General features: G+C 50.4%; 3 protein-coding genes across 13 annotated transcripts; all 3 read left to right on the top strand.

Moving 5' to 3' along the window:
* Positions 1-24,400: 24,400 nt before the first annotated feature.
* Positions 24,401-53,006, top strand: IMPDH1 (inosine monophosphate dehydrogenase 1). 6 transcript variants are annotated; one of them, XM_026510646.4, is made up of 15 exons: positions 24,401-24,665; positions 28,716-28,814; positions 30,936-30,984; positions 33,158-33,259; positions 33,378-33,452; positions 33,701-33,907; positions 34,041-34,128; positions 34,957-35,156; positions 35,779-35,869; positions 36,127-36,222; positions 37,544-37,687; positions 37,795-37,939; positions 38,220-38,363; positions 38,478-38,561; positions 50,615-53,006. In XM_026510646.4, exons 1-15 carry the CDS (start codon positions 24,490-24,492, stop codon positions 50,640-50,642), a joined length of 1,728 nt encoding a protein of 575 aa, XP_026366431.1. In that variant the 5' UTR covers positions 24,401-24,489; the 3' UTR covers positions 50,643-53,006. The 6 variants fall into 6 exon arrangements, with proteins under 6 accessions (XP_026366431.1, XP_026366425.1, XP_026366433.1 ...); XM_026510640.4 differs by having other exon boundaries at positions 28,713-28,814; XM_026510648.4 differs by lacking the exon at positions 50,615-53,006 and adding an exon at positions 39,774-40,519.
* A 1,965-nt stretch (positions 53,007-54,971) lies between these two features.
* Positions 54,972-66,108, top strand: PRRT4 (proline rich transmembrane protein 4). 6 transcript variants are annotated; one of them, XM_048213086.1, is made up of 6 exons: positions 54,972-55,065; positions 56,861-57,585; positions 57,671-57,775; positions 58,124-58,243; positions 63,750-63,976; positions 64,499-66,108. In XM_048213086.1, exons 2-6 carry the CDS (start codon positions 56,934-56,936, stop codon positions 65,561-65,563), a joined length of 2,169 nt encoding a protein of 722 aa, XP_048069043.1. In that variant the 5' UTR covers positions 54,972-55,065; positions 56,861-56,933; the 3' UTR covers positions 65,564-66,108. The 6 variants fall into 6 exon arrangements, with proteins under 6 accessions (XP_048069043.1, XP_044244024.1, XP_026366380.1 ...); XM_044388089.2 differs by having other exon boundaries at positions 63,750-66,108; XM_026510595.4 differs by lacking the exon at positions 54,972-55,065 and adding an exon at positions 55,396-55,561 and having other exon boundaries at positions 63,750-66,108.
* A 4,235-nt stretch (positions 66,109-70,343) lies between these two features.
* On the top strand, positions 70,344-100,429 carry RBM28 (RNA binding motif protein 28). The gene is made up of 19 exons (XM_026510587.4): positions 70,344-70,596; positions 74,752-74,910; positions 75,214-75,308; positions 75,716-75,791; positions 76,478-76,570; positions 77,334-77,405; positions 78,221-78,392; positions 78,561-78,703; positions 80,053-80,125; positions 83,103-83,212; positions 86,160-86,233; positions 87,395-87,530; positions 88,524-88,588; positions 90,568-90,726; positions 93,188-93,337; positions 93,651-93,725; positions 96,275-96,531; positions 97,158-97,257; positions 99,880-100,429. The coding sequence occupies exons 1-19, from the start codon at positions 70,479-70,481 to the stop codon at positions 100,012-100,014; spliced, it is 2,262 nt and encodes a 753-aa protein (XP_026366372.1). The 5' UTR covers positions 70,344-70,478; the 3' UTR covers positions 100,015-100,429.
* The last annotated feature ends 39,777 nt before the right edge of the window (positions 100,430-140,206 follow it).

Genomic DNA, 140,206 nt, shown 5'->3' with positions numbered 1-140,206 from the left:
GCACACCTGAACAGCCCCTTCTCATAGAGGGAATGCGTTATGAAATTATCCCCTGAGGATGAGACATCGTTAATGAGACCCCTAGTGGGAAGAGCACAAAGTCAAAATCTTTCCACAATCTGGAGACGGGACAATGGCCTGGAACCAAGCTCAATAACCAACCTTGCATTGCTAAGCTCCCAAGTTGTACTGACTGACTGACCAAGGAAAAAACATTCTCCTGTGCCACACAAGAAGGAGAAGCTGCTGTTCTCATCAGAACCCAGATTTCAACAAACCCTACTCCCGAGGCTGGGCTCTCCTGACCCGCAGGGCACGACAGAACTGGTCCTAGCTCCGGGGAGGGTGTTGTCTTCTCCCCCAGGGCTGCTGTCCACCACAGGAGCTGGATTTCCTCCCCAAAGGCTGGGCTCACCATCTAAGCCCTTCTGAATAAAGTCATATTCCCGCTCCCAAAGCCTCCAGGGATCTGATACTTTGATTCAGCTCCTCGCACCCATACTTGACCAAACAAGGCTGAGTTTTGCAGCATCAAACTCACAGAATCGTACATCTGGCCTCCTCTCCCTTAATCATACTTATGACCTCCTATCCCTTCGTGCACTGCCTTGTGGAGAAAGTCACATTAAACCAAGGAAAATCTCAGTCTATAAGTTCTTTGAGGGCAAGCAATTCACTTATTTCTTGTTCCACCGAAGAGCACAGTACATGTTTGGAAAATGACTGGTGTCCTTCTGTGAAGCAGAAAATCTGGACATGAACAGACAGAGGGAAGATGGCCATGTGAAGACGGGGAGAGATTGGAATTAGGCTACCACAAGTCAAGGAATGCTTGGGTTACCAGAAGCTGGAAGAAGCAAGGAAGGATTCTATCTAGAGCTTTCAGAGGGAGTGTGGCCCTGCTGCCACCTCCCTCTGGCCTCTGAAGCTGTGAGAGAATAAGTATCTGCTGTTTTAGTGGTGCTCTGTTATGGCGGCCCAGGAAAACCATGCAGATGGGGTGGAGTGGTGTGTAGACAGGGGATGAAAGGGATTCTAACACAAATGGACATAATTTACACACTTGCAGGAATGTCAGATTAACTCGTTTTTGGACACCAGAAAGCGATGTTAGACCATAGGGAGAGGAGGGGAATAAGGCCGCGGGAGGGACAGTGGTATGGGACACTAGGCATCTAGGGGTTGAGCATATCTGGGGCCAGATCAGGGGCACACTGAGAGCAGAGGTCCAGGGGAAGGCAAAGGCCTTAGAAGAGGGGCTTTCCTGTCAGTCTTACCCAAGGAGTAACTCTGGGTTATACATGTGGGTTCCCCAAAGGCAAGGGTTCCCACTCTTCTGACGCTAAGGACTCTTTTTTTTTTTTTTAAGATTTTATTTATTTATTTGACAGAGAGAGACAGCCAGCGAGAGAGGGAACACAAGCAGGGGGAGCGGGAGAGGAAGAAGCAGGTTTCCAGCAGAGGAGCCCGATAAGGGGCTCAATCCCAGAACGCTGAGATCACGTCCTGAGCCGAAGGCAGACGCTTAACGACTGAGCCACCCAGGCGGCCCCACTAAGGACTCTTTAATCAGCCTCATCCGTAAATCCATGTTTCAATTTTATTTTAGAGGTGCTGATCAACAAGTGAGAACTAATAATAATGTATGTTCGCTTCAACATTTACTGTAGAGGGAGTGTATGGATTATATCAGGATTTTTTAAATATTGAAAATAGTCCCAGGGAGTTTTTCTAGTGTCAATAAGGCTGATTTCCTAATTCTGAAGGGTGAACAGAGAGCAGAGTCTTTTGTTTTCCAGCTCTGTAAACCTTACATAGAGATCACAGACCCTACAACACAAATAAAATAAAAGCAAGATTTAATGCCACTCCCCATAGCCCTTCAAACACAGAGGCAATAATAAAACAAAACAAAACAAAACAAAAACAGAGGGCCGCAAGTGTTGACGAGGATGTGGAGAAATTGGAACCCTCAGAAACTGGGGCTGGGGATGTCAATGATGTTGCTGCTTTGGAAAAAAATGTGTTGATTCCTCAAGAAGCTACATATGGAATGACTATATAACCTAGCAACAGTACAGTCTCCGTGGGTGGATTTACTGTATGTGAATTGTACCTCCATAGTAAAAAAAAAATGTCTCAAGCCCTGATGACTAATGATGCTGAACATCTTTTCATATGTATATTGGCTATTTGCATATCTTCTTCGGAGAAATGTCTCCCCACTCCTTTACTCATCTTTAAATTGGATTGTCTTTCTGGTATTCAGTTGTAAGAGTTCTTTTTTTTTTTTTTTTAAAGATTTTATTTATTTATTTGACAGAGATAGAGACAGCCAGCGAGAGAGGGAACACAAGCAGGGGGAGTGGGAGAGGAAGAAGCAGGCTCATAGCGGAGGAGCCTGATGTGGGGCTCGATCCCATAACGCCGGGATCACGCCCTGAGCCGAAGGCAGACGCTTAACCGCTGTGCCACCCAGGCGCCCCCAGTTGTAAGAGTTCTTACATGTTTTGGTTACAAGTCCCTTCTCAGATACATGGTTTGCAAATATTTTCTCTCATTCCATGGGTGCTCTCACTTTGATTTTTATTTTTTAAAATTTATTGGCGGAGCTGCTCTGATTTTTAAATGCTAGTTTGGCTAAGTATAACTTTTAGTTTGCTAGTTATTTGCTCTCAGAAATTTAAAATATTATTCCTTTGCCATCCAGATTACACTAATGATAGAAGATGAGGAGTCCTGTCATTCGTTGCTTCTGGACAATTCTCAGCCACTATCTCTAAGAATATTTCCTCTCTTTAATCTATTTTCTCCTTATAGAACGCCAGTTAGTCCTGGCATGAGTCATTCTGGTCATCATTTCTCTTAACTTTTTCTTCATATTTTCCATCTTTCTATCTCTGCTGCCTTCTGTGTAATTTTTCACATTTTTTTTAGTGCACTAATTTTGTCTCCCATTCTACCTAATCTGTGGTTTTAACTGGTTTGTGTAGCTCTGAATGTTGATTATTAAGGCTTTCATCTCCCCATGTTCAATTTGACTTGTTTTTCAAACCTCCTTTATCTTTTTTGATAGCATATGATCCTTTTCTCAGGTTTTCCACTTTTTTTCCTGTTTTCCTCTAAACATCTAAAACATTCATATTTTTTACACTGTACCGAATAATTCCATTATCAGAGGATGGAAAGGGTCTTGCATAGCTGTTTATCAGCTATGCTGATATTAGCTCACAGAGGCTTTTTTCTGTTTTGTTTTGTTTTGTATTTGAGCTTTACTTGTCCAAACTTTGAGGGAATCCTGTGGAACCTGGGGTGAGGGGCATCTCCTCCAGAGAAGCTTTGTGAAAAGCTTCTTTAAAGAACCGCCAATCATGGGTGATGTGGCCTTGGAACATAGGTGAAGTTCAGTGGGGCGGGGTCCGGAGCCGACAACCAAGATAGAATTCTTTGAGACGTCTTTGGTGCAAAACGGTGGTTTATTAAAGCACTCGGCCAGAGCCCTGGGCAGAAAGAGCGGCTGCACCGGGGTCTTGAGGAGTGGCTGATTATATACTCGGGATTTGGGGGAGGTAAGGACAAGGGAGGTTTCAAAAGAACTTTCATATGCTCACAAGCACCGGCCTACAAGATACCCACAAGGTACCAGAGGCCTTGCCATTATCAAGTTAACGTTGTTTTCCCCTCTAGCAAGGTATGAACATTAAGGTAGTTGGGAGATCCCTGGAAGAATGTCACATGTGTCCCACCCAGGAGTGGGGGTTGGGGGAGGTTGCGGGGTCTCAGCTTCCGCTTTGTCTTCAGCCAGCCTTCTGCTCCTTGGGTGGCTCCGTCCACTGAGCTTGAGCATCTGCCTTCCACTCAGGTCATGATCCCTGGGTTCTGGAATCGAGTCCCACATGGGGCTCCTTGCTCAGTAGGGAGCCTGACTCTCCCTCTGCTTGTTCTTTCTCTCTCTCTTTCTGACAAATAAATAAATAAAATCTTAAAAAAAAAAAAAACCACCCATCAGGGGGCACCTGGGTGGCTCAGTCAGTTGAGTGTGCAACTCTTGGTTTCAGCTCAGGTTATGAGGTTAAGTGTCTGACTCTTGGTTTCAGCTCAGGTCATGATCTCATGGGTCATGGGATCGAGCCCCATAAAGGGTCCCTCACTTATCCCGGGAGTCTGCTTAAAGGTTCTCTCCCTTCGCCCCTCCTCCCATTAAGGCATGCTCAAGCTTGTGCGCTCTCTCTCAAATAAATAAATAAATAAAATCCGAAAAAACAACAAAAAAAGACCCACCAGTCTTTCCAAATTTGTGTTAATGTTTCCTCTTGTGTTTTCCCGGACCAGGCATAGTATACATTTTATTCCCAAATTCACCTGATGCACAGGATTGCTATTTCCCACGGAAAAAATTTGTTCAAGTCTGCAATGCACGTAGAGGTAGATACATATGTCTGATTCCCTCCCGTGGCTAACGGCCAGATTTCTCCTGGCCCACCCTTCCTTGACAGCACAGCTCTGAGGGCCCCAACTCTGCTAGATTTGGTTTTTGAGATTAGTCTGCACCCACAGGACAGCCCCAGCTTCAAGGTCACTTCCAATAACTCTGGTTTTCAGATTTCTCTGTTCTTTGTTTAGTATATTTGCCTTCTGCCTCTGTAGATTTCCCTTTCTTTTTTTCTTCAAGCTCTGCTATGCATTTAAAAGAATGTTTATATTTTTGGGGGTGCTGGGTGGCTCAGTCATTAAGCGTCTGCCTTCGGCTCAGGTCATGATCCCAGAGTCCTGGGATCGAGCCCCACATCAGGCTTCTCCACTGGGAGCCTTCTTCTTCCTCTCACACTCCCCCTGCTTGTGTTCCCTCTCTCGCTGGCTGTCTCTCTCTCTGTCAAGTAAATAAATAAAATTAAAAAAAAAAGTGAAGTCAGGCTGGCTCCATCAGTTAAGCGTCTGCCTTCGGCTCAGGTCAAGATCTTGGGGTCCTGGGATCCAGCCCCGCATCCAGCCCCGCATCCAGCCCCACATCGAGTCCTGCATCAGACTCCCTGCTCAGCAGGGAGTCTGCTTCTCCCTCTCCCTCTGCCACTCCCCCTGCCTGTGCTTTCTCTCTCTCTGTCAAATAAATAAATAAAAAATTTTTAAAAAGTGAAATCAGTACTAAATCTTTCGAGTAGTCAGGAAGAGCGCCAGTAGAGACAAAGGCTGGTTTTTCTGAGACCATTAAATCAATCCCCTTCCACCTAACTCTCCTATGTGGGGCTCTGGAGGAAGGCACGGGAAGCATAGTACTTGGCACATAGTAAGTGTCCAAAAAATACTTACTGGCTAAAGCTGAACGTATAACTGAGTCATTACGTCACAAGACAACTCCCTGATTTTCTGTAGTAAATTTCTCTATTAATCCAACCAGTCCCCAGTCCAGTGTTGGAGAATGAGTTGGTTAAAACACTGATACAGAGAAATAAGGTACATCGGGATGGTTTGTAACAGATAGTCATTTCTGATTAACCAAAGTACAAGGTGTCCTTGGGGTTGAATGACAGAAAAAAAAAAAAAAAAGATGGGCCACTCCAAAGCTTACATATAAATTGTGAAGTATTACCTAACACACATGGAGCATTTGTAATATACCATTGTAACTCCTGAGTTCTCTCCATGTATCAATCTGTTTAATTCTCCTAACCACCCCAGGAGCTGGGTGTTGTTACACTCCTATTTTATAGGTGAGGGAGGAACTGAGACACAGAGAAATTAAGTCACTTGCTAACGAAAGTTGGAGCTGGAATTCAAACCCAGGAAGTGCACCCAGGGGTTCATGTGCTAAGCCATTAGGCCGTAGTCCCTCAGCTGGGACCTGGGTTCCTCTACACAGAGCTGCATACTGTTCCATACAACACGTCTTGTGAAGCCTTTGGGCCTTGCCTGTGCTCATCTCAATACTTGAAATGACGTGTTCTTATTTACCCCAAGATACAAATGTGGTGATCTGAAGGGGCACCTGCACCCCAATGTTTATAGCAGCAATGTCCACAACAGCCTAACTATGGAAAGAGCCCAGTTGTCCATCGACTGATGAATGGATAAAGAAGATGTGGTGTGTGTGTGTGTGTGTGTGTGTGTGTGTATGTGTGTATTCCATACACAATGGAATACTACTCAGCCATCAAAAAAAAGAAATCTTGGGGCGCCTGGGTGGCACAGCGGTTGGGCGTCTGCCTTCGGCTCAGGGCGTGATCCCGGCGTTATGGGATCGAGCCCCACATCGGGCTCCTCCGTTATGAGCCTGCTTCTTCCTCTCCCACTCCCCCTGCTTGTGTTCCCTCTCTCGCTGGCTGTCTCTATCCTGTCGAATAAATTAAAAAAAAAAAATCTTAAAAAAAAAAGAAATCTTGCCATTTGAAACGACTTGGGTGAAACCAAGGGGTATTATGCTAAGCGAAATAAATCAATCGGAGAAAGACAATTATATAATTTCACTCATATGTGGAATTTAAGAAACAAAACAGGGGAGCATAGGGGAAGGGAGGGAAAAACAAAACAAAACAAAATCAGAGAGGGAGACATACCATAAGAGATTCTTAATCATAGGAAACAAATCGAGGGTTGCTGGAGAGGAAGGGGGGTAACTGGGTGATGGACATTAGGAGGGCACGTGATGTAATGAGTGCTAGGGGTTTGAAACACTCATGAATCACTGAACTCTGACCTCTGAAACTGATAATATGCTATATGTTACTTAATTGAATTTAAAATTTTTTAAAAAGGGAAAAAATGACCTGTTCTTTCTTTATCTGGGGGATCTTTATTCATCTTTTCAGACTCAGCTGAGATTTTTGGTGCCTCCAGAAATGGACTCTACTTTGGACAAGGGCAACAAGGACAAGGGAAGGAAGAATCTATACTCCATGACTGAAAAAATAAAAACCAATAGATTTCAATTATATGACTCCAAGAGGGAGACATCCATGTTGCCTCCTGGCCTGTGGCTCTGGGGGGCTGGGCTGAAACCTTGTGTGTGTGTGTGGGGGGCAGGTACAGATGGGAGAATCCATTAAGTCATGTTTTAAGAGTTTTAGGAGACATCCTTGGTATCCAGCTTGCCTTTCATTAGGACTGCTTTATCCAGAAGGGAAACCGAAATGGTTGGTGGGAAGCATGCTGTCCTCTAGGCCATATGATTTGGGTGGTGATACAAAATCCCTCTGCCTGAAAGGATTTTCTTTTTTGTGTGAAATCCCTACCCTTTGGGGTACAGTCTTGTCCCCTGAAAGGCACATTTTACACCCATCTACTGAGCTGGAACTAGGTGCCGGGCAGGGAGCGAAGCGATCTTCACAGCAATCCTAAGAAGCATAGTCATTATTATACGTTTGCGGTATGAGGAAGCTGGCTTCTGAGAAACACCCCGCACCTAGGGTAACCCAGCTTAAAAAACGGCAAGATCGGGGGACACTCAAACCCAAGCTAGGAATCCAGTTCTTAACTACTCTTCGCATTGCCTCTCATCGATGCTCCTGTGTATACGTATATCCTTCCCCGTGTTTCCTGGGAGTGGAAGGGGCCACGCGGAGACAATTCCTTCCCCCCAGCGGCAGGGGAAGTCCTGAGTGGGGAACGTGCCACTCTTTGATGCAAAGCCCTGGACGACACGAAGTTTGTCCCAGGAGGGAAGGGAAATGTCAGCGAGGCCCTCCGACTTGCTGCGGTCAGGAGTGGCTTCTCTGGTTGGACAGCACTGGGGACCGACGACCCGAGGGGCCCGGGACACCCCGGCGCAGCCCTGTGCTCCTGGCTCCCCTCCCGGCTGGAGCTCGCTCCCACCTGTGGCCGCCCATCCGAACGTCCGTCTGTCTGGGAGGACTGCCGCAGGGACTGCCCAGCACGGGAGGAACAGAGCGGGCAAATCCCTGCGGCCTCCCAGCGCTGAGCTGGCGGGAGCGGTGCTCCCCCGTGAGGCTGACTCAGCCGGAAACGGCCCTGGGCTGCCCTTAACGGGAAGGGGCCTGCACTCACCTTTCCCCTGGAACAGACACACACCGAGGCCGGGAGAGGGGGCCGACCCCAGGAGCCAGAATCCCTGCCCTCCCCTGGAGGCCTGCAGGCGGGTTTGGAGGTGCTTGGGGTACCAAGGACTCCCAGTCACCTCGGATGCCCCCGCTTCTCAGCGGGGGGGGGGGGGGGGGGCAGTGCTGTCCTAGATTGTTCTGTGTGGAGGGGCGATGGTCCCAGAACTCAGCGAGAAGGCTACTCCGCTTTCCTGAGCATTGCCACACAGCACCCTGAGAAGCCCTAGGGAGCCCCTAAAGCCTGGACCCGAGTAGTACCCACCCCCACCCACAGGGCGACAGGGTCTAGCCACCTCCCTCAACCAAGGAGTCAGTGTTTGTGTGACGTGTCTGCTTGCACACGGGAGGGACCTAGCCGCCTCAGGGAAGTGAGTGGGCAGGAAGGAGGTGAAAGGTCCCTGCTCAGCTAAGCCTCCACCTGACCCCATGAGGTCAGCAAACCTGGGCCAGGCAGGGAGCGTCAGAGTGACTGGGTCTTTCCCAAAGGCTGGGAAGAGCGTAGGTCTTGCCCTAGTCACAAGCAGGTCAAGGGCTGAGCCACCAGCTGGAAGCCAGGAGCTTCTCAGAAGCAGTGTCTCCTTAGGGGCAATTTCTATCCTGACTGGTTTTGCTTCTATTAATTTTTTTTTCTTTTGAAAGACAGTGAGGCTGGTGTTTTAGGTATTAGGTAACTCAGAGTCCCGGGCTGAGGACGGGGTGGGCATCAGGACTGGCCCGGGACATCATGCCCAGAAGGTGCTCTGTGGACATCAGAGAGCAAGCATGTAGAGACTGGCTGTCCTGGCACCGCCCACCCCAACCTCCTGTCTTGCACAACCTGGGAGCTCCGGGTGGCTTCAGCAGAATAAGCCAAATCATCTCCTCAGCTCTGGTCAGAATTCCGGGGTTCAACTCTCAGCTAAAAAGTAAATATTATCTTTGCCACCTTGCCCTATGCTGAAGGTTCCGATGGAGCGAGAAGATGTCTCCAGGCCCCTCAGACTCGGGATGGGTGCAGTACCACCGTGCTATGTCACCTCACTTCTGACCCACCGCCCCTCGAGGCTGAAGGGTTAATATTAGTCCTGCCTAACTCTGGAACTTTCTCATTAGGGCTGCTAGGACCCAAGGCATGACCATAGCTAGGACGCCTGAGAAGCAAGCCTCCGATCAGGCCTGCCATGTAAATAGGACACCAGCCTGGGATCATAAGAGTCTTGAGAAGGTAGGGAGTGTCTGGATGTGGCAAGAGAGGAAAGGTGAATGCGGGGCTCACACTGTAGTGGTGTGCGGGCCCCTCACCCACACAGACCCCCGCATCAGCAAAGAGTCTTTCCACATGGTAGGAGCTCAGGAAATAGTTGTTCAATGAAAAATTTTGGCAAGGTGTTAGACTCAAAAAGACTCACAAGTGGTTATAACCACGTCCCAGGGCTTTGCACGGTTGTGACACACCTGATTCCCATCCACCATGCTTCTGCATCTCCGGCCCTTTCCTGGGGCTTCCTGTTTTCTCTCCCTGGAGGGCCCCCACCTTCACTTGTCTCACTCCTTCTCATCCTTTCAGTGTCAGGCTAGAACACTTCTTGGACTTTGCCAACCCTCCGCGTCTGGATTCTGGGTCCCTCTCCTGTGCTCCCACACGCCTGCGCTGCCTCCTGTGTTAGCAAGTATCACTCGGGATTTGAAATTCCCTGTTTCTCATTAGACCGCAAGCCCGAGGCTGGTGATCGCACCTTATTCATGTTCATGCCCTGTGCCGAACACATAGATGTTCACTAGATATTTATGATATGAGTGCTGTTTCTTCATCCACTTCCTCTCTAGACGAGGACCTGAAGTGGAGCCACCTGCCAGGTGAGATCTAAGTTTACCTCTTGCAGAGAGACAGGTCTATTTTGTAAAAGACTTCAAGCCCGAAGAAACAACATTTCACGTTGAAAGCTCAGGCACCCTGGCTGATGTAGGGTCTCCTCCGGCAAATAACACCTGGGAGATGTGGTCATCCATTCTGCTGTGGCTGCTGCAAAGACCAGCGGTGGGAGGGGTTTTGCGTGTTGCGATAAAGTGGAGGACACTTTTAGGACCCGAGCATCCCTTTGGTCCAGTGGCACTACGTCCAGTGATGGGATGGGCAAGCGGAAAGGGAGGGTGGGGTGGCTCTCTGGAGTCCGAACAAGACGGTAGGGCTGGCAGAGAATCTCTACGTAGCAGGTGCTGTCCGTGAAGGTTACGTGGGAAAAGGAGAGTCCGTTCAAAACACTTAACTGCTTTATTGTCCGGTCAGGCTTTTTTGGTGCTGATTTAATCAGCCGAGATGCTGCGATTACAGGCGTGTATGTGTATACGTAAGTAATGTGCCTGAGATTGCGGATCGGGCATAGACAGACGGTTAGATTGTGTGTGCCTGTGTGTGCATGAGCACGCATGCTTCATACCTCTGTGGACATGATGTGTCCCTGTGCCTTCGATTCACACGGAAGTGAGGAAGGAAGAAAGGGAAAGAACAAACACTAATTGAGTATCTGTTCTATGCCAGGTACTTTACGATTTTTACTTTGTTTAAGCCTGTAATTCTGTAGTGCGGATTTTGCTATCCCCATTCTGCAGATGAGGAAACTGAGACTTGTGGATGTTTTGTAGTGCGCCAAAGACACAGGAAGTTTTTGGCCTTGATAGTAATGCTCAGTTTATGTCTGCTGTATCATTTCCAGGTTGACTCCTAACTCAATGGTTTGGCATGTAGGAAAGGACACAGAAGAAAAGCACAGTTAAGAAGAAAGGTTAAACCTTCAAGTCTCTGGGGTCAGATTGACCAAATTCAAATCTTACCTCTGCACTTTTACTGTGAGACCTTGGTGCATCAGTGCCTTTTTTTTTTTTTTTTAATGCCATCAATTTCCCTTTGTTAGGTAGTCAGGCCCAAACGACTTGTAAATATTTATATCCTAACAACATAGACATTTGAAAAAAAATACACAGAAATTAAAATAAAAATATTTTATTATTTTTTTAAGATTTTATTTATTTGACAGAGAGAAAGACAGCCAGCGAGAGAGGGAACACCGCAGGGGGAGTGGGAGAGGAAGAAGCAGGCTCCCAGAGGAGGAGCCCGGTGTGCGGCTCAATCCCAGGACCCTGGGATCATGCCCTGAGCCGAAGGCAGACGCTCAATGACTGAGCCACCCAGCACCCCCAAAAATATTTTATTTTTAAAGATTTTATTATTTATTTGTCAGAGAGAGAGAGATGGGGAGAGAGAGAGCACAAGCAGGGGGACCAGCAGGCAGAGGGAGAAGCAGTCTTCCTGCTGAGTAAGGAGCCCAAAGTGGGACTTGATCCCAGGAATCCCGGGACCCTGGGATCATGACCTGAGCCGAAGGCAGACACTTAACCAACTTGGCGTCCCAAGAAAAAAATATTTTAATTAATTCTTAGATTACCACAATTACTAAAGGGATACTGTGACTTTTGGGTATTGCATTACTTCTATAACTTTGGAATCAGACCGAACACAACTACACTCAATTCCTGTTGCACACTGACTTCAGGTAGAAATTTTCAGCTTTGCCAAAATAGGTCACTGAAAGGAATGTAGCGCCACCTACCGTAGAAACGGTGAACTGCCGCGACCTAGCCGTTCACATGATGTTGACAGATGTTGAGTATTAACTGGCCCTGAAATTTTTCTTTTTTCTTTTTTTTAAATTTTATTTATTTATTTCAGAGAGAGAGAGAGACAGCACGAGCGGGGGGAGGGGCAGAGGGAGAAGGAGAAGCCGACTCCCCGCTGCGCAGGGAAACCCACATGGACTTGATCTCAGGATCCTGGGACGCGACCTGAGCCGAAGACAGATGCCCAACTGACTGAGCCACCCAGGCTCCCCCGTTCCGGAAAATTTTCAAATATCCTGCAGAACCTCTCCGTGGCAACTTGGAGCACCTTGGCACACAGTCTGTGAATTGTGCTATTAGAGACTATCCAGGATCAGTTGGGCAATTTACTTTTCTGTGCCTCGTTTTCTTTACCTGCAACGTGGATACTAATAATACCTAGCTGATGGGTTTGTGATGAGGTTTGCACAAGGTGTGTGTAAAGCGCCCGTGCGATGGCCCGTGACGCTCTACACTTGAATCACATGGGCCCATTAATAAAAATCGTGGATGCCTGGAACCCTACCCACAGATTCTGATGTAATTGAGCCTGGTGGGGGGAGTGGCTCAGGCATAGGAGTTATTCTTTTAAAGTATCCTAAGAGATTTTAATGTGTGGCTGGGGCTGAGATTCATAGGGAAAAATATAAGTAATATTGTTATTATGGTCAGGCAGAGAAAACACGAACCTAGATATTTGAAGGCCTGGGTTCTAGAACTTTTTTTCCATTTAGGGGCTTTGTGGTCTTGGGCAAATCACTTGCTGTCTCTTGACCTCCATTCTTCCATGTAAAATGAGGATAATAACTGTGTTCAGTCTTAAAGCACAGGGTTATCATGGAGTTAATGTGTGTGAAACTGCTCCTTAAACTCTATGGCACTCTACAGATGGATGGCACTATTGGGGGCTACAAGATGTGACGCCGGATAGTAACAAAACCCCAGAACACTTGAGCGCCACTGCCCTCTGCCGCTGTGTGCACTCAGCTGAGAAGATGCAAACAGATAGTAGGGTGCACCGGGGCCCCTTCTCAGCTGTGGAAGCCCAACTGCCTAGCCTGCTTTTGGATGCACTGCAGTACTGGAAAGTACCGGAAGGAGGCACCCTTGTCCCAACCCCAGACACGGGTTTGAGTCTAACCATCCAAACCAATTTGCTTTGAAAAAGTTTAGGTGAATAGAAGTGTAAAAGTTTAAATTTCTAGATGTTATTTATCTGTATTAGCCATTGTACCATAATACATGAAGTAATTACAAACTCAGGAATTAAAACAAGAACAAAATGTAAAAACTGTAAAAGAAATGAAAGCTAATCGTTATTTGCTTAAGGCTCTTTGGCAGTAGATGTTAGCAAAAAGTTTCTCGAGATTTCTTTTTAATCACCATTTGGACTTTTGATAATTACATCCGTTTTGTACCAGGCTTATATTTCATGCACGCAGAAGAGGTGTGCCCATATGATGGAAACAATAACAAAGAGTTGTTTCTATACGAGACAAAGGACTAGTTTTAACCAACGAACAAAATATTCATCCTTTCACTCTGAAGCCCAAAGTCAAGGGAAAATCAAACTCCAGAACTCATTCTGCAGATGTGTATGAAAATGCACAGGGCTTCCATTTAGCTCCAAGTGTCATAATAATAGTCACTATTTATTAAGCAACTACTACGTGCCAGATACTTCCTTTACAAACCACTACTCCTCATAGCACAACAGAAGTTATGACCATCCTCATTTTTCCAGATGAAGAAACAACTCAGAGAGTTTCTGCCCACAGTCCCACAGCTGATATGGGGAAAATTGAGGGAGGCCTTCTGTCAGCCAAGCTCACGGCAATTCACTACACTACCCGGCTGTTCTAGTCCGTGTGGTTTTGGCTTGGAGACTCTCCCACATCAAGTCCAAGGTCTCAGGCAGGACTGTGTAAGAGGAGCTGTCTTTCCCTATGTCTCCCCGGTCTATCCAGCGTGAGCTGCCCTATAGCTTCAAGACCCTGAGGCTCAGAGGGTGCCTGGCACCCCCCCCCCCCAGGAGAAAGGGCCTTGTCCACAGTCATGAATCAAGGAAATTAGGGCATGGCTAGGATAGCAGTAGGAATCTGAGGAATGAAGTAAGGGTCAGTAGGGTTGAATTTTTTTTTTAAGATTTTATTTATTTATTTGACAGAGATAGAGACAGCCAGCGAGAGAGGGAACACAAGCAGGGGGAGTGGGAGAGGAAGAAGCAGGCTCATAGCAGAAGAGCCTGATGTGGGGCTCGATCCCAGAACGCCGGGATCACGCCCTGAGCCGAAGGCAGACGCTTAACCGCTGTGCCACGCAGGTGCCCCAGTAGGGTTGAATTTTGAGCCCGTTGTTGGACGTTAATGGAAACTGTGTTTGTAAGCCAGTGGGCTCTTCCTGAATCCAGGAAGAAGGGCAGCTAGGGGGCCTGTCTGTGTAGTCTCGGGGCCTCTGCACCCAGCCAGGGCTTTCTGTGGCAACTGCGAAGACGGGGTGGAAAATCCTGGATGGGATTACTCTGTAGAATCATGCAGTGCTTTATAAGAACCCCTTTCACTTAGTGTCATCCTGCACCTTCGAAATAATCAACAATTGTCTATAAAACAGATGGTAGATAGTAAAGCCATTCACCAAATGTTTCCTCCTCTCTGCTTCCTGGCCCGTGGTAGAATTGCACTGCCTCATCCCCGGTCCCTGGTCCCCGCTGACCGTGTGGCCGTAGACTGGTTATGGTCAAGGAAGTGAAGTGATGGTATCGCTTCCTGGCTCTGGGACTCCAGTGCCTTCGTAAGCCCTTCAGAGCTCTCCTCCCACCACGGTCGCAGCAGGTACAATGCTCCAGGCAGGGGCTGCTCGGTCGGCCTGAGTTTGCAGGGAGGACAGAGTGGCGTGGAGGCCCCATCTGACCCAGTGGACATGCAGAATAAATGAGAAAGGAAGCCTTATTATTGGAAGTCCCTGGAAGTTGGATTTTGTTGTTGCTGTTCTTACTGCAACATAACCTGGGTTGTTCTGCGGGGGGGGGGGGGGGGGGGGGCTCCCCAGTGCTGCGCTCCGAGTCAAGGTGGGGTAAAAGAATTGTTCAAGGAGCAGTATGTGGAGAAAGAAGGGAGTGGATTTTGGACACACACAGATTACAGTGAACTATCAGCTCTGCTGCTCGCAATATGTGTGATTTGAAGCAAATTTAAAAACGTGTTTCCTACATACTTATTAAAATGGCAAAAAGACAAACAAAAGCCCTGACCTTACCAGACGCTGGCAAGGATGTAGAGCCATTAGGACAGAGGATGCAAAATGGGATGGCTACTTTGGAAATGGATTTAACAGTTTCTTATAAGATTGCATACACACTTCATGTCCCGTCAATCCCACTCCTGTTTACGCAAGAGAAATGAAGCCGTATGTTCACACGAAAGCCTGTGCGTGAATGTTTATAGAGGCTTTACTCATAACTGCCAAGTGTGGTTCGGCTGTGAGTGGGAGAACAGCCTGTGCCCTGGCCACACGATGGAATGCCACGAGCAATGGAAACGAAGGAACTGCCCACAGGGGATACGGGCAACGATGGGGGTGAATTGCAAATGCTATCATCCTAACTGAAAGAAGCCAGACTCGAGGAGCTATATACTGTGTGATCCCACTTCCAGGACATTCTGGAAAGGGCAAAATGATAGGAACAGAAAACAGATTAGGGGCTGCAAGGGACCGGGGGTGGCGGTGGGGAGGGGGACAGTCAGCTACAAAGGGGCACTGTTCCGTATCTAGATTATTGGTGGTTCCATGACTGTAATCATGGTTGAAACTCAGAACTGCATATCAAAAAGAGTGAATTTTACCTTATGTCAGTGAACATTTTAAAGTGAGTGGAAAGCCTAGACATGAAAGCCCACATATTGTCTGATTCTATTTATATGAAAAGTTTAGAATAGGCAAGTTTATAGAGGCAGGAAGTAATTTGGTGGTTGCCAGGGGCTGGGGCGAGGGAGGAATGGGAAGTGACTGCAAATGGACAGGGGATTTCTCCTCGGGGTGAGAAAAATGTTCTGGAATCAGATACTGCTGATAGGTGTAGAACCTTGTGGATACACAAAAAACACTGAATTGTACATTTGTTTGGAATTGTACGTTTTTAAATGCTGGAGTTTTATGCTCTGCGAATTGTATCTCAATTTGGAAAAGTGAATTTTTAAAAACCTTTCTCAGCCAGGTTCTTCATCTATAAAATTAGTATTCCTAGTTGACAGGTTGTTGTGTGGAATGGGTTTCATGTTCCCCAAGAGCCACACATCCGGGTTCCACAGCAGCGTTCCTGGATGCTCACAGCCATGCCTTCCAGGATTCCCATTCTGGAGGAACCCTTCTGTGTGGTTCTAGGAAAACCAGTTCACTTCACTGAGCCCCACATTTCCCATTTGTGCAATGAAAAGAGCTGGATTGGAGGAACTCTCAGAACCCCCCCCACCCCGAATCTGGCGAGGACCTCTACAGCACTCCTTGTTTGAGGAAACCCCTGAGAGCAAGAATTTGTGTCTGTGTGGTTCTCGACATTTCTCAAAGCACCTTCAAGGAACTTACCTCATTTGGGACCTCACCTAGCATCTCAGGTATTCCATCGCCACGACAGTCAAGCTGCAAAGAACGAGCGATGCGCCAGCAGGAAGCAGAGGCTTGGTGCTCGGCCAGGAGCGAACACAGACTTGGGCACAGGGGCCTGGTCCCGAGTGGCTGCAGAAGCTTCCACCTGCTCATGCTGTTAGGAGCGACTTCCCCAAGGTCAGGGCCAGGTGCCAGGCCCTCACCCGCCCCCCGCCCAAGCCAGCGCCCCGGGAGACGATGGCAGAGCTGTCGGGGCACTCAGTGGGCTGGTCACCGATGCCCCAGTCAGGAGCCCTTCCCCCGGGAGCCTCAGGTTTCTAGGGGCCACAGAAACCCACTCTGGCGCAGGTCGGTGTTGATGTAAATCCTTCCAAGCTGCTTCTTAAATCTGCTCTCAGTTTTGAGAGGGTTCTTGGTTTCATTGGCTAGAAGTTAAACAGGACAGTGTCTCCCAGCATTTTGGGGTCCACAGGCGGGTAAGATGCCCTTTTCCCTTTCTTCAGCGTGTATAGAGAGGAGCCCTAGGGCAGCCTCTCTTTTCCTCTCTCTCTCTCTCTCTCTCTCTCTCTCTTTCTCTCTCTCTCTCTGTGTCTGTCTCTCTCTGTGTCTCTGTCTGCATCCCTGTCTCCCTGTCTGTCTGTCTGTCTGTCTCTCATGTGCACACACACATTCATAGACCTCTCTGGAAGGTGGGTGGGATTGTGACAAGGGTTCCACAGCTCTGGTAGTGGATAGTGGGGACTGTGTGGACCTATAATGAAGGGTGACAAGGAGAGAGAAGGGCACATCGTGTTCTGATGAGATCTCACCCTGGCCTGGGCTCATCAGGCCCACTTTTGTACCTTCAAGGGAGTAGAGGTGTTGCCTCCCCAGACTTACCGCCAAGATTGCGCTCTCTGGTAATTGGGTGCCGTCGCCCTCCCCAGTGGCTCTGGGCTGATGAACCTAAGGGAGGGGAAGGCAGTGCTGTGGATACAGGGCCCGCCTGTAGGTAACCAGGTGGGGCTGGAGGCCTGCATGGGGCCCTGGGGATCTGCCAAGAAGCCCAAGTCTCCAGCAGGAAAACCTGGGCAGCCCTCACATCCACCCTGAGGACTGAGCTGTGGTCTAAGCTGGAGTCCTTGGGGGAGGGGGTGGAAATAGGAGAACCGGTCATTCCCCTCATGCAGTCCCCTGAGTGTTGCAGGGGAGTGAGTGGATGGGGCAGGAGAGAATACAGTGTGGGAACCCACAGGTCTCAAGGCCTGGGAGCAGGGTGGAGAGGTAACACTCCCAGATGTGCCCTTGGACAGATTAGGCAAGTGGGAGGCAATGGTTGTGGGGGAGAGGGAGACTGGAGGGGAGGAGGTGCGCCTGGGACCACCACTCTGCGGGACTGCCCTTCCTCCCTGCTAACGGCCAGGCCTTCGCCCCCAAAGCAGAAGCCCCCATTCACCACTCTCCCCCCTGCCCTCCATCCTGCCTGCCCTCTGTGACCTGGCAGGAGGCAGGAGGAGAGTTCTTTCAGAACTTAGGGCTCAATTGCCCTGCTGACCTGGATGGGCACACCCTCCCCTTCCTGCCTCCTGGCACCCCGGGAACTGAAAGTACACACTAGTAGCCACTCAGGCCAGCCAGTGCAGTGACCAGAGTGGGGGGCCTGCCCTGGTGCCCTGGGCCCACAGTGGCACCACCATCGCCCTGCGTCCCTCTGCTTTCCAGCCTTGGGCCAGAGGCAGGAGTGGGTTGGGGTGAAGGCCAGGGTTTGTTGTGGCTGTGATAATGTCAGGGCCTCCCAGGCAAGAGAAAAGTGTGCTTAGCACATTGCTTACATTTTTCTTATGAAGCAGGGCTGAGAAATGCTTGGAAATAAAAATGAGAGAGGGTGGGCAGACTGTCCTCAAAGACAGGCTCTTGTGCCACCTGCGCCCTTGGGGGATGAAGGGAAGGGCCTCTCGGTGGGCATCCAGGCCAGAGGATGCTGAGGGGCACAAGGAGTTGCTGTGGTCTTGTCATAGATCTTTCCTGGACCAGTGACCTCCACCCACCACCCCTCTCCACCCTCACCCTTGCACCAACCCTGCCTGACGCCAACCTCATCCTCACTAGAGATGCAAAAGCATGTACTATCTGGGGGTTGTCAGGTTACGTAAGCCCTGGAGGCAAAGGCCGGGACAAGGAAGGGTGTGGGAGAAGAGTCATGAGGCTGGCACCCAGGTCCTCTTCCTCCCATCAACCCCCATTGCTTGGATATAACTGGCTGGCTGGCAGGGGTGAGAGTGAGACCCAATTTGGGGCTCCACCCCCAGCAGCACCTCCAAACGCTAATCTCCATGGGCTGCTCTTTCTCACCTGAACTTACTCAGGTCCTCAGCATCTGGGGCACAGATGAGTGACTCCTTGCCTCTGAGGAGCCTGCGGGCAGCCCCTGGCAATCCACCGGGGAACTTTCCCCAAATCCCAGGCTCCGCCTCCTGTCCTCCAACCTAAAGCACATTTCCACCCTGTTCAGACCCTGTTTCTCCATGCTGTGCCTCTGGTCCCTTCTCCCCTAAATGGAAGCTGGAGAGGAGAAAGGCACCAGCCCGCCAGGACAGCCTCTGCCCTCATGGCACCTTTGCCCTATGTCTCCTCTGATGGTCGAAGTGGGAAACTCCTAGTTCTCCGTTTCCCTCCACCAGGTGAGATTGCCCACCCATTTCACCTGCTCTGACAACCCTGAGAACCTAGCAGCCTCCTTCTTCCCCCACCGTCCTGTGCCTATCAGCTCCTTCACGCACGGTGGCCTGGTGACCACACCACAGCCGGCCAGAAGCTGTTCCCCTTCTATTGATCGGCTGACTTCTCTTCGCTCGGTTAGTCTGTGGACTGACGAGTGATTCTGTGTGTTGTGCTCTGTAGAATGTGGCTCTATCCCTACCAGTCCCCTTCTCTTATTTGATAAATGTGTGAGTGTGTGTGTTTAGGTTTCTATAGGGTGTCCTTTCAAGTAAAGAGGCAGTGATGTTCCAGAAGACCAGCGGGATTCAGGACAGAACAAAGCTTTGGTTTGGGTGATGTTCCCGAAAATTCCATTTGGCTGCTGGTAGAAGACACATCAGTACCAGGTGGGACCCCGGCCCAGGTGAGCTGGATTACCATGGGGAAAGCCCAGGGCCTGGGACAGGTGGACTGGCTTCTCCCCCCAGCTCAGGGGACATCACAGGATCTTCTCTTAAGCTTTCTGTGTTTTGCTTTCCTCGTGTGTCGCACGGACTTACCACCACCTGCCTGACCCAGTCCTCAGACTGTGGAGTAGAGATAATGCTCCCTCCAGGCCGGCCTGCTCACTGCCCCGGCAGCCTCCCAGCTCACTCCACCGCAACAATTTTGCCCATGCTGTATTCCAACTTGGAATGTCCCCTCCAGGGGACCCTCTTTTCCTAAATCCTAACTTCAAAAACCCAGGCCAGTCCTTTTCCCCTCTGTGAACTCTTCTCCAATTACCCCAGCTGATAGTGTTGGGTCTCTTCTCCCATCTTCTGTAACACTCGTGGTTGGCATTACCAATGAGCATGTCATTGCTTTATATCGGGGATTCTCAACCTCAGCGCTATTGACGCTTTGAGCTGGATAATTATTTGTTGTGAAGGATTATCCTGTTCATTATAGGATTCATTCAGCAGCATCGCTGGCCCCTTCCCAATAGATGCCAGCAGCACTCCTCCAGATGTGACAACCAAAAATGCCTTGGGACATCGCTAAATGAACCCCGGGGGGCAAAATCACCCTCCCGGTTGAGAGCCATGACCTTATGTTGCTATTTAGCTTTTAATATTTCATTTTCCCAGCTAGGTTCCTTTGTATGCCCTCGTGTCCCTGGCGCACTCTTCGGCATGTCGTGTTTTCCATAGTTATCTGTGGAACAAATCAAACATGCTTTTTCAAACGCAAGAAGTGTAAGAACAAGTGATTATTATAGCTTCCTTTAGGCCTAAGTACACTTTTATGGGGTAGAGACATTCATATTTGCTCCTAAAAAGTCAGTCCACTCTCTTCCCACAATCAGATCTTGAGGAACAATGGTTAGCAAGGAACTTTGTAATGTCTAGTACAGAAATTTTACAAGTGGGACCCATACCAAAAATATTTCCAAGCTAAACTCTACTTCTTTCTTTTTTTAAAATTTAATTCAATTTAATTTTTGAGAGAGAGGGAGCATGAGCAGGAGGAGGGGCAGAAGGAAAAGCAGGCTCCCCACTGAGCGGGGAGCCCGACGTGGGGCTCGAGCCCAGGACCCCGGGATCATGATCTGAGCTGAAGGCAGATGCTTAACTGACTGAGCCACCCCGTGCCAGTGCGGTGCCGTAAACTCTGCTTGTTTCAAGCAAAACTTCCTCAGATCAAAATCTGAATCACAAAAGAATCGAACCATCCTTTGAAGTTCACTGCAAGGGGCCGTACCTTGTATTAGATTCTCTGCTGATGGTGTTGGCTTCGGTGGGAGAGGAGAGCAGATGAGAGTTACTACGACTTTAAGGGCTCAAGTGTTGGAGGAAACAACCCCCAGGTCTTATGGGGCTCCAGCAAATACCACTTTCTGCCTGTGGACAAACTGCTTCTCCCACCTGAGCCTCAGTTTCCTTGCCTGAGAAATAGACAAATAATGGGAAGCGGGATTGCTGAGAAAAGTATAGGCCTATCCTAGTGTCTGATGCATATGGTCTTCTCTCATTCAAGGGCAAGAGCTGTATCCAATTCCTCTGTGTACCCCTCTGACACCTAAGCACAGCGCCTCGCCATTAGTAGCACGCCACACTTCTTTTTTTTTCCTGATAGCAATACTCCATACATTTTTGATGAATGGACTGTGCACCTGACTTTAGGAAGTCTGGGAGATGAGGGAGGACAGACTGACGAGCACCTGGACTCACCACCACCCCTCAATCTTATAGCTCCATGTTAGTTGTGTCCTAATCCTAGACGTGTATTTGACCCATATACTTTGTTTCAAGATGGAAAGGGCTTTCTACAAGATCTAATCCAATACTCTCACTTCTCAGATGAGGAAACAGTCCCAGAAAGAATATATAGCTCTTTCATGTACAAACAACTAAACAGTCCATTGTCCTGCTGGCTTAGGAAGATTAAGTAGCTTTGCTTTAGTTACGGCTTCTTCAAATAGTTCCTCTTGACCAGCGTTTCTCAACATCGGCCCTGTTGACCTTGGGACTGACTAACTCTTTGTTGTGAAGGGCTGTCCTGTGCACTTGACGATGTGTAATGGCACTCTGGCCTCTACCCACTAGATACCAGTAATACACCCTCTTCTCCCTTTGTCATAACAATCAAAAATGTCCCTACACATTGCCAAACATCCCCGTGAGAACCACTGGCCTAGACATTACTGTAGGTAAAATCCCTTCATACGAAATGCTGAGGCCCTCGGGTTATCCCATCAAAATGTGATTGTTTTAATGAATAGTTTGCCAGCAAATCTCATTTGTAACCAGCAAGCTCTGGAGAAAAGACAGAACCACTCTGTACTGAGCACCAGGTCTCAATCACTGCTCAGGGCCTCTTATTCTATATACATGTGTCATTTATTTATCATACTGCCTACTTCCAGTGGACTTTGAAAAGTCCTTCTCTGAACAACTCGCTATGTTCTTTTTTTTTTTAAGATTTTATTTATTTATTCGACAGAGATAGAGACAACAGCGAGAGAGGGAACACAAGCAGGGGGAGTGGGAGAGGAAGAAGCAGGCTCATAGCCGAGGAGCCTGATGGGGGCTCGATCCCATAACGCCGGGATCACGCCCTGAGCCGAAGGCGGACGCTTAACCGCTTTGCCACCCAGGCGCCCCAACTCGTTATGTTCTGAGTGCTGCCCGGGAGTCTGGCTGTGGAGAAGGGTCTCCTCGCTGTCGGAGCCCCTCTCACACTATACTCTCCCTGCCTGTCTGTCTGCCTGCCCCAGTGGCCTGTAAGGGCCACAGCTGCAGAGACAATGACCATGTAATTGGCACATGGGACGTGCCCAATAAACATTTCTTGAAGGAATATGCAATAGAAATCATTATATGTTGTATTTCGTTGTGAGTCAAAAGCACAGAACTTAGCTACAGCTTGCTTAGTTTACGACAACCATTGCTTCTGTTTATTAAGAAGCTACCACAAGGGAGCCTGGGTGGCTCAGTTGGTTAAGAGTCTAACTATGACTTACCCAGGGCATGATCTCAGGAACCTGGGATCAAACCTCACTTTGGGCTCCCTGCTCCGTGGGGAGTCTGCTTTTCCCTTTCCCTCTGCCCCTCCCCTTTTCCCCTTCCTATGCCCCTCCCCCTGCTCAGGCACCCACGTGCCCACACTCTCTCTCAAATAAATAAATAAAATCTTAAAAAAAAAAAAAAAACCTACCACAAGCCAGGAACTTTATATGTCTTTTCTCACTAATAGCAAATCAATGTTAAAAGATAGATACTATTAACCCCATTTGAAAGATGAGAAAATTGAGGCTCAGAGAGTTTATGACTTGAGTGATTATATAGTAAGAAGTCCATTTCTGGACCTAGGCTCAGTGAAGAGCCAGTCCTAGTCCTCTCTGATATATTACTGCTCCTGTCTACAGTCATAAACCTTTGTGTTAACTCTTTCTGCGAAAAGAATGATTAGTTCCTGATTAGGGACCTGAAAAATGACTGTATAGTTTTGTATGGTTAAGATCAGTCGACCCTTGCCTCTCTGAGAGATCTGCAGGGCCATGGAAATAATCTTGTTATACAAAATTGGCTTAGTCCCTTTGGGCTGCTATAACAAAAATACCATAGACTAGGTGGCTTAAACAACAGTTTATTTCTCGCGGTCTGGAGGCCGGGAAGTCCAAGATCAAGGCACTGGCAGATTTGATGTCTGGTGAGAACTTTTTTCCTGGTTCATAGATGCTGTGTCCTTTCATGGCAGAAGTCATTAGGGCGCTCTCTGAGGTCTCTTTTATAAGGCACTGATACCGTGACCTAATCACCTCCCAAAGGTCCCACCTCCAAATACCATCACAATGAGGATTAGGTTTCAATATATGACTTTTGAGGGGACACGAACACTCAGTCAATAGCAAAAATATTGTCTATAAGGGCATTCATGGTAACAAGATTTCATGTGTGGCCAAGAGTCAGGGAAACTCTTTTAATCCTAGACCTGGGGAATGGGCGTGTACATGTATAGGAAAAGCTACCAGACAGGATAAAATGCAAGATCCTACCACTGCATAAATTCCATTTCCTTTGTGAAATGGTTGCTGAAAAGTCTGACCCGTAACTCTGCCTTCTCGAAATACATCTTAACACCCCCATTCAGTGTTTACCATTTGCTCCCTCAGATTGTCAGATTTTTTTTTAAGTATACAGTGTAAGAACTGTCAAGTGTTTATTTTCTATCTACTCTGTCTCCTCAAAGAAATTGCCTGAAGGCTAGGACTCTTGTCTTTGCCATCTTTGCTAGGTGCTCGATCGTTGTTGACAAGAAGAACAGTGGTGAAATAGGAAAAGTTATGCCTTCCAGCCAGTAAATGAGCAAGTCTGAGCACCTGTGTGCTCAGCCCCACTACCTGGTTATGGGGCACCCCAAGAGGGCAGACAAGGCCCCTTTTCTTAAGGAGCCTGCAGCTTTATCTGTTCCTTCCTCAGCTAGTGGCAGTTAAAAGCTGAGGAGACCTATTTTCCTCCAGTCTAAGGGAGTCTATTGAATAGGTAAAGGAGGCAGTAGACAGAGGGAGATGGATTCTCTCCCTCGCCTATCTTGTGCTAGTTGAGGTAGGTCTGCGGCTGGCCCGTAGGAGGCATTCCAAAGGACCATTCCATCGGTGTGTGGAGACGCTCGGCTCCTTTCCTGGTTTTCCTTAGAAGGAGCCAGGAGAAACTGGAAGGTCTAGACGGAGGGGAAGGTGATGGGGCGGGGCGGGGGTTCCTTTGCAGTTCCACCTCCATCTCCTGGTATCCCCTCTCTGATCCCGGGGCAGGAGAGAAGGGCTGAGTCCGAACACCTGCTCGCCGGGCTGGGCTGAGCGCAGTGCCAGGGCCGAGCCTCCCTCCCCCTAGATGCCCCGCCCCCGACGTTCAAGCCCCGCCCGGCCCATCAGGCCCCGCCCCTTCCCCGGCCCCCGACTGGGCCGCGCTCACTCCCCAGCGGGGGCCCGGGGAGCCTCCAGGCGGAGAGGCTCCCGCCCGCCCTGAGCAGCGGCCTCCGCATGGAGGAGCCGCTAGCCCCACTAGCGGGGTCGGGGCCGCTCCCGCCACCGCCGCCGCTGCGGGGAGGCGGAGCCGCCGCCGTTCCGGAGCCCGGAGCCCGGCAACACCCCGGACACGAGACGGCGGCGCAGCGGTACAGCGCCCGTCTGCTGCAGGCCGGCTACGAGCCCGAGAGGTGACGCCCAGGGCAGAGCGCGCGGGGCGCATCCGGGGCGGGCGCGGCGGCTCCGGGAACCCGGCGACGCTGCGGGGGAGGGGAAGGGCAGGCCCCAGCACCCTTGCCTCTAACCGCCTCAACCCCTAACTTCCTGAAACCCGGCTCAGACGCCACGCACCTGGCCTTGGTTGGGGGATGCAGGCAGGCGCTGTGCAAAGGGTTCGGTGCTGTGCCGCATATGGGAGCAGGTCAGAAAAACGCTCCCCAAAATCTTAGCCCTGTATCGGGCTTCGGTTATACACCCGACGATACCTGGTCCAAGTGGCTCCAACTCCTGGGGTGGAAACAATGCTTGTTGGCGTCCCTGTCCAACTTTGTGTACTCCTCCTTTAGCTGTTTTCCGCCTAGAACTATCTCCGGAGTCTTACTGGCAGGTGTAGGTGTCCGGACGGATGCTTCCTCAGAGCCGGGTGAGGACACTGCCCCCTCCTCACCATTCACTGAGGTCTGATGAGTCTGCCAGTGCAGCTCATCTCAGGGTTTCTCCTAAGATTCAGGACGCCCTCCTGCCCTTAGCCTGCTGGGGTCTGTAAGAGTCACTGGAAGAAGAGTGGGGATGTTGAGCTGGGCCCCAGGGGTACTGGCTGAAAAGGAGACAGTGGCTAATCTCTGGATTGTATCACAGCTTGAAATGCAATCCCGCTGTCCTTCCGGTCCAGAGGATTTGGACTTCTTTCTCTGCCCCATCTGTTGGTGCTCAGCAGCTTGGGGAGGTGACCTGGAAGCTGGGTTGGGGGTGGGGGTGGTCTGGGAGAATTAGCCCTGCAGCTCTGCACAGGGGCTGGAGGCTTATGTAAGAACTTTTAAAGGCTTAAGGGGCTGCTAGGTGAAGCCTGGCCTCTCCTGCCCTGGCAGACTGCCTCTGTAGAATTGACTCAGGTTTGGGCAGCCCTTTCCTTCCTCCCATCCTAGAAATCCGGCTCCTGGGCCTCAGGGTCCAGGGTGATAGGGAGAGGCCGGATGAGGTGAGGGAGCAGGCCGGGACCCTTGAAGGCTTGATGGAGGCAGCGCCTTGGTCACAGCAGGTATTGCAAAAGTATCATTTCAGAGCTCAGACAGGGGCCAAGAAGGAGCAGTCCTTCTCCACATTGTACGTCTGCACAAAGGGGCCATCCCCACCCCCCACCAGTCTCCAAAGAACCTGTGTCAAACCTGAGCCCCAGCCAGGTGGTGTAATGAGATTCCAAACCTGCTGGCTAGACCTCCATCTGCTATCACTGGCTTAGAGCTGTGGGAAGAGGACAGGATTGCATGAGAAATCCTGGGTCCTGGGTTTGAGGCTAGTGTTATTGTTCTCGGGCTTGAACTTGGGCAAGCCATGTTCCTTGTTCCCCTCAACGATGCCAATGTTTTTGTTACCTCCTCTCCCCATCGCACCCTCCCCTCAGAAGTGTTTTGAAATCTTGTCCCTTCCAGTGGCCCCAGACCAGAGACCTCTGGCTCCCCGCCTGGGCACTATTCCCACACCGCCCTGAAGAAGGTGCTTAGGCCTGCCCCTCTGCCCAGCTCCCTTCACAGCTGCTAGGTGGGGAGCCTTAGGGGACCAACAGCCCTTCCTCAGGCTGAGGAGGCCCACTGGTTGCCTCGGTGTCTCTTCCCCCTCTTCCCCGTGGAGGAAGCAGCTGGGGGAAGATCAGGAAGAGGGAGGAGGAAAGCCACGGGATGGATTAACAGTCTCTGGAAAAGGACAGCCTAACCCAGGGCTGAGCCCAGGAGCTTAGAGTAATGAGGAGCCCTGACAGGTCAGAGCTGGACGGGGTGTGGGGCAGCAGGAGAAGGGGCGTAGGGCCATAAGCTCTGTCATCACTGGGAAAATGACCCTCCCCATAACTCAGCCTGGCAGCCTCCTCCCCTGGGTCCAAGTTCTAGGCTGGGGCAGGTGTCCCATTAATTTCATTTGTGATGGCAGAATCCAGCTGCTGTCCTGTGCCCCAGCGCTGGTGGAATCCTGAATAGTACCCTACCCATTTCTGACCCATTCTGCAGGGGATAGTGCCCTGGAGCAGGTCCCTTAGAGATCTAGGGTCCCTTAGAGATCCAGCCCTATCCGACCGCTACAAAGGTGTCCCAGAGCAGCCTCTGCATGGCCAGGGTCCCTTCTCTGGCTGGTCTCACTGCTCTGCCTCCAGGTGGTCCTAGTGCTGTGCCCCTCAGGAAACCCTCACTCCCCCATATGACACGGGCCCTCAGGATGAGTGCATGAGTGCCGAGGAACTGGAAGTGCTTCCTGCCCCCCCCCCCATTCAGCAGAGAACCCCGGCAGGCGCATTCCCTCCTTTCCAGTGCCAGAGCGCCCTCAGAAGCCCCCATCAGGAGCCCTACTCAGGGCTCCATTGGTGGGCTTGCGGAGGGGGTGGTCTGTGAGGTTCCCATCCCTCACATTAAGAGGAAAGTAAAGGAGACACTGGGCATCTGAGTCTCCTCCAGCACTCCTCACGGGCCTCATCACCCTAGCTAGCTCTGTGGGAAGGTCCCCCTCCCCTCTGCACACAGGTGGAACAGTCTGTATTTTCCTGGCAGGGTCCTGGGGCGTCACTGGGGGAGGCTGGGCATCCCAGGGAGGCTCCCCTGGGCCTGGCTGCCACCAAACTGCTGAGAGGTAAACAGACACAGCCTCCCAGGACTTGCGGGGGGGGGGGGGGGCACAGCCAGCCACATTGCCAGGAAGAGGACTGTGTCCCTGCCCTGCCTTTCTCTCCCCTTACCAAGAAGTGAGCTGTGGGGACCACAGGAGGATGGAGGAGACTGTGGAGTTCGGGGGTGGGGGGATCTGCTCTCTAGATTTTGGTCAGGGAGTAGCATTAGCAGTTCTGGTCACACAGAGGGAAGGGTCTGTCCCCTGCCACCCCACCTCTCCTCATGTGAATCAATTTGCTACCAAATCTTAGAGCCCCCATGGAGAAATCTGGGTCTTGCTGGGCCCCCGGAGCCACCAAACTTCTGCTTTGGGAAATCTTCAAAACTTCCCTAGCCTGTCCTAATTTGTATGCATACTTGGCTAGGCCAGGCCTGTGATCCTCCCTCACCTTCCCACCACACTATCCTCCCAAATAAAAACCAATTTTCCTCTCTGGGGTTAAAACCCCAATGATTATACATCACTTTCTGAGCTGGGGACAGGGATGTCGAACTGAAGCATTGGATCAGGAAGCCAAGGCAGTACCCATCCTCCCTCGCTTTCTGCACTGAAGCTTTTGCATCTGTAAAGTGGGGATCTCTAATAGTTGGCAGCTAATGGGTTATAGAGTAAATGTGATCATTTATGAAAAAATGCCTTGTAAACTGCAGAGGGCTTCAAGGCTGCCCAAAGGTCAGGGAATGTCACTGTTGGGAGCGCCTGTCCCCTAGTCATGATGTTGGGGGAGATGGGAGCCTACGCTGCTGGGAGGGTACAACCACAAACTCCAGTATGTTGGGGAGCTGTGAGCCCACACCCAGTACCTCAGGGCTCCAAGTCCCCATCACAGTCTGGCCCTTGGTCTTGGGTAAAGGCAAACCGTGTTAGAGGTGTCCCTGGGCTGGGGAGTAGGAAAAGGGGAGACGGGGGCCAGATGGCTGGGGGAGCCCAGACTGGGGCCACCCAGGTTGGGAGTGAACCTGGGGGGCGCGCTGCGGGGAGGGGGGGCTAGGAGGCGGGACCACCACTGGTGGAGGGGGCGTGTCCCGGCCTGGTTCAGTCCCCTCCCCCCACTGGAGCCACACGCCCTCCCCCGCCCGGTACGCGGGGCCGCTGTGCCACTGCAGGCGGCGGCTGGGCCCGGCTCCACGGGGCCTTTGTGCGGCGCGGGGCGGAGGCGGCGGCCTCCCGGGGGAGGGGCGGGAGGAGAGGGCGGCGCCCCGGGCCCGCCTCGCCGCTGCCGCAGCCCCCGCCCCCGGCCCGCCTGGCCCGCGGCGGCAGCGTGGCCGCGGCGCGGCGTCAGCACAGCAGCGGCGACAGCAGCGACAGCAGCCACAGCAGCGGGGCGGCCCGCGCGGGTGTTTATGTCGGGTCGCGGTGTCTCCCAGCAGCATGGCGGACTACCTGATCAGCGGCGGCACCGGCTACGTGCCGGAGGATGGGCTCACCGCGCAGCAGCTCTTCGCCAACGCCGACGGCCTCACCTACAAGTAAGCCCCCGGGGGCGGGGGCGGGGGGGCTTGGCCCCACCTCTGTGCACCCACCCGCGCGCCGCGATCCCCCGGCCCCGGCCCTACACGTGCACCGTTCCCCCCTCGGGGACGCCCGCGTTCTCCGGCCCCGATTCGAGTGACTTGGGGTGGGGGTGGGGGGGCTGGGCGAAGGAAGGAAGGAGGCCCGCGCTGAGAGCAGACGGACGTGGCACAGCGACATCGCGGGCCCTCGGTGCCATGCCCCGTTTATGGCCGGATCCGGGTTCGGCCTGCCCCCTTCCTCCTCTCTCGGGTATCTTGGCCCCATGGAGGGGCTTGGGGCTTGTGGGAACTGGAGATGTGGGAGTTACGGAGAGACTTTTTCCAGACCTTGGTCCAGGACACCCTCTCGCTCCCAGCTCACATGAGGGCAGAAGGGACCCTGGAGTCCAGCTAAGGCAGCTGCTTGGGTGTTGCCTCCAGGAGAGGCCCAGCTGGGCAGTTGGGATGGCTCCTTTTTGTCACGGACCTGTCCAGCCTTCCTTCCACTTGTGCCCTGCCTGCCCACAGGTTAGCACTAGTGACCCCCTGGACATGGGTATTCTGTGACTACCACCCCAAGCCCACCCCACGTGGGATTTTGGAGGAGGATGAGACCTCTCCGTTTGCCTCTGGCTTAGTTTGCTTTTCCATGGGCCCTGGGCCAGTTGTCCTGTGGGCTGCAGGCCTGGCACTCGCTCTCCTGGCTGCAGGACTGTGTCCGTGCCAGGAAAGAGCATCAAAACCTGGGACTGGGAGGAGTGGGGATGCTGGTAAGTCCAAAGCACCCCTGCCCTGTCTCCTGCCAGTCCCTGCCCTCGCCTGTAGGCATTCCTGCTTGGCAGGCAGTTTCCCTAGACACCAGGATTCCCAGTCATTCCTGAGTGGCCAACTTGCCTGGCCGTAGCTGGGGTGTGGGCTAGGTGAGGAATGTAGATAATATGGAGAGTATGTCCAGGGGTCCAGACTCCAGCGTTTCTCCTCCTGCCTCTCAGCCACAGAGGCCTCTTCACTTACAGAAGGCTGCCAAGGGGGCAGGGGCATTTAGGGGTCTTTATTCGTTTGGGGGTCTTCGATGAAGGAGGAGAAAGTATCTCTTTGATATATTGTTCACTGGAGTCTTCTAGGAGAACTCACCAGGGAAATTCCTAGGAGTTTCTCCAGGTCTGGGGCAGGTTAAAGACCCCACCCCTCTGATCCACCCTGGAGCTTTTCCTTCCTGCACTGGGGTGCCTGCTGCTTTGCTTAGTCTGGTTGGGAGTGTTCCTGAAGCATGGAGCATTTGCTTTTGGGTGTGTCTGTCAAGGCCCTGTGATTTCAGGCAGATCGAGCCCATGGGGCCCCCTGGGCTATGGCACTGTACTTTGCCATTCCCATGCAGGCCTACACTCTCCTTCTGGGGTTTGCTGTGACCATGGCCCACCCTAGCACTGGCAGCTGCCACGCTTTGGCCAGGGCGCCAGTGTCCTGGTCCTAACAATTGTAAAGCCCCCTTCCTCCCCTTTCCCATCCCAGGCCATGTCTGTGGGTTGCTCCAGGCCAGCTGGAGTGGAGTGCCTTCTCTGTCAGAACGCGCCCCATGCTCAGCCACCTGGGGTCCCTCCATGCTGTTCTGAACCCCTTGTGACTCAGCAGCCCCAGCCCTGGGCTTGCAGCTTGTCCTGTGCTTTGTGGTGTTCTTGCCATGCTGCACTACTGAATGGCTTCTGGGTTCGTTCCGTGTTTGCGGACTGTCTCCCCCCATCAGGATGGAGAAGAGTTTAAGGGCAAGCACTGTATGTGCCATTTGTGTCATTACGGGAAGTAATACGTCCCTCGCTGAACTCGGAGCCCTGAAGACAATAGACATTTGGGGCCAACCGCCTTGGTGGCACCCCGCGTCCACAGACCCTCCGCTGGCTTTGGCTGTAGGTCTCTGGGCTGGAGTCCACAAGATGCTAGTGGGGGGCATAAGGGGGCTTCAGCCCTGCTCAGGGAACAGCCTGGATCAGAGGGCTCCAGTCTCTGCCCCTCTTGCCGCCCCCATGCTGCCTCCCCTAGGCCCTGCCCCTTTGCGGGACCCCTCCCCACCCAGTAACACTCACTTTTCTGTCTTCACAGCGACTTCCTGATTCTCCCAGGATTCATAGACTTCATAGCTGACGAGGTGGTAAGTACCTCTTCTGCTGACCTGGGAGGAGAAGGACCATGCATGTGGTAGAAGAGGCTGACTTCTTGCTCAAGGGCAGGCTGTGGGAGAGACTTTTCTTGGGCATGTAGCCTTTATTGCTGCCAGAGAAACTGGCACAGTGCAGTGGGTCATGTCTAATGGAGCAGAGGTAGCTGTGGGGATTCAGGGGTGTGCTGAGCAGTAGGCCTGGCCCAGGGCGGGAGGGCTTCACTGGCAGAGCCCACGGTGAGGTCCAAAAAGGCCCTGAGGGGATGGGCATGGGTGTGGCAGCCTTCTTACCACAGACGGGAAGGATTGGATTTTGTCTGAAATGCTGAGCAAGGACATGACAGAAGCCAGTAAAATTCTGGAAACTTTGGATGAGGTGGACAGACTTGTTTGTGGATCCATAATGCACGGGAATTGGCAAGAGGATTTGAAAGAATTAGATTTGGGACCAATACAAGGAAACACAGCGCCTCACTTTATTGGAGGGGCTCCGCAATGAGCCACGCGAATGAACAATGTTCCTTACAAATTCAGATATGACAAGCTCGTAGAAGCCAAGGGTAAGTGTTGACGAGTATAAGTCATTTCACGGAAAAGTCAGATTCTTTTTTTTTTTTTTTTAAGATTTTATTTATTTGTCAGAGAGACAGCGAGAGAGAGCACAAGCAGGGGGAGCGGCAGGTGAGGCAGAAGCAGGCTCCCCACTGAGCAGGGAGCCCGATGCGGGACTCGATCCCAGACCCCTGGGATCATGACCTGAGCTGAAGGCAGATGCTTAACCCACTGAGCCACTCAGACGTCCCAAGTTAGATTATTCTATGATGAATTCATGCACATTAAAGAAATAGTTTCCTTTTTTGCTGTAATTGATATTCAGTCCGACCCTCCAGAAAGACCAAAGGTCCGAGTGTGCCTGTGTCATCTTACATCGGAGAGACCCCCGTCCAGCCTGTGTAGCCAGTGCTGATGCAGACAGATTTTTAGGGGAAAATTTGGGCTATTCTGGATATGTACCCTATGATGGCAACCAGGGTGTCTTGGTTCAGCTGTTCAGTTTAACAAAGTTTACTAAGCCCTCTGGCTTTGTGCCAGACCCCGGGCAGGGTGCGAGGAAGAAAGGGATGGAAAAGGCCCCTCCCGGCCATCCAGGGTCTCCCTGTCCTGTGGCCTAGGTCAGGAGGGCTGTGTGGCTCTTCTGTGGTTTGATGGGAAGGGAGAAGGTTTTCTAGGCTGCAGGGCCTGGGTTCTGAACCAGGGTCTGTGAGATGGACTTCAGGGGCCTATGAATCTCCAAAAATTCTCTACCAAAGTCTGTGAGTGCTTTGGAGGCTAGGATCCACGAGCTGTTGGCCGGAATCTCAGAGACAGATTCCTCCCAAATGTGTATTTACAGCCCCGACTTCTCCCCTGAGTGGCACACCCCCAGTTACCTACTTTCCTGGATGGCTGACAGACTCCTTCCCGTGCCTGCCTCCCCCCCCCCCCACAGTCACAGCATCTCCTGCCTGGCCCTGTCCTGCAGCCTCCTCGGAGGCCCTCTCCACATCAGACCCCGAGTGACCTCTTTAAAACGTAAAGCAGATCATGTCTCTCCTCTGCCTGAGACCTTCCTGTGGCTTCTCAGCTTAGAGTCGAATCTAAGTTCCTCTTCCTGGCTTTCAAGGCTACACATCCTCACTGCCCACCCATCCCCCTGCCTGCCTCTCTCCCCTTAGCCCCCGCCTCCCACCTCGTACTGTGCTAGCCCTTTTCTGTCTTAAATGCACCTCAGGAAGACTGGGAACAGAGGGCAGTTTCACACACGCAGCCCCCTCTGCCTGTAACGACAGTCCCTCAGACTCCGACTTGATTGGTTCCCACTGGTCGTATCCCAAGAAAGAGGCTTGCCCTGACCACCGCGTCCTTCCTCCTATGGTCACTTGGCTTTGTTGTCTTTCTTTGGAGCCTTTATCCTGACTGAAATAATCTCGCACGTGTTTTTCGTGTTTGTCGTCTTTCTTTCCGAGTAGGATGTAACCTCCAGGAGGGACAGCAGGCACCTTACCTGCCTTGTCCGCTGTGGTATCTGCAGGCCTGTCCTGGTGCTGGGGACCCATAGGAGCTCAGTAAATGTTTGTTGAGCGAATGGTAAAACTCTTCACGTAGACTGTGCCTCTATTCTCAGGACCTGACTTCAGCCCTGACTCGGAAGATCACTCTGAAGACACCGCTGATCTCCTCCCCAATGGACACTGTGACGGAAGCCGACATGGCCATTGCCATGGCTGTGAGTCAGGCACTGGGGTGGGGGGTGGGGGGCTGAACAGGGGACCGGATTCACAAGTGGGGTTTGCAGAGCAAGAGGGTTGCCCCCTGGCTCTGACCATGCTTCCCTTCCACCCCAGCTGATGGGCGGTATTGGTTTCATTCACCACAACTGCACCCCGGAGTTCCAGGCCAATGAGGTGCGGAAGGTCAAGGCAAGTACCAGGCCCGTCCCCAGAAAGAAGATGCGACCTGGCCGCCCCCTCCTTTGCCATCCCTGCAGGCTGGTGCGTCCCCTGGCTGATTGCTGTGGGGTCTTGTCTGCCCTTCTCCACACTGGGGACACAAGGCCCAGCCCTCGTTTGCCCACTGGCCCCTCTCCCCATTGAGAGCCCTGGCCCCTCTGTGGCGTGGCCATACACCACCTTCTTCCAGCCTTTTCCTTCCCCGTCTCCACCCCCAGAAATTTGAACAGGGCTTCATCACGGACCCCGTGGTGCTAAGCCCCTCGCATACCGTGGGCGATGTGTTGGAGGCCAAGATCCGGCATGGCTTTTCCGGCATCCCCATCACGGAGACAGGCACCATGGGCAGCAAGCTGGTGGGCATCGTAACCTCCCGAGACATTGACTTTCTTGCCGAGAAGGACCACACCACCCTCCTCAGTGAGGTACCTGCGGGGCGGAGGGAGGACCTCACATCCTGGGGCCTCAGGCTGGTGCCTGTGACCAGGGACCAGAGGGAGGCCTGGCTCCCTTCTCTCTCACCTGCCAACCTGCAGGCAAATGTTCCTGGCTCCACAGGTGATGACTCCGCGGAACGAGCTGGTGGTGGCTCCAGCGGGTGTCACGTTGAAAGAGGCGAATGAGATCCTGCAGCGCAGCAAGAAAGGTACCCGGGAGTGGGCGGAAAGCTCCAGACCCCCCAGCCTGGCCCCCGGGACCCCAGGCCCCCTGTTCCTTCAGAGCTTTATAGATCGTCCCAGCAACCAGACTGGCTGGGCCTTGGGGAAGATTTGCATAATCCCAGGTTGGGGCATGAATCCTGAGGGCCTTCTCCTGGCTTAGGAAAACCTGTCCCTTATTCAGTGTCTTCACACTGTGTCTCCCCATAAAGCTCGTTATGTGAAATACTCATCACAAAGAAAGTCTGAAACATGCTGCTTTTTATCTCCCATATTCCATTTAAAAAACCTGTATGTCAGCTTATTAAAGGCCCTGAGAAATTCTGCAGGTAGGTTTATTTGACATTGGGGCTGCTGACATAATATCCATTAGGCCCCTATGGGAGACACTGGGCAACGCCTCCCTGGCTCATATTGGATTGTTTTCTGGGGGTGGTATTGGAGAGGCTATGTGTTCCTCCCTGCAAAACAGCCTCACCTTTGTGCCCTGGCTAGGAGTTTTCGACCACTGTGGCCTGTGGCCTAGCAGGTGAAAGGCTGCCAGTGCTGGGGGGCCACCCACCCAGCCTGGTTAGGCCACAGGGCAGGAAGAGCTCCGGAACCCACTTGGCTAGCAGGTTTCTTTGCTTCCTGTTCCTTGGGCAGAGGGCCAGAGCCCTAGGAGCATTTCCTGGGTGGGTGCTGTCACCTAGTGGCTGGTTTGGGTACTTCAGTGGAATCTCTGGCCGAGTCTGTTTTGTCCTCACCGCCCCCCACTCCCACTCCAGCCCCAAGGGGCTTCTGCTCCTTCACCTAACCTCTGCATGCCTCATCAGGGAAGCTGCCCATTGTCAACGATCGTGACGAGCTGGTGGCCATCATTGCCCGCACTGACCTGAAGAAGAACAGGGATTACCCTCTGGCCTCCAAGGATTCCCACAAACAGCTGCTGTGTGGGGCGGCCGTGGGCACCCGCGAGGATGACAAATACCGCCTGGATCTGCTCACCCAGGCAGGCGCCGACGTCATAGTGCTGGTACGCACACCGCCCCGGAGCACGGTGGTTCAGGACAGTAGAAGCTTCTGGAGACCGGGTTTGCCTCTAATGAAGCCTGAAACCAGAATTAGGAGGGTCACTGGTACTCTGACAGCTCAGAACAAACTGGGGGCCCGTTGGAGGGCCCTCCACACCCTAATACTTAGAGCTCACATTCTTTGAGAGCCTCCCACTTGCCAGGTCCTGCACTAAGACCTTTCTGTGGACCCTCACCACAGTTCCCTGAGGTTCAGTACCACACCCACCCGTCAGATGAAGAAACCAGGGCGGAAGAAATTCAGTAATTTCATCTGGTAGTGAGTTGGTGGGAACAGGCTGTGGCCCAGGCAACACCTCCTTGCTGTGTGGACCGGTCCATACCGTGGGTATGATGGGGCTTTGTCTGCTCTGAGACCATAAGCTAGTGGTGCTCAACCTTTTGGGCCTCTTTGAGACTCAGTCTGCTGAGAGCTGTCAAGTGTTTTCCCGGGGTGGGGGAGAAAAAGAGCTTTCTCATAACATTTTTTATACAATTTCAGGAGTTTGTCCGCTCATGGTGCCCCTCCTCCCGTGAGGACTGTTAGCCATCGAAGCCTGAGCTTTCCTGTCCCCCTTCTCACAGGACTCCTCCCAAGGGAACTCCGTGTATCAGATCGCCATGGTGCACTATATCAAGCAGAAATACCCCCACCTCCAGGTGATTGGGGGGAATGGTGAGTGCAGGGTCCCCGTCAGCCCCCAGCCCTTGCTCCCTCACTGTGTAACTTCTCCTCTGTCCTTCAGCATCCCTAGGTGATGGCATTGCTCCTGCGTGGGCGCAGAGGGCTGAATGACCGGGCTTGGTCCCTGGGGGTTGGAGGGGGGAGGGTAGACTGGGGTTCCAGGCAGCCCCAGAGCAAGGCAAGGGCATCCCATCCTCACACTGTTCCTCTTTCCCCGCTCCTCCAAACCCTCCTCCCCACCCCCCCAGTGGTGACAGCAGCGCAGGCCAAGAACCTGATTGATGCTGGTGTGGACGGGCTGCGTGTGGGCATGGGCTGCGGTTCCATCTGCATCACCCAAGAAGGTAGGTGTCAGGAGAGCGATGCCAACAAGAATGCCCCACTGGCCTCCACGGGCTCTGGGGCCCCACTCTGGGTCCACAGATGCATGCTGAGTGCTCACTGTGCCAGTTCCCCTCCAGGATGGGGGGCTCAAGGGAGGGAGACCTGGGCTCAAACTCTGTCGGGCCCACTGACTTGGGGGCGGCTCGTGTAAGATAAGGTTACTGTGAGTTTTGGGCATGTGCCAGCCGGCTTCTTAGATTCTGGTCAAGAAGGCCCAATCTGGAGGCTCAAGGCTGGTGTGAGTACTTCTCTGAGGGGCTCGCTGGAAGCCAGCTCCGAGCTGGGAAAAGCTTTGTGACATGGAGATAGTTAAGATGTGGAGATAGCGTGTCCCTGAATGTGTAAGGACGTACAACCTTATCATGGGTGGTGATAGTGGGGGAGGGGGATCCACTCAGTCACAAAGCCCTTTTGTGGGGCGCGCTCCTGACCATGATGTGGGAGAGTGCGAGACCCTGAGGTGTGTCCCCGTGTGGTTGAGGGGTGCTCCCTGGAGCCCGGTGTCTGACTTGTGGGTCCTGGCTTGGCCTGACGGGATGTGTCTGGCCCCTCGAGTGAGGGTCATTTCCCCACAACACTGAGTGACCCATTTAGTCTTCCCTGCCCAAAACGTCTTCTCCTTTTGGTGTTCAGAGCCTCTGCTTTCAAGTTTCTACTGTCCCCCTTAGCTGACCATCATGGTAAATGTTGGCCTTCCCTCGGTGTCTCAACAAATATTAATTGAGCACCTGTTGTGTGTCAGGCACTGTTCTAACTCTCGGGATGCAATAGGGACAAAACGGACCCGAGGTGCTTCCCAAGAAGGCCTCTCCTCCACTTTATCCAGCTTTACCTCCGTCCCGAGAAAGTGCTAGCTCCCTGGACTTCCCACTTAAAACCTCATACTTAAACACCTCGGACAGTTGAGCGCAGAGAAATGCACACCGCTATCCCAAAGGAGGCTGTGAGGACCTCCTAGTGACAGGCTTTGCAAATGAAAGAGGTTGAGGGAGAGGTTGAGCCTGGGGACCCCCCAGACCCAAGCGCACCGTTCTGGGGGTGGGGACGCTATACTTTGAAGGCCGTCAGAATCCCGCGTGGTGCTGTTCTCGGTGGAGACGGCCAGGTCCCCCGAGGGACATTGCCCCTGGTGTTCTTCTTTGCTGTCGCCTGTCTTGTGCCTCAGAAGTACCACCCAGCCCTGCCCCTCCTCCCAAGCGGAGGTGGGGCACACGGAGGAAGGGGCCTCCACCTGGCCCCTGGGCTGCCGCGGGCTCCTCTGACTGCTATGCCCTCCCACAGTGATGGCGTGTGGTCGGCCCCAGGGCACCGCCGTCTACAAGGTGGCTGAGTACGCCCGGCGCTTCGGGGTGCCGGTCATAGCGGATGGTGGCATCCAGACCGTGGGCCACGTGGTCAAGGCCTTGGCCCTGGGCGCCTCCACAGGTGAGGGGCTCTGCTGGGGACTGGGCAGGCCGGTGGGGGGCCGGGAGCTGGGCAAGGGCAGTAGGAGGTCTATGGGGCTAGAGGCACTGACCCCTCGACCACCACAGTGATGATGGGCTCCCTGCTCGCCGCCACCACGGAGGCCCCTGGCGAGTACTTCTTCTCGGATGGGGTGAGGCTCAAGAAGTACCGGGGCATGGGCTCCTTGGATGCCATGGAGAAGAGCAGCAGCAGCCAGAAACGATACTTCAGGTGCCCTGCTTCCGAACCCCGGCCCCAGGCCCATCAGCCCGCAGCCCTCCGGCATCCACACCACCTGTGACCTCCCCACACGGTGCCTGGCCTCCATGGTCTTGTTCTGGAAACCGAGGCACAGGGTACAAGTAGTAGACCTGGGATAGGACCTGGGCCATCTGACTCAGAACCCAGGGAGTGGCTGCTTTGGGGGGCCTTGCGGGTGGGCTCCCCTCTGCTGGGTGGGCTCCCCTGGGCCGTGGGGCTGCTTGGCTCAGTCTCTTTGCCCTCCACGCAGCGAGGGGGATAAGGTGAAGATCGCACAGGGCGTCTCGGGCTCCATCCAGGACAAAGGCTCCATTCAGAAGTTCGTGCCCTACCTCATAGCAGGTATCCAGCACGGCTGCCAGGACATCGGCGCCCGCAGCCTGTCTGTCCTGCGGTGAGTGCTGGGGCTGCGGGGACCTGGGAGGCTCCTGACTCCTCCCTGCTGCTTCTCTCCCTCTTTCTTTCTCTGTCCTCGGTGCCCCTGACGCACTCCACCTACCCCCTTCAGGTCCATGATGTACTCAGGGGAGCTCAAGTTTGAGAAGCGGACCATGTCGGCTCAGATCGAGGGCGGTGTCCATGGCCTGCACTCGTAAGTGTGGTGGCCTCCTTGCCCCAGCTGGCTGGCACTGGGTCGGGCAGGTGGGGCCATGGTTCGGAGGCCAAGCTGAGGTTTCAGGGAACCCTTGGGCCATCTGCCCCAGGGATGGATGCTGCTGCAGGATGACCCCATGGGCCTGTCCTGCAGGGCCTAGCCCGCCCTTGAACCCTGTCCTTTAGCCCCAGTGCAGGCAGGCCCCTCCCCTCCCCTCGGGCATCTCCCCGAGCAGGGCATGGGAGATGTGGCCGCTGGCCCCTCCTGGGCTCCCAGTCCCTTGCTTGCTCAGAAGCTTGGTGGCTGGTGGCAGAGGCTGGTGGCGCTGAGCTCTTGCTGGTGGCAGCGTCAGGCAGGCAGGTGGAGGCCGCGGGCACGAGCCCCCTGGCGGGGAGAAGGGCAGAGAGACAGATGCCAGGGCCGGCGCCGGGGCGACCGTGGGCGGGGGCAGTGCTAGCTGGCAGCAGTAGTCACAGAGGCATGCGTCCCCGCCCTGGTCGAGAGGGCCTGTCCCCCCAGGCATCGGCGGGCATCTAACCTGTGTCTCTTTCTGCCCCATCCTCCCGTAGCTATACCTTTCTGCCGTGTAAGTAACCGCGCTGCCCGGGCCAAGTGTAGAGTAGAGCAGGGGCAGTCTGGGTGGGACCTGGGCTGGGGGCGGGGGCCGTTGGGTCGGGGGTGGCACTGGGGTGTAATCATGGGACACGGACCCTAGGACCAGCACCGAGCTGGGGGCAGCCAGCCGTGGCCCCTCCTCCAGCGGAAACGGCCCCTTCTGGGGTGCAGACAGATGTCCCTGCCCGCAGGCCTGAGGTTTCCCTGTCTTGGACTGGGCCCAGTGACCACACGGGGCCTAGGCCACTGTGTGTGCAGGGGTGGGGTAGAGACATGGGCGGCAGAGGTTCAGCTTGGTCTGAGCTTGCTCTGTGAGGACGGACTGTCTTTAGCTGCGTCTCCACCCCCAGCATGGAGGACAGTCTGCTCAGCTGTGGCTGTGGCCAGAAGGAGCATGGCTGTCTCTGGACCTGGCATGGTTCTTTCGGGAGCCTTGGCCTGGGGAACACAGAGGCGCAGGACCTGCTCTTTCCCACCCCCCCACCCCCCACGTGGGGAGGCCCTGGCAGCCCAGGGTCTAATGGCAAGGGGATCTGGGAATGGAGCAGGGTCCAGACACCCACTCTTGGCTTCCCTCTTGCCTTGTCCCCACAGTTACGAGAAGCGGCTGTACTGAGGATGGTGGTGGAAGCCGGGGCAGTGGAGGGGGTGCGCCGCAGGGTGCCCCTTTGAGCACAGCCTCCCTCCATAACTGAGTGGTCCATAGATTTGCACTACGGACTCCCCAGCTCCTTTCCAGGGAGAGAGGAAGGGAGCCCCTGAGGGTCTGCGGCCCCTCCTGGCCATCCCCTGCAGAGGCAGGACTGCTCCTGGGGCTCAGCTGCCCCAGGGGTCCCCCCGGGCTCCCCCTCCTTCAGTCCCCCTGAGCCTAGCCAGCCTGGGCTCTCAGGCCCTGTGCCTGCCTCAGGTCTTTCTCGCTGCAGCCTGCTCCGGCCTGGCACCCACCCCTGGGGCAGGTGGCCCCTCCTGGCTTCCGTAGGGCACCTCCCTCCCCAACCCCCACCCCGGAAATGGTGCTCTCCTGGCCCTGCCTCTGGCCCCTTCCTGGGCTGCTGCCCCCTCAGCCATGTGGCACTTCTGGGCTCCTGACCTAGGCCAGAGGGAGGTCTCTGCCCCCTTCCCCCGGCCCTAGGCTCCCCAGCCCTGCTCCTCAGGCCGCTCCCCCGTCCCTGGCCCTGGGGAGGAGGCTGCCCATCATTCCTGACTCACCGTCACCCCCAGGTGTACCATTCCTGCCCTTCCCTCTCAGCTGCAGTCGAAGGCTTTAACTTTGCACACTTTGGGGTCACAGTTACGTCATTGTATATTAAATAGTCTGAATAAATCAAGAGGTCTCAACACCTCTGCCATCCTGTCTCTGCCCCTTGTCCACTGGGCAGTTGGCCCCTGTCCTGGTGGGGAGCTGGAGCCCCGAGCCCCGATCAGAGCGGGGGTGGGGGTGGGGCACCAGGCCCAGCCTCCCCAGGAAGCTGAGGAGGGAGCTGGGGGACTCTGGGGCTTCCTGACACAAGTGGGCCACATGGCCGGGGGCGGGGGGGTCTCCCAGGCCCATGCCTACACCGGCATAGTCCCCTGCCGCCTGTCGCCAGCAGCCACGCAGGCAGACGGAGTGGCAGAGGGGCCACCGAGGCTGTAGAAGATAAGCGTCGGGAGCCTCACTGGTGGCTGCCCACAAGTCCCCACTGTGGCCTCGTGACACCAAACGGTGCAGCCTGGACACAGGCGGGAGCAGAGCATGGCTGTGGCCCTGACCTGCGGCCTCATCAGTGAAGACCGTGTGTGGGTACCAGGTAGAGGGGCTCCGCTCCCACTGTCCATCTGTGGCTCGGGCCCTGTGTCCCAGCCTCAAACCCTTCCTGGTGGGGACAGCACTGACATATGGGCTGCTGAATATCCTCAGCCAGGGGGGTGGGGGGAAGGTTCACATTGCCTTCCTGTGCTTCTGTTGTAGTTGGGCACTGGGCACACAGCCGTGCCACCAGGTACAGACACCGCTTAGGAGCGGAAGCAAAGAGCACGAATGTTCCAGGGACAGGAATGAGCAGAGGGTGTAGAAACAAAACCCCAGCTTGTGGGTCGTGAATAGCTGGAAACATTGCCCTCACTGTCAGGGAGGGGCTGCCCTAGGCTGCTCTTGGAGTGCCTGCCGGTACCTGCCCGCTCCCAGACCCTTCCAGAAGGAGCCCCCTGGTCTGGGGCCAGCCTGTCACGGTGGCATCTTCCAGCTTTGCGGCGTCTTCAGGGGTGAGAAGGAAAGAACTGGAGGGCAGGACCGTTGGGAAGTTCAGAGCTGGTTCGATGATGCTCCGGGGGTCGCTGCCAAGTGCCTGGGTCATTGAGGGTCCCTGGAGGCCTTGCACCTGGAGTCTGTGGCCTCAGTGAGCACCTAAGAGTCTGAGGTGACCTAGCTAGGTGGGAGAAGGATACACAGATACCAGGGAGTGGTAAAAGCTGAGAGGGGATGGACCAAAACGAGGCCATGTTTCATAGTTTGTCCTGCACGTTGGTTCACAAAAACCGTACAGGAGTCGGCTTGACCAGCAGTTGAGATGGAAAAGATCTAAGGGTTTTTAGAGAACTACAGAGTCACTCGGCATCAAGGGTGTGAGTGATTCAAAGGGAGAATTTTCCTTTTCAGCTAGACCCAACCGGTCAGTTAGAGCTGACCAGGAGAATGGGTTATCTTGTAACAATGGCCTTCCCGTTACTTGAGGTAAGTTAGCCTTAGTTTGACGCTTCCGGAGGAAATTCAAGTACAGTGGCCTTAAATTTTGGTGCGTATCCAAACCCCCTGGAGAGCTAAAAACAAACCCAGGAGCCCAGGCTCACCGAAGTAGGAGAGGGTCTGGGCCTCTGAGTTATCCCTCACTTCCAGGGCATTCCGACACATACCCTAGCTTGAGAATCACTGTTCAGGAGGAAATCTATGAACGCAGTTCCGTGGTTTCTGAGACTTGCCAAATTCTTGCCAAATTCAAATTCTTATGGACCGTAAGAATTTCAGACAACACAGCACCTACTTCATGGCCTCATTGTGGGGATTACGTGAGAGAACATATGGAAGCTTATGGGCGCTCGGTAAATTAGTCTCAGCGTGTCCTATTTGCCCTCCCCTTCTTCAAAGGGATGGAGGCTGGAGATGAGCGCATGCCAGGCTGGCCCCGGTGACACACGCACTCTGGCTTGTATAATTTGGCCCCAGTGGGGGAGGCCCAGGTGGGACAAAGGGACAGTTGCTCTAGGGAGGAAGGCCACATCAGATACATTCAGAGGTGGTCCAGAGCCACACTTGGGACAGATGCAGATCACAGACCCCATGGTCAGCAGAATGTGTCCCCGCGGAGTCCAGCCTGGTTTGTGGGGCCCAGGCGCCCCCTCCCCCTCCCCCTGGCACACACCTAGCTCCTGCCCACACCAGGCTGTGGAAGCACCGTGCCATGTCCCGGCAGCGTCTGCACTGGGTATTAGCGGTGCAGAGCGAGGGCAGGCACCAGCAGCAGGAGCTGGCCAGTGTGCCAGCCCCCCGCAGTGACACCAGCACCCAGGCGCTTGGCCCGGGAAGCGGCTCAGCACACTCTCCTCTCCGTGGCCAGCACCTCGAAGGCACAGGCCAGGTAGAGCTTCGGTACTTGTTCTAGCCGGGGCGGGAGCAAAAGCAGCTGGCGGGGCCCAGGGCACCCCGGGAGGTGCAGCTTGCCGTACAGGGGAACGGAGCCCGGGAGTTGGGGGCTAGCAGTGGAGCTATGGCTGGCCCACCCTGGAGGACAGATGGGGGAGTGGTGGCTGGCCCTCGGCTCTGGCCCCGCCTTTCCCCCCACATCTGCAGGCGGAGAGCCCGGCTCTCAGCTAGCTTGACCCGGTAGCTCGGGGAGGAGCCAGACTAGCCCTCTGCAGGCTCTTTCAGCTTCTGTGCTTCTAGTGCCAATCAGGAAGTGGGTGGGCAGCCAGCCCGGAGAGGGGTCAGCACCCGAGCTCTGTGGACTCCACTACCCTCAATTCCCCCTCCACCCCATCTCCTCACATCCGGGAGTGGGGTCTGGAGAGGAAGAGGGGCCAGCCGTGGGGAGAGGGGGGAGAGGCAGCTCCGCCTCCCACCCTCACACTAAGCTTTTTGTTCCTTCAGGATTCCCCAGGCTTGTAAGAGCCCGACTCCGACACCCACCTCTCTGGGTCCATGCCTCTTCCTCCCCCCACTTTATACATGGGCCCCTCCTCATTAGGGGGTTAGGGGGCAATTCTGTCCACCTCGCCCCACCCCCAGCAGCCCTCCGCCTCCAGCTGAGCAGGGCATCTGCTAGAGGTAGGGCCAGGGTCAGAACACACAGCCCCCCGCAGCACCCACCAGGCCCCAGCTCCAAAACCCTGCTCCCCATACCTGTTGTCAAGGTGGGTGGGAAGGTTTTCAGGAAAAGCCAAGAGAAGGGAAGTCAGGATGAGGCTCACCAGGGGTGGAGTGGCTGGGAAGGAAGAAGGGAGCAAGAGGTGGCTGTGGTGTGACGTCCTTATTATGACCCAGTGTCACTCTCCCACCCCCAACCTTAACTTCTTCCTCCCTGCTGCTCCTTCCCGGTGGACCAGGCTAGTGGGCAATGAAATGTGTTCTGAGCTTCGGGATATCAAGTAAGGGGAGGAACTTTGTTTGGACCCCACACCAGGAATTCTGCTCGGTCCTTCTACGTGGGGAGATGTTGCTTCCACCCCTCCCATGGTCCACGGTGCCTCTAACTCCTTTCCATGGCTCTTGTCTCAGAATATCTAGGCACACAAAGGAGGAAAGGACTTTATATGGTGGCGATGCTGGGGGGGAGAAGAGCAGGGGAAACGAGTGCATTTCATGCTTGGGGAAACAGGAATGCCAGGTCTGGCGGCTTTAGGAGCAGTGTGGCACTGCATCCAGCAGGTGGCGCCAGGACCCATCGACCTGTGAGACCCCGGGGACCCTGGAGTGGGGCAGTTTCCTAGGCAACAGGCAGCCTTTCTGAAAGCCCTGCCCTTGGCAACCATTCCCTGGTTGCCCATGTCCACAGTAAAATTTGGTGTCTGAAGGACAGGAGGAGCACGGGAGTAAAGTAATCTCTCAGAAAGGAGAGAAGCTGGCTGGGGGCGGGGAGAGAAGCCTAAAAGACCTGCTTTCCGCAGCCATTTATTACCAAGCACCAGTCACCGTGGCAGGTGCATCGTATCCTCAGCAATCTCATGAGGCGGTAGTGGCACACATTCCTTTATTACGGGCGGGGGAAATGAGGCCCGGAGAGACAGTGACTTCCCAAGTCACCAGATGCTAAGAGGGGAGCTCAGTGAGGAAGCAGAGCCTGCCCAGACTTTCTCCCTTCCATTCCACCCTACTTCCTGGTGGGCATGGTGTCCAAGTCCCTAAGGGAAGCTGGCGGGAGGGAGCTGAGGGTGAGGCCCATTGGGGGACCAGGAGCACTAGGTGTGGTTGAAGAGAGGCAGAGATGAATCTGCCCTTTGCAGCACGGCTACCTTTGCCCGGCCTGCGTGGGGCACCCCTCTGCTCAGGGTTCCCCTGACCTTGCACTGAGGCTTCCCTCTGGGAGGACCACAGAGGTGGAGGGGAGGGGATTTAGGAATTCTGGAGCTTGTGTGAACTTTCCAGGGAAACCAAGGACAGGCAAGGGGGCCAAGAAGGACAAAGCTGGCACCCGGGGCCATGCGGGAATGGATTCCATTTCAACAGTTGTGTAGGGAAGGCCAGCTTCAACTGGGTCAAGGGACAGATTTGGAGGATTCAAATTCAGTTCACAGATCTAATCTACTCTCACTCATTCCCCTGCTTGCCCCACATGTCCATCAGGATATTAAATCGGATCTCACCCTGAACATAACCATAAACGTTTACCGATACCTGTAAACCAGGAGAACAATCCAGTCGGAGTCTATGTCCAAAAGCGGGAGAAGACCAATATCCCAGCTCGAAGACAGTCAGGCAGAGACAGCAAATTCTCTCTTACTCAGCCTTTCTGTTCTTTTCAGACCTTCAATAGATTGGATGAGGCCCACTCACATTGGGGAGGGAAATCTGCTTTACTCAGTCTACAGATTCAAATGTTAATCTCTCACAGACACACCCTCACAGACACACCCAGAATAATGTTTGACTATCTGGGCACCCACGGCCCAGTCAGGTTGGCACATAAAATTAACCATCACAGGTCCCCACCATCGTCCCAGACTTGGTCCTTCTTAAATCTACTCCATCTCAAAAAATAGCAATTCTGTTCTTCTGGTTGCTGAGATAAAAACAAAACCAAAAAATCGTGGAGCCACCCTGGCCTCCTCTTTCTCTCACATTTGTGTTAAATCCATCAGCAAATCCTGTTGGCGAGCTTCCAGAATACATCCTCAGTCTAGGCACTTCTTCCAGGCTCTCCCCCAGCAATGGCGGTCCAGGCTGCCGTCCCCTCCTGCATGGTTCCTGCAAGGAGCCCAGTCTGTCCCGGCCTGCAGTGTTGCCTCCCTACAGAGTCTTCTCCTCACGGCCATGGTGGTTCTTCTCCTGCCTCTGCTCAAAACCCTCCAATGGCTTCCCCGGGGTTAAGAGTAAAATCCAGTCTTTACTGTGGCCTACAAGGCCCTTCACGATCTAGCCCCCCCCCCCCAGCTATGGCCGACCCTGCTTTCCCTCTCTCACCTCCCCAGTTCTGTCCTAGCCACGCCTGCCGCCTTGCTGTCCTCGAATGCTCCCACCAGGACTGTTCCCTCTGTGTCCCCCAGATACCCACGTGGCTCGCTCCTTCATCGCCTTCAGGTGTGGGCTCGATCAGCATCTGGTTAGACAGACCCTCCCTGACCCTGTGCACAAAACAGCAAACCACTCCCCTACCTCCATCCTTAGCCCTTCCTTTTCCTGTTTTGTTGTTTTCCATAACACATCGCACACATACTCTCTGTTTCTACGTATGTGGTCTGTTTTCCTTTGTAATGTCTTCATCATGGAGAACAGCGTTGCTCTGAAATACCTGTTGAATAGAATGAATGAAATTAACGCATACTGCTGAGCGCAACAAACAGAGGTTGCAAAGATAGGGTTGACGCCATGCTGGGCACTGTGTTTCACGCATTAGGTCATTTAATACAGCCCCATGCAGTAGAGACTTATTACCATCCTCATTGTCAGAGGAGAAATCAGGCTCAGAGAGGCAAAGTAATTTGCCCAAGGTTGCCCAGCTACTCTGCCACTGAGCCAATTGTGACCCAACCACTTGCTCTCTAGCCCCAAACTCCCTACCCCTCCCTTTCTCCCAGGGGAGCCCAGGAGAGCCCAGGGACGAAGAAGGAAAAAGAAGAGAGGAAAGGAATGATCCTGCCCCCTCAGGAGAGAAGTAGAGCAGGACTGAGCTGGTGGGGCCCTGGGTGACAGGGCGCCTCGCCAGCCCCTGCTGGCCTCCTCCCTCCCCTCGTGTGGCTTCTACAACCCCAGGGCTGATCGGGCTCCCTCCCCTGGCACCAGCCTTCTTTGCCACACCCCCACCCTTGCCTGGGGCCTGGCTACACAGGGATCCCTTTCTGGCCCAGTGAGGCATGTAAGCCCGGGCTGACAGGCGTCCGGATGCCAGGGCAGCTGTGGCTGGCCAAGGGTGAGGTCACGGGCTGAGCACTCCATGCCTGGCCCTCCTCTCTCATCACAGGCCCACTCCTGGCCTAGCCTAGCTGCAAAAACTCCCCTCCAAACTCCTTCCTGCATCAAAGCCTTGCCCCCGTGGGCTCCGGCCTTTCCTGGCAAGGCGTCGTGTATGAGTTTACTGTTGCTGCTGTTAACAAATGACCACAAACTGAGCAGCTGCCAACAACACACACTTACTAACTTCCGTTTCTGGAGGCTGGAAATCTAAAATAGAGGCTCTAGTCAATGCTCCTTCTGGAGGCAGAGAGGACTCGGGCCCTCCTGTATCCCTCTCCTAAGGACTCTTATGATGACACAGGGCCCACCGGGATCATGTCCCCACCTCAAACCCTTGACATAGTCACACCTGCAAAGTCCCTTTTGCTGGGTAAGGTAACATATTCACAGGTTCTAGAGATTAGGAGGTGGACATGTGTGGAAGGCCATTATCCAACTTCCTAGGACCCAGCTAGGATGCTCACTGCCTCCATAGCCGAGGGCATATTTACAGCACATTCACCTCGAGCCTCACTCTACTCCGTGTTAAACACCATCAGTATTATCTCACACCGTTCCTCGGGGGTGGGCACGGATCCCCGAGGTACAGATGAAGAGCCCGGCCAGCTCCAGAGCCTGCAGGCTTGCCTTCATCCCAAGGCTGCCTCCTCAGACTGGAAACGAGCCCCTCCCTCCGGGAAGCCCTCTGTTTTGACTCCAAGTCCCTGGCATTTGCATCCTGATCTGGCCTGCCAGCTCCCGGAGGCCTGGGTTGTGTCGCAGTAACTCGGGGCCCTGGTGTGGGACACAGAGGAAAAGGTACCTGGGCGACGTGGAGATAGAAGGAGAGATCGGATCTGTGGACTGGGGTTCAGGGTGGGCTCTGGGGGATCTATGACCCCCCTCCCCGCGTGTGCAAGGTTGTGTGCCTGTCCATTTTCCTGGGCAGAGGGAGCAGAATTTCCACCAGCTTCTCAGAAAGGACTCAATCTCCAAAGATCAAGAGAGCCTTCTTGAGGGTCTGTCGCCATCTGCCTTCCCTGGGCTTCCTGCTCTGAGCCAGCCTGTGGCCGGAGTTCACTCAGCACCAGGGGCTGGGGCTAGGGGAAGCTGTGCGCCCCGGTCCCCTACACACGCACTGGCTGTGAGGACACTTTCCTCCTCTTGGCAGAGTCTGGTCCTTCAGGGAGGAGCCCAGTCTTCCCCAAGAGGCCAGGATGAAGCAGGCTTTCCTCACCTCTGGGGTCCCTTATCACGTTCCAAGCCCCTGCCTGCCCTCAATCTCCCAGTGGCCCCGTCCTCCAAGCTTTTCCTGCCATTGCCCTTGCAGACATGACTTCACCCTCCTATCAGCGGTGGCCCAGCCCTGAGAGAAGGGGTGGAACATTCTTCACAGCTCTGCCTAACATAGGACTGGAACACAGGTCTCCTGGTTCCCAAGTAAGGCTGCTCCCAGACACCTTGTTAGGATCTCAAAACTGGGGATAGAGTTCGATGAATGGCTTATTTCACCGTGTACAACAAGAAGCGTGTTTTAAGCAATCTGCTCTAACAGCTGGAAGCAATGGAATTTCTGGTTTGCCCTCTTCACCTGCGCCCTTCTTCTGGGAAAGCTTTCACAAAGGAGCTCCTCCCGTTTCCCTCCTCCGGGCAGCTGATCAGGGAATAAGCCTGTAGTGGGAACAGGGCCCAGAGCGCAGAAACATGTAGAACACTAGCCGGTGTGCCCACAGCCTGCACCCCAATAGTGAACTCCCCACTCACCGACCAGGAGAGAGCAGAGGAGGGGCGGGTGAAGGAAAGAGAAAGGACCCAAGGGGATCCAGAAGGGTTCCTCTCTTCTCTCCCTGCAGCCAGTCACAGAGAACGTCCCCTCCCTCGTTCCCTGCCCAGCCCAGGCCCTCTGGGAGGTGAGGTAGACTTGAGTGTCCCCAGCATCAACTTTGCCATTTAGCGATCCTGCCATTTACATAACTAACCAAGGCATCGAGTCTCCGGAAACAAGGAGCAGGGCTGAGATGAGGAGCAGAGATTGCTCTAAGTTTCCTCCCCAGCCTTCGGCGGTGGCAGCAGAGATGAGGGAAGCCGGCCAAGGAGAGCTAGGGGAATGGGACCTGGGCTGGGGCTGCTGGCTTCCCCTCTGGCGGAAGGGGGGGTGCTCCCTCTCCACCGACACCCCGATCAGACCTCACAGGGGTGCCAACGTAGCAGCTCTGTTGTCCTCCATCAGCCCTGCAGGCTCCTCGGCTGCTCCTCTCTGTCCTCCAAGCCTGTGAGGCATGGGGCGGGGAGGATCACGGGCAGAAGCGGCTCAGGGTTGCGGGTCTCCACTCCCCCGCTGGGGGAAACAGCTGAGTCCTCGGGGACACGTGTGGGAAGCCTTCAGGCTGTCAAAAACCAAAGCCCAGCTGAGTGTGCTCCAACACATTCGTGTGGGAGGAGGGGCAGTACAGCCGCAGCGGGGGGACCTGTCCCCTCACCCCCCCCCCATCTTGTGCCTGGGTGGTCCAGAGTAGGGGACCTTGGCTCCTAAGCAGGACGTGTGTTTTTTCACAGGGATGTGAGAACCAGGACACTTTTCCCTGGGGCCTACTCTGCCCTATAAAACTTGAACAGATCAACCTTGCAGATGGCATCACAGCTCCTACCAGCCACAACCTCTTTACCTCTTCCTGCTGGCTAGCCGGGATCTTGTAGCCCAGCCCCCCCCCAGGAATCCTCCTCCCCCAGCCACTCGCATTTCCCGCTTGTCCCCACCACACTCCTGTTCCCCCAGCCCCCACCAACCTCTTCTGTCCACTGCCCCCAACCTTCTCCACGCCCTCGTTCCCTGCAGCGGCTTTATTCGTCACTCCTGGAATCATAGACACCATAGTAACACAGTAGTAAACTCTTCTATCGTCTTTCTGGTGTTCAAAGCTCTTCATATAGTGGTCTCGGTAAGTCTATGAAGGAAGGACTATTATTATCCCCATTTTACAAATGAGGAATCTGATACGCTGGAAAACAATAAGGCTGAGTGAAGTCTAAGGGCTGCAGAAACAGGGAGATGGAGACGCACGAAGCAGACACTTGGGAACAGCTGTCTTTGTCAAAAGATTAAAGCACTGGTGTTTTTTTTTTTTTAATTACAAAATAATGTGTGCAGCAGACCTCCCTGACCCCTGTCCCATCCACCCTAATCCCCAAGAACTAAAGACACAGAGAGATGAAATGCAGGGACTCACTGGAGGGACCCTCTGCCAGCCTGCCCCAGCTCCCCCACGCTAGGAGCCATCAGCAGGATGCAAGAAGGACCTCCGGGATCAGAGCAAGCTAGGGCTCGTTGGTTCCCATCTCCTTTCCCTGGGCCTCCTTCCCCTCAGTGCTCTGTTTCCCGTTCCCTTCCATTTTTCTTCATCTCCCTTGCCGAGAGCAGGCGGTCACCTGCAGGCACTGGCCTTCTCGCTGCTGGGAGGATGCTCTGACCTCCTAGGGGAGGACGGCCCCACAGGGCTTTTATGTACGGGTTCACCACATTTGTGTGTATTCCTAAACAAGGCTGAGGAGCAAGAATAATCTAAGTGGGAGAGGCAAGGATGGTCTTGTCCTGGGCGGAGGCTTCCTGGAGAAGGGATGCTGAGCAGAGCCCCTGGTTCTTGATGTGGCTTTGGCTACTCTGAGAATTTACAAGAACCTTTTCTGGAAATGTCTGTGGGCAAGGTCACAAGGGAGTCCCGGGAAACCCAGAGTTCACTGCAGTGACCGGGAGAGTTCACCAGCCCTCGGGAGCTCTGTGCTCTCTGCTTCTGAGCTCACTCCTCTCTCCTCTCAGGAGCAAGGCAAAACAGAACACTTCCTGAGCGGGCATGGAGGGGAGAACAGTAGCTTCACTGCGCATGGTCCAGACAAGGCAAGTACACAGAAGAACTGGGGCAGGCTCACCTAGACAATTCTGACCTGAGGGTCCAAAGATGGCACACTGGAATCAAAGATCTTGGTGATGACGGCTGTCAGCGTGTCTTCTGAGTCAATCACAAGGCTCCAGTCTGAACTGGCGTTCCCTCTACACGTGGTTCACAGCTGACCTCCTGGGGTCCCCCTTCACTCTCTTCCAAGGGAGCCCCTTTGCCTCTCTCCTGTGTTGGATCGCTTGTGTTCTGCACCCCACGTTTTCTGTTTTCTTGACTTACTTTCTGGTTTTGGTAGAACACTCTCTCTAGTAGCTTTTCCAGAAACTGTGCACGGGAAGTATACATTTTTAAATTTTACATGTCTGAAAATGGATATATCCTATCTTTTTACCTGACTGATAGCTTGGAAGGATATGAATTCTAGGCGGAAGTAAATTTTCTTCAGCATTTTGAAAGCATTGCTTTTAACTTCTGTCGTTGCTGTTGAGAAATCCAAAGCCTTTCTGGTATCTAACCCTTTGTATGTTACTTTGTTTTGGAAGTTTCTACACACTTCTCTTTAATTTGCCTTGGTGTGAGTTTATTTTCATTTTCAGTGCTGGGCCTTCGTGGACACACCTCTAATAAGCTGGCAACTCATGTCCTTCTGTTCTGGAAAATTTCCTCAAATTAGTTCAGTGAGGATTTCCTCCCTTCCATTTTCCTCTCTCTCTCTCTCTCTCTCTCTCTCTTTTTTTTTTCTTATTGGAGCTTCTATTAATTTAGTGTTGAACTCCTGCAGCTGTCCTCAAACGTTTTTATCTTTTGTCTTCTGTGTTTTCTTAGTAGGCTTGCTTTACTTCTAGGGGGACTTCTTAATCAGCTTTATCTTCCCAGCTCTCTACTGATGTTTCGTTTCTGCTGTCATGATTTTATGGTTCAAGACCGAATTCTCGCTGCTGCTGTGTTCTGGTTGTCCCTTTGCCTATAGCATCTTGTTCTTGGTTCCTGGATTCACTAGCTTGTCTTATTTCTCTAATGTTAACAATGGGCTTTTTGACACTTCCTGCTCTCTCTGTATAACCTGTTTCCTGCAAGTTACTTTTCTTGTTGCTTGTTTTGTCTCTATTTGCGTTAGAAAATTTCCTGGATGGGGATGCCTGGCTGGCTCAGTCGGTTAAGTGTCTGCCTTCGGCTTAGGTCATAATCCCGGGATCCTGGGATCAAGTCCTGTATCAGGCTCCTTGCTTAGCAGGGAGCCTGCTTCTTCCTCTGCCTGCCGCTGCCCCTGCTTGTGGTTGCTCGCTCTCTCTCTCTCTTTCTCTGATAGATAGATAGATAAATAAATAAATAAATAAATAAATAAATAAATAAATAAAATCTTTAAAAAAGAGGGAAAAAAAGAACATTTCCTGGATGTCTGGTAACCTTTCGCTGTGATTAAGGTTGTGGAGGGTGAGACGGTTGGTCAAAAACCCTAAGTCAACTCACAGGTTGGATTTCCCACTGTAGGGTGATCTGTCTGGGTTGTTTGGAGGGAAACGTCTATGTCAGTATCTTTAGGTCTTTCCTCTTAGGCTAGTGAAATACCCCAAAGCAGAGTCTTCCAGTTTCCTGCCTAAAGAGCAAAGGTCCTACTCCCAGCTCTTTGGGAGCCCAATAGTAGGAGAAGGCTAGGGGCCTCTGCATTCAGCGTCCCATGTGACATGGTCACTTAATCCCCGTTTCCAGCATTTTCAGTATGGTATCTCTGTTCACAACTGCATTCGAAGCTTCACCAATCCAGACACGCTCTATCTTACCTTCCTCAGGGGGAAAATCTTCCAGACTCTGGCTGGGATGGGCAAGGGACTTGTAGCCCACTGGCTTGGAGTTAGGGAAGAAATCTAGGGATCTAACTGCTTTTCATCCTGGCCCTTATTTTAGCAACCTCTTCCACAGTTCCAGAGGGACCTTGGCTTGCCAGTTCCTGTGTTTTCTGAGAACCTTGCAATGTAAATCAAATTGGGTCTCCATTTTCCCCACTGCCAGTGGAGATGTCTTTTTCCTCAGGGCTGATAAGTCAGTAACCACATGGCTGTCTGCCATCCTGCTTCAAAAATTCTGTGGCTGTTGTCTGTTTTCCCGTTCTCTCCATCCTTGAGGATTTATCTTTCAATTTAAAAATCTCTTTATTGAGGGGGCGCCTGGGTGGCTCAGTCATTGGGCATCTGCCTTCGGCTCAGGGTCCTGAGATCGAGCCCCGCATTGGGCTCCCTGCTCCGCTGGGCGCCTGCTTCTTCCTTTCCCACTCCCCCTGCTTGTGTTCCCTCTCTCGCTGGCTGTCAAATAAATAAATAAAATCTTTTAAAAAAATTAAAAAAAATAAAAGTCTCTTTATTGAAGTTTTAGTGGGGTTTTGAGAGGGAGTGAAATTAGATATATGCATTTAATCACGATCTTAACCCAGAACCCTAACTTTCCTTTTGACTATATTTTTAAAAATATAATTCCTGGGAATAACTCTATTTGGTCATGGAAGATTGCTGTTTTAATGTACTGGGGTATGTTTATTTCTGTCTTTCCATTTAGAAGTCTTTAAGTGAACACGATTAGCAGGAAATGAGCCTTTCTATGAGGAGGATTCAAGGGAAATGTCTCTAGCAGGATAACTTTTATTAAGTAGATGAGAGAAAATCGGAGGCTGGATCCCAGTATGCAGCCTTCAGGCAGCCCCTAAATGATTTGGACGAGTTCCCTACTAGAAGAGGGATCCTATAGTGATCCCTGAGGGTGCATCCAGGGAATGCCTTTTGCAATGTTTTGTTTAGGGACCCAGTATAAATACCAGAGTTCATCGCTGTTCACAACTGTTCACATCGCTGTTCAGTTCATCGCTGACATTCCCTGGAGAGAGGATCAGCTGGTTGCCTGATTTGATCTTCAATCAGTTGAAGAAATTCTGTGATTAAAAAAAAAAAAAAGTGAGTCCTAGATGCCTTTCTGAAACACATCCCATTGCCCACATGGAACCCAGAATTAATGTTAATCTTTTGTCTTCTTCTTTTCTTTCTTTCTCCTTCTTCTCCTTCCCCTTCTTCTTCTTCTTCTTCTTCTTCTTCTTCTTCTTCTTCTTCTTCTTCTTCTTCTTCTTCTTCTTCTTCTTCTCCTCCTCCTCCTCCTCCTCCTCCTCCTCCTCCTCCTCCTCCCCCTCCTCCTTTTTTTGTTATTCCCTTATCTGACATTCACTGAGCGCCTGCCTACCCAGGGCATCTCTCTATGTGAGCTTTTTACGACTCTGTGAGCTCTCTTTGTGAGCTCTCTGTGCACAGAACCTGCCCTCAGTAACTCTTTCAACAGTGCCACCCCAACCTTACAGCACAGCAAGAGAGGGGGAGGTGGGAAGAGGGTCAGAGGCATATCCAAGGCCATGTCACACAGTAACAATAATTTTTCTCTCTGTGGCCTGTGATGAGGAGTAAGTGAGGATATTCCTAAAGCATCTAGCATCCAGCTTGGCATACAACGGGACACCTGGATTTTGAGGGACAGCTTTATGGGGTGCAGGGAGCCTCCTATTTTAGGTTCTCCTGATACTTTTAAATACTAGCACTTTTGGAGGAACACTTGAAGGGATTTAGAGACTCAAGATAACACAAACGAGCTGAAACTACTTAAATCAGTCACTGGGACAGGGTCCATAAAGTATCCACGGTGACCACCCTGCTCCTTTGTCATCTTTAACCCTGGGTTAGGCTTGGCCTGGGCTCTCTCATATTCCTGAAGGTGCACACTCTTTGATTCCACTGTTCTCCTCTCCTCTTTCACTGGAAACAGGTTCTAATCCACCTCTCACATGAAGCTTAAGCTCACCAGTCATTCTTCCTGGTAGACATTTCTGAAACTCTGAGTATTTTTGAGAGATCAATTTTAGCCAAAAAAAAAAAAGTTGCACACTGATGGGCATGTTGCCGTTCCCCTGTGCAGTGTTGCAGGCCCTCCCGTGCAGCAGGACAACTGTTGAAAGCCACCAGGTGGTGGAGAGGGCAGCAGATAGACTGGGTACAAGTCCCTGCCAAGCTGTGTAATCTTGGGCAAAGTCGGTACTTTTCTGAGCCTTCATTTACCTACCTGTGAAATGGGGACACGCAGAGGATTGTGGAGAGGACTAATGAGACATTACACTTCCACTCACGGTGGTCCTTCCCGCCCGGGGTGCCGTCCCGGGGCAAGCCGCCGGGGACGCGCGCGCGTGTGTGCGCAGGCGTGTGGGCGCGTGGGGCTCCGGCCCACGGCTGTTTCTCAGGGAAGGAGGGCGTGTGGATGTGTGTGACCGGCCGCCAGGGTAGTGTGCGGCTGCCGGCGCCGGGCTGCGAGCGAGACGCCCGCACCCGCGGCCGATTGGCAGCGCGGGGTGAATGAGCGCGCGTCGGGGCGCCGGGCACAGAGGCGGCGGCGCGGGGCGCTGCGGTGCGCGCCCGCCTGCCTGCCCGGGTGGGGGGCGGGCTGCCGGTGGGAGGGGGAGGGGAGAGGGAGGGAGGGGCGGGCGTGAGGGAGGCAGGCGGGGAGGGCGGGCGGGCGGTCAGAGCGCGGCTGCCGCGGAGCCCGGCGCGGGCGGCTCTGCCGGGGAGCGGGGCTCGCAGCCAGGAGGCGGCGCCGCGGGGAGGGAGTGCGGGGCGGCGAGCTGGACCGGGCGGGCCGCGGGGGACAGCGCTGCGGGCCAGACCGGGGGCGGCGGGGCGCCGTGGCCGCGGTCGCCGGGACGTGCCGAGGGGGCGTCGGGCGCTCCCGAGAGAACCGGCGAGCCTCGGCGGAGCGTTGTCCAGCTGGGCACCGGGGCCGCCGCGACCTCCGGTTCTCGGGGGACGTGGCAGAGGAGACCCGGCTGCGGGAGGGAGCCGGAGGAGCAGGTCGGCGGGTCCGGGCAGGGGGAGAGAGAGAGCGAGAGCCAGCGAGAGCCAGAGAGAGCGAGAGAGCCTTCGAGGGGTGGGTGGGTGTGTAGGGCGACGAAGGTGTGTGATGTGTCTGTACGGAGTGTGTGAGTGTGTGTGTAGGGGTGTGTGTGCCTCTCTGTGTGACTGTATATACTGTGCGTGTCAGTGAGGGGCGTGCGTGTGTGTGTGTGTGTGTGTGAGAGAGAGAGAGAGAGAGAGAGAGAGAGGAGAGAAAGAGACAGGGGAGGCTGGGAGCTCACAGAGCTTGGGTCTGAACCCGTGTAAGAGGGAGGGGGCTCGGCAGAAGCGGGTGTGTGTGTGTGTACACGTGTGTGTGCAGGGTGTGTGAAGGGTGAGTGGGTGAGTGTGTCACGGGTGCTAGGTGTGGCTGTGTGTGTGTGATGTAAGGGTGCCGGGTGCACGTGTGTCCCTGGCTTACCCTCCCCTTCCCCCACCAGATGTGTGTGCACGGAGGGAGTGTTCAGGGGGGAGGTAGGGCTCCACTGCAGCAGCCCCTTGCCCGGCTTGCCTGCCTGGCCATCTTCCTCAGGAAGCCAGACATGGCCAAGCTGCCCCTCCCCTCCCCCAAATACTTCTAGGGTTAAGGGGAAGGGAGCAGGGCCAAGCCCCAGGAAAGAGGGGAAAGGCTGAAGGGACAGCTTCTGCCAGACCAGGGCACCCTGCTTCTCTGGCCGGAGCCTGGCTGCCTTCTGCTGCTCGGCCAGATCACTGGGCCCTGTGCTTTGCCCCTCCCAGGGCCTTATGTTCCCTGGGGTCTGAGTGAGGGAGAGCGCCAACACCTTAGGTTGGAGCCGAGGTGGGGGTGGGAGCAGGCTGAGACTCTTTGGTGAGGGTTTGCTTCTTCACAGTTGTATCCACAGAAGGGTGCTTGGCACATAGTAGGCCTCAGTAAGTATCTGAGGGTGGGGGGGGAGGAGAGAGAGAAGAGAGGGAGGGGTCTGAGTCTGGGACTCCAAGTCCACCCTCTCAGCTATCAGCAGAAGATGGGGGCAGCTGGTTGCCTTCAGACCCCAGTCCCCAGCTTGAGCAGGTAGGGGAGGGAGGGGTTTAGGGAGAGGGGCTTTAGCTGGAAGAGAAGGGGAACCACAGGAGAATCTGTTCTGGGGCCTGAATGGAGGAAGGAGCTGGCAACTCTCCTTGGGCAGAGCCCTTTGCATCCTGCCCCCACCACCTGCTTCTCGGTGATCAGCAGCCTCTCTCAGGGGGCATCCGATCCCAGGCAGCCAGGGCTCATAGCACCTCTCCTCTCTCCAGGACCTTCAAGCTCAAAAGGTGCTGAAGAACTGAGCCCCCTGCCCGCTGAGGCCACCGGAGGCCAGGTGGGGCCATGGCAGGGCATGGCTGTGTGGGGCTGGGGCTGTTCTGCTGGGTCCTGCTTGCTGTTCCAGTGGGCCCCCAGCCTGCCTTCTCCGTCCCAGGTGTCCCTCTCACCACTTTGACCCCACCACCTCAGAGTGAGGCCTCTATGCTGTCTCTCAACCTGGGACTGAACTTCAAATTCCACCTTCGGGGACCTGCTGCCGCTTGGGGGATCTCCGTCACGGAGACCCAGCCACTCTCTCCTGGGCCAAGCCGGGAGCCCGAGGAAGAGGTGGCCAGTGGGCTGAGGACTGATCCCCTTTGGGAACTGCTGGTGGGCTCCCTTGGGAACTCCCCCCCAGAGTGGGGCTCTGCTGAAGGCAGCTCTACTCCCTGGGCCTCCTCCCTGTCTCCAGAGTCCACATCCCCTGTCTCTGGGCCCACTGACCGGCCCACTGCTCCCTATCAGCCCAGGATGGGCACTGTGACCTGGGACACTGCTCTGACAGCCACGGCACCTCCATCCAGTGCTCCCAGGCTCCGCCAGAGTGAACTGGAGCTGACGTTTGACATGGCGCTGAGAGCAGGTGCAGCCCCCACGCTCGGGCATCGAACGCTGCCCCTGCTGCCCAGCCTACGGGCCAGTCTGGCAGAGATAGCTGGGCGCCTGGGACCCTTTGGTGAGTACCCACCCCATCTGGAGGAGAGCCCCTGCTGGGCAACCTGGCAGGTAGGAGGAAGCTTCAGCCTGGGCTCCTTTTGCAGGCTTCTTCGGCACTACTCTGTCCCCACTGCGGAACTTCTCAGGCCCAAGCCCTCTAGGCCCAACTCCATCCCCAAGCTCTGCCTCTAGAGTTTCAGATTTTCCAGGTGAGTGTTGATTTCTTTGCAACAGACGCTTAGGGAACACTCCTACGGGCCAGGCACTGTGCGGTGGGCCTAATCCGCACCTCCCTTTCTCTTTTGACTTCGTGTTGCTTCTGCCAGGGCCTGGGACACGGACGACTGCTCCCGTGGGGAAATGCCCTCTTTGCCATACCAAGTCTGGGTTGGTTGTGGTAGCTTAGCTCCCAGCGTACACGTGGCTACGATTCCTGTTCGGTGTACCCTGGCTCCCTTAGCGTAAGCTCTTGGGGAAGGACAGGATTTTCTCCAAAGCCCCAGAGGCCAAGGCCGGCTGGTAGGATGACCCTTGAACCCCGCGTGCTCCCTTTACAGGGTTCTTTGGCACCACTCTCTCCCCGCCCCCATCCCCCCTGGAGAGAAAGCTCCCAAGCTCAGGCCCGTTGGACCCAGCCACTTCCTTAAACTCTGGCACGACGGCAACAGCATCCATAGGTAAGTGTCCTGTTCACTTGAACACGACATGTATTTCACACTTACTACATGCTAGTCACTCATCTGCATTCTGGGACTCTCTTATTTCGTTGTCATCATGACCATCACCACCATTCTCTTCATCCTCACCATGGAGATCTGTCTTAACAGTCTGAGAACAAGCGTTGCTGGGGGCAGTCCCACACAGAGTTAAGTAACGGTCCTCCGGGAGTCTGAGATCCCAGGCAGAGCAGGCTGTAGACAGATGTATCAGCGGCAGACAGATACAGGAACTCCTTCTTGGCTCCCACAGCCTCAGTCCCAACTCCACCCTTCATGCCAGTCTGCCTGGCCTGCCTCTCCACCCCGCACCCCGCCCTGGGGCTCTCGCCTTCGCCTTCTGATCTGACCCGACATGTTGTCAGTTGCGAGCAGAGCTGGGCCCCTCATTGGGAAGACGTTGGAGAGAAGACTTTGAGCGGACACATGCCGGCCTTACTCAAGGAAGCCTTTCAGATTATGGGCCTAGACAAGCTGGTGGTGCGGAGGAAGGAGCAGGGCCTCTGGAACCTTGAGACTTGGTTTGGAATTCCAGTGCGCTTACTAACTGGCTGGGTGACCTTGGGCGAGTTATTTAACCTCCCCGAGCTGGAATTTTCTCATATATCTGGGGTTTGATAATAGTACCTATCTTGTTATCGTGAAGCTTCCAGAGAATGCAAGCTCCTGGCAGGAGGCTGGGCATGAAGCAGAAGTTTATTAAAGAATAGCTGTTAACCTTGGCTCTTCCCCTCCTGCATCCCAAATTCACTTCCAGATGCTACCTAACACCGCACCCTTGGCCCCGAGATGTGATAGACAACACAGGCCACAGGGCAGAGTGCACACTCAGGGAGAGGCTCTGGTAGGTGAGGCCAAGCGAGCCTCGGAGAGGGACCTCTAGGCCCAGCTTTGTTCTGCAAAGCCTTTAAACTGTTGCTGGGAATTCTCTCGGCCACCGGCCACCGCACTGCACCGTAGCAACCAGCTCAGCAGTGGGAACCGCTGGTTCCACAGCTTCTTCCAGCTCCAGACTTAACACGGAACCAACTCTAGCTCCCTCCCGAGCAGTCGCTGCACTCCTGGGCATGTGGCTGGGGAGGCTGCTGACCCCTCCCCATTCAGCCCAGTGTGTAGCAGAGGCAGATCTGCTGTGAGGTGGGGGTCAGGCTCTGTGGCCCCCGGGGAAGGATGCTGGCTGGCAGTCTGTCAGCCTTGGTGACAGTGCTGGCCAGGCAGGTTTAATGAGTCTGGACAGTGTCAGAGGAAGCCCAGCTCGCGGTCCCCTTCCCCCTCCTCACTGACGGCTGCAGGAACTCAGCCTCTTCCTGGCTATTTCTCTCAGATAAACCCAGGAGGGCTAGAGGCCTCTTGGCCAGAAGGTCAAGGGCCTTGTTTCAGCCAGCAGCATGTGTAGGGAGTAGGGTCAAGCAGTTAGGGGACAAAAGGAGTCTCTGGGTGTCTCCTCTAGCATCTTTCTAACCTAGGTGTGGTTAAGCTTTGACTCTAGGGCTTCTCTTCTCTTGCATTAGGCTTCCGTCACCGTCACCTAGGGCAGGGCTAGTGTTCAGCCAGTGCCTCCCGGGAGAAGTCGTGCAGGTCATTTACATATTGAAAGACTTTCAACCCAGTTGTTAAGTACCCACCTGCCTTAGTGCCCTGAGTACTCCCCTCCACTCCCTGACCACCCTGGCTGACGTCTATTCTGATTGGCTGCCATCTGGGCCATTTACAGTTGTTAAATATTTCGAAGGTCAGTTACCCTTACAAAGAGGCTCAATCTTCCCTGATCCTAGAGGTGGGGGTGGGGAAGAGGAATGGGGCCAGGCCGCTGAATGGGCTACAACTTCTACTGGGAGAGTGATTTCGCAGCCCTTTGATCTGGGCAACTGGTAGATAATCAGGCCTGACTTTTCCATAAATCTAGCAGCCCCTCTCCCTGACTCCTCCCCAGCCAGCTGTGACCTCACCAATTACTCACATTGACAACCTATCTCCTTTCTTGCCCCTGAGGTCAAGAGGGGCCACAGGGCCAGAGTGGGACCACCTTGTAAGAGAGGGCTGCTCAGGAGAGGCATCCTAGGAACTCATTATCTTTTGGGCTCTTCTGGGGGAGACTGAGGGCTCCTTCTGGGGAAGCCTCAAGTGGGGAGACAGGGGATGAGGTCAAGTGGATTCTTCCAAGGTAGAAGCTGCGTCTTCTCTGCCTGTCCCCCACCCACAACATGGCTCAGCCCTGGGTACACAGGGCTCCCCCCAGAAAGCAATGCTCCTACCTCAGAACTACCTCCACTGTGAGACCTGAGCTGTGCCTGCACTTTGTCTATTTTCTGGTTTTCATTTTTTTTTTTTTTTCTGGCTTCTTAGCCATGTTAAAAATTCGCTCTAGTTGCCGTAGTGCTTGGGGACAGAGGTGAGAGATGGGGTTTCTTGTGGCCCTCGGGTAAGACGTGGAGCTGGAAGAAGGCGAGGTAGAGCCGAGCTCTGAGAGCTGCGCGTGTCTGCTCAGGGAGCAAAGAGGAGGCCACGTGGGGTGGCAGGCTGGCTCAGGCCGTGGCACTCCTGGGCATGGTCCTGTTGCCTTTCTGCAGAGCCCGCCAAAGCTGAGGAAAAGCCAAGCAAACTCATCCGCTTTGCAGAAGAGGGTTGGACAAGAGCATCTGAGGGGACAAAGGAATGAGGTTGATGGAGGGGTGTCAGTATTTGATGCTGCTGATGTCAGCCTGATACCCACCCCTGATCAACAAGCCACCCCAGCTCATTGAACCTCATTGAACTCATGGCTGTGTCTTCATTAGGTGTTCAGGGCTGGTCAGTCCATCCAAATGGTGTTCTTTAAATAGGGTTCACAAAGTGAAGCAATGTGTTGCCTTTCTAAGCAAGTTTACGGTGTGCTGAGAGATGACAGTCTTTTTTTTAAGATTTTATTTTTTATTTGCTATTTTTTTAAAAGATTTTATTTATTTATTTGACAGAGAGAGAGGGAGAGAGAGCACAAGCAGGGGGAGCGGCAGGCAGAGGGCGAAGCAGGCTCCCCGCTGAGCGGAGAGCCCAACGCGGGGCTGGGTCCAGGACCCAAGCTGAAGGCAGATGCCCAACCGACGGAGCCACCCAGGCGCCCTGAGAGACAATAGTCTTTTGTTGGTTAAATCAAGAACTAGTTTGAGGCCAGAAATAGTCATACTCACATGAACACAAACTGTTGATTGATCGGTGATCAACATTAGCCGATAACGCTGATACCAACAACAATCACAGGGCGAATGCTTATTATGCACCAGGCACTCCAAGAGCTTTGGACCCATCGTCCATTTATCCTCCTAACAGCCTTATGCAGTGGGTGCTCTTCCCCTTTCAGACTTGAGGAATGCGATGGAACGGGAAACAGGGCGCGTGCTGCCGTTTGCAGCAGGCAGCGAGCTGTGTATACTTCATTTTTTTGGCTGCTCCCTCTCTGCCCTCCCCAGTTGTCTGATTCTGTCTTCCCCTCCTCCCTTGTTCTCAGGATTGCTGTTTTGCACGTTTCCAGCAGGAACTGGCACGGCCTGGGGGTGGGCATGCACCTGGGGTCCTCCTGTAGTGTACCGCCGAGGCCAGGCGGGAGTGTGGCCAGGCGGTCGGGGCAGGAGTCTGGCTGTCAGGAGACCCTCCCTTCCTCATTCTACATCTGCCTCCTGTGCTCCTCCCCATCCTCACCGGGTGTCTCCATCCTCCACCACCATCTTTCTCCCTCCACACTTGTTTGCAGCTGCAGTTCTGCTGAGCTTGCTAGGTGGGGTAGGGAGAGGTTCAGCCAGAAGCAGCTTCCTTTGCTGCCTGGCCACGGGAAGAATCCTTGGATCTCTTTCTAACTCTTCTCTTGCTCCAGGAAAGTAAATTAGGGCTCTTACTCCTCATTCTCTTTTACTTGACCCCCCACCCGGCCTTTTAAAAAAGACTTATTTATTTATTTTGGCGGGGGAGAAAGTGGGAGCGAGCATGTGTGGGGAAGACGTAGGGGGAGAGAAAATCTCAAGCAGACTCTCTGCTGAGAACATGACCCAAGCTGAAACCAAGAGTCAGACACCCAACCGACTGAGCCACCCCGGGTGCCCTTTGACTTCTCTTTCCCCAGGGGACGTGGGAAAGGTGTTGGAGCACAGAGTGGAGCCGGGGGTCTAAGTTAGCAAATCCTAGAGCACCTGAGGGGCTCACTCACTAAGATGGCATCTTAACCACTCTACTCTCCCCAGTGGTTCCTTCCTGGGAGTTCAAGGGTAGCCTTCAGACCCAGGGGAGTCGATCTCAATGTCACCTGTAGAGTGAGAACTCAAGGGGCATGTACATTAAGAGCCTTAGACAAATGACTTTGTGAGTGAGTCAGGATGGGGACCATGGCCATAGGTAAGCTAAGGGTTGGGGGTATGGCAGACAGGAAGGCCAGTGAATAGGAAAGGTTCTGTTCTCCTCAGATGCTGGGGACAGGAGTGTCTTACCTCTCCCCCCATGCATGTGTGCACATGTGTGTGTAGGGGCTTTTCTTGAAGAGACAGGGGGAAGAGGGAAGCAGATGAAAAAGGGGGGGGGGAGCTTCTCCTAGCACCAAGGTGGGAGTTGGGAGTCAGGGGTGCAGAATAAAAGAGAAGCAAGCTAGTATTATGCAAAAGCTCTGGAATTGTGAGAAGGGGCTCAGACCGGTGCTCAGATCTGGATTCTAGTGGCAAAGCCCTGCCAATTTGTGAACTTGAACAAGTCACTTTGCCTCTTTGAGGAGCCTCAGTGTCTTCGTTGGACAAATAAGAGGATTCTTTTATTCAACAAATATCTGCTCAGTGCGGGCTCTGAGCCAGGCACCATTTTAGGCACAGAGATTCAGATGTGAGCAGAGCAAACAAAAATCTTTGTTCTTAGGAAGCTTTCTTTCTGGTGGGAGGATTGAACTAGAGGGGCCTTCTCCAGTTCCTTCCAGTTGTAAAATTCTGTGGCTTCTTAAGAAAAACCCTTTTCTAAGGGTGCCTGGTGGCTCAGTTGGTTAAGTGTCTGCCTTCAGCTCAGGTCATGATCCCAGGGTCCTGGGATAGAGCCCCACATTGGGCTCATCAGACTCCCCTAGCCGAGTCTGCTCCTCCCTCTCCCTCTGTCCCTTCCCCCGCTTGTGCTCTCTCTCTCTCTCAAATAAATAAATTCATATATATATATATATATATATATATATATATGAATAATGAAAAACCCTTTTCAGTAGCATCGCACAGTGATAAGGGGAAGTGAACAAAGCAGAGCGCTGAGGGTGGGTTAGGGATGCGGGGAGGGATGAGAGCTGAAACTACTGCTGAGTTTGACAGGGAGGGGAAGGCAAGGGGCAGAGAGACCAGGTGAGTCTCTTACTTAAGGAAGTGTGTCTTAGATATTATGAAGACTCTCTGACTGGCATACAGGCTACTACTGGCTGTGGGGAAGGCAGAGCAAGGCAGCACAATTGCCTCAGACAAATGTTCTTTGCCCACAGACCCCACCACCCGCATGTCTGGCCCAGAGGACTCGTCTCCTGCCAGCCTCGGGAAGCCTTCGGTGGAGCCAGAGTGTGCGGCAGGGTCCTGCAGCGTGGGAGAGCTTCCTGAACCCGACGGGCAGCCTCCTGTGGCTCCGCTGCCCCTCTTCTTCCTGACCCTGGAGGCCAACTGGGCAGAGGCCAGAGCTCGCTGGGGGCTGGCCTGGGAGGCCCACGTATACGGGGTAGGCACGCTCTTCGGCCTGGTGGCCCTGCTGGCGCTGCTGGCCCTGGCGCTCTTGCCCTGGCGCTGCCCGCCCGGCGCTCCCTGCCTGGCGCTGCTGGACCTGCTCCTACTCTCGGCTGGGACCACGCGGGCCTTCCCGCTCTTCTACGACGCCTATGGGCACCGCGACCGGCTGCCCCCGCTCGCCTGGCTGCTGCTGCAGGATCTTCCGCTGCCCTGCCTGGCCGCCGGCCTGGGCCTGGCATGCCTGCTGCTGGCCCGGCCGCGCCCGCCGCGCTGTCCCGCCGGGCTGGCTGCTCTGCTGCTCCTGGGGCTGGGGCTGGCGGCCGCGGCGGCAGTCGGCAGCGCCGCCCACCGCCCGCTGCGGCCCCTGCGGCTCGCCTCCCGCGGGCTGCACGCCTTCCTCGCCGCGCTCCTTTCCGGGCTCCTGCTGGCGCTGTCCTGCTGGGGGGGACGGCGGCGGCGGGCCGGAGCGCCCCTGGGAGGGTCTGGTTTCAAGGGCGCCACCCCTCTCCCGCAGGCGCGCAGCCCCTTCGCCCCGCGCGACTCCTGGCGGCGCGCGGCCCGCACTGCCCCGGTGGCGGGCACCTTCGGGCTGCTGAGCGGAGCCCTGCAGGGCTACGAGGTGCTGCACGCCTTGGGCTATGGCGGCCAGCCTGGCCTGGAAGGACCCTGGCCCTGGTGGGCCTTCCAGCTAGGCCTGCGCCTGGGCGAGGTGGGCGTCGCGCTCCCGTTGGCGCTGCTGGGCCTCTACCCCGCGCTCAGCAGCCCCCGCGTGCCGCCGCGCTGCTGGGCCAAGCTCTTCCGCTTGTCGCCGGGCCACGCGGCCCCCCTGCTGCCCGGGGGCTGGGTCAGCGGGCCCCCAGACAAGGAGCCCCTGAGGGGCGCCATCGCGCGTGGCGATGCGGAGCTGCTGCAGCTGTGCGCCCTGGCGGGGCCAGGCCCCGACCTCCTGCTCCAGGGAGGCGGCTGCCGGGGCTTCGAAGGCAAGGCGGCCAACCCGGCCCCTTCTCCGGCCTCCTCCCCCTGCAGCGATTACACCGTGGACTTCCGCCCGCCCTCCCCAATCAACCTGCGGCGCAGCATTGAGGAGGCTCTCTGCAGCGAGGCGCTGCTCACGCCCGGCCTTTTCCAGGGCCCTGCCCTCGGGGAAGCCCTGCCTGGGCTCGGCCTCCTCCGCACGACCTCGTTGGGGGCTGGGCCCAATGGGAGGTCTGAGGAGGCCCCTGGCTCGCCTGTGCCCCAGGAGCTCCCCTCTCCTGGGGCCTGGCCGGCGGGCAGCAGCGCCTCTTCCGGCTCACTGTGCGGACTTTCGCGGGACAGCTCGTCCATGCTGCTATGCTCCAGCCCGGACAGGCCCCCACGCTGTCCGCTGGTCTGCGTCCTCAGTCCCCCGCGGCCCTCAGGAAGCAGCCCTAGCCTCCCGGGCTCAGGCTCCTACCAGGCCCTGTCCCCACCCTCCCGCGACTCCCCAGAGCCTCCCCCTGAGCTGCAGGCCGCGGAGGCTTTGCTGCAGGAGCAATTCCTGGCCGCCTGTCGACAGATCGACGAGCTGAGTGTGGGCAGCGACACCATAGACCTGTGAAGAGGTGGCCCCTTGGCTGCCCCAGCCTACGCCCCCTCCTGGCGCCTGCTCTGCCCGAGACCTACACACTGTAACCCTTCCCCAATCCTGCCTGGCTCAGATACCTCTCCCCGCTTCCTTCCCCATCCAGGGGTCCCTGGGTGGGTGGGTCGGTCAGCAGCCAGGCTCTGTTGATTGGGGTTAGTGCCACCCTCTCTGGAGCCCTGGGCGCGGATGCCCTCAGCTGCAAGTCTAGGCTGGCAGGGGTCCCACTTTCCTTGGCATTCACCAGCAATAAAGCCCCAAGGTGCTCCACTCCTGACCACCACTCCCCACTCTGGTGCTGAGTGAGAGGGCTGTCCTCAGAGGACCTCGAGACTGGCTTCAGTCCCCACACCCACCTGTGCCATGCCCAGGAATCCCATTCTTGTGTGATGAGACTCCCTGTCCAACACGTGATCCTTCCCCATAGAAGGGTCCATGGCCCATCACGGAGACTCTACAGCAGTTGGGTGGGAGGTGAGCGCTTTCAGAGTTAATTTATCAATAAAATATTTTCCGAGAAAGGTCTGATCTTTTTGGGAAAGTTTAGATGAGTCAACAGTAGCAGCAGCTTCATCAGAACTGGAAGACAAGCAGGGCTTGGGTGGGGTGGCTTCATCTCACACCCCAGTGACCTTCACTCCTGACTGCAAGAAGCCTCATGCCACAGCTGGGATGAGTGAGGGCCCTGGCAGTGACCCCGTGAAAACCCTCTGACTCTCTGGGAAGTGCCTTGTCAGAGATGAAACAGGCCCTGAGAAGCGAGGTGGGACCTCTACAGTCATTGGTGGAAACGTTTGCATTCCTAGGAGCCTGGCCACAGGCTATGGTGGACAGCTGGCTAGGGACTAGTCAGTCCGTAGTAAAGTCCTTCACGGAAATGTTGATACACATGTCAAGGGCTTGATCACTTTGAGCTAGGATCCCCAGCAACCTCCCTGCCGTGTTCCCAGAGGAATTCACAGAGAACACCACCTGCTCCACTTATCAACAGGGCCTCTTCAAGGCTGGACTTACAACCCCTCTTTCCCTGTGCACTCATCTCCCATAGGTGCAGATCCCCCCGAAGAAATCCTATCTTCCCCCAAACCTCGGCCCCATCCTCCCCACCAAAGCAGAACTCACAGTGCCGAGACCCAGGCTACGAGGCCCTCTGGAACCTCTCCCTTGTCCGGAGCCTTGGGCTCTTGAGCTCTGTGGTGTGCATTTGTCATTTGGCTAAAATGCAGGAAGTTCAGAGTGGCACTAAAACAGGGTCATAGATTAGGTCTGAAAATGAAACGATGCCAGTGCTTTGGCAGATGTCTTGCCCATCACAGGGAAACTGACAGGGGCACAACATCCTAGGCTTGGAGTGGGAAAACAGGTATAGGAATGGTTTTTCCTCCAGGTCTGCCCATCAAGTCACGGGGGTTGGAGAAGGGAGGCCGGAGAGTCAAGAGGAGAGCAGGCAGGGGGTCGGGAGGAGTGGGCCCTCCCCAGACCAGGTCCATGCACTAGTGGAAGAATTAAAGCACTGCCCTCCTTGCACGTGAAGATCTGTCCTGCCTGAGAGGAGTGTCCAGGGTCTTGGCCCTCAGAAGGAGGAAGAGTCAGTGATGTTTGGGGAGAGTGAGGGTCATGGCAGGGAACTCGATGAGACAGGCACCACCGAGGAATGGAACTAGAGCGGTTTTTGACTCTGTCTCCTCCATCACCTGGCTCAGCTTGGCTCAGAAATTCTTGCTGCATCGTCACTCTGGGCTGAGGCCCAAGGAACTGCCAGCCTCCTAATTATAGGCATTTCTCACTGGTGTCGTAGTGGCTGTAGCGGACCCAGCATCAGAGCTGCTTTGTATCATGGAAGGGGTGTTTGCTGCTCGGAAAAATTGCTCTTTTTCTTCTCCACCAACCCTTCCATCTGCTTCTGCTCACACCCAACTCCTCTTGGCCACCTCTTCCTCGCCCTAATGCTTGCCAGCCGGCTCATTCACTCTCCCCACCCGGGTTCATGCACACAGGCTCCAACGGAGAAGTCCAAGCCCCACATACCCCGAGTCAGTCGGTCGGTCTGTCTTTCTGTTCCTCATCCACACACCCACACACAAACTCCTTTTCTGTCCGGAAGCTGTGAATGGGACTGATGAGATGGGGACGATGAGGAGGAATACAGCTCAGTGTTCACCAGCTCCAACACTTCTTTCGTTTTCCTCAGCAAGGATTACCTCAGCCCTTTGGCTTTATAAAGAGGCCAAGACTTTGGTGAGACAACCCTTCCCTTTTGTCCCACGCCCCAGCCCTTACCCAAAGCAGGTTTCCCAGAGGAGCCCAGGTAGACCCTAATGCATACACGCTTCAGTTCCTGTTCTTAGTACCGCAGGGGACTGAGAGACAAACTCATTCATTCATTCATTCATTCATTCATTCTCTTTAAAACATTTTATTATGCTTACAATATACTAGCTGCTGAGGGGAGAGAGGTGAATGAGGTGGACATCAGCCCTGAACTTATGAAGTTGAAGGTCTTTGGGGGAAGGCAGACATTGAAGAACTAATCATATAGGGGCACCCAGCTGGCTCAGTCAGTAGAACCTGCGACTCCTGATGTTGGGGTTGTAAGTTCGAGTCCCACGTTGGGTGTAGAGATTACTTAAAAATAAAATCTTAAAAAAAAAAAAAGGAATGAATCATATAAATAATTACAATAGCACTAACTACAGCTGTGAGAAGCTAAGCACAAGAAGTAAGTGGTATAATAAGGTTTGGCTTGCAAGGGGAAGTGGAACCAGAGGGATGGGGCCTGGGAGAGGCTGGCTGGGAGACAGCACAGCCCAGGCCTGTCTTCCTTCCTTCCCGGGCTCCCTGCACAGTGATGGATGAGGCAGAAGCCAACAGTTTATTTCCCCTGGAAGCCACGTTGCTGATGCGGTGCAGGGCACCACAACTCCCGCTATTTAATAAAGAACCCTGCGTGTGTCCTGGGTAGACGGATGAGCAAATATTCCTGACTGAAGCACCACGTGGTCTCCCTGATGTGAATGGATAGGAAGGGGATGGGGCTGAGGTTGAGGCTGGGAGACTGAGATGGGGGGGCGGTGGGGGGGGGCGGGGGAGGCAGGTCTGAAACTCCGGAAGTGCAGAAAGGGTCAGCAGCATTGTTATCCACCACCAGGGGCACAGCTCTCCTCCGCATTGTGGGTGGCTGCTGCCCCCTGATGGGCATGGCACACAGTTTTGTTTTGTTCTTTAAGGAAGGTCTAAGCGAGAAGTATTTTAAACAGCATTGTAGGGGCATCCCAAAGGGGTGTTGGAAGAGCCTTCTTAGGGTTCTTTTCCCTGTGTACACGGCAGCCAGCACTGGGAAGCCCTCCCTATAGCTAGGGCCCTGAAGCTTACAGTTAAGCCTTTCGGGATAGAATTTTGATTTCTAAAGTGGAGAGGGGGCAGGAGAGGAGGAGAAAAAAAGAGGGAGGAATGTGGAATCCCAAACCGACTTTATTCAAATGCCCATCCCACTTCCTTTGTCTACTTGTCTTTGTTTATCCTGGATAGGATTAAGCCCATAGCCTTAAAAATCTGTTTTGTATTTCAGTACTTACTCTTCTGAGTTATGTGTGTAAAAATAACTGGCATTTTCTTTTGAGCATACATTATTTACTTGGAGCTAGGGCTTTATAAATCTGAAGTTAAGTGTTCTCCCTTTCCCCCCATTACTATCAACCAGTCATCCCATCCATCCAGAATGCGTTGAAAGCAAATGGGGTTTGAAAAGAAACGGAAATTTACTTTTCACTGTACCTTTTGTACTTTTTGAATTTTCAGGTTATACCATTGAGAAGTTATTATTTAAAAAGTGCATTGGGAACTTTTCTCAGCTGGAACCCCAGCAGGGTGCTGCAGTCTTGCACACAAGTCAGTTCCTGAACCCAGTGGAATGGCAAATAGTCTCTGCCTTCCAGGTTCCCGGAGCACCCCGAACTCCTGCTGGTGGGTGGGATTCCTCAGCCACGGGTCTGTCTGATAAGCTGACCTGAGGGAAGGCTTTCTCCTGTCTCTGGGAGGACCTGTGTTCTGGGTCTGTGTGTACGTTATGTTTGCTTTGGGTGTGTTCTATTATCTTGCAGTGTGCATATTATGATTTATTTGTAAGTTTTTAAAATTAATGTCTGTCTACCCCCACTAGACTTTACTGTCCATGAGAGTAGGGACTCTTGTTTTAGCTCACCAATTTTATCCCTAGTGCCTGGTACATAGTAGGCGCTCAGTAAATATTTATTGAAAGAATGATTGTGTACGATCTGTGTCTGTGTGCGCTTTAGTAGATGTAACTTGTCCTGGAACTGTTACAGGCACGGTTACAGTTATCTGTTACAGTGTGACGGATGTCTCATATTCTCTGACAACATGAGAATCGCTCAAATGATGTGTGTGATGTATGCATGTATGTGCATTCTGGTTGCATTTTATACACGTAAACTGGGTGTCTGCGGTGGCACCAGAGAAAGTATTTACTGAATATCCAGTATGCGTCAGATCTCCGAACAAAAAACCACTTCCTCTGCCTGCCTTGGCACTTTGGGATCATCTCCTGGAAGTGAGATTTAAACTGGGTAGGAGCTGGCGACGCCAGTTTCCTACAGTGGCCCGGAGGCGAAGGGGACGGGAGGGGCAGTACTGGGACTAGGGGTGGAGCCCCGCTCAAGAAGCTCCGCCTCCGGGCATAACCCTCCCCCCCCCCCTTCCGGAACGCTTTTTTGCCCTCCTCACCATGTTTTCCTCCGGACTCTTTTGAGTAACGAGCACTTCCGGCATCTCCGGGCCACTTGGCGTGGTTGGCCTGTCGAAGCTAGGTTCTTGCCTCGCGTGCGCGGGCCCGGTTCGGTCGCGGCCTCGCGCGCCTCCGTTTCCCAGCCTCATGGCCGGGCTGACCCTCTTTGTGGGCCGCCTCCCGCCCTCGGCCCGCAGCGAGCAGCTGGAGGAGCTGTTCAGTCAGGTGGGGCCGGTGAAGCAGTGCTTCGTGGTGACTGAGAAAGGTAGGGGGCGGGGCTGTCGAGGAGAGGGCTGGGGTACCTGGGAGCGGGATCCGAGCGAGGACCCCCTCCCAGACTTCAGCAAGCCCTGTAATTCTTGACCCGCTCCTACGAGAAGGCGCTGGGAATTGAGTTTCTTTTCGAAGCTGACTCGGTTCTGGATGAGTCCATGGGGTCCATTTCTGAAAGTCAAGGCATTGCCTCAGGGTTACATAGCGCTTTCAGTTTACTATGTGCGCTCACATACAAGATCTTATTTGGTAACAATGTTAGCATTTAATATTTAATACAGTTAACATTTAATAAAACATCAGGAAGGCTTGAGACTCAGCTGATTGCCGGGCACGGTGCTGAATTCCGCACGTGTTAATCTCGTTGAATTTTCTCAACAGTCTTGTTGGATGGAGAGTCTTAGCCTCATTTTACAGGCAGGAATCTGGGGCTTAGGGAAAATTTGTTAACTTTCATTGAAGTTAGTACAGCTTGTAAGTAGTGGATCGCCCGATCCGGTGCTCCTAACCAGTATGTTACTCATTTACTCATTTATTCATTCGAATGTTCTTTGAAGGCGTACTATGTACTAGGCACAGTTGCAGGTCCTGAGGATGCAGCAGTGCACCAAACCAAGCCAAAAAGCTTGCTCTTAAGTCTTCAAGGTGGAGAAGACAGCCAATAAACAAGCAAATATATATAGTGATAATGGTGGCAAATACTAAGTAGAAAAATAAGTCAGGAAGAAGGGTAAGGAGTGTCTGTAAATGAATGTGGGGGGGGGGGGTTGTAGAGGAGTGAGGCATGGCCATTATCTAGAGATAGAGTAGCCAGGGAAGGTGTGACTGAGGTGAGGGAGTGAGCATGTGTCTCTCCAGGAGGAGGGGGCTAGGCAGAGGAAACAGCAAGGTGAGGAATACTGAAGAGGACTGTCCGTGTACTGAAGGAATAGCAGGAGAGCAGGGTGGCCAGAGTAAGTGAGTGAAGGCAAGGGAATTAGGAGATGAGATTCTAGGGTACCAGATCATGGAGGACCTAAAGGCCTTTGCAAAGACTGGCTTTTACTCTGAGATGAGAAACTACTGGTTTTGAATAGGGAGGAGTAAGTGTGATCTGGCTTACATTTTAAAAGATTCTCTGAGGCTGTCATTGGAGAATAGGACAGAAGCAGGGAGACCAAATGGTAGGCTTTTGCAGTAATCCAGGTGAGAAATTATGGTGTTGGACCAGGATGGTAGCAGTGGAGGCGGTAAAAAGTGATTGGAATATGGATATTTTTGAAGGTAGAACCGAGAGAATTTGCTGATGGATCAGATGCAGGAGTCAAATCTGATTCCCAAGGCTTTTGGCTTGAGCCACTGGGGATATTTACTTCTGTAATACTGCTATATGCCTCATATTCTGTGTGATGCTCATTGCATCACTATGAGAAAGGGTTGGCACATATTGCAATGAGGAAGAATCGTAAGGGTTTTAAATGTAAAGAAGCATTCCTTCCTCTTACCTAGACTTCAAGGGACACTTGAGATAGGCACCTGATGTTATATTTAGCTCCCTTCTAGGTCATCAGGCTTTCTCTGTAGGTGGCCACTTCTTTGCCTTTCAGCAGAACTGGTATCTTGTGGACCCCCGTTTCCCCCCATGGTATCTGAGTATGTGAGTAGGCAGGCTGTGTGCTAATATTCCCTCCATCACGAGCTTCTATTTTGTTAATAACAGAGGCTAGAGTTGGGATTGTCCACATGGCTCTGATTGCTATATAAGCCATGACACCAGCCTGGTTCTTTGTCGTTTTAAGTATAGATGCGGGTGAGTGAGAGAACGAGAGTGCACTACAGCAGCGTTTCCTAAACTGCAGATCATTACTTGTTAGTGGGTTTTGAGTGGGTCATGACAACAATTTTTTAAATAGAAAGTATATGTATATATGGTAAAGGATTAATATTTATAATTTTTAAAAGATTTTATTTTTTAATTATTTTTTTAATTATTTATTTTTATTTTTTTAAAGATTTTATTTATTTACTCGACAGAGATAGAGACAGCCAGCGAGAGAGGGAACACAAGCAGGGGGAGTGGGAGAGGAAGAAGCAAGCTCATAGCGGAGGAGCCTGATGTGGGGCTCTATCCCAGAACGCCGGGATCACGCCCTGAGCCGAAGGCAGACGCTTAACCGCTGTGCCACCCAGGCGCCCCAAAAAGATTTTATTTTTATTTGTTTTTTTTTTAATTTTATTTATTTGTCAGAGAGAGAGACCACATAAGCAGGGGGTGCAGCAGGCAGAGGGAGAAGCAGGCTCCCTGTTGAGCAAGGAGCACCATGCGAGACTGATCCCAGGACCCTGGGATCATGACCTGAGCTGAAGGCAGATGCTTAACCAACTGAGTCCCCCAGGTGTCCCTAAAGATTTTATTTTTAAATAACTGTACACCCAGTGTGGGGCTCAAACTTACAACCCCAAGATCAGGAATTGCATGCTCTACTGACTGAACCAGCCAGGCGCCCCTTTGGTTTTATATAAAGAATATATACACGTACTGGGTTCTACTATAAATTACATTCATTACTGTGGGTTGTCAAAACACTCTGAGAAACACTACTCTCCAGTGCTTGGTGGTTCTGTTCCAGGGAAGAACAGGCATTGAATGGGAATTCTCTTTTGGGTCCTCAGAATATAGCTGAGGTGTAATCTTACCTTGTATCCCGTGTATGTGGTCTAAATCTAAACAAAAAAACAAACCCAAAACCAAAGACAACTCTATTCCCTTTTTATAAGACTATATACTTTTCTCTGCAGATAGTCAGGATGTGTTGGAAAGAGTGTTGCATTTACTGGGATGGGAAGGAGGGAGGGGTGTGGGATGAGGTCTTAGCAGTGGTGACTTAACCTCTTGAAGATGGGAATAATTTCACAGGATGTCGTGAGGATTCAAGTAAAATCAGAGTGCTTTGTGCAGACAAACAGTGAATGGCATTTGTTGTGAGTACATGCTTTTATTTTGGTGCTGAACTCCTTTATGTATTAGCTGCTTTGTTTTTGGTTGTGCTGATCAGGAAGGGCCCTGATTTTTCTTATTCTGATTTGTGACAGTGAGTGGGCAGGCTTTTTGTGAGGAGTCCCAAGAGAAAAACTTTGATCTCCAGATCACAGTATGCCTTCCGAGTGCAAACTATCAGCTTTAACCATTTATGTGGATCTGCGTCCTGTGTTTGAGGGCTTGTACCCTGAAGTAGGTTCGAGTGGAGTTGAAAAAGAAGCAGAGTGTGTGAGCTGTGTTTCTTCTTTGGGTAGTAGGCAGACGACCTGGTCTTTTTCTTTTTGATGCAGTACATGACTTAAAAATTTTACTACACAAAAGTGTTAAATCAAAGAAAGCGTACCAGAAAGGGCAAAGGTGAGTTACAGTTTTTATTTGCAACTGTTCATCTACCTGGTCCTAATATTCTTCTCTGTGGTCTTTATATTGGTGGAGTCCCGTGGAAAGAACATGGGACTAGTAATGAGGAATTAATTCAGTACTAACACCCTGGTGCATTAATCAGTTCACTTACACTCCTCCATCTCAAATTATTCATTTGGAAAGAAGAATGGTAATATTCCCTTTACCTACCTTAGTGTGTCCTGAAGATGAAAGTGCGGTAAGCGATTTACAGCTACTTTGGAAAGGTTAAGTTTGATATTGATTGCTAAAGCAATGTTTGCTGTATTGAGGTTCTTTTGTCAGGGCCTCGGGCATTCATTTCTGATCCGCTGCATTATTGCATTAAAGTTTTCAAAGGTACTTATATTTACCTTTCCCACCTTCTCTGGTGATGTTCCGTTCTATTTGACGTTGAGTTCTTTGGGGATATAATGGGTATCATGGATCCTCCATATTCTCAGGATTATCAGGAAAGGAGGAAGAAGAGGAGCTAACCGTGAAGACACCAAATTAGAAGAGGAAGCCTGACAATTTCTGAGTGAAGTAGGGAAGGGGCCACTGATGCCAACTTTGTTTTTATCCCTCCTGAGAATTTTGGCAAACTGATAATAGGGTGGTCTGGCAGTATATCTGCTAGTTAGGACTTTGATAATTTGCTGGTTTTTAAAAAAAAGAGAGAGAGAGAGAATTTACTGGTTTAGGGTTCTTGGCTTACGGTTCTCCCCCTCCCCCTTCACTGTTCAGGGAGTAAGGCGTGTCGAGGCTTTGGCTATGTCACTTTTTCTATGCTGGAAGATGTTCAGAGGGCCCTCAAGGAGATTACTGCCTTTGAAGGCTGTAAGATCAACGTGACTATTGCCAAGAAAAAACAGAGGAACAAGTCCAAGGAAAAGGGGGAAAATGGTGAGTTTCTAGTAACTAAAGGGAATTTTCCCTCAGGGTGAGGAAGGGGAGGAGGGGAAGGGGTGATGGGGGATAGCTTCTAAATTTAAACTTCCTTAAATTTCCTTTTGATGTCCCAAATCATCGTATGTATTTTATTACTCACTTTTGTCTTTTATTTAATTCTAACTTTGGAAATCTGGTGGTCCTGGGTGTTGTCATACTTAACTCTGTGGGAAATGCCTTTTTTTGCTAGTCTTCTTTCTTGTGATCTGGGCCTAGAGGCTGGATCACAGACTTATTTTACTGCCTCTTATTTTTTAGAAAATTCAGAACCCCCAAAGAAGGAGCTGAAGCCTAAAAAACCCAAAGTGGCAGATAAGAAAGCCAGATTAATTATTCGGAACCTGAGCTTTAAGGTGAGTGACCGAGAACACTAATACTACCTGTTCTGAAGGCTTTTTGTGTTCATTGGTGGAGCTCCTCACCAGCTATATTTGGACATAATTCCTTCTGGGCATGAATCTTAGCCTTGTTGAATACAGAAAATGGGCCTGTATAAACAATTAATTAAGAATAGTAAGTGTGAAGATGCCTCCTTTTGGGACACTACTACTGAGATAGGGAGGGGAAGAAGAGCTCTATGATATCTATCTTCTTTGTCTGTTAGATCCAAAGCAAGATGTCTTCTGTTTAGAAATGTTTGATGTCCTAGTCTCAAAAGTAAAAAAGGAGTGAAAGTATTCAAGTTCTTTGTGATGAACTTATTTAATGGTTGATGTTTCATGTTTATTTTCTGTGATAATATTTTTCACTTTGGCATCAGTGTTCAGAAGATGACTTGAAGACAGTATTTGCTCAGTATGGAGCTGTCCTGGAAGTGAACATTCCCCGGAAGCCAGGTATTAGCAAACCTTCATTTTTTTGTAGATTAGATTAAGATTATTTATTATAGTGGTGTTTTCCATTTTACCCTTCAACTAACCAATATTTGAAAAAGAAATACAGGGGTACCTGGGTGGATCAGTCGGTTGAGCATCCGACTTTTGATTTCATCTCAGGTCATGATCTTAGGGTTGTGGGATCAAGCCCCATGTGGGGCTCACACTCAGTGCAGAGTCTGCTTGTACCTCTCCCTCTGCCTCTCCCCCCCCCCCCCGTCACCGTGCATGCACACACACACTCTGTCTCTCTCTCTCTCTCTCAAATAAAATCTGTTAAACAAAATAGAAATACAAGGTTCATGTCATACTCTGTATGAGCCCCAGATGATATGATATGTATAAAGTATCAGGCACAATGCTTGACACATAACAAAAACTCAGAAATAGTGCTTATTCCCCCAATGGCATTCTTAGATCAGAACTAGTTTTAGAAGACAAGTTATAGTTTGAGAAAATGCATTGCTCTCCGCAGGCTTGAGTCAGGCTATACTCAGCTAGAGGACAAAAGCTATTGCTTTGGGCAGGGGGCTGACTGGTTGGCAGAACTGGGGTCATCTTGCCCACCTAAGATGCTGTAATGTCCTTCTTGGTGTTTGTTGGCTCCCCACCTGCTGCCTCTAACTTCTTTGTACATTTGCACACAGATGGAAAGATGCGTGGTTTTGCTTTTGTCCAGTTCAAAAACCTTCTAGAAGCAGGAAAAGCTCTCAAAAGCATGAACATGAAAGAGATAAAAGGTAAGTTTTCTGTACCCATACCGTTCACCCAGATATTTCTGGTGTTTGGTGAATTAGCACAGTAACCCACTTTCTACATTTTCAAAAGGTGTTTGAATTGTTGAGAGTCTTACTGCTAACATAGAAGCTATTTGGTGAAATATTCCTAGTGCTTGATCGTAGGGTTAAACTTGAAAGAACACATGCCATTATTCGCTTTTCTTTATTTGGGCGATAAGTATGCATTTGAATGAAAAAATGTCCCTGAAATAATCACTGATAGATGCAGGTTGCTGTCCAGGGGATGTGGGTTTTGCAGGTTTCTTCGTCTTGGTTGTGGTCACTCTTCAGCACCCTGCAGCACCCGTGGGCTGTTAAACTGGCGGTGTTCATTTATTAGATGCTAAAGAAGGGCTTGGTTTGGAGACTTCGTAACTTCTGTGCAGAGTGCAGATTAAAGCACTCCGTTTTGCCTCTTGCTTAGTCTTACTAGAAACTTGCCTAACTGGAAACACCGTTCCCATTCTTTCTTTACTTTTGTACTCTCTCTCACCCCAGGTGTGGAGGGTATTGTAGAAAGGCAAAATAACTGTTTAAATTGATAGAAAGTTTAAGGGTTAAACAGGGTAGGCTACTCTGAGCTTTATTTCAGGGCCAGCATTCTCTGAATTAGCAGTTTCTTTTGTCTGTTTAGTTCCATCACTGTCTTTGATGAATAGGAAATCATTTATAAGAGATGTTAAAAAGAGGAAGACCTTTCTGATGCTGCTTTTCTGTCTGACAGGGCGCACGGTGGCTGTGGATTGGGCCGTGGCAAAGGATAAATATAAAAATACACAGTCTGCCTCTGCCCCAGGTAAGATGTGGTAGTATTGGGTAGGGGGGGTTGTGTGTCCTGGTGTGGGTATGGAAACAGCTCTACCTATGGTAAAATGTTAAGGGAACCTGCTTATCAGTAAGAATACTGGGTCAAAGATACCAAAAGCACAAGATTAATGGAAAGAATGAGACTGAGGATTAAGAGAAACTCTGAGTTCCTCAGAAGTGAGCCCAGAGCTGTTTGTCGATTCATATTGTACCATCTGGTGATCTGGTCTCAAAACATAGGATCTTTTGAGTCTAAGCCCACTCCTAGGTGTGAATGTGAATGAGGAGTGGGACCTGAGTTCATCGTCCCCTCTGCTGGCTGTCCTTTCCAAACTTTTGATAAAATGATGGAATGTTAAGAATAAGGAAACTTAAAAATTGAGGTTTTTTTTTTTTAAGAAAGCAGGTGGCTTTTAAGCCACTAGAAGCCCCGAGAACAGAACCCACCGAGGTGGAAGTTCATGGCTGGGCCCCCGAGTGGGCGTTGTGCTGGCTGTGGTGCACAATGGCAGGCTGTTTGTGGAGGCTTCGTTGCTACTTCTCTCATTCCGAGTGTGATTAACCTTCAGGCTTCTGATGAATGGGACAGGCTTCCAGGGAATATCAGTGACGAGGGTTTTTTTGTTGTTGTTTTTGCTTTTTTTCCCTCATACTTTCTCTTACATACAGTAAGAAAAATACTGAGAAAAATACAGTTAAAGTCCTAGTCCCAAGGAACTAGGAACTTGGGGTATTAAGTTAATCTTGTCTAAGTTAATCTTGGATTCTAAATGAATTCCTAACTTTCTTTACCTCCGTGTGTAGGTGAGGAGAAGAGGCCTGAACCTAAACATCAGGAATTAGGTAAAGAGAATGGCAGGGAAGAAGAGGATACGGAAGAGGAAGAGGAAGAAGAGGATGACACGGAAGAGGAGGAGGAGGAGGGGGAAGAAGAAAAAGAATCAAGGGTGACCAAGCCTGCACAAATTCAAAAGAGGTAAGCAGCTCAGCTTGTCCCAAGACAACAGAGGAGGATCTAGGCTTGTCTCTGGGAGGAGCAGTGATGTCTTCCCTGCCCCCATCACAGCAGAGGTGATGTGTTTAAGGAAGGTGGATAGACCCCTCTGGCAGCCCAGAACCTTAGTTCTGACCTGTGCCATTGCAGAGCAGTCCAGAGGGCCACACCTGCAGAGAGCAGTGAAGAGGAGCATTGTGATGACGACAGCGACCTAGAGGAAGGAGATAGTCTTGGTGGTGGAGAGGAACTGGCTCCGAGTGATACCAGCAGTGAAGAGCAAGAGGACGAAGGTTTGCCTGGGATCTTTGTGGACACCCTTACATTTAAAACCAGTTAGTGACAAATGTGCATCAGATCAGCGCACGCCTCTTCTAAATAGGACCCGAAGGTGTTCTGTCAGATGTGTGTTTCAGTGCTGAAAAGGATACCTTTAGATTGCTTCTCAAGGTTTTTGTTTTGTTTTTTAAATACGTTTGGAATGGTATTTGAGGGTTAAGATTCTAAGGGAATTTAAAACCTGGCTTAATGCTGAGGCACTCTTTCTCTGTTGCTTATCTAAGGTGAATGAATAACTGGATAAGCAGGATATTGTATCCTAACACCAGGAGGATTTTAAACAACTCTTATGCCTTGAGATGGATAAAGGACCCCTTGGGGCATTTTGTAAAACTGTAATCAAACCCTGTTGCCACCTTTATAAAGAATGTTGGACATAAACTCAACGCATTTATTGAGGGAGGCAGGCCATTACAGAATGAGGAATGGCCAGTAACTGGTTCTTTAGGTTAAGTCTGGCATGTTGGTTTGGCCGTATAAAAAATCTGAGGAAATAAGCTTTTCCCATGAGAGAATGGTAGACACCTTAGAATCAAAGAAGCTTCTGTACTGATGGGACTATGAGACCTTGCATCCAATAACCAGGTTCATCTGTCTCTTACCTTTCTTTACCTTGAAAAAATTATTGGGCCGATACATAATAATGACAGAAAATTAAAAAGGGTAGTGCAGGAGACTGTAATATAGAAAGAAAAGTTCCTCACCACTCCCCCCAAGAGTCCCTCAGAGTAACCACTGCTGTTTTTTTCATATCTTTCAGAAGTTTTTTATGTATATGTAAGTATATATGTCTATTTTTAAAAACAGTGAGTCTTCCTTGTACTCAGGTCCTCAGCCACTTAGGGCCCCTCCCCAGAGACAACCAATGTTAAAAATTTCTTGTGTATCTGTGTAATACTTTTATAAGCAAAAACACGTGCGTGCATACACATGTCGAATATAGTATGTGTTTGTGTATGTGAATGTGTATTTTTTTCTCCTCAGGTGTTCTAAATGTTTAGACTGTCACGACAGTATATATGAATGTCTTTTGTCCCACACCCTACCACATCGGATTTCATCCATTTTTTCGTTGTTGCTAATCTGTTGGAATGAAAAATAGTATCTTATTTCTGGTGCTGTGTTTTTCTTATGAGTAAATTTGAACATCTTTTCATGTATTTAGTTGTATATTCTTTGTTTACTTTTAATTTTGTTTTTTCTTATTCATTTAGGCAAGGTTTTTATATATCTAAAAGTTAGCCCCTTGTCATGTGGGTTGCACTACGTCTTTTTCACTTTGTTGTATTTCTTTTTACTTTAGATGCGCAAGTCTCAAAGAAAAAGAAGAGGAAATTACCCTCTGATGTGAATGAAGGGAAAACTGTTTTTATCAGGTACGCCTTTGTACCTTGAGAACTGCTGTTTGTGTTGCCCTCACAGGTTTTTCTTTTCTCCTTTTTGCTTTCTTCTTTTCTCTCTCTCTTTCTTTATTTTTGTAAAGATTTTATGTTTAAGTAAGTTCTGCATCCAGCATGGGGCTCGGACTCACAACCCCGAGATCAAGAATCACATGCTCCACCGACTGAGCCAGCCAGGCGCCCCACTCCCCTCCGCCCCCCCCCGCCCCGCAGTACTAGTTCTGTTAGGTAGCCCAGAAAATTAGATGCCTTTAAGACCATTAATGCATCTGGCCCTAGGAACATAGCAAACTGTGAGAATATAGGAGAATCAGAACTGCACACAGAAGATAAAGAGCAGGGGTCTCCAGATTTTATCCTCATTTACATTTCCTTCTTTGTAATCGGGATAGCACCATTTGGAATAAATCAGTTCTTCAGCTTCTAGAAACATCTTGCTTCTGGTTTTTGTTTTAGGGGAAGTGCTGGGTAGGGGTGATACCACTTGTCCCAGATAATTTTTCTCTATGCCTAACTTACCTTTTAAAGTAGTGACCAGGGGGCGCCTGGGTGGCACAGCGGTTAAGCGTCTGCCTTCGGCTCAGGGCGTGATCCCGGCATTATGGGATCGAGCCCCACATCAGGCTCCTCTGCTATGAGCCTGCTTCTTCCTTTCCCACTCCCCCTGCTTGTGTTCCCTCTCTCGCTGGCTGTCTCTATCTCTGTCGAATAAATAAATAAAATCTTAAAAAAAAAAATAAAATAAAATAAAGTAGTGACCAGAATAAAATAAGGCAACCCATTTGTTTTCAGGAAAACTTAAGGAGGGAGTCAGGTGGAGATGAGTTTTATTTCATGTTGCCATTGCCATTTTAGTCCTACTGACTGTGGTACATTGGCCATTTCATAGAGTCAGGATATCTTCAGGACACCTCAGGCATGCGTTCTTATCCTTTCTTAAGTGCCAGTGTGTTAGGGCTATTTGGGTCTTATCTTAAAGATGTGTATTTTATTTTCCTGTACAGTCTTCTAAGATTATTTTTATTATACATGTAATTTATGCTTATTGTAGGAAATTTAGGAAATAAATGAGCAAAAAGACACAAAATATTAACCTTAATGATTACTCAGAGACACCTGCACACATGCCCATATCATAGCTGTTTACAAAGATGAGTTTAGCCTCCACAAGCTGCGCTGTAGCCCATTTTTTTCCTTCATGGCTTGTCTCTTCTTAGTTCTTATTGTGTTGTTTGGAAAGGCCGTATAAATAATTTTGTATTTGTAGAGGATGCTGTCTTATAGGAAGGAAATGTCATACTTGGGAGCCTGTGACCTTAATACCAAGGATACCATTCCTTACTATTTCTACATCTTTTTTTTTTTTTTTTAAGATTTTATTTATTTATTTATTTGACAGAGATAGAGACAGCCAGCGAGAGACGGAACACAAGCAGGGGGAGAGGGAGAGGAAGAAGCAGGCTCCCAGCCGAGGAGCCTGATGTGGGGCTCGATCCCGTAATGCCGGGATCACGCCCTGAGCCGAAGGCAGGCGCTTAACCGCTGTGCCACCCAGGCGCCCCTTTTCTTTTTTTTTTAAGATTTTATTTATTTATGTGACAGAGAGACAGCCAGCGAGAGAGGGAACACAGCAGGGGGAGTGGGAGAGGAAGAAGCAGGCTCACAGTGGAGGAGCCCAATGTGGGACTCGATCCCGGTACGCCGGGATCACACCCTGAGCCGAAGGCAGACGCTTAACGACTGCGCCACCCAGGCGTCCCTATTTCTACATCTTTTAATGAAACTTAGGAAAGTAAAGGATGGGAGAGTGAAAACTATACACAATGAGACAAATTAGAAGAAGTGACAAATTAGAAGAAACTAGGACATGTGTTATTGCAGAACATCTTTTTTGTCTCGGTTACTTCGTAAGATGGAATTATTTATGGGGTTGTTAACTGAGTATAGAGAAGAAAAATTATAAATATTTATTGGGGACCGTTTTTTTGTCTCTTTGTTTTTACCCTGGAAGGTTGTGCATAGCTGGGGAGATGAAGGATCTTTACAATGTATTAAAATTCAGTAGATCAGAATCTTCCAACATTTATAATCCCATTGAGAGAAATAAATGCTTTTCTTGTTTTGCATTTAAGAGCTAGTAAACTTTACTGTGTTTGCTTTTGAGTTATTATTTTAAGGATTTTCTGACATTTGCAAAGTTTTAACTGAAACCTGGATTTCACAGCAGCACAGAGAGGAAAATGGGTAATCAAGAGAGACAGACAGACACATGTACACACTTGACTTTTCTCATTAGCCTGCTGTGAATCTTTTGATTGTAATAAGAGAAACTAATTTTGGCCAATGTAAATGAAAAAGCAGGTTTGTTGGATGAACATTGGGTGGTTCACAGGATCAGAGCTGTCAAAGAGCAAACCTTAAGAAGGAGATGAAAATCTGGGATGTTTTGGGCCCCAGCTGTAAGAGGCTCTGGGAACATTCACTGCCTTTTTTTTTTCTTTGTCAAGGCATAACATATATTCTGTAAAGTGCGTTAATCTAAATGTACAGCTCAGTGAAATTTTTCATGTGTATATATCCATGTAACCACCACCCAGATCAAGATATAGGACATTTTCTGATTTTCACTTCCCAAAGTTTCCTTTGGGTGGGGTACTGCTATTTTGAAATGAATCTGTGTCAGCAGCTTCTGGCCTTTGTTTACATCTGTTCAAGTTTGAAATTCCCGGGGGAGAGAATCTGATTGACATAGAAAGGCCAGTTGTTTATGGCCAAGGGGCAGAATCACACATCAGAGGCTGGGCCACTGGGGGCCTCCCCTACGTATTGGTGCTATTCCTGAACCACAGAGGGTGGTCATGAGTATCACTCCATTTGGTGTCTTACATTGTACTAGAACACAGGAGCTCACTTTAGTAATTGACTTTTTTTGTGACTTGACTGTCTTCCGTAGAAACCTATCTTTTGACTCAGAGGAAGAAGAACTCGGGGAGCTCCTCCAGCAATTTGGAGATCTTAAATATGTCCGTATTGTCTTGCATCCAGACACAGAGCATTCTAAAGGTACTTGTCAGCTTGTCAGGCCCTAAAAAGGTGGAGACTGCTGCCATGGACACTGACTAGGTTACTTGAGAGTGTAATGTGTGCCGTCCTGAGGGGTCTACAGTCCATCTGGCCCAGGTTTCTGTGGTCCATAGAAGCACCAAGGACATTCTGAGGTTGTCTTCCAAAATATCAAACTCAGCATCTTGAACGGTGCTGCCAGCCACAATTTCGTCTAAGCTTTTTAAGCCCTTGCTTATTTACTTTAGGGTAATGAATTCCATTTGTTGTTCTCCTTTGAATTTCAAATGTGATAGCATCTCATGGGTGTTAATCATTCCACATTGCTTGAAATTACTGGGATCTTTTTCAGTTGCTTTTGTTAGAGATGGAAGCTAACAGAAATTTTGTTGCACTGGCAACAGTCAGAAGGAAAGCTGTATATAGCAGGACTGCTGCCTTAGATTTTTTTCCTAAAGCTATTTCTTTTGAACTTTGAAGGATTGGCCCCAGCTCATTCTAGTGTACTGTTGTCAGGGGAGCAGCGTCTTTTCAGTCTACCCGCTATCTTTGATTTCGTCAACTGCAGTCATTCTCCTAAAGCAGCGAATTCTTAATTCATTCTGATTCTTGCTTCCTTTGAGATCTAGCAAAAGCTATGAACCCTCTCTCCAGAAAAATGCCACTTCTGAGAGTTTGTGGGCTTTCTGGAATCTGTTCAAGGGTTAAGAACCTCTGTTCTAAACTTTACTTTCCAAATGGATGAGACCTGATTTTGGTTTTTCCTTAGCCAAAAAGATATAAGTAGGGCAGTCTGATGGAAAGAAAGCTGAACTGCTTCCTGGAGATTAGGGATCTAATTGTAGCTGAGCCATAGACCAGCTGGGTGATTTTGGCAAATTGTTTAACCACTGCAGGCTTCAGTTTCTTATCTGTAAAATGAGTAGGTTCGACTGAAGTAAACAATGTGTCTTCAACTCTAATACTCAGGTATACTTCTTGGACCTTATCCATTTCAGTATGTTTTTCTAAAAATGGGCAACTAGAATTGCATAGAATGTTCCTAGTACTGTAGGATGTTGCTTTACTTTGATATCTTTTGTTTCTTTTTGAGTGCAGTAGTCTGTTGGGTTGGTATTTTCAGAATGTAGTCGATAGTTGACTTGCTCAGTCTCTTTCTCAGTCTATTAATATTAGCTGAGAGTTAATGATCTTAATAAGCATAGTTTTCATTGTTATTATTTTTTTAAGATTTTATTTATCCATTTGTCGGAGAGAGAGAGAGAGAGAGAGAGAGAGCGAGCGAGCACAAGCAGGGGGAGTGGCAGGCAGAGGGAGAAGCACGCTTCCTGCCGCAAGGAGCCTGATGCGGGACTGGATCCCAGGACTCTGGGATCGTGACCTGAGCCAAAGACAGATGCTTAACGGACTGAGCCACCCAGGTGTCCTGCATTATTATTTTTTTAATACATTTTTTAAAGATTTTATTTATGTATTTGTCAGAGAGCAAGCACAAGCAGGGGGAGCGGCAGACAGAGGGAGAAGCAGGCTCCCTGCTGAGCAAGGAGCCTGATGCAGGACTCGATCCCAGGACCCTGGGATCATGACCTGAGTTGAAGGCAGACCCTCAACTGACTGAGCCACCCAGGTGTCCCAAATACATTGTCTTTTTCCAGCTCTTATTAAATTTTTTTGCCTACTCACACAACCTTGGCTGCCTCCTACCATTTATCCCTGTCAGCATGCCATTTCGCTGTCTAGGAGAGCTAAAAATTATCTGTAGACTTTTAGGGAAGTATTAAGACTAAACCCAATACTGACCCAGTAATTTCCAGTGTTAAAATACATTTAGAGAGAAGTACCCATTTTCTTCATTTTGGATGAATAAGCTCATCTGACAATTAGAACATTTTTTCCCCATCTTCCTTTCTTTCCGTATTATTTGTCTCTTCCTATCGAGTGTCTATTAATGCCAGACACTATGGTAGGTGCTAGCAGCCTAGAAACATGGCCCTTACTCCTGAGGCATTCCTTCTGTTTGGGAAGATGCCACCTGACCAGCGCTGTAATAGATGTGATTGGAGGCCCAGTGGATGGGGCACTTGGCCCTACCTGGAGGAGTCAGGAAAGACCTCACCTAGATGGTGACTCTTGGGTTGGCCTGCCATGTGTGTTGTCTCAGTCTGCTGCCATTCATTCTTGTAGGGAACAAAAAATCAATGCCTCAGTAGCTCTAGGAAACATGACCTTTTTTTCATACATGAGGAAATGTTTAGATTTATATAAAGGAATACTAACAAAATATTACAAAACTTGTATTTCTTTTTTGGAATATACTGTAAGGTGAACTTTTTTTCTTTGCTGATAAAAACTGTTTTTTATCAATAGCAGAAATTAGGATGGTTGATTGGCTCTGCATCTAACCAGTGACAGGTGAGCCTGTGCAAATTTGAGGGTATGAGTCAAGAATTGAGCTTATGGCTTTCTGTTTCATTACTGTATTCGTGTGATAGAGGCCAGGGACTTTGACTTGCAGAGGTCATTCTGCCCATATCTGACGTCTTCCAAGTGGCTTTGATGACAGGGAGATCTGTAGTTAATTTCAGGTTAAGTGGTTCCTTCCTCATTTTTTAGTTCTCTAAAAGGCAAGCAGTAAATAATGCTGATTTAAGTGGAACTTCTCTCCCATATCTTGTGGCTTTTTCTTACTAAGGAGAGCAGTGGTGAGACTAAAGTTCTAAGAAGCATTGGAAAAGATGAAGTAATAGTAAAATTTCATTGTAAGCACTTGTCCTGTCTTATCTTTGAACCTTCAGCGCCTGGCACAGTGCCTGTCTTCTAGCACCTAACACAAGGACGCTGCTCCCCCTTCCACTCTGTGTCAGGCTGCCGCCATCTGTAGCGCCGTCTTTGGCGTCCTGCTGGGCCATGGGAGTTTGGCATCTCACTTAATTTTGTTTCTCTGCAGGTTGTGCATTTGCCCAGTTCATGACTCAAGAAGCAGCTCAGAAATGCCTTGAAGCTGCTTCTCCGGAGACTGAGGTAAGGAGGACATTTCTTTTACCCCCTAACTTAGGGCATAGTGACTCCAAAGCCAGCATCTGCTGTTTATACCCAGCTTTATTAGTGCTATCAATAATATAACAATAATAAAGCTAACACTTATTGAACACCTGGTGTGTGTTAGGCACTCAGCTTTACATGTATTACCTTATTTATTCCTTATGTCAGTTCTATAGGGGTACGTAAGGTAATTAAAATTATACCTATTGGAGTGCGTGTGTGGCCTAGTCAGTTAAGGGTCCGACTCTTGTCTTCAGCTCAGGTCTCGATCTCAGGGGTGTGAGTTCAAACCCCATGTTGGGCTCCACGCTGGGCATGGAGCATACTTAAAAAAAAAAAGATCAGTTGTTATACCTATTTTATAAGTGAGGAAACAGGTATAATAATGTATCTAATGTTTATTAATCAGCCTTTATCATAGGCTGATGACATGAAAGGTTGGGACAGGAAGAGATTAAGGTCATCTTATAAAATGGAGTAAATGAGAGAAAATGTATGGGTGATGGATTTTTCTGTGTATTCTATAACCAAGTATATATTGTTTTGAGATAAGTTATCCTGTATTGCCATTATCTCTTTTTTTTTTTTTTTAAGATTTTATTTATTTATTTGGCAGAGATAGAGACAGCCAGCGAGAGAGGGAACACAAGCAGGGGGAGTGGGAGAGGAAGAAGCAGGCTCATAGCGGAGGAGCCTGATGTGGGGCTCGATCCCACAATGCTGGGATCACGCCCTGAGCTGAAGGCAGACGCTTAACCGCTGTGCCTCCCAGGCGCCCCTGCCATTATCTCTTAAATTCTCTTGAGTTAATACTACCATTTCATTAGCTTTCTTTAGAATTTAAAAAAATTGGCTATATATAGGTCAGTTTTCCTCAATTTGGGCCTACTTTGGGCCTAATCAGCTCCCTTAAAATACGTTACTACTGACTGCCCTAAGTATACACGTGGCCTTTCACACAGCTGTACTAGATGTTAGGCTCAGCGGTCCACTTGCAGCCACCTGGGCTAAAACATCCTGCGGGTTGGGTTCCGTAGCATAATCGGGATTTGCAGTTTTCCCTTTCCTTGGCATTCCTTGTTGGGTGCTTAGTCTCTATTCATTATGAATTTTAAGAGAGAAGGTTGTAATTTGTTACAGGGTGGTGGGCTTAAACTGGATGGCCGGCAGCTCAGGGTCGACTTGGCAGTGACCCGTGATGAGGCCGCAAAGCTCCAGACAAAGAAGGTGAAGAAGCCAACCGGAACCCGGAACCTCTACCTGGCCCGAGAAGGCTGTGAGTAGTGGAAGGGAGACGTGAACCAGGCTTCTGAGTAGCGGGCCCCATGCTATGCCAGTGACCAGCAACAGTATGTCTGGGGGCACGTTTCAAATTCAAAACCCCCATGTCCTCTTCGACAGCATTACATGATTATTCCACTTTAGCAGATGGGGCTTCCTGTTAGGGCCTTCGCTCAGTTTGTGGAGTAACCAGTCCCATTCTCCTTTCTGCCTGCTTGCCTGAGACCTTTAGATCAGAGGATTCGCGGGGCAAAGAGGGAGGAAAAGCCCAAATTACCTTTGCTTCTTGTCATGATTTCTGATAGTTTTTCTGAAGGAGTTGAAAATTATGACTAAAATTACTCCTTTGAATTATTCATAGATTTAAAATGTGCACCCAGTACCTTTCCCTTAATGTCAGAAAGATAATCGGAAATTAGCTTCAATTAAAAATAAAACAAACCAGAAGAATCCCTTCCTCTAGGTTATACACTGTCAGCCTACCTGCTGCACAGCTGCACAGCCCGGACTGGTGATGTAAGGCCCTTAGCCTTTGGTTCTAGGCTTCTGTATGGCCAGGTGGCTGGTTTCAGGTTGGCTTAACTCACTGCTTAGTACTGACCCCCAAGTACACGAGGAACAGTAAAATTCCAAGGGCAGGTTATAGGTGGAGCATTTTGTATCCCAAATACCTAAAGTGTACTTGTTTTCAGAACTTCCTCTAGGCCTTTCCATCTGATGTTGGGCATACACATGAAGCTTTTTGAGGGGAGGGAAGGAGAAGTGGAGCAAATTCACTAAATGTTCAGTTTTAGTCCTTGAGAGCAGCACAGAGCTGAGAACTTAGCCCTGTAGCCTATTTCTGGACCTACCCAAATGCCACCATGTCCTGGCCAGCATAGTCCTCTGGGCCCTGTACAAAGAGGTTGCATCATTCAAATCACATTCCTCTTGTTGCTCAGTGAAAATTCCCTTGCTGATGTCTTGGCCTTTTTCCCTCTTTTTGCAGTGATTCGTGCTGGGACTAAGGCTGCTGAGGGTGTGAGCGCTGCTGATATGGCCAAAAGAGAACGGGTGGGTAGATTAGGCACCAGCCTTCAGGTTCTGCATGACTTCTTAGAAATCAATAAATAATAACTATTGAATGCTGGAGGTGCCTGGCAGAGAGCCAAGCATCAGTCACACACCCTGCTTGCTTACAGTCTTGTTAGAGGGAAGGGCACGGGTGAAACAGCAAATAACCCAATATTGTACATCCTATGTGAGCGTTGTATGCCATTATAAGGACTGGGTCTTATTCTTTAATTTCCCAATGCTCAGCAGTAAATGTTTGCCAAATAGTATGCTTCTACAAAACGGAATAGACACTTAGAGGCTAAGGCTATATATAATTAGGTGTCAGTGTGAAGGCAGAATAACCTAAGAAAGGAAGATCAGAATGGGCTGGAGTTAGTAGGGAAGGAGGTAAATGTGGGTCTTAGAAGGAAGAGGTAAGATGTCCTTTTTTGGTAGGGGGTTATGTCCAGATTATAAAATCATCTTAGAAAAATTCTGTATCATGGGAGTTTCCACTGATAACTGATATCATTGAGTTTCTTTGGTGCTTAGTAGTGTTCATTCCCAGTAATTTTAACTTGCCCAAGTAGCCTACTTTCAAAAAGCTAAGCCAGCCTAGAATGATAAAGAGGCATGTTCATTAAGAGAATGAGCTTTGGTTCTTGGAGGTACAGAAGATGAGGAACAGAGATGAGAATATGATGACACCAAGAGGCAGTGTGTTTTTCCTGTGTACAGTTTCTAGTCTCATGTTCACAACTTTTTTTGGTAGTGAGCATCTGGAAATCATGGTATTTGTGGGGGCATTGTATGCCCTTTCTGATCACAATATGATAGTGACACATTTACTTTTCCCTTAGAACAAATTTTTCTAGCAAAAAGCTCAGTAGATTATATGCATTGTAATTCATAGCAGGCACAGCTTTTCCTGGGAGAAAAATCATGCTGTTGAACTCAGGCATGAGAGCCTCTTCAAGTAGCCCTTTAATATTCATTTCCAGAGTATTTTTATTTTGTGATTTGTTAGTACCTTTACCAAATAAGGAACAGCAGAAATAAGACTAGGTAAAAGAAAAAATTATTTTAAAACTTTTTTCTACTAATCCGATTTTCAAAAACACACCAGGAGAAGAATGTTATCCTCTCACTTTAGCAAACATTGCCCTGGGACTGGTGCTTTGTGCGGCATGGTTGAGGCCAGTGCTGTAAAGCAAAATTCATTTCTGTGGTCAGGGACAGTGTTTTGCCTCAAGGTGGCAGAGTTGAAACAACATTCTATCAAGTATTCTTTAAATAAATTCCATTTCCTTTTGGAAGGACTAAATAATTAGTTTGAGTTGGTGGGCAGATAAGGACTGGGCGTAGAGGGTAACCACAATATTATTTATTATTGCTTTGGGCCGGGTTTTGAATTTGGGATGTTTTTGTATATTACCTCATTTCAGCCTCACGTCAGTGCTGAGAGATTGGTATTTTGACCTGCAGTTCCACTTTGTAGAGGGAAAAACTGAGGCTTAAAAAATTTCATGTAACTTCTCCAGTTAGGGATGGATTTCCAATTTAGTCTGAATCGAGAGCCCATGATCTTATCACCTACCCACCAAATCTTGCCTCTTTGAACCTTTCTTTCCCTATGCTAGGCATAGGTGATTTCCCTTCTTTTGTCCATATGTGTGGTGATTGGATGGGGGGTGCTCACAGTTCTTTCCTTTTGGAGAATTATGAACTTGCATTTTCAAAGGGTAGATTATATTGTTGTTGTTGTTTTTTTAAAGATTTTATTTATTTGACAGAGAGAGACAGCCAGCAAGAGGGGGAACACAAGCAGGGGGAGTGGGAGAGGAAGAAGCAGGCTCCCAGCGGAGGAGCCTGGTGGGGCTCAATCCCAGAACTCCGGGATCATGCCCTGAGCCGAAGGCAGACGCTTAACGACTGAGCCACCCAGGCGCCCCATGGGTGGATTATATTGTTAACAATAACGATTGTTGTTCTTTCAGTTTGAGCTGCTGAAGCATCAGAAACTCAAGGACCAGAACATCTTTGTCTCCCAGACCAGGCTCTGCCTGCATAACCTCCCAAAGGGTGTGGACGACAAAAAGCTCAGAAAGCTGCTGCTGAATGCCACCAGAGGGGAGAAGGGGGTGCGCCTCAAGGAGGTGAGAGTTGGCCCTGCCCACTCCAGAGTTTGGTACTCCTCCTGGCTCAGACTGAGCATTTATTTCTGAGGTGGTGCTAGCAGATTGACAGTTTCTTTTGGGCGCTTTGTCAACAGATGAGGCTGAGTTTGGCAGTTTTCATGTTTGTTTGTTTTCTCTTCTTAGAACAGCCTTTCACACGTATTGTCCAAATTGCAGCAGAATATGAGGAAGCGTCTGCCCTCATGGATTAATTTGATTGCTTGCTGTGTGCTCAGCATAGCAGGTGCTGTAATGTTAATTTTCTCGCAGAGAAAATAATCTGTGTAGTTTGCTCTTTAGAAGAACATTTTACTGCCATTTAGGCTCTTATTGTATGGAAAGAGTCCTCAGTGCTGTGTGGTAAGCACAGAGAGCCATGCGGGCCTTCAACAGTTGCGTTAGACAAACACGGGATTCGCACCAAGATTTGGTTAGACTGCTGTGTGAGTACAGAGACTTCTCTGCCCCGCCCTCTGCAAACCTTTGTCACGGCATTTACTATCACACCGGCCTGTCGTCGTCTGCTGGTCATTTATCCCGGCCACACTGAGCTCTTTGAGAGCAGGTATGTCACTGCTCCCAGTTCTTGGCAGAGTACCTGGAACAGAGTAATCTTACTATGTATTTATTGAGTAAGTAACACAGCCAATATTATAAATCTACTTTGCTCTGATTTGTGACTGTAAACTGTTTTCCTGATCCTGGAAGATCTCTTCAAAATGTATGGCATTGGTATTTGGGGAATTACATGAGAGAATGTGAACGTATCAGCACATATCTGACACCACTCTTAGTAAAACTGTTCAAAGTGTTACTGGTGTAGAGGTCAGTTGTGTAATTTCTCCTATCAGCATCCACAATACTTAGTAAGTGCCTGTACATTGAAAACCTGTCATCAGGGAATTTTTATTTTTTAAGATTTTATTTATTTATTTGAGAGAGAGAGAAGGAAAGAGCACAGAGGGAGACGGAGAGGGAGAAGCAGGCTCCCCACTGAGCAGGGAACCCTACTTAGGGCTTGATCCCTGGACCCCGGGATCATGACCTGAGCCGAATGCAGATGCTTAACCAGCTGAGCCAGCCAGGTGCCCCCAGTTAGGGAAATTTATGTGTTTTACAATATTTGTGTTGTATTGAATTTTCTCTTTATTTTTTAAGAAACTCATACTGTTGTCATTTTAAGGGGATTGTCTTTTTTTTTTTTTTTTAAGATTTATTTGTTAGAGAGAAAGAGCATGAGCAGGAGGAACAGAGGGAAAGGGAGAGCGAGAATCTCAAGCAGACTCCACACTGAGCATGGAGCCCCATGCAGGGCTCAGTCTCACTACCCTGAGATCATGACTTGAGCCGAAACAAGAGTCGAATGCTTAACTGACTACACCACCCAGTGCCCCTTGAATTGTCTCTGTAATTCTTTAATATGTGTAGGTATGGTATCTCAGCAAGATCATAAGCTTCTTGAGGACAGGAACCTGGTTTTAAGCTTTTCTTAACTTCCCTACAGTACATGGCACAGTCGTAGGGACAGCGTAGGTACCAGAAGTATGCCAAATGCAGCATCCACGTGTCCTAATACCTTGATGTCTCCATTACATCAGAACTGCGGCTTCTGGGAGAAATAGCATGTAAACAGTCAGTTTTTCCAAGATTGCTACTATGTTATGGTACCCTCAGTGCCCCAGGACACCTATTACATTCAGCTTAAGGATTTAAGGAAAAATCATGCCAGAGAAGATCTGAGCTCTGAGCAAAGCCAGCTGAAGCTTCTTCCTATAATCCTGAGGCTGTATGTTAGGCAGGCCCTTCTCCATGCCTGAATGTCTTTCAAAGATTTATTTATTTGAGAAAGAGAAGGGGCAGAGGGAGAGGGGGAGAAGCAGACTCCCTGCTGAGTGAGGAGCCCGACATGGGGATTGATCTCACGACTCTGAGATCATGACCTGAGCTGAAATCAAGAGTTGGATGCTAAACCGACTGAGCCACCCTGGAGCCCCTCAGTCTTTCTTAACTAAAGCCATCAGGCCTTCTTTTCCTTCTTTAGTAATTTCCTTTCTGAGTTGCTTCTTCAATGATGAAATCTATGGACAACACTTCATCCTCAGTGATAACTTACACCATTTAAAGTACCACATACCTCGCAATTTGTATGTATTGTCCACAGTTGACTGTTGTAATTGGGGGGGGGGTGTATTTTATTTACATGCATATTTATAGGTTTTTGTTGATCTCTGTAAACTCTTAGAAGCCAGCAAGTATCTGTTTAATTGGTTTTGTGCTTTCAGTAGGTGTATTCTAATAAGACAGTAACACTTGTTACTCCAGTATGACTGTTGCGGCAGTGATAGGGATGAGGATTCTGTCCCAATCACCTGATTTCTCAGTGAGTCTGTTCATGCTCTCATCCTTTAATCATGGGTTCTTTCTCTTCTTCTACTCTTAGTGTAGGGTGATGCGAGACCTCAGAGGAGCGCATGGCAAAGTTAAGGGTCAGTCCCTGGGCTATGCCTTCGCAGAGTTCCAGGAGCACGAGCATGCCCTGACAGCCCTACGCCACATCAACAACAATCCAGAGATCTTTGGGCCTCTGAAGGTGAGCCTCAGCCTGTGGGTGGACCTGTTCCTCTGAGGGCCATTTGCAGAAAACCATTTCTCTCCTTTGTGTCCCGTGTCCTCTTGACTTGTGTGTGGTGGGGAAGAGTCAATGGAGGGAGTAAGCAGTGATTCAGCTGATAAGATGATTAGAGGGAACCGAAATCTAAATTGGATAGACTGCTTACAGAATGGCCCCTTACCTTTAAGTAGAGTAAGTGAGCAGGAGAGAGGGGGCAGTGGTGGGGGACAGCTCAGCTCACTGCACTCAGAAACTAAGAAATCTAATGAATGACATTCTCCTTCTGACACAGAGACCGATAGTGGAGTTCTCTTTGGAAGATCGAAGGAAACTTAAAATAAAGGAACTGAGGATTCAGCGCAGCCTGGTACAGAACTAAATGTTTTTCTGTTTTTGCCTCTTTTTTTTTTTTTTAATTGTGGTCAAATACACATAACATAAAATTTACTATTTTTAAGTGTAGAGTTCAGTTATAACAGTTTTTTTCAGGCTATATTTAAACTCCTATTTTGTTCAGTTTGTGGTTCTGCACCCTTGACGTAGGGCTCTACCTCATTAGGTGTTAACACTTTACTGTTAGTTCCCTAGAACTCTCCAGGCCATCCTCTCTGCTGGCCTTTCTTGTGAGAGCTCCACAGAGGGGAAAGAAAGGGGAGCGGAGAATCAGGCTGATTTTATTAGCAATGAGCGATACCAGTGCAATGTTTGGTCACATACCTGTCAAAGGTAATGGCCCAGATGAAAGTTTTACGTTGCTGTACATTTCAGCTATCTCTTCCATAATTCTTCTTTCTTCTTAGATAGCTCCAGAAACGTGATGCCTGATAGTTTTAGTAATGTTTTTGATCTAGTGTGGTGTAAAGGAAAGAACGGGAACACGAATAGTCATGTTCAGACTCGGGCTGTACCCCTGAGTTCCTTAGCAAGTTAGTACCTCTCTCAGCTTCAGTTTAGTTTGTAAAATAGGATTACCAGTATCTGCCTCACATGATTGATAAGGATTAGATGGTAACAGTGTGTGGGCAGCACACAGTCAGTACTCATTCTCTCACCCCTCTTGCCCTAGGATGTAGAAGGCCCGAGTATTCTTGATACCATAACTGCTACAGCTTTCGTCAATAACATGCCTGAATTTGCTTGTATACCAGACCTCTGTACTCTTTGGGGTGTGTACCACAGGCCTGGCTAATAGAAGAGCAGTTTCAGCGGTCCATACGGCGGTCCCGGGTAGGAAAATCTGGGACCTGGTTCTTGTTCGAGGCAGCCTTGTGGTCCTAGGTATAAACTGACTTACTGCCTTAAGCTATTGCTTGGGAGTGATTCTGAAACTAGTGGCTTAAAAAACGATTCAGGTGGCTTTATTTGTTGCTTACACTTATGTAATAAAGAAGAAACATGTAAGATGAGCTGCTCTTTCTGTGTAAAAGTGCCTCTTTCCCTGACTGACTTCTACACAGTTTCCGCATTCAGATCAAGTGTGCTTCCTCAGGTAGCATTTTCCCACCTCTCTCAAAGGAGGTAAGACCTCATAACTTGTACTTTCGTGAACTTCCTTAAGGTCGTTAGTTTTTCGCTTTGCCTTGTTTGTGTGTCTCGTATCCTCCACTAGGCTGTGAGTCCTCAAAGGTAGACACTATTCTTTCGCTCTGTACCCTTACCTTAGAAACAGACTGGCGCGTTACAGGCATATAATCGATCTTTGTTGTATCAATTATTACACTAATGTGGATCTTCTTTTTCTTCTTCTAGTACAGTTCACCATAAATCTGTAACATACTTTATGCCTTCCTTCTCATAGCATCTTTTCCTGGTCTTTATTTCAATTATTCCTTCTCTAGCATTCTTCCTTTCTTTATGTAGATTCGAGTTTCTGACCTCAGTTATCTTCCTTCTCTGAAGAAATTCACTTAGCCTTTCTTGCAAGACCGGTCCCCTAGTGACAAATTCCTTTCATTTTGTTTGTCTGAGAAAGTCTTTATTTGTCTTTCACTTTTGAAGGATACACTGGGTACAGAATTCTAGGTTGGTGACTTTTTGTCCCCAAAACTTTAAATATTTCTCTGTTCTCTTCTTTCTTACATGGCTTCTGAAGAGAAATTCAGTGTAATATTATCTTTTTTCCTCTGTAGGTAAGGTATTCTTTACCTTACGCCCACCCCTTCTTCCAGATCTTCACTTTGTCTTTAGATTTTGTACAGTTTGGTGTGATATGCCTGGGTAGAGAGTTGTCAATATATATGCTGTTTGGTGTTTGGCTGAGCTTCCTGCATCTGTGGTTTAGCGTCTGTCACTAAGTTTGGCAAATTCTCACCCCTTATTACTTCAAATATTTCTTCTGTTCCTTTCTCTCTTCTCCCTCTGGGATTCCCATCACACATTTGTTTAACAATTGCCCCATGCGGGGCGCCTGGGTGGCACAGCGGTTAAGCGTCTGCCTTCGGCTCAGGGCGTGATCCCGGCGTTATGGGATCGAGCCCCACATCAGGCTCCTCCGCTATGAGCCTGCTTCTTCCTCTCCCACTCCCCCTGCTTGTGTTCCCTCTCTCGCTGGCTGTCTCTATCTCTGTCGAATGAATAAATAAAATCTTAAAAAAAAAAAAAAAAACCAATTGCCCCATGCTACTGGTTTTTCTTTTTTCTTTCTTCCTACTGGCTTTCGAGTCTCTGGCGTGCATGTACTTTCGCCTGTTCCCGCATATGGAAAGGGAGGTGGTGGTTTTGTGTCCCTCAACCTGGTAACCATCTGTTACTGTGTCAGGGCCTGTGACCTTGTATTCACTTTCCTATAATTTCTGACTATTCAGGAGAAGGATTCTCCTTCTTCCACTAAGTTCTCGTAAAGCTCCTTTTCTGCTGAGTGTTTCCAGCAAATAAACCTCATCCAGAAACTAGATGGCAGTCTCTTGTTTTATGCAGCAAAAAGTGAAATCCAAGCCTGCAACTGGTGAGCCCCAGCAGGAGCAACCAGCACTTGGAAAAGTCCAGCAACGGAAATCAGCTCAAAACCACACACAGGGACAGAGCAAGGCCCCCCCGGAGCAGAAGGGGAAGGTGCACTCGACCTCGTGGACAGGCTTCCAGACCAAGGCTGAAGTGGAGCAGGTGGAGCTGCCTGATGGGAAGAAGAGAAGGAAGGTCCTCGTGCTCCCCTCCCACCGAGGCCCCAAAATCAGGTGAGATGCAGAATGATGGCAGAGCACAGCTGGTGGCTTCTAAGAGGGCTTGGTTTTGCTTAGCCCTTTTCCTCTTTGTGGCTTCTGTTTGGATGCAAGGTACGTTTAGTACTGTGTCAGTCCCCTATAGAGGGTTAATGTGCAAGCCTGTCTACACTAGCAGAGATGTCGCTCTTGGAACAATCGGAGGCCGGAATAGGACTAGCAGAGGGGGCCTGGGAGGAACTCCTAGGGCAGCTTTCGTGCCCTTTTTTCCCTCTTCTGAGGAGCTTCCTCCCATCCGGAGGGCCGTCTCTGTCAGCTGAGGACCACCTACTTGAGCTTATCTTGCAGATCCTGTTTGAGGCAACAGATGAGTGCTATCAACAAAAGTCAGTCTTTACAAAATATTTGTTAAATAAATGACGGTTTTTGAGAATCCCTTGGGGTTTTAAGCCAAAATAAAAAAGTATACAAATGTGGAGCCGTAGGGTATTCTGTTACAGTTTCCCTTTTTAGAATGACTTATCCTGAGCTTAGAAAGAGCCAGTGTAAGAAAAAGAATTTTATCCTGTGGCTGAGACAGCCTCGGAGGTGCCAGTTAGAGGGAGAACTCGGAGTGACACTTACCTGACCTCTTATTTTAGGCTGCGGGACAAAGGCAAAGTCAAGTCTCTCCCTCCCAAAAAGCCAAAGCCCCAGATGAACCAGCAGAAGTCCGAGAAGCAGACAGTACCTTCCAAGCAGGTGAGTTCTATGGGGCATGAGGCTTTGGTATGGCAGGGCTCTGCCACGGCTGGTAGCCACTTGTGTGCCCTGATTAGTTAAGCAAAAAGAAAGGGCTTCTGGATGGCAGCACCCTCTTTTAGAGGCTGTTGAGGTATGCAGTTCTAAACGTGGAGAGAACCTAGGGCGCCTGGCTGGCTCAGGCAGAAGAGCATGTGACTCTTGATCTTGGGATCATGACTTCGAGACCCATGTTGGATGTAGAAATTATTTTTAAAAATAATTAAATAAACTTAAAAAGAAATGGGGGCACCTGGCTGGCTCAGTCAGTTAAGCATGTGATTCTTGATTTCAGCTCAGGTCTTGATCTCTCAGGGTTGTGAGTTCAAGCCCCACATTGGGCTCCACACTGGGCATGGAGCTTACTTTAAAAAATCTTAATTAAAATAAATAAGAAATAAGTTATTAAGTAAGTAATTAAATAGATAAATAAAAGTAGAAAGAACCCACATATTAGTTTCTCTACTTTAACAATTCTCTTGTTTTACCTGTTCCTCATACATATTGCCCCCTGCCCAGAGTATATTAAGGCAAACTCTGCTTCACATGTAAATATGCCTTATATGAAAATGAGATTTATTGCTTAGAAAAGTACCTCAGAATGCATCTCCAACTGACTGGGCCTTAAAAATATGCATATATTATGCCATTATCATATCTAATGAAATTACTAAGCCCCAATATCATCTGATACGCAGCCCGTATTAAAATGTCTCCAGTTACCTCAAAAATATTCTTCTGTAGTTAGTTGGTTAGTACAAATTAAGATCCAGACAGAGTCCACACATTACATTTGGTTTTTATATCTCTTAAATCTTTTTTTTCCTGTAATACTCCATCTTCCTCATCACCCCCCTTTTTTCCATGCTAATGATTTGTTGGAGAAACTGAGTGATTTGCCCTTTAGAGTGGATTACATTGTGAGTTTAGCTGCTTGCTGCCTGGTGTCCTGTACCTGTTCCTGTGGTACCCCGTATCGCCTGTAAACTGGTAGTTAGATGAATAGGCTTGATTCGATTCAAGTTGAGTTTTCTTTTTCTTTTTGTAAAGATTTTATATATTTTTTTTTCAAAGATTTTATTTATTTATTTGACAGAGATAGAGACAGCCAGCGAGAGAGGGAACACAAGCAGGGGGAGTGGGAGAGGAAGAAGCAGGCTCCCAGCGGAGGAGCCCGATGTGGGGCTCGATCCCAGAACGCTGGGATCACGCCCTGAGCCGAAGGCAGACGTTTAACCACTGTGCCACCCAGGCGCCCCAAGATTTTATATATTTTTAAGTCATCTCTACACCTGATGTGGGGCTTGAACTCATGACCCCGAGATCAAGAGTCACGTGCTCCACCAAGTGAGCCAGCCAGGCGCCCCTCAAGTTCAGTTTTCTTGGCAAGAGTATTTCATGGGTGGTGCTGGGTGCTTTCTGTTGCATTAGCAACCTAAGGCGGGTAAGGTCTGGTTACCCCATTTTTAGTGATGCTCAGGTTGATCGGTAGACCTGTAGGCTTAGAGGTTGTCTGTCTGTCTGCCATTTGTGGAGTTCTCATCAGTCTCTCACCTAATGGTTTTAGCCCCCATTGATGATTACTGTCTAGATCCAGGATTTCAATATGGGGTGCAGAACGGTGATTTTCTAGGGTTTTTTTTTTCCCCCAGTTCTTTTGCATTGTTTTGCTAGAATTCTAGAGAAAAAAAATCTTCCCTTGTCAACTATATGGTTACCATGAAGTACCATTTGTATAGGAAAGGCAGGATAAATGCTTGATTTCATTTCCCTTTATCAGTTTTCAGAGTAATGAGTTGGTGCCCTACCAACCTCCTATGGTGACCAGTAAGATTTTTTAGTATTATAGATTCTGGAGTTTTTATATACTTGATGTGTTATAATCAAATGCAGTTATTATTTTTGTCCCATTTAGGCTAGCAGAAGGTACTTCAGGTTGGCTCCTGAGTCCTTCCGATATGACCCTGTCTTTGGTGGTGTCCTTGCTTTCTGGTACAACCAGATGTCCCAGCTCATCTTACATGTTTCTTCCCTGGTCCTGGCATTAGCCATTTTTCCAAACAGCCCTAGTTCCTTTTAGTAGACATTGTAGTTCTACATTCTTGAACATTTGAGGTCAAGATTTCTTTTCCCCTTCCCTAGTCCCTTTATTTTAAGTTTCAAGGGTAAAAGAAGCATTAGCTTCTCCTATTCAAGGAATCTGTGCCTCTGGAAAGTATGACCCATATCGTACTATCGTATAGAGCTCTACCTCTGAAATCCCATTAGCATCGAGGGAAAGGGCCAGCAAGAAGATGCAAACTCTGGGCTGACTCATCTGCGGGAAGATTCTCGCAAGAGCGTTGAGAGGGAGAGCTCGGAAGCATTCGCACGGTATTTTAGTGGGGCCCTTCTCTTAGGCATTCCTGGTCTGGTTTCTTGCCAATGGATGGTTCATTTTGGTTTTTTTAAGGATCACTCTCTGAATGTCCACTTCTTGTGGCTGACAGGATTTCTTATTTTCTCTCTTGGGTGGCATAAAGGTAAGGTGACATTCAGTGCTTGAAATTGATTATCTTGTTTTTCCTTACCTTTCATTTATAGGCCCCTAGAAAAAAGGCTAAGGGAAATAAGACCGAAATCCGCTTCAACCAGCTGGTCGAACAATATAAGCAGAAGTTACTGGGACCTTCTAAAGGAGCGCCTCTTGCAAAGAGGAGCAAATGGTTTGACAGTTGATGGTGGCGGCGGACTGGATAAGAAGCTGGATTCTCAGTCAAACTCCCAGGTCTCCCTCTACCCCCTAATGTTATTCTCTGAGGGAAGGACACCCCCTTTCCTCCCCAGTGCACTGCCACTTTGTTGGGAGGCCCCCCGGGCTGTGCACATTTGCACTTTGGGCCCTCCCCAGTGCGTGATTAGTGAACCACAAAAAGTAGTCTCAGAAAAACATCGCCATGCTTTTTGTGTATTATCCAAGTTACTCTGTGAATTGTGTTTGTAATTATTACCCGTTCAGTCCTTTGTTTCTCAAATGGAAGCAGTTGTAAAGAGGATTCTTGAAGGCTGAATTTTTAAGATGTATATTTTACATGTCTCCTCTAAATGAGATATTTTTTGGCTTTTTGAATAACAAACTATTTCTCATTTCTAATAGATGTGAATCCTTTATTATTTATGAACATTTTTGACATTCCTAACTAATTCAGTTACATAGTTCTACGTAATGCAGGAATTAAGTAAGAACGGAGAAAAATGATTTCCAACCTAATCTCTGAGAGTGGGAGAAACTGGGAAAGTCATTGAGGGCAGTGGGGCCTGGCAGAGAGCAACACCTGATAATTGTTTGCCAGATGAGTGGGTTCTTATGGGCAGTTGACTAGAAATCAGTTTGCAGTGGCCCACTGTCACTAGCCTGGCTGGTGATGACCCATATTTTCTCTCCTCAGGACTTAACAGAGGTAGGGTTTGGTGGAGGGAGCAGTGAGCATGAGGCCTAGGCTCTAGCTTGTCCTGCCTTACCTAATGGGTGGCCTTGACCCAGACAGACTCTCTGAGCCTCAGTTTTCTCATCTTTAGAGTAAGGAATTGAACTAAGGTTTCCTCTGATCCATTTTGGCTCTACCCTTTTTCTAATTCATTCATTCAAATTCATACTCTTTTTTTTAAACTCAGAGAGGATAGAGATGACTCATTACTTCCCAAAATTTTAGAGGTATCACAAAAGCTGGGAGGGATGGTGAATAAATATTAGAGAGTCTAGATTCAAAAGAGATCGTGAGAGCCGGAAGGAATGGGCTGAATCTGAAAAGATGAAAATCATAGGAGCAAACATAAATTCCTTCACTTGGGTTCAAAAGCGCTACTGCACAAGTTCTGCTTGGAGAAGTTGAGCTGATTGAATTCACATTACGAAGCAACAGTATGGCTGACACACATGTAATAGGACCATTAGCTGTAGTAGTAGAGATGGGATGTCTCCAGTGAGTCAGCTGCCAGTACTCTGGGTTGGCCATACCACACCTATGAGACAAATGTAATGACCAAGTTGGTGAAGGAAATCAGAGAGATGGAAACACAAGTGGTCATGAGTTGATTGTTGTTGAAGCTGGTCGTAGGTAATGGAGATGAGATGTATTATACTGTTCTCTCTGCTTTTGTGGACATTTGAAATTTTCCATAATAAAAAGTTAAGAAAGTCAAATGAGTAACTGAAAGAAACTGATCTGACTTGCCTGAGAAGGGAATTCGTGGAGTGTTATTAGCTGTTGGTAGAGCCCAGAAGGATATATGGAGGCAGATGAGTAAAAGTCACGAGGAATCAGATTTTGGAAGAACTTCAGTGTAGCTGTCAGAGGGGCATGGGTCCCAGCTCTGGAACAGACCAAGGAGAGTAAGTCCAGGATATTGCCAGGGGATTCCAGTACCTGGGGATTGGGCTAGAGGAGGTCGTAAGGATTGGTCAGCTGAGTAACGTTTGGCCTCAGAATGACCTGAAGATGGGCTTTATGTCTTCACCCTAGTCGTGAGGCCCCTTTCTAAAGCAGACGTCCTCATTCTCTGTGCAGTGTCCTGGAGATACTTGGTCCTCGTGAAGTCTGTGCGAGGCTGGAGATGGTGTAGCTCCCGCAAGAGGTGGTGCCCTCGGCTCTCCAGCCCCTGCCACCTCTCCTGCTTGTCTCTATCCATCTCTCCCTTTCTTTCATCTTTGGCTTCCCAGCCCTTCCTTCAGTTCCTTTGACTCTGCTGGGTTTTGGAAGAACCTCAGAGCCTTTGTATTTGTTCCCTTCACCTGGAGAGGTTTTCCCTCAGATCTTTTGCTTATCACTCCGATCTCCACTGAGCTGTAACCCCTCCTGGAGCTCTTTCCTGGCTCAAGTAGGGCTCTTCTTCCCCTCCTCTCTATCCTGCCCCATCACTGAATCCTGTTACTCTGCTTATCTTCCTCCTAGCGCTCAGTCTATCCGAAATTATTTGTTTGTTCCCCTAGTTCGAATGTGTGCTTTGTGAGAGGAACTTGATCTCTCATTGATCCTGGAGACACAGCACCTAGAATTGAACCTGGCACATAGTAGGTAAGGAGTAAGTATTTTTTGAATGAAAAGAGGAGGGAAGAGACAATACTCAGTGGGTCAGAGAAAGAGTTGGAAATAATAGCCCAATGTTCTTGACTCTCTAGTCCGGCCTGGTGCTATAATGAATGATGCTTTCTTGAGAACCATTGCAACCCTAGGGATATGGCTGTTCAAGTATCTTGGGGAACCAATGAATGCTCAAAAATGCCCTGAATTGGTTTAAAAATGGATAAAGGAGAGACCCACCCTGAGAATACTTAAAAACCTTCCTTGGGCGAGAACCAAAGGACAGGGGCTATATCTCCAGAGTTCTCTCGAGACACTATGACTTGGGGTTTGGAGCGTTCTTGCAATAGCTTGGCCACACATCTGTCCTGGGAAGGTCTGCACACTGTGGCGGGAGCAAGATACTTTATTAAGGTAAACACAGACTGACTCTCTACCACCTGCCTGTTAGCTAGTCTGTTTTCTCTTGGCCAGCTCTATTCAACAGATACTTTTCTGGGGTAATACCAATATCTCTAAATTAACATTCAAAAATATATCTTAACATTTAGAATAGATAAAAATTGGTGTTCATTCAGATAACTTTGCCATATTCTCTTAGAGACCGATGCTTCTTCTGATAGCTTGAGCTACCTTGGAAAGGTATTATTGCTCAGTTCTTTTAAAAAGTGATGTGTGGACCAGTCATCTGCTTTCTCAACAACCAGCTTCCTTATATGGTATTGTCCTTCAGGACACCTTCCCGTGGGTTATCTGGGCAGCTCCACTTACCTTTGCTTTGGGAGTATTAGTGCATAAGAGTTGTGCTCACTTCTTCACTTCAGAGCCTAAAGTTTCATGAAATGGAATTTTCTGAATTAAAGAGGAAGGTAGGGGTACAGACTGCTGAGTTAAAAAAACAACAAACATTTTAACATCCAAGACCGAATGCCTTCAGTCGAACTGTTACGTTTCAGTAGCATCTTCCTGCTTGGTTACAGTAGGCTGGCTCAGAAATCTTTCTTTTAAATAAAGAGTCTTAAGATTGTGTGCTATTTCTTTGCTTTTTGGGGGGTTACTCGGTAGTTTTGAGGAATCTGCTCTGATCCAGGAGGTACACCCCCTTCCTTTAAGAGTTAGCTTGCAACAAGCATTATGTTACAACTGTCTTAAAGTGAGTTCTGTAAGCTTCTGTGACAGAGTTAGGACATGTGAAGTCATTCTTTTAAGTTTTTCGTTTTAATTCCGATATAGCTAACATGCAGTGTTATATTCGTTTCAGGTGTACAATATAGCGATTCAACAATTACATACATCACCTGGTGCTCATCACGACCTGTGCCCTCCTTAATCCCCATCACCTGTTTCACCCATCCCCCCCCCCCCCCAACTCCTCTCTGGTAACCATCAGATTGTTCTCTATGGTTAAGAGTCTGTTTCTTGGTTTGTCTCGTTTTTTTCCTTTGCTCGTTTGTTCTATATCTTCAATTTACATATGAGTGAAATCATAAGGTATTTGTCTTTCTCTGACTGACTTATTTCACTTAGCATTATACTCTCTAGATCCATCCATGTTGTTGCAAATGGCAAAATTTCATTCTTCTTTATGGCTGAATGTGAATTCATTTTTCAAAATACTTCCAAACATCTTGTGGTATGTTTTTGCCTTGAAAAGAGTTTTTCCAACTAAGCATTTCAGAGCCTGGAGCCTCAGGGCACCAGAGATCCCTTTCTCACCATGTATTTGGCCTTCAACCATCTGAGGAAGCAGGAGGTCAAATCTGCCAGAGTGAGTGCTGACCACCCAGAATCTTCAGTCTTATGCCCTCTGATTGACCCAAGGAGCTAGTTCTCTGCTTTATATCCCCGTGACTCACTTTTTGAGATGTGATTGACAAGCATCTGCCAATTTTGTCATAGAAGTAGCAGCTCTGCCCATGCAACTTGGCAAGTTCCTGAAACTTCTCCGCTCCGTTGTGGCAACAGCTACATCATCAGACTGTGAATACCATCAGATAAATTGGTATCTCCGTTTGTTTCAGATGATGCTCGCCTATGCCTTCTCCCACGCAGCCCTAACTGGTGCTTCCAGGGCCGGCAAGAGCTTGCTTTGTTTCTCTCAGGCCAGGTAGAGATTTTCAGACTTCCTTTGTCCAAGGTTGACCGATGTAGAAGTTACCCACAGGCATTGTCTTATGTTGGTTCTCTAATCCTTGTTCTGATGCCTCTTCCTTACCAGGATTGATTGCAGAGTCTGAGGCTGCTCATTGATTGGGGTGCTGTTCAGTGGCCCAGCCATGGATAAGTTAATCTGCAATTACTTTGGCTTCTGGTTCTGAACGGGCGTTTGGCAGCAGAGAGGCTCCTGTGCTTGAGAGGGAATACACTGGGAGGATTATGGGAGGCACAAGACTGAGCCTGGTAGCTAATTCTGAGAAGGAAACTGCAGAGTCACCAGAATACTGGACCACCCACAAGTGGAGCATCTTGATAGATGGCTAATGCGGTTTTCCTTAGACGTCCGTGCTGTCCAGAGCCCGCCGCCATTTATCAGACGTAGGAATCCACTGCTGCGGAGTCATCCCAAATCTCTGTCACTGGCCATTTGACAGAAGGAAATTCCTTCCCGGCCCTGAGGCCAGGGACTATATTTCACACTTTTCCTACGTACTCTGCAGGACTTGACAATGATTTACACATAGTAGGAGTTCATTTCATTCTGTTGAACTCCCTGAAGGCCATCGGTTTCAGGGCTTAGCTGGGCTTATGAAGGACAACAGAGTCATTTCCTGAGTGAGGCATGTGAAAGGGCCCCAAAATAAGAAGTGACAGAAAAAGAATAATAAAGAGCTAGTCACAGCCCCTTGACCACACCACCTGTGTCCCTTTTACTGTTCCTTGTCCCTCCATGCTAGTTCCTTGTCCAAAGTGAACACCTTTCCACTGGTGTGCTATCCGGCATTGCAGTTCAGGCCAGATTTCTCCCTGGGGACCCTACCCAAACCAGGGAACTGCAACCCCTCCCTCAGTCTCTGACACTTACTAGGTGGCAGCCGCTGACAGCATACGCGACTGTGGCTGACTTGTCACTTCCTTAGGTCTTGCCTCCCCAAGGAGACTGTGAGCCGCGGATGGCAAGAACTCACTCCCTGTGATCCCGGCGCCAGGGTTGGGACGTGGCTGAGCTTAGAGATTGGTTGTGGAGGATGATGAAAATGAGGGATACACCAGACGGTCATCTGCTGCAGTGACCTCTCCTCAGCCTGTCATTTTGTTTCCTTTTTGCTCAGCCTCATTCCTTACAGTAGGCGCTCAATAAATGTCAGTTCCTTCCCCTCCTTTTCTCCTCCTTTTCTTCCCCGCACTGTTGTCCGGTCTTCAGTCCACCAGCAACTCCCCTCAGATGCTGCTTGGTCTGCCTTGTGGCCAGAACCCATCCCATTCCTGTCCCCTCTGCCGGAGGGCCTCCCTCATGCATAGGGCAGGAGGTTAAAGGCTCTTTGTGCAAAAACCTAGCTGTAAGACATGGATTCTCAGGTGTCTCAAGTGTCTCCTAGCCTTCAACCTCTCCCCATTTTCCCCTCCTCTTCCTCTTTCCTGGGTTGACACTCCATTGTCTACAAGTGCTTTTCAACCAAAAGATACTCAGATGCTGTGCTTTGATAAGATTTTCCCTTTGGAGACTACAGAAAGATTCCATCTTTGTGTAGCCCACGTTGGGGAAGACCCTGTCATGGCACTTGGCACCTTAGATGGAGGGAGAGGTCCAGAACTTTGTTCTTTTCCTATTTGCAATGAGAGGACGGAATTCTGGTGCACCCTTCTAATAAAATAACGTGGTATTGTAATTTATAATAAATATATTTTTGATCTTCATCTCCTTGTCTTGGCACAGGCTCCTAAAACCCTTGGAACTTCCTGTGAAGAGAGCAATAAAGGTGTCTTTTGTTAATGAGGTGATGTTTGGATGCACATACGGATGGGGGCTGGGTGCCAGAACAGCCAACCATGTAATTGGAGGCTGGAGATTAAGTCAATCGCCAGTGGCCAATGATTTAGTCACACTCAGGCCTATGTGATGAAGCCTCCATAAAAACCCCAGAAGGGTGGGTTCTGGAGAGCTTCCAGGTTGGTGAACACGAGGAGATTAGGGGAGAGTAGAGCGCTCAGAGAGGGCGGGGAAGCTCCACCTCTTCCCCCAGACCTTGCCCTATGCTTTTCTCCTGGCTGGCTGTTCCTAAGTTCTATCCTTTTATAATAAACTGGTAATCTAGTGAGTGAAATTTCTGTAGCGACTGAAGTTTCTGTAAGTTCTGTGAGCTGCTCCAGCAAATTAATCAGACTCAAGGTGGGGGTTGTTGGAATCTCTGACCTTATAGCCAGTTGGCCAGCAGCATGGGTGACAGCCTGGATTTGTGACTGGCATCTAAAGGGGTCGGGGGCACGGGGCAGTCTTGTAGGACTGTTCTCTCCAGGTAGATAATGTCAGAACTGAATTGCAGGACCCCCAATCGCTTAGTCTGGGGAAAACCCCACACGTTGGACTTGGGTGCAGAGCTGTAGTTGGTGTCAGGATTACGGATAATAGTTGGTAAGAGCGCCCCAGCGAACATCCCTGCCCCCGCAGCACGGTGGCCATCTGTGGCCAAATGTGTGAGGTTGGCCGGCCCTCACAACACCACCAGCTCTGCAGCAGGGTTCTGGGGGGCAAAGCAGGCCTGTGTTCCTTCAGAGTTGGCTAACGCCACACATAAATGAAGAACAACTAAGAGGCAGGGTGCTTTGACGCCCATCAGGCCAGCGGTGTCCTCTGGAAGTCCAAAAGCAGCCTCCCTCATCCGTCAGATCTCAGGCCCACCTTGTGTGGTAGGCGGATCGGAGGCTGCGATACCCATTTCAGAGACAGGGCAAATTGAAGCCCAAACAGGGAAGGCGGTGCTGGGTGGGGCTGGGATACAAATCCAGATCTCCCGACTCCCAGACCAGTGCTCTGTCCTCATCTGTCTCTACGGCCACGTGGCCTGCCCTGAGCTGATCCTGTTTTCCCATTGGCACAGAAGAGTTTCCTGAAGGAGTATGGGCTTCCCACATCCTTGCTGATGTGGCCCAGAAAAGTCTGTGGCTGTCAAGAGGGGTAGGGCCACAGCCATGGGTTCTAGGTCATTAAAAAGAAAACCACAGGCCCCAAATGATGTTGCTTAGGTCAAGCCACCAAAACCCGGCTCAATGCCTAACTTAATTGCTGTTTCAGTCTCCCCCAGAAATGTAAATCTTAGCCTGTCAATCAGGAATTTTCTGATAAGCACCAATGAGGTCATCTGTCACAAGGGGTCCCTCTGTCCCCCAAAGGAAAATGAGGTAATCCACCTAATAAGACCCCTTGCCTTTTTACCTAAGGGAAGGTGACTTGGCCTTTCTTGTCTTTTCCTTTCTTTTCTTTCGCTAATAAACTTTCTTGCTCCACCCTCCCTCTAGAAAAACCTTCCGTTTTGCACAGCTCCTCACCGCAGTTCCCCTCTGCTTCAGCATCCTCAGCCAGATGGGAGGCTGCCCTACTCATGAATTGCTTAATAAAGTCAATTAGATCTTTAAATCTACTCAATTTTGTTTTTTTAATAGTGTCGGTCACGGAGTGTGAGCAAAGGCCAAGCTGGGGGCTGCCCGTCAACCTCAGCCACCCTCCCTCACCTGTGGGAGAGGGCAGCCAAGACTTGGGGTGAGTGGGGATGTCCTCCAACCTCTCCTGGCTTCCAGCTTTTCTTTCTCCTGATGGGAGAAAGAACACAAAGAGCAACTTCTCCTTCTTTCCCATTTCTCCTCCTAACTGTTCCCGGAGGCGGCTGGGGCTGGGGGCAGCCTGGTTGTGGGAGAAGCTGCGGACGCTTGCCTGAGGAAGGGCAGTCTGGCTGTGACAGGTGGGGAGTAGCATCAGGACCGCCCCCCCCCAACCCTGGCCCTGATGGGGGCTGGGTGTGAGCACTGCGCCTCACGTGAGAGCCGGCTCTGCCAGGCGGCCTGCTTTCTCAGAGGTTTGCTTACTCCTTACCTCAGGTGCTCTTCACAACAGTCCTGGCTGAGGTCATCGAGGGGCAGTCATTCTGAATTGTTCTGGTGAGGTCGTTGAGGGGCAATCATTGCCATCGCCTCACAGCTGTCCGGAATCGGCTGACTGTGCTAAGATCCCCTGGCCACCCGAGCTAGGACCAGAGCAGGGCTCCGACCTGGCCCAGAGCTGTCTCTGGGGCCTATTTAAGGAACTGTCTCGTATTTCAAAACACTTTTTGCCTAAAAACATCAAATGTTTTTAGGATAAAAAATGGTTTCTCTTTCAAATTATGTGGTAAGAAAAGGAAGGACACTTTATTCTCACACGTTTTTTGGATGGCAGCAAGACCTTTTAGAACTTCGTTCATGGAATCAATGATGCCAAAAAAATGATGCCAAGTTTTGGTGATAAATTAGTAACTGAAAAATTAAGTCCTTTGCTTCACCGCCTCCTTTCCTCCCCCAGGGCAAAAGAACGGAGCCATCCCAGATTTTTGTAGTCGCTCTCCTTCTCCCTCCCGCTCCCTCCCTCTCCCCCTCTGGTGCTACCAGAAGCCAAATGTACTCATATACATCAAAATAGGTGAAAAGAATTTGAGCAGCGAATGCATCCACTTTATGATTTCCTCCTTACCTTAGCTTTGCCTTTCTGAAAGGGTGAGTTGGCTCTATTGGTTGGAGGATGGCCTTTCCTGGAATCCTGCAGACATCTTCGTTCCCCTGGAGGTCAGATAATGGCTATTTATTTTCCGTAGTCATGGAAGTCTCTGGGGGAGCCATAGCAATTTGACAAGGACTATTAAAGGGACATTAGGATTGAAGTGGCTGCTCAGGAAATCACACACCCTTACTCCCGGTCTGCGGGGACAGCTGCCAGCGGGGCTCTCCTGCCCGGTGGCCAGCTGTGTGTGCATGTGGCTGGCACAGGGGACGAACCCTTTTCCTCCTGTTCTCTTACTCTCTGCAAGAGGATGGGGGCTCTAAACTCAGATATAATAGTTCATAATAGCAGCTAACAGTTCCTGAGCACTTAGTCAGGCACGTACTAAATTATCCCATTGAGCAAATGCTTATCCCATCCCTATCCCCGAGCCCGGATGAAGACTGTAACAGAAGGGAAATCTGTGTAGGTAGGCAGGAGGTCCCTTTGCCCTCTGCTTGCAGAACTTCGCACCGAGCACCCCATGCATTTCCACACAGCTCAGAATATACATCACGGACTGAAGCTCATTAGCTGAGTCACCCCCTCTGCACACCCAGAGCGCCTATGGGTCCCTCAGTGGCACTGCTGAAAGTCTATTTCTGGGGCTGTGCTCCCTGCTGGGGTACAGCTGCAGGAGGGTGGGTGGGGGTGGGGTGTCTTTCCCTATGTCTCCCCAGCTCCCAGGGCAGATTAAACGAATGCAGTAAGAGCTATTGCCAGGAAAAGGCACCCCCGTGGTGAGCCAGGGTGCCTGAACTTTCCAGGAAGCCTCAATGTTCTCAGGGGCAGGGCCCACATGGCTCCCAGGAACCTGCCACAGGGCGTCTGGGTTTTGAGCCTCTCAGAGAGATGTAGGCGATGTAGGGTTTTGGCAAGGGACGCGTGTCCTTTCTCACGGAGGCAGTGAAGGATCTGAACTGCACCAGTGAGGTGAGGGACAAAGTTCTGGAGGGTAAGAAGCACCACAGGAGCCAGGCGGGGCCACGCGTGTCCCTAGCAGTGCCGATGGGCAGGAGACAGCATAGGGTGCGCCTCCCCTACGTGAAGCCCGCCCTTTGCCCCGTTCCCAGCCCATCTCCCCAGGAGGCTGCGGTGACACAAGACAAAGGCCGAGGGACAAGAGGGTGACCTTGGACAAATCACTCAGACCCTCCAGTCTTCTCTTTGCTCATCTGTAGAGGCAACAAAGCCCGCTTTGCAGGACTGTTAGTGCACGCCGAATGGAAAAGCCTTGTGAAGGAGTGGGGAAGCCCTTGGTCGGGGCCAGCGGTCTCTGGGGTGCATGGGAAGATGGGGCTCTGTGATGCCTTTGCACCCAGGGTCCCGGGTAAATTCACAGGAACGAGGAGAAAGGCTGATTGTCCTAGAAGCATTTGCCCACCACCAGATGACTGGCTGACTTCCACCTCCCTCTTGCCTGGGGTGAGGGAGCCCACCCTGTCCTCAAGGCTAGGAACATGGCACCCGCCCCGCCTCGGCCTCTGCAGGGAGACCCAGACTCGGCGGGTGAGGCTCTACTCCCAGGGCAACATGCCCTCCTCAGCCTTTGCTTCTTCCCTACAAAACCGCAGGGAGAACAGTGTCTTCTGTTCATGTTTTACCTCTATGAGGGGCTGGCTCTGCCACCGGAAGAGATGGAGTGCTGCGGGGAGACCCCAGATCAGGGGCACCCAGGCCACCACCCTGCCTGTTCGCCCCCGGTAGGCCTTGCTAGCTGACTGTGACCCAGGCCAGACTTGACCTCGGTATCTTTTCAACACAACAGTCTAGGCGACCTCAGCAGACAACTGGAGTTGGCATTCGAGGTGAAACCTTCTTGCCAATTTTGCTATAAGGGAACCAGCTTCTTTGCCAAAATGTAACACGGTATTAATAACTGTGTCTTATGGTGCTCTCGTTATATTCCAGGTATCTTGTTAAGGGTTTTGTGGGCATTAGCGTCTTTAATCCTCACGCGGTCGGGAGGCAGAGGCTGTGAGTGTGCTGATTTAATGATCGAATGAGACCCAAGACAGACCGCGCCTGCCTTCGCTCAGCAAGTGTTAACTGAGTCCCGACTTCCTGCCAGGAGCTCCTGCAGGAGCTGCGGAGGGAGGGCGCTGAACAGATTTCAATTCCAGCTGGCTTGGGCCTCCCATTCTAGGTACCAAGCCCCAGTCGGCCCCCGGATGTCTGATCCAAGGTTCTCACCCGGCTCTGCTCCCCTGCTCTGCTCGGAGCCCTGGGAGGAGGGGCAGAGAAGGACCCGGAGGCCAGAGCTTCTGGCTGAAAGGAGCTTGCATGGTCCTTGAGGGCTCATGTCCAGAGATTGTGCCTCCACCTCGAGCTTCTTTCGAAGCATCTGCCAGGAAACTTGAGCTTCTAGGGGAAGTTGAGAAAGGGCCGATATTAATTTCCTAGGGTTACCATGACAAAGCACCACGAGCTGGGTGGCTTAAAATTAATGGAAATGTATTGTCTCGAAGTTCTGGAGGCTGGGAGTCCAAAATCAAGGTGTTAGCAAGGTGTTAGATTCTGTTCTTTGCCTCTGTTAGCTTGTGACGTTTGCTGGTCATCCCTGGCATTGACGTTCCTTGGTCTAAGACGCGTCACTCCGATCTCTGCCTCGGCATTACTCAACTGCCTTCTCCTCATGTCTGTGCTCTCCTTTGTGTGGGTGTCTGTGTGGGGGGGTGTTCTCTCTTCTTAGAAGAACACCAGTCGTATTGGATTAGGGTCCACCCTCATGACCTCATTGTAACTTGACTACATCTGCAAAGACCCCATTTCCGCAGAAAGTCACATTCACAGGTACTGGGGAGGAGGACTTCAGTGTATTTTTTCCGAGAGACACAATTCAACCCATTATGGGCACAACAGGGCCTCTGGCCTTTAGCTTTCTCTCCTTTTCTTAAAAAAAGAATCTTTATATAATTCCTTTTGAAATAGGCAACACATTCACATGGCATGAAATTAAAGGGTACAGAATCTCTACCCCTCCTACCCTTGGTCCTGAGCCACTGAGCTCTCTTGCCAGGTGGCACCAATGTCAGAATTTGTTGGGTGCCCTTCCAGAGATAGTCTCTGCCCTTACAAGCATCTGGGCACATATAATGGAGAATAATTCACTTGATGTTTGCAACAGGGTTTTTTTTTTTTCCTTTTTGTGACATCTCTTGGAGACCCGTCCATACTTTTTCATGGCTTCATATCATTTGATTCTATTACTGTGCGTCGCTTCACTAGCTCCTTCTCTAATGGAACTTTCATTGGCTTCCAATCTTTGCTATGACAAACTGCTATAAAGAGAAACCTTGCACATACATCACTGTATTAATCATGCTTTTTTTATTCTCTGTATTTTATGATGCTTTGACATCTTAGGGCTTTGATGGTCCTCTAGGGTTAGCTAATTCCTAGGGAGGGTTAACACCTTGCCTGAGAGCGCTCTTTTCATATGCAAACCACCTCACTTATCTTCCTCTCTCACACCAAATCAATATTCCCCTAAATCACCCCAGGGCCAGGGACCCAACAACTAGGGGCCACCCGTTTAGCTCAGAGCCCACTGAAATTGTATTCAAATCAGCCAATCCTAAATCTGTCCATCCTGGTTTGCCTTGATTTCCCATGGAAATCACAATGAAAGCTTGCGCTCACGCTTTCCCCTTGCTCCTTCAGCTTTCTACAGCCTTCCTCAGGGCCTGGTGCTTCCCCCTGCGGAGCGGCTGGCCCCCTCCTCTTGGGAATGGTAAGCAATAAACTATTCTTCTAAAGGCAGTTGTCATGGCAACCTATGAGGTGATAGGTGTGTGAACTAACCTTATTGTGGTGATCATTTTGCAATATATTTTTGTGTATCAAATCATCCTGTTGTATACCTTAAACTTACAGTATGTTATATGGCGATTAGATCTCAAGAAAATGAAAAAAGGGGCGCCTGGGTGGCTCAGTGGTTAAGCGTCTGCCTTCGGCTCAGGGTGTGATCCCAGGGTCCTGGGGATCAAGCCCTGCATCGGGCTCCCTGCTCCGCTGGGAGCCTGCTTCTTCCTTCCCCACTCCCCCTTCTGTGTTCCCTCTCTCGCTGGCTGTCTCTCTCTCTCTCTGTCAAATAAATAAGTAAAATCTTAAAAAAAAAAAAAAAAAGGAAAAGGAAAAAAAAATACAGGCAGTGGTCTCCATGTCTATCATCTTACCATGCCAGATTAAAACAAATCCCGGATGCATGTTAAAATAGTCATTTTGTGCAGCTCTCAGTTAAGGGGAAAATTTGAGCAATCTTTTGCTTGGCTCCAAGGGAGCAGTGCTTAATGTGTAGACAGAAGAAAGGAAAACAATAGATGTTTGAAAATAAATATGTTCATTTTTTATCCTGATTATAAAAATATAATACACGTTTAGTAGAGAAAGTCTGAAAAATGCAGAAGAAAATTTTAAAAAATTCAAACCAACCATTCCTCAAAAAGTTAAACACAGACTATATGATCCAGGCATTTCACTCCCTAGGGATATACCCCCAAATAACTGAAAGCAGGAACTCAAACGTACACTTGCACACGACGGTTAACAGCAGCATTGCTCATAATAGCCTAAAAAGGAAAACAACCCAAATGTCCATTAATAGTGAATGGATAATAGCGGTATGCGCATAATAGGATATTAATCCACCATAAAAAGGAATGGTGTTCTGACACACGCTACAATATGGATGAATATTGAAAATATGCCAGCGTCTTGGTCTGTTCAGGCTGCTATAACGATAGACCATCAAATGGGTGGCTTGTAAACAACAGGTCTATTTCTCACAGCTCTGGAGGCTAGAAGCCCAAGACTATGGCATCTGTAGGTTCTGTGTTGGGTGAGAGCCCGCTTCGTCATTGATGGTCATCGTGTCATTGTACCTTCCTATGGCACAAGCGGTGAAGGGGGGATGATGCTCCCTGGGATCTCTTTCATAAAGCACTAACCCTGTGCGTGAGGTGTGCGTGAGGGCTCCACTCCCGCCCAAAGGTCCCACCTTCAAATGCCATCACCCTGGGGATTAGGATTTCAATCTAGGAATAGGTGGGGGGGATAAGCATTCAGTCTGTTGCACTAAGTGAAATAAACCACAAAAGAAACATATTGTATAATTCCACTTATATAAGGTACCTAGAATAGGCGAACTCCTAGAGACAGAAGGTAGGATGGTGGGGGGCTGAGAGGAGGGGGAGTGAGAACTATTGTTTCCCGGGTAGACAGTTTCAGCATGGAACGAAGAAAAAGCTCGAAATAGATGAAGGTGACGATTACATGGCGTTGTGAATATACTTAATGCCGCTGAATAACGTACTTAGAAACGGTTAAAGTGGTCAATTTTATGACATATATTTCACCCCAATAAGAAAAAAATTAAAACCATCCATAAATCATTGCTGTTCAGAAGAAAAGGTAATCTGCCTTATTTTAACTTCTTTTTTCCCCCTGCGTATGTATGGTTTATAAAATTTGGTTATAATATACATATAATAGTGAGCTGGTTAGTTTTATATTTTTATTGGGAATGTATTCATGTCATTAATTCCATTGACATCACCTCCTTTAATGATGATATAATTTAGCAATACGTGGCTGTGCCATGATTCTGCTCCTGTTGGATATTAAGGCTATTTCTAATTTCTCATTATTATAAATTATGCAGTGATGAACATCTTTGTAGATAATTATTTGCCTACATTTTAGTTGTTTCTTGACAGATTTTTAGAAGGAGAATCACTTGGTCAAAGGGTATAACTTTTTATTTATTTTTATTTATTTTATTTATTTTTATTTTTAAAGATTTTATTTATTTATTTGACAGAGACAGCAAGAGAGGGAACACAAGCAAGGGGAGTGTGAGAGGGAGAAGCAGGCTTCCCGCTGAGCGGTGAGCCCGATATGGGGCTCGATCCCAGGACCCTGGGATCATGACCTGAGCTGAAGGCAGATGCTTAACAGCTAAGCCACCCAGGCGCCCTGAAAGGGTATGACTTTTTAAAACTCTTATGCCCAGCATCAGATTGCCTTCTAAAAAATTTAGAATTTTATACTTTGAATACTAGAAATGTATACTTTGGACAGTATTATGGGAGGGGTGCAATTTTTACTGTACTCATTGATACTAAATGTATTATCATATAAAATATTAATTTGCAAGGCAAAAAATATCATCTTTTAATTGAGATGGATTTGATTACTAATGAGGTTAAACATTTTTTATGTTTAGAGTCATGGCCATTCTATGAACTGCCTGCTTGTGTCCTTTGCCCAATTTTCTATTGGGGTTTTAGATCCTTATAGATTAAGAATAACGGCCACTTGTCATTTCATAGCAATTGTATCTCCCAATTTGCTGTTCACCTTTAAGTTTTAGTAAACCTATTTTTTTATGTAAGTTTAAGTTTTTTAATGTAGAAAAAGTATTGATTCTCCCTTTGGATTTTTTCCATTGCTTTTGTGCTTATAAAGTTCTTACTGCTTTTGAAAGCATATACATTTTCCACCTATATTTTCTTTTTTTTTTTCATAACCTTTTTAAAAAGATTTTATTTATTTATTCGAGAGGGGAAGAGAGAGAGTGAGCAAGAGCGCAAGGGCAGGGAGAGGGAGAAGCAGGCTCCCCACTGAGCAGGGAGCCCGGATGTGGGGCTCCATCCCAGGACCCTGAGATCAGGACCTGGGCCAAAGGCAGACGCTTAACCAACTGAGCCACCCAGGCGTCCCGAAAGTTCATCAAGTTTTAAGATATAGTTTTCCCATTCCCACATTTGTTGCTAAAGTCAATCCCGGGCGTTTTGTTATTGTTATTACTGTTGTGATTATGCCCTCTGCCCCCCATGTGGCCCCCACATTTTATTTTCTAATTGGTTGTTGCCAGTTGATGAGGAAGCTGTTGAATTTTGCATGCAGCCACTTTATTAAATTCGCCTGTTAGTTCTAATAGCGTTTCAATTTATTCGTGTAGCTCTCTGGAGCCTTTTGCACAAACCAATTCAAATGAATAATTAACTCTCTGGCTGAATCAATGACCTTCCTTAAATCAGGTCTCTTATAAATTTTGGAGTTTGGCTGCAGGAGAATGAATGCTGTGTAAACGCAATGTGAATAGGGGCCTTGGACAGTTCTGGTAGCCTCAAGAAAGCTTATATTCTTTAATTCCTGATTTCTTTGCTCAAATCTGGGCTACAAAAAAAATGATCAGAAGTGTGGACAAAAGAATTCAGGTATCAAGACGTGTATTGCGATGTTTTTTATTTATCACAATGAAAATGGGAGACAACCTAAGTTATTTACATTGGTGAACTGGTTAGGTCAAGTGTTACCTTTGCAGTCACCTCACGCCCTACCCACTCCATAGAGGCCTTGACCTGTCCCTCCCACTGCAGCCTCAAACATCCTGCGGCTGTTGGAGGCTCTGCTTCCATCCCAGAGGCTCTCCACACGTCTGTGTGCGCATCAGAGCTCAGCCTCTTCCTCCTCTGCCTAGGTCGGCTGGGGGGACACACTCTGAGGCTGAGGGTTGTGTCTAGTTGCTGGGGAGGACTTGGAGCAGCACCTGTACGGGAGCCAGGGAAGAGGACTGGGCAGGAGGAGAAGCTGACCCGTGATGTAGTTACAGCTCAGTCACCCGCTGATCCCACGGGGAGAGCTACAGCTGGGATGGCCCTTCAGAGCTGTCCTAAAGAGGAGGGAGGGGCTTGGGCTGTGGTATCCCCCACATCCTCCAGGCATTGGGTGGCGGCTGTCCGTGGAGAGGGTGTAACTTTGGGGGAGGACAGTTCCTGGAGAAAGAGCCAGCTGTGTGCAGCCAGCGCGCCCAGCAGGGAGACAGATGCCTCCCTCTGGAAGGGGAGCTGGTTGGCTGTACTACTTCCCTTTACGTGTCATCTTGACTCAGCCACCGTGTGCCCAGATGTTGAGTTAAATATTATTCTGGGAGTGTCTGTGAGGGTGTTTTCTGGGTGAGTTTAACATTTGAGGCAGTAAACTGAGTAGAGCAGATTTCCCTCCCGGGTGTGAGTGGGCCTGTCCAATCTGTCGAAAGCATGAATAGCAAGAAGGCTGAGTAATAAGGAATTCTTTCTCTCTACCTCCCTGTCTTCGACCTGGGGCACCCGTCTCCTCCTGCCTTCAGACTCAGAATAGGGCTGGAACTTCACCGCGGCTCTGCTGGGTCCTATCCTGAGTCTGAAGGCAGGAGGAGGCCGACGCCAGGCACAGGGAAAGAGAGAGAGGCCGAGGGGCTGGGCACGTGCATCACACGGCGGGGTCCTTTCAGCCCCATCGGAGGCTGAATGCAGCCACGTGAAGGACCCCAGGGGGAGCTGGGGCACCAGAACTACCCGGCTGAGCTCTGCCCATTTCTTACCCCACAGAATCATAAGAAATAGTGAATTGTTATTTAAGGCCACATTTTAGGCAGGTTTGAAATGCAGAAATAGAAATAACTGAAATACCTTCCAGCGCACTCCTTTTCCTACATCCTCTGTCCCCGTTTGTGGCACCAAGAACCACCAGATCATTCGAGCGAGGCCGCTCCAGGTTGCTATAGACGCCTCCCTCGCCCGCACTTCGAGGCCGTGTTGCCGAGCCCCGCCCGTGCCACCTCCTACATCCTTCTTGAGGCTGCCTCTCCTCCATCTGCCTGTCGCCACCACTGCAGTGGCTCAGGCCCTCCTTAGCCCAGACAGGTGCCATCTAGACGGGTCTTCTCCAGCTCCATGCTGAGCTGGGATCATCTCCCCAGCATGCCTGCCACCCTCTTCCTTGCTTTTGTCCTCATGACAGCTCCCCATCGGCTGCGCGATAAGGGGCAACTTTGTCCCAAGTACTAAGAGCTCTTCCTAATTGGGTCCCTGTTCCCTTGATCAAATTTTCCTGTTCTTCTAACTCAAACCTCAGATCTTCAGCCTTTGCCGCCCACAGGCTGTTTCTCCTTCCCTGGCCTTCCCTCCAGAATGCCCACTTTTCCCTCCTTCTCCCAGCTGATTCTCAGCTCAGGAATCCCTTCTCTCTGGAAGCCTTTCTCCTCTCCACCCTTAGCATCCACAACACATGCTGGACTGGGCACCCTCCCCGCGGATTCACTGCTTACCCCATATCGTCACGTGGGCTGTGCCTTCTGTTCCTTCGAGTAGACTGTGACCTCCTGGCAGGCAGGCAGTATCTAAATCTTCTTTGTGCTTTCAGCATGGTACCAAGTAAAAATAATACTGATAATAAAATTTATAATAATAATAGCAGCTAACATTTTCTGTGTGCTGAGGCAGACCTTTCTTTCTTTCTTTTTTTTTTTTTTTTAAGATTTTTATTCCTTTATTTGAGAGAGAGAGCACAAGCAGGGAGAGCAGCAGGCAGAGGGAGAAGCAGGCTCCCCCTGAGCAAGGAGCCCGATGCGGGGCTCAATCCCAGGACCCTGGGATCATGACCCAAGGTGAAGGCAGTCACTTAACCGACTGAGTCACCCGCGCACCCTGTTCTTTCTTTTTTAAAGATTTATTTGATTTATTTTAAAGAGAGAAAAAAAGCACAAGAAAGAGTGGGGGAAGGGGCAGAGGGAGAGAATCTTCAAGCAGACTCCTCACTGAGCCTGGAGCCCGACCTGGGCAGGGATGGTGTGCTCCTTGGGGCTCGATCTCACAACCCTGAGATCACGACCAGAGCCCAAACCGAGAATCGGATGCTTAACCAACTGAGCCCCCAACGTGTCCCAACCAGACTCTGCTGTAAATCCTTTACACACATTCACTCGTCGAATCCTCACCCTAAGAGATAAATGATATCATTATCGCCCATGATGCGTTTACAGACGAGGACATGGAAGCACAGAGTGAAGTCACCTACCTAAGACTTCTCAACTGATAAGTAACAGAGCCAAGATTTGGGCCCAGAGTTTGCTGCAGAGTCTGGGGACCTAGCCATACAACACGGGCACTCAGTGCTTCATTTTGTATTTTTGTTGTTGTTGTTGCTTGTTTGTTTTTTAATTTTAATTCCAACATACTTAGCATACAGTGTTGTATTAGTCTCGGGCGTACAGCATAGCGATTCAGCAATTCCATGGATCACTCAGTGCTCTTAATCCCCATCTCCTAGTGCACCCATCCCCTCCTCTCTGGTAACCACTGTTTGTTCTCTGTAGTAAACAGTCTGTTTTTTGATTTGTCTTTCTTTTCTTCCCCTTTGTTTCAATACCTCATTTTGAATAAATACGTGGATAGCTGTATGATACAGCTCTTGCTTTAGTTGGAGTTCTCCAGAGAAGAGATCTCTCTACCTACTCTTTCTTTCTTTCTTTCTTTCTTTCTTTCTTTCTTTCTTTCTTTCTTTCTTTCTTTCTTTCTTTCTTCTTTCTTTCTTTCTTTCTTTTCTTTCTTTCTTTCTTTCTTTCTACCTCTATCATCTATCTTCTATCTCTCTATCATCTATCTATCTATCTATCTATCTATCTTCTAGCTACCGACACTTATTATAAAGAATTGGCTCATTCGATTACCGAGGCTGAGACATCCCACAGTCTGCCGTGGGCATGCTGGACACCCAGAAAAGCCAGGGGTGTAATTCAGTGAGTCCAAAGGCCTGAGGCCCAGTGGAGCCCACTGTGTACGCTGAGAGTGGGAGAAGATGGGGTAGGTGTCCAGCTTCTGCAGGGAGGGAGAAAGAAGGGGCCCTCAGTGGACCGGATGAGGCCCATGCACATTCGGGGCGACAGTCGACTTCACAGAGTCCACTTATTCAAATGCCAATCTCATCTGGAAACACCCTCACAGGTACACCCAGGAATAACATTTAATCTGGGCAACCCATGGCCTAGTCTAGTTGACACATAAAATTAAGTTAACCATCCCATACAGCCTTTATAACAACATCCCGGAGGGTTTAATACCACCGGGAACAGCTGATCTGCTGCTGTTAAGGGAAACAAGCTACAGAAGGGAGGCGCGCAGAGCAGGCTGGAAGACAGGCTGCCGAAGTGTTACTAGTGCTTGCTTCTGGGTTATGGACCACAAGTCATTGTTTTTATATTTCTTTCTATTTTTTTTTTCACTCTTCATACTTTCTACAATGAACACGAATCGTTGTGATAAGGAGAAGACTTAAGAAAGCAAACCCTGAGGGTGGGTGGGGGCGGCCACTGCACCTCGTGGCCATGACCACGTGGCTGGCCTCTTCCTGTAGACCCTCAGCTGGGCCAGCGGCTGCATCCCCCTTCTCCGTGGCATGCAGCCCCCTAAGGGAAGAACCAAGCTGCTGCAGGGCGGGAAGTCTGTCTGGGACTGGGGTGCTGGGGGGTCCTCTGGATCCCCCCATGACCGTGACCCATCCCAGGAGCACTGGGGGAGACTAGATGGAGGGCTGTGGGGGAAAGGGCAGGCACAGGAGCACCGGGCCTTGGGTCCCTCTGTGCCACCTCTTGTCTGCCCTTCTCCACCCACAGCCCGAGGCAGAGGTAGGCCTGGAGATTGGGGTGCCGGGGGTCATGCCGACTCTTCAGGAGAACCCCAGGCAGCAGGGGACGCCCTGCCAAGGTCCTTTCTGCTTGCAGGCAGTTTCCCCGAGAGGCCCTTGACCGTAGCGAGTTCCTGTGACCGTGGCCACCACACCAAGGCCCAGGCTTCTTCTACGTCCTGGAGTCTTTCTGGGTGGCAAAAACCACAGGCCACAGGACTCCCTGGCTCTCCAGGAAAAAAGCCAACAGATAAAATCTAAATAAAACAAAACCCCACACTCCTTTCCAAACCCCCAAACACAGTTAAAAACCAAATACCTGGGAACGCCTGGCTGGCTCAGTCGGTGGAGCACGTGGGGTTGATCTCGGGTTGACCCCTTGATCTCGGGGTTGTGGGTTCGAGCCCCATGTTGAGTGTAGAGAGTACTAAAAAATAAAAAATAAAAAAATGTTAAAACAAAAACCAAAACCAGATACCTCTCGGCTGCAAACATCCGCCTTGACCAAAAATATGCATGGACAGTTTTAATGTTACCTGGTCCCCGGGCTCATATCAGTGAGTAAGAGTAGAGATGGTTTCTATGCCACAGCGCCAGGCAAATTGGAAAGACATTTCCCAAGCTAGACTGGGGTGGGGCCTGTGGCAAGGTCTGCTCTTGGCCCAGTTCCGGCCCTGAGGCTGGTGAGAGTGAGCTGGCTTCCAGGCCAGGAAGGAGGACTCACACGCGGAGAGAGCGTTGCTGCCCCTGCCCTAGACCCAAGAAGGACAGAGAGGCTTCTGGCCTCAGAGGGAAGTGCAATAATACTTCTCGCCCGTTCCCCTCCCTGCACCCCAACCTGCCCTCTGTCTCCTGTCCTTCTCCTGTGCCTCCCCAGACCATGGGCCATCAGGTGGATTCAGCGGCCTCAGGACTACTGTTCTTTTTACAAACATTATTGGTTTTCTTTAGGCCTCGTCTGTTGGAGTAATAATACCAGAATTTTCCGTGTGAGGTGTAGGCTTTGGTTACTATAGTATTTCGTGGCCACAGTACTCAGTGGCCCTCATATTTGGTGTCTCTCCCATTTAGCGGTCATATGACTGAGTGGCTGCAGAATTCGGTGACCTCCTGGAATTCCGTGATTAAGCATGTGCTCCGAGTTCGCTTTGCTGCCTCCGAACAAACTGCCCTCGCAGCAGTTCTGTCCTCCCTGTCAGTGCAGCTGCTCCCGGGGCCCGCGTCCTCCGCTCATAAGCAGTTTCTCAGTCTCTTGGCGCAGCTTCGTTGAAAAATGCACTCCTCGCAGCGCCTGAGAGCTCTTTCTGCCGTTTTTCCAAGTTCAGCTGTTTCGGAATCATTTCCTATACTTCTCCTTCCCCCTCTCCTTTGCCCCCAGATTGAAGTTCCTTTCCAAGTGGAGTCTGGATTTCTACCTACAGAGCAAGAATATGATTCGGACAGTCTTAGGGACCACACTGGGCAGGTGTCTGTCCCAGGGGATCCCCGAGCTGCTGAGAAGAGGGCTACTTGCTCTGACTTCGGTCCCAGGGTCTGGACTCTGGGCTGTGGGCTCAGGCTGGGAGGGCGGAAGGAGGTTCCTGGCCCAGACTCACCCCGTGGCCAGTCAGCCAGGGGCCTCGCTGAACCCGAGGGTCCTGACTGCTACGCCAGACATAACAGCGGTCCCCTCCATGGGATCGGCTCCTTGGAAAGCGCTCAGCTGCATGCCCGGGACTCACTCCCTGCAGAGGAGAGCTGTGACCACGAGCCTGACTACCTGAACTGGAACAGCAGTGCCCCTGGGGACAATCCGAGAAGCAAAGGGAATGCTCTTCCCACCTTTTCTCCACCAGCAAGAAAACCTTCCACTGAGAGCTGGAAGTCCTCCATCGGAGAGTTAATTAATATCTCCTTCCCTCTCCTATCTTAAATTTAAAATCTGGCTTGGGGGGGCACCTGGGTGGCTCAGTCGGTTGGGCTGCTGCCTTCGGCTGGGTCGGGATCCCAGGGTCATGAGATCGAGCCCCACGTGGGGCTCCCTGCTTCTCCCTCTCCCACTCCCACTGCTTGTTCTCATGCGTGTTCTCTCTCTCTCAAATAAATAAATAAAATCTTTAAAATAAAATAAAATCTGCCTAGAAGGGAAACATAACAGACCCGCCATTGAAGTTCTCTCTCTCTCTTTTCAAGTAAATTCTGTTTAATTCTATAAACACTCCCTGAGCACCCACTAACCTACTATATGCCAGACGCTGGGCTAGGTAGCACAGATACACATGTGAGTGAGAAAGACAGAGTTTCTGCAATTTGAGGAAACTTCCCACCCTCCTTACACTCCTAGGGATGTGAACAGGGGTTTTTCTGGGTCCCCATTTGGGTCCCTGGAGGAATCAGACTTGGCCAGCTGAGATCGGGTCCCACCTCCTGCCTTCTGGTTGATGCCCCTTGGCCTTTGAAGCTTCCTCCCTCAGACTAGCCCCGTAGGCAGCCACTCATGCCTGGGAGCTGCCATCAGCTGCTAGCAGGGTGGTCGTGTGGACTGACAGGACACTTGCATTTTCTTGGTTACGGTTTGTCCTGCGATTTGGGACACACTCTGAAGCATCTGATAAATTCAGACTGTTATGACAATTTAAGAATGGCAAAGGCAGGAGTTTAGTCTGGCCCCTGGGGTAATTGAGATTCTTAACCCAGCCCTTTAGCCTTTTTGATTACAATGGAAGCATTTACTCTCATTAAATGGTGCCCCTGAACAGCCTCCAGCTTTACACGTGGATTTCTCCTCCTCCCCTCTGCTACGGAGACTTTTCTTTTTTCTCCCTCTTGGTCCTTTTCTCCCTCCCGCCATCCCCCCCTGATGCCCCCTACTTCTCCCAGTGCTTCCTCCGCTCCAAGTCCTGCCACTATCCCTGGAGACACCAGCCTCCGTGGAGATGTCCAACTCCTGCCTCTCCCATCCTGGGCTCCCCGTCCCCAGGGCCCTGCCATCCATTCCAGCCCATACCCGTGGCCGTGCTGTGCGCTGGAATCCAGTGGCTCTCAGCTGTGGATCATCCCCAGGACTGCACACACCGCTGTCATGCCCCTGACTGAGGCCCCACATTTGCGGCCCCCCAGCGCAGTCACTGGTAACACCCCCACTCCTCAGGCTTTTGGGGACCTCCAGCTCAGGGACACCTCCACACTGTCCCCACCACCCAGTCTCCGCTGCCTTCACATATCTCCCTTCCCAGCTCAGGTTCCATGCTCCAGCTTCCAGCACTGATCGTCTATACCCTAGACTCCCTCTCTTCCTTGTCCTTCGCCGGCAGGCACCTGGCTAAACCCCAACCCTCAACAAATGCAGCCAACAGCTTCCCATGGTTCCAGAAAGCCTGGGCCACCTTCAGGTCATGGTCTCCACCCTCTGCTAAGGCCAAAGCAGCATCCAGCCATCCAACGACCCTGTGTCTCTAGGCAACTCTTGGAAAGACTACTCCACTTGCTCAGACCCCCAACAAGCAGGCCGGCCCAGTGGTGTGCTGGCAGAGGTTTTCATGACAGGCCCAGGGGTGAGGGAAGCTCTGATTGACCATGTTTGCTGATTCTTTTTTTTTTTTTTTAAGATTTTGTTTATTTATTTGTCAGATCATATACTGTAAGAGAGGACAAGCAGAGGGAGCAGCAGGCGGAGGCAGAGGGAGAAGCTCCCCGCTGAGCAGAGATTTCCCCACGTGGGGCTCGATCCCAGGACCCTGGGATCATGACCTGAGCCAAAGGCAGAGGCTTAACCGACTGAGCCACCCAGGCGCCCCTTACATGTATTTTTGAAGTAAACTTTATTTTGATATCATTGTAGATTCACATGGAGTTGTAATGATACAGACAGATTTCTGTATCTCTACCCAGTTTCCCCCAGTGGCAACACATTGCACAACCATAGTCCAACGTCCCAGCCAGGAGACTAATGTCGACACAGTCAAGATACAAAACATTTCCACTACCACAAGGATCGCTTCTGTGGTCCTTTCAAAGAGACCCACTGTTCTTCCTCTTTCCATCCCTGACCACTGACCACCACTCATCTGTTCTCTGCTTCTATCATTTTGTCATTTTGAGGGTGTTCTGTACATGGACTCATAGAGTACAATATCTTTTGGAACTGGATTTCCTTTTTTTCCCACACGGGGCATTACGCTGAATAAAAAAACCCCAGTTTCAAAAGATCAGATACTGTAAGATCCAAGTTGCTATATGTATCGAGTTAGTTCCTTTTTCTTGTTGGTTAGCATTTTTTTTTTTAAGATTTTATTTATTTATTCGACAGAGATACAGAGAGCCAGCGAGAGACGGAACACAGGCAGGGGGAGTGGGAGAGGAAGAAGCAGGCTCCTAGCGGAGGAGCCTGATGTGGGGCTTGATCCCATAACGCTGGGATCACGCCCTGAGCCGAAGGCAGACGCTTAGCCGCTGTGCCACCCAGGCGCCCCGTGGTTAGCATTTCATGGTAGGGATGCACCGTTCACCCACAGAAGGACATCTGGGTTGTTTCTAGTTTTTGACTATTACAAATAAAGCTGCTCTGAACGTTGCTGGGTAGATTTTTGTGTGAATGTAAGGTTTCATGTCTCTGGGATAAATGCCCAAGAGTACAACTGCTGGGTCGGATTGTAGGCACGTGCTTAGTTTTGTAAGAAACTTCCCGTACACCTGTCCAGGGTGGCTTTACCATTTTGCGTCCCCCAAAGCAATGTATGAGTGATGTCGTGTCCCCACATCCTTAACGGCACTTGGTGTTACTACAATTTTAAATTTTAGCCATCCTGGTAGGTGTGCCGAGTTATCTTATCGTGGTTTGAATTTGCATTTCCCAAAATGTCTAATGATCTCAAACATTCCTTCATGTGCTATTCGCCGTCCGTATCTCCTTTTCAGTGAAATGTCCGTTCATGCCTTTTGCCCTTTTTTCTAACTGAATTGTGGGTTTTTACACTGCTGAGTTTTGAGAGTTCTTGATATATTCTAGATACTGGTCCTTCGTCAGACACATAGTTTGCAAGTATTTTCTCCCCGTCTGTAGCTTATCTTCTGATTCTCTCCATGAGGCTTTTCACAGAGAAAAGCTTTTCATTCTGATGAGGTCCAGTTGCAACCACTCATTGAAAAGGCAAAATGCTTTTGCATCTTTTTTTTTTTTAAGATTTTATTTATTTATTTGAGAGAGAGAAAAGGCATGAGAGGGCGCAGGGTCAGAGGGAGAAGCAGACTCCTTGAGCCGGGAGCCTGACTCCATCCCGGGACCCTTGGGATCATGACCTGAGCTAAAGGCAGATGCTTAACTGACTGAGTCACCCAGGTGCCCTGCTTTTGCATCTTTATAAAAAAACAGTTGGGCATTTTTGTGTGGCTTTACTATAATTTAATTTTAATAACAGCTATGTTTAATAACCGGCTCACAGAATTCTTAGAAACTTAACAATAGGCTCTCTGAGCCATTTCAGGGGTATGCTGGGCCAGCCCCGCTGTTTTGTCTACAGCCTCAGTATTTGACTTTGTCCCCTACTTCGGTGACAAAATGGAAGTTGTGTGGGAATTCCCTTCCCTCATCTCTAGACTTACAAACCCTGGCACCCCCCCCCCAGCTCTGCGGGCTTCTTCTTCCCTCCCTCGAAGAAGAAGAAAGGGGACCATCCCCCCTCCCACGAGCCAGGCTCCTGCCTGCTAATTCCAGCTCTACCCACTTCCTTAGAAACCCTGCACAACGTTTAGCCCCTCCTGTCCCTGCTCTCAGGATTGAAACAAGCTGCTTCTCTCTCACCCTTGAGTCCTCCCACCCTGCCAGCTCTACCCCTGCATGGCTTCTCCCCTTCACGAACTTGTTCCAAGCATCAGTCTCTGCTTCTTCCTCCTCCATTCGTTTTCCTCAATCGACTTCAGTCTCCATTCAGTCAAGCTGCGGTCCAGCCCTGTCCCCTCAGGGTCACCAGGGACTGACCTGTCCCTGAAGCCAGGGGACACCTGTGTGTTCCCACCCGCTTGACTCCCTATAGTGTTCCACACGGCAGACCATACCATTTTTCTCAAGACACCCCCTCCTTTGAGCCTCCTCCAGGCTTCCCAGTCCCAATAAATGGTCCCATTTCCCTGGGCCACATACCACTCCTCCCTCTTCGCACCCCTCCCTCCACATCCAGCCATCCCCAGCTATGTCGTTCTGTCTCTCCCCTGAATCCTAGCTTCCTCTTTCCCTGCTGCCCAGGTTCAGGTCCCCATGATCTCTCATCTAGGTATGGCAGCAGCCCCCTCCCCAGTCTTTCTGTCCCCCTTTCGATGCATCCCCCACACTGCAGCCAGAGTGGTCTTTCTAAAGTGGGGCTCAGCTTCAAAGCTCCCCCCGCTTTCCACAGCTCCCAGGTCAAGTCCATCTGAAGGTGGTCCTGCATGATCTGGCCTGGCTGACCTCTGCCTTTCGTCCCATGTCACCTGGGCTTCATTCAGTTGCTCATTGGGCCTCAGGTCCCCACCCCACCCCCTTTTTGAAAAATGGAGACATCATTCACATACCCTGCAATTCGCCATTTTAAAGTGTAAAATTAGTCAGTTTTAGGATATTCGCAAGCTTGCGCAACCATCACCACTATCTAACCCTGCAACATTTGTATCCCCAAAAGAAACCCAGTCCCATTAGCAGTCCCTCCTCATTTGCCCACCACTAATCTCCTTTCCTTATGCACTGACCATTCTGAACATTTCGTATAAATAGAATCATACCACATGGGGCCTTTTGTGTCTGGCTTTTTTCACTTAGCATCCTGTTTCCAAGGTTCCAGAGCCTCTCTCTTGTTTTGGGAACTTCAAAAACACTGTTACTCTAATCCCCAGCCACCCCCTACAACCCCTCTACCTGGAGAACTCCTGCTCAGCCCTCGGATTTCCGTCTCTCCTTTTGGGGGTCCTTTTCTGCCCCAGCCCCCTGGCCACTGGGCACCGCTGGGACCCTGCCGTATGCTGTGTCCCAGCAGAACCCTTGTCACATGGCGTTACTTACCTTGTGATTTGTTCTCCTGCTAGATGTACGCTCCATCAGGACAAGGTCCCATGGTTGTCACTCCATCCCTCGGTATCCCTAGGGCCCCGTGGGTAAGCATGTGCTGCTTGAAAAAAAAATCAATCTACTGGCTCTCTGGCAGAGGCCACGGGTAATTCGGCATAGACATCTCAAAGCCGCGCTGTGCATCCTCTTACTCTTTCCTGTCTCTCCTCTCTGGCATCAGGATGGATGTAGGGGTGTGTCGGGAAGGGCTCTGGACAAAACCCTGTATTCTTTTGTAGCATCGAGGAGGCCAGCTGTGAGGCAATCTGCTCACCTGGGGGCGGGGGGGTGGGTGGGTTGTGAATTGAAGAGGAAGAGGCTGTAGGGCTGGGGGAGGAGGAAGAAGACACCCTGGTGAGTGCAATCGGTAGAATGGAGCAGAACCGGGAGTGACCCAGGCGCTGCCCCTCCCCCTGCCCCCCCCCGCCCCCCTGCGGCTGGGGGTTCTGTGGTTGTACAGAGGTGCAGAGGGCATTTCTAGGTAGGTGAAGCCTCTGGGTAGCCTTGGTGCAGGGCCCATAAGGCTAGGATCGACAGATTTAGCAAATAAAAATACAGGGCACTAAATTTGAATTGTAGATAAACGATGGATCATTTGTTAGTACAAGTATATCCCAGAAGAACAACAGAGAAATATTGCATGGGACATACTTTCTACTAGATACATATACTGGTAAACTTTTAGACCTGAGTGTAGAGTAATATTTTCGTGGGCAGGGACCTTTCAAATAGCCCTTCAAATCTTAATGCTTAGATGAAAAATTGCTGGTTTGCTCTACTCTGATTATTATATTATTATTGCTTGGTTTGGCTGCTGACAGCAACAGTGTGGGATAATAATAGGATCACTCACAGATTTGTAGTGAGATTGAAATGAGTTCAATGTAAAGCACTTACTAAAGGGTCTGGACTCTTCAAGCTTCCAGGAGCTAAGGGAGAAAGAAGGAGCCTCTGCAGGGAAGGGAGCTGCAGGCAGGCAGGGATCTGCCCAGGAGAACACAGGTGACCGGCCCTGGAGGGGGCCGACATTCAGTGGGCCTGAACGAGGGCCAGAAGCGCGGGTGTCCACAGCTCAGGCTGGCCAGGGACTAAGAGAAGGGACCTGGGGGCCCCGGGGCGTGTCTCTCCCCCTTCCTGGACTCCGTGTTGCTGACTCAAGGGAAGAAAGGAAAAAGAGAAAGGGGAGAAAAGCCAACAGACAAAACCAACAATAAAGGGAAATTTGCTGAGCAGGTGGAAATCTCTCCCTAGACCCAGCAAGTTAGCGCGCGCCTGGGAATCAGCTGGCCGGGCGGCGGCGCGATTATCACCTCGGCTGCGCCCTCGCCTCCCCAGGCCGGGGAGCGGGATCGGGAGCCAGATCGGGAGGAAGACCTGTACCCAGAGAGGACTGAGTCCCTTGGGGACCGGCTCAGAAGTCGGGCGACTTCCACCCGCCTCCTGCCGTCTGGCCAGAGAAAGGGGCAGAGGGTGGGGCCGCAAAGGCATTTCTGGAAATGATAAATCTCCTCCAGGATCAAAAGAAGAGGAAAGGAGCAATTTAGCTGTTATGTGAGGATTTGGGGGTGGCTGTCTCCTCTAACTTGATTCTATCCTGATGAGATTCCTAATTACCTTTCCTGGGAGAAACAGAGTGAACAGCCAGCGTGATCACTGGGTTGAGAGGAAGGAAATAATGTCCCTGTGCTTCCAGAACCCTCCCAGGCCCAGCGGAGACAGCCCTGGCCATCCTCCTGGAGCACTGATGATGTGCCAGATCCCATGCAAGGATTTTGGGGGCCTTATCTCAGCCATCATCACAACCAGCCCAGAGCTGGGAGAGATCGAGTAATTTGCCCAAATCACACAGCTCGTTAGTAGAGGGGTGTCTGCCTCTGAGCCCAGCTTTTTCTTTATGTTTTTAAATTTTTATTTAAAGATTTTATTTATTTATTTGACAGCGAGAGAGAGCACAAGCAGGGGGAGCAGCAGGCAGAGGGAGATGGAGAAGTAGGCTCCCCGCTAAGCAGAGAACCCCATGTGGGTCTCGAACCCAGGAGCCTGGGATCATGACCTAAGTGGAAGGCAGACGCTTAACCGACTGAGCCATCCAGGCGCCCCCTGAATCTAGCTCTTAACCCTAAACCGTCCTGTCTCCTACTGTACCCAGATAAGGCTTCAGATTTCTTGTCAACACAGCACTCCTGCTAGCCACTATCCACAGACCCGAGTTGGCTCATGAAATAAAACTTGTTTTCCAAATGTCCTATGTTGGTGTGTTGGCTCAAGCACGTAACTGTGGCGGCTGGATGACTTGACTGGGTGTCTTCCCACCTGATACATGTATTTATGGGCTTGTATAATAGCAAAGCTGTTTAGAACAGGCCTAAGAAATGGAGTCCAGCATGCAGATTTGCAGATCCGAAAACTGAGGCCCAGAGAAGTGAACACGCTTGCCCAGGGCTACCCAGCTTCAGCATTAGACTCCCTGTTTCTGGTTTCCCAGCGCAACACCCTTGTTAATCCTCCTACATGGCTTTGTTCCTCCCCCGGAGCCCAGCCTTCGTACCAGACCCCAGACTCTAGACTACTTCCCGACCTCCCCCTTCAGCTGGGCTTGGAAGCCCGGAGGCCGACCAGACCCCGGGGCAACTTGGTTCCCATCTAGCCTGTTTTACGCGGCCCCGAGGCTGCCTTTCCAGCTGCTTGATGCAAGGTCCGGCAATGTAGCAATCACAAAGTCACCCCCCACAACACACACACACACACACACACACACACACACACACTTTTCTGTTTACCCTCATTAAATACTGTATTATTTCAACAACTATTTGTATATAAATGAGTGTGAACTGTGATCTTATAAAACTCAGCAGCAGGGCGCCTGGGGGACTCATTCGGAAGAGCACGAGACTCTTGATCTCAGGTTCCTGAGTTTGAGCCCCATGTTGGGTGTAGAGATCCCTTAGAATAAACAAATAGGGGCGCCTGGGTGGCTCAGTCGTTAAGCGTCTGCCTTCAGCTCAGGGCGTGATCCCGGGGTCCTGGGATCGAGCCCCACATCAGGCTCCTCTGCTGGGAGCCTGCTTCTTCCTCTCCCACTCCCCTTGCCTGTGTTCCCTCTCTCGCTGGCTGTCTCTCTCTCTCTGTCAAATAAATAAATAAAATCTTAAAAAAAAAAAAATAAATAAATAAAATGAAATAAACCCTCAGCAGGAAGCATGCACGAGGTATGGGAGGAAGGGGTCATCACCCCTGTGGCTGAAGACAGGAAAGCCTCGCAAAGATGGGCCTGCCTGTGGTGCCCTAGCTTCTGTGCTTCTCCCTTTCCTGTCCCACCTGTCATGTCATCTACACAGCGCAGAAACCCTACGCGGTAGGCTAGAGAGCTTTGGTGACTCGTCCCCAGCTGGAGTGACAAGGCATGGACCAAATTCCAGGTGTCCTGACTCAGGCCAGCCTGTGATTTATTGAAGACCACCCCCCAAATTCCTCCCCCTCCCCAGATCTGTCAGGATTCCTAAAAATGTGCCATTATAGTTCCCCAACCCTCTTGCTATGGGAGGGTTTGGGGGGCTTCAAGAACACCCTCTTTAAACAAATCATGCTGGAAGGAACCCTTCATTCGTCACTGGGACTGGACAAGGATTTTAGCTCCTGCAGAGGTGAAGGAGTGGGGGAGGGTATGGCAGGCGCATCGGGACCCCAAGGGCCACCTCTGTGTGCTTCCCGCAGCTCCGAGAGCCTCCTCGTCCCTCTGTGCCACTGTCTGCCCACTGGGTTCTCTTTTTGCTCCTTATTGCTTTCATTTCTCCTGAGTCTGGCATACAGTAGGCACTCAAGACATGTTTACAACTGTCTTTACCGTAGCTCCCCATATGCTAGAATTTAATGGGCCTGATCAGAACCTGCCCTTTGCACTCCTCCCCCAACCCTCCTCTCCCCCCCCCCCCCCCCCACTGGCAGCCCGAGGATGAGCATAGCGTCAAGGAGGCCACAGGATTCCTCTAGAAATGTTTTTCATAATCTAGGCTCCAGCGAGGGATTTGGGAATTCCTTAAACAGCCAATGTGCATTTGGGCATAAACACTTGGCCTGCCAGCTCCCCAGCATGTCTATTAAAGGCATCAATCAACCAGCCCTCCTGGGCAGGCAGCGCTGGGCAGGGCCGCTCCAGACCTCCGAGATGCTGCACGAAGCCCCTTGGGGCTGCCGGTTCGGGGCCAGTGCCTCCTTCTCCTCCCTGGGCGCCCCTGCGTGCCGCAGCTGCTCAGACTCCCTGCCGGGCTGGGGATACATCTGCATTTGCCAGGGCCCAGATTAATCCCTATTACCTTCCCTGCTGACTGTGCAGGAGCTGAGCAATTTCACCGGCCCCCACCCCCTGTCCCCTGGGAAGACAAAGCCGAATGTTCCCGCAGCCAATGTCCTCACTAACCAAGGAGATTATGGCTGCATCCGGTTCTCGGAAGAGCGAGGCCAGAGTGTGTTCTTAGGAGGGCAGGGAGGCACCGAGGGATCTTGTAGCTCCCCAAACGGGGCAAGTGGAGCGAGGCTGCGAGACTGAGTGATGCAATACTAGCAAGTGGAGACAGGAGAAAATTCGAGAGAGAAAGGGGTGAGGGGAGGAGGAGGAAAGGTGCTTTTGCAGATTTTATTTATTTCTATTATCTTCGAAGTCAGACTGCAAGTAGCATCAGGAGCGGAAAAGCAATAAAGAAGCAAGGAAGGAAAAAGTCGAGATGCCAGGTAGCTAGTGTGTGCTTTGGGGACCTGCAGGGGTTGGGGGTTTGTTATGTGTCCAACCCCATACCAAAGGCAGAATGCCAGGAGTCACCCACCCTTCAGGACACAAGCAGGTGACCATGAGAGAGGAATTTCCTGGCGGCATTTTGCTAGGAGACAAAAACGTCCTGGAGAGGAAGCGTCGCGGCATTCTGGCCCATTTCTGTAGCTATTATGCCTGCTACAGAGTCTGGCATACAGTAATTGCTCAATAAATAAGAGCTACACGCTAGGAGCTACTCGAAGCGCTTTGCACATGTTAACTCATTTTATCCTTTCACAAGGTCGTGAGTTAGATACTATCATCTTATTTTGCAGAAGGAGAAGTGGAAGCACAGAGAGGTTAAGTTACTTGCTCAAGGTCGCAGCAGAGCTTGGAATCAAACCCATGCAGATTGATTTGAAAGACGGTGCTCTTACCATTCTCTGCAGACTCTTGAAAGAAAGAGAGCAGAAAGAAAGAAAAATATCTTTGCCATGGAACTGAAAGAGACCCTGGATGTCATTTAGAGTCAACTCTGTTTTATCAGCTAAGAATTAAAGAGAAGGGACTTGTCCACGAGCCTTGGCACTAGCCGGCAACTGGAAACTGGCAGAGCTCGGAGTAGAACCCAGACCTCCCTGGGGCTTTCTATCCCACCAGCTTGTTTTGGACGAGAACCAGTGCCCTCCAGCATTTTTGTAAACTGGCCTTTTAATAGCCTTGGTGTTGGACGCCTGGGTGGCTCAGTTGGTTAGGCATCTGCCTTTGGCTCAGGTCATGATCCCGGGGTCTCTCAAGTCCCGCATGGGGCTCCCCAGTCAGCGGGGAGTCTGCTTCTCCTTCTCCCTCTGCCCCTCTCTCCTGGTTGTGTTCTCTCTCTCTCAAATAAATAAATAAAATCTTAAAAAAAAAAAAAGTCTCGGTGTCCACCAGGCTTGGGAAACCGGTGGAAATGGCCTCTTTCCTCTCTCCCCAGCCCTCCCCCCAACCCTGCTCTGGGCTGGTTCCAGGGGCGTTTCTGAGGTGTTCAGGCCTTGGCAACCCAGCTGATCAGGAAGACGGTAAAGCTGCAGGGGCCGGGGACCTACTGTGCCGGAGGCGCCCGGTCTGCCTTGGCCCCGTCCGGGGCACGTGGGTGTCCGGGGTGGACACTCTGTGCTTGTGCTGCAGTATAAATTCCCAGTTCTTTGGCAACCTGAATACTTAAAATTTTCAGGGTAATTTTTCTCCCAAGGCATTTGTTCTGGGTCGCTAATGTCTGGTATGTAAGATATCATTTTTGATTTAACATATTTAAAACTCATTTTTCCCCTAGACAAGACAAATTGAATTTGTATCTTCCCATATGGAGCTTTTCAAAAAGGTCAGCACTGGGATGCATTGGGTTCCCAGAGTGATGTCATTTGATTAGTCCTGACATTCTTTTTCCACTTCTGGGGGGTGAGTAATTGCAGACGTTCCAACTGGGAGAAGGTGTGATTGGGTTTTTTTCTCCTATGGGGGAAATCCTTTCAGATGGGTAAGTTTCTGGCATCTGATATTTTTCTCTGCCACCTGGCGGAAACTTCTAGACTAGAAGCATCCCAACAGCACACAGTCTGATCATCTGGGAAAGGCTTCACCTAGGTCAGGGAAGGCATAGTAAGCTGACTAGGCTCCTTCTCTTCGGACCCATGCAGGCTTTGATAAGCCCTGTCCCATTCACCTCAGACAATGCTGGAAAGGGGCTCTGATCTATTAACCCTACATTGTGGGATCCGGGGTCAACACATTAGGTTTCCAAGAGCGCTCTGGGGCTGGGTCACTTCCTCTCTGGCCAGTATGTCCTGCTGAGCCCCCAGGACCTCCACAAAGAGTACCAGGGGCAGGACTGAATGGGTGGGGTCAGGACCCATTTTTGTGTGTGGGGGGGGGCATTTTCCTCATCACTCTGTGGCTTGCTCAGGATACTGGCAGGGTGTCAGGATGAGAGGATGGCCTGGAAGTTTCCAGGCGCAGGACAAGGAATGGAGGGCGGTCTCCCAGTTCCACAGACGCTCTTCCTCCTATGAAAGGGATACGGTCTCCTCTAGCTACTCCGGGTCCCTTCTTTTCTTTGGTAGAGAGCAGAATTTGTGAGTTGTGTGGAAACCAAACCAAAGAGGACCACCAGCTAGCTCTCTGACTAGCTGTGCCTGTCTTCTGTGCTGAAATGCCCAGTCAAGGAGGTGGGTCGGGAAGAGCAGAGTCCTTGGAAGGGAAGCCCTCAGCCTATTGGGCTGGAGTTTCTACCCAGGCTTACGATTTCCCCAGCGTTCCAGGCCCTACCAGACTCGTCCCTTCCCTGTCTTAGACTGAAGTCTCAGTCCCATCCGTGGCCCAGCCACCAGGCTCTCGGAGGAGAGGAGGAGCTAGAAAGGAGGGCAGGGGTTCCCCAGCAGAGCTGAACCACAGACGTGGGCTCCTGGACCTGGAACGGCTCTCCAGGGGGCCAGGCTGGGACTCCGTCTCTTGGACTTGCGGACATGCTGGGCCGGGCTCCAGTCACGGCTGTTGGTGGCACTGTGACCCTGCGTTTGTGTTTGGGTCCCTCTGAGCTACCGCAGTTTGCGTACTGCAAACTAGCTCTTCTAGGGACTTAGCCCTGATTAGCTTTGCGGCAATAAAGTCTAATCTTGGTAAATAGACGAAGCCTCAAATAAATGTCTGTCTAATCCTTGCCAGTATTTTCCTTCTAACCAAGGCCAAGTAGCTCTGTGACCTTCAGTCAGTCACTTAACCTCTCTGAGTCTATTTCTATATCTAAAGAAAACGAGGGTAATACCGTGCTCCTCCACCCTGGTTATTGTGGGGATCAAATACAGGACTGCGTGTGAACGGCCTTTCTAGATGGCAAGGTGTTATCCTATTGCAAGGGATCATTATAGTCATCATGCTTATTGTAAAGCACCCTGAACAGCCATGCTTCTAAGATAAAGTATTGACCGCATGAACTCCATTATAAGGCAGGGAAAAAAGGAGCCAATTTTCTCAATGGGAAAGAGTGACCCCGGACAAAGCGGAGAGACCAATAAAATAACCCGAACGAGAGCAATGACAATTTAGCTGATTTTATAGCAAGGCCCAGTCCAGTATAACCAATAACAAAAATGTTCTCCAGTCTTATCAGAAGTTCTCAGAGCCAAGGACAATTGCTTCACCTTCTTCAAAGCCTAAGGTCAAACATTTTTTATTTGATGCTATGTGGTTGAAGTTACGAGCCAGCTGAAACAGGTTTTGTTCTTTATACGAGAAAGTAAAGGGTCAAAGTGAGAGCCTCCTGTCTTCACTCTCCTAGAAAGAAATTCATATTGGAACAAGGCTCTGGAAGACTATCAGGAATCAGAGAGGCAGGACAGAGAAGCACAGAACATTCCTGGAGACGTTGTCTGTTGTTTCTGCCTTCCCAGAATCCATCCCTCTTTCTTTTTGGTAATAGAACCTTTTTTCCTTTGGGAAATTACCCTTTGCCCATTCTCATTCCAAGTGGGATTGAGCCTTTCCTGTTTCTGGGATGACTGAAACCTCTACAAGCTGAGCTCTGCATCCTTCTGGCCACTGCAATAGGCTCAGCAAGAGGCACGTGACCCAAACCAGGCCGTAAGAGTCAGCCCTGAGACTTTTGCTGGAACAATCAGCAATCCAGTGTCAACAAGGCCCCCAAATGTCAAAGCCTCAGAAAGTCCAGATAATCAAAAACATGCTTTATACAGCTGGAATGGCTGGGACTCCTCCCCGCTGGGTCGCTCAACTTCTGGGAGGCTAGTCTGGGCTGGCTCCGTGATGGCCGAAGGCTTTCCAGCCACGAGAGGGTCAGATCCAGGCTCTGCGTGTGTGAGGCTTGCCGTTGTTCCATTGGACAAAGCAGGTCACATGGCCGAGCCCTGAGTCATGTGACAGGAGACGACCGCAGGAGGTGGAGACCAGAAGGCACGCCTCCTGGGAGCCATCACGGCAGTAGTCCACCCGTACCCCTACGGTAAGGCAGCTCCCCTGTGAGTTGAAGCCCAAGTTCGCCTTCTGCGAAATTCCAGCTGTTCATCTCCAATCTTCCTCCAGTCTTGTCCACACGGCAAGGCTTTGGCAACTATATCTGGCTCGGGATCACCTAAGTAGACTGACTGCCCAGAATTCTGCCTCCCCTCATGGGGCTTCTTTTGCTCCTAAACTTAATGGCCCAAATGAGAAGTGTAAATGGGTGTTCAGCTGTTGAAGTCAGACCAACAAATGTTACTCAGTCCCATGCTTACCCAGTGCCAGGATCTGGCCAAGGTGCTTGAGATATGGTAGAAAATAACACAGACCCGAAGGCCTTCCTTGCCTACAAGAAGCTTGTGCGTGTGTGTGGGGGGGGGAGGTTTAGAGCTCCTCAGCCAAGAAAAGTAGCAGGACAGGCGACGAATGCCGGGAGCTTTGGGAATGCTGGTGCGGAAGGGAAGCAGACCCCCGAGTGAACCCCGGAGCCGTGTGTGCAGGCGTCTGCTTACACTACGTGTGTACAAGCAGCCCACACTGGCAGCTCCTCACCACCAGGACGGGGACACGGCCAGCCAGTGTTTCCAGGTGGCTGTCCCTCCGATGGGGAGAGGTGGCGACGGGACAAATCAGAAATCCGTGTGTGTGCTTGGGCGTGGGTGGGGTGGGGAGAGCCGGCCCTATATACCCAGCCCAGGTTTCGCGAAGCTGAAGGCTCAGGTTCTCATCCTCCAATGGGAGCCTCGGGCAAGTCTTGTGAGACCTCTGAGCCATCGTCCGATGCTTGGGGTAAGTAACAAACACCCTGCCTTGTTCCTCCAAGGGATGAAGGGTCATAAACCCCTCCGTCTGGAAGTATGGAGCTGGGGGGGTGCTTCTGGGCCCTTACCATGAGCTCCAAATAATTACTGGGCTGTGAAGATCACTTCTGGATTTTGAGTCAGGGGCAAGGTCCAAGCCCAAGTGTGGAAGGGAAGGGAGCAGGGGTTTCCCCTGCCCTCAGGGTCTCAGGCCGGCGGTTGGGCAGGTGGGGAGCCCCACTCCTGCTGTCCCCGCCAGTGTTCCCTCAGGTAAATACACACATTTTATAAACAGAAAACGTGAAGCTGTGAGGGTTGGTGTTTCGTCAGGACTGATGGCCCCAAAGAGGACAGGAGGGTGGCGGCAACTTCAGGGTTGGTTTTCTGGTCTGTGATTCTCCTTGGGGACATCCGCCGGAGATGAAACGCTGGTCGCTGACGGGAAGGCCCTGTCTGAGGTTCCACAGTGTTCCGTGCCAAGGGCTCTGGCTTAGGCCCCAAGGGGGAAGCCTCACTGGCCTTCTTAGTCGGTCCCTCGGCGAGCCCCGTTCTGCACTCTCAGCTCTCCTGCGGTGTGAGTGGAGGGCGTGCGGGGGGGGGGGGGGGGGGGGCTGCATGGAGGTGAATGATGACGTGCTCCTGCCCTGGGAGGGGTCTGATGGGGGCCAGTGGAGAAGTAGGAGAGCCTGTTCCGGGCCGCTGCCAATCCAGAGCCCCAGGGACAAGGTTTTGAAGGTAGGGATGAAGTACCTTTTTATTCCAATAAGGGAAGTGGGAAAATGAGACAGGAATCCCATTTGCCTTCACAAATGGTCCCAGGGCTTCTCACCCTATAGGGCATATTTAATGCGGAAGGATAACCATGGAGTGGGGGCACCACGACTCCCCCTTCTGGAGGGAGAAGGGGAGATCAGTGGCCTCCGTGGGGCACCCCAAGGCCCAGCAGGGCTAGGGCAACGTCTGAGGCTCTCATTTCCACTCCTTTGGCTTTTTCTTCAAAGCATCAGGACTTGCCTTTCCAGTGTCTCGCAGCTGGCTCTTACCACTGTCTCCTTGTTTGATTTGTCAAATCTCTGTTTCAGTTCACTGTTTCATACCCACTCTGACAGGCTGTCCCCCCCCTCCCCCTGGCCCCAGGACATCTGCCAGGCAGTGAAATCAAATGTGAAGTTAAACACAACTTGGCCCCACATCCTGTTCGTTCTCCTTCTTCCTCTTCCCTGCACCCCTTCCTCCTCCCCTCCCCTGAACACACAACACCCAGGGGTGGCCGAGGGGCTGGGCTGGACTGCACCTTACCCCAAAGTGTTTCTTCTGGAAATTCGGCCCCAAAGTACAGGGTTTGCTATAATAAATTCTTGTGTACCTGTCACCCAATTTTAACAATTACCAACATTTTATTTTTTATTTATTTTTTAAGATCTTATTTATTTATTTGAGAAAGAGAGAGAGAGCATGAGTGGGGTTAGGGACAGAGGGAGAGGGAGAAGCAGACTCCCCGGACCCTGGGGTCATGACCTGAGCCAAAGGCAGATGCTTCACTGACTGAGCCACCCAAGCGTCCCAATTACCAACATTTTATTGGCCTTGTTTATCCACCCTCTTAATATATATTTTTTTCTGAACTATTTTAAGGTACATCCCAGACATCATTGCATTTCATCCTAAATGACTTCAGTGTGAATTTCTGATAAATAAGGAAGCATTTAAAAATAGAGGCACCTGGCTGGCCCAGTTGGTAGAGCATGTGACTCCTGACCTCAGAGTTGTGGGTTTGAGCCCCACACTGGGTGGAGAGGTTACTTAAAAACAGAATATTTAGGGGCGCCTGGGTGGCTCAGTTGTTAAGCATCTGCCTTTGGCTCAGGTCATGATCCAGGGTCCTGGGATCAAGCCCCACATCAGGCTCCCTGCTTGGCGACCCTGCTTCTCCCTCTTCCTCTGCCTGCCGCTCCCCCCCCCCATGCTCTCTCTCTCTGTCAAATAAATAAAAATAAAATCTAAAAAAAAAAAACAAAAAAAATTAAAAAAATTGAAGTCTTCCTTTAAAAACAAACAAAAAAAACCCAAAATATTTAAAAATTAAAAAAAAATAGGGGCGCCTGAGTGGCTCAGGGGTTCTGGGATGGAGCCCTGGGGCTCCCTGCTCAGCGGGGAGTCTGCCTCTCTCCCTCTCCCTCTGCCCCTCCCCCCACTCATGCTCTCTCTGTGTCAAATAAATAAAATCTTTTTTAAAAATTAAGAAAAATTGGGGCGCCTGAGTGGCTCAGTCGTTAGGTGTCTGCCTTCGCCTCAGGGCATGATCCCAGCATTCTGGGATCGAGCCCCACATCAGGCTCCTCCGCTGTGAGCCTGCTGCTTCCTCTCCCACTCCCCCTGCTTGTGTTCCCTCTCTCGCTGGCTGTCTCTCTCTGTCGAATAAATAAATAAAATCTTTTTAAAAAATTAAGAAAAATTAAAATAATTAACCACCATGCCATCACCCCAGTTAATACAATTAGTAATAATTCCTTTCATCATCTAACACAGAATCCATACTCAGGTTTCCATCACTGTCTGAACGCTGTCTTTGACAGTTGGTTTGGGCTTATATCTTTGAACTAAAAAGGAAGAGGTTTGCTGAGCAAGTTAAGAGTGAGCAGAATTTGAAGAAGTTTAACCTTTAATGGTCAGGTCGGCGTTCAAGCTTTTGACAGAATTAGCTGACCTGATATAATGGGCTTGTTAATACAGGAGTCTCCCGTTCCTTCGGTCACCTAGCAAGAGTGCGCTGGAGGGGACACAACAGCCAGGCGCGGGGCGGGGCCGGGTGGTCCCGCCCCGCACAGGAGCTCAGCCGGGGCGGGAAGGGTGGGGCGTGCGCGAGACCCCCGCAGAAGTGACTCCTCGGGAGCTGCGCCTGTGGCCGAGTGGACAGGGGCCGTGGGAGCTCAGTGGCAGGAAGAAGTGCTAATATATTAAGTCCCTTTCTTGTAAAAAGACATTTTAGGCAGGTAGCAGTTGGTGATCGAGACTCCCTTGATTTGGCCCGATCTTTCCTCCAATCCGTGATCACCGGGGTGCCATAGATTGGATGTTTGT

Source organism: Ursus arctos, unplaced genomic scaffold, assembly GCF_023065955.2.
Source record: "Ursus arctos isolate Adak ecotype North America unplaced genomic scaffold, UrsArc2.0 scaffold_3, whole genome shotgun sequence".
NCBI classification, from domain to species: Eukaryota; Metazoa; Chordata; class Mammalia; order Carnivora; family Ursidae; genus Ursus; species Ursus arctos.
Note: the sequence above shows the minus strand (reverse complement) of the source record. Positions and strands in the feature narration are given on the sequence as shown.

Bases quoted from the DNA above. Each gene is read 5' to 3' on its own strand.
- PRRT4 (XM_044388089.2), top strand. From the start codon at position 56,934: ATGGCAGGGCATGGCTGTGTGGGGCTGGGGCTGTTCTGCTGGGTCCTG. The intron at 57,776-58,123 runs GTGAGTGTTGAT...CTCCCTTTACAG, and splicing joins TAGAGTTTCAGATTTTCCAG to GGTTCTTTGGCACCACTCTC. The intron at 58,244-63,749 runs GTAAGTGTCCTG...CTTTGCCCACAG, and splicing joins GACGGCAACAGCATCCATAG to ACCCCACCACCCGCATGTCT.
- IMPDH1 (XM_026510640.4), top strand. From the start codon at position 24,490: ATGGAGGAGCCGCTAGCCCCACTAGCGGGGTCGGGGCCGCTCCCGCCA. The intron at 34,129-34,956 runs GTACCCGGGAGT...ATGCCTCATCAG, and splicing joins CCTGCAGCGCAGCAAGAAAG to GGAAGCTGCCCATTGTCAAC. The intron at 35,870-36,126 runs GTGAGTGCAGGG...CCACCCCCCCAG, and splicing joins CCAGGTGATTGGGGGGAATG to TGGTGACAGCAGCGCAGGCC.
- RBM28 (XM_026510587.4), top strand. From the start codon at position 70,479: ATGGCCGGGCTGACCCTCTTTGTGGGCCGCCTCCCGCCCTCGGCCCGC. The intron at 74,911-75,213 runs GTGAGTTTCTAG...CTTATTTTTTAG, and splicing joins CAAGGAAAAGGGGGAAAATG to AAAATTCAGAACCCCCAAAG. The intron at 96,532-97,157 runs GTGAGATGCAGA...CTCTTATTTTAG, and splicing joins CACCGAGGCCCCAAAATCAG to GCTGCGGGACAAAGGCAAAG.